We start from the raw sequence: 144,179 nt of genomic DNA, 5'->3' as shown, positions 1-144,179 counted from the left end.
ATCAGTGTGATCGTAGTATAAAATGTGGCGGTATTATTATATAATGATGTATTGTAACTTACCGTGTATCCATACGGATAATAATATGGGTAATTAGAAACACATCGATAATTGCTAGTTTGAGAAACTCTATCACTTGTACCTGAAAGAAAAATATAAAATACGTTTTGGATATCTCAAAGATTTTTTAACATATTTTAGGATTACTATAGATATTTTGTATAATCTTTATGAAGTAAGATTTTGTTCTTTGGAAATGTTTACAGATACGTTTACTTATATACACATCTGATTAAATCAAAAGAATGTGCTTAAAAATTAATGTAATTAAATCATTTATAAAATGGACCTCAAGTGTCTTCAAAATATAATTTTAATTTACAATAAAGGATTACTTATTTAATTGCACATGCAATAAAGTAGCAAATTCACTCACCACACACGTATGCATTTAAAGCTTCTCGTGGATTTGCAAGAATTACCCACCATCGTTTCTTTCTCACCAGTATTTCTTCCTGTTCTGTAGAGAAAAGCACAGCAAAAAGAACACTAGAAAACAACAGCAGCCTAACAGTACTCATTTTTAAAAATAAAGAGCTAATTCCGAAGACAAACGAAATTTCAACAACATTTATAAACAATAAGCACAGACATGCGTGGACTTCTTTCTTTATTACTTTCTGTTTAGCTAGGCGATTTAATAAGAAATGTTAGTCAAGAATGTTTGTTTTATTGTTTTTCTCACGTATAAAGCAGCATAGAATTCATTAAAGAGGTAAGTAACTTTGACGTGATATTGTTCGTTAAGATTTCGTAAAGGTGATCTAAAAGTATAATACATTTTATCTGGAAATAATGCATATTCGTTATTTTTCCCAAACAAATTACGTGACCTCACTTTGATTTTTTAGAATGCTGATATTCAGTTTACACGGTTATGTTGGTCAATGAAATGAAATGTTGTCGGAAAAAAAAATGTACACTGCTTTAGTTAGACAATCTGAACAGCTATTTGGGTTACTTAAATTTATAGCCAAGGAAATAAATGCTGTGACAACCGATTTGATTGTCTCTCAGTAGAGTGTGTTCTTTCTGTTCGTTTTGCTGTGTTGTAACATTAATAACTCCTGTTTCAGTGAATAACCAGAGAATCCTGATATTATCAAAGTAGTTTTGCTCCTCAAAATTGATGTGTAGGTCTTCAATATGCACGTTTCTGGTGTAATGTGACACTGAAGTGAAAATTATCTTTCACTTAAAAAAGACATTCACAAATATCCACACCACAATTGGGTATTAGAACGAACCCACGAAAGAGGAATGACAGGGAGTTATGCACTCAGTGATGTTGTGGACAGGATTTTGAATTAAAGAAAAGATTTGTTGTATGCATGTAATTATGGATTGGGCGATTGGCCGAGATGAGATGAATAATATTCGTGGTGTACCATCTGTTTATGTTCACAGTACTAGTAGTGGTAATATTAATTAGAATGCGAGAGTGATGATGTCAAAATGCTTAGCTGTGAAGTGTAGGGGCTCTTCAATATGCAAGGCGGTAAGGTGGGAATGGTAATCTAGTAATCATTACCAGGCAGCATATCAAGCACAGAGGATTATTCAAGATTGCTATACAATGTCTAATGTGTAGACTAGACATCGCAGACAGAAAAAAAAGAAAAAGAAAAAGAAAGCAGAAAAAAAGTTCTATTCGATTTTTGTTCACTTTGGTCGCATTCTCACTGCATAAAATTTTCTTTCAAAATCAACTAAATTGAAGCCAAGTTAGAAAATATCCACGATTCCCTGCTCAACGAATAATCACTGGTCACCAATAACAGTAAGGTCCGGAGTCGCATCATGTTGAAGGTGAGAACTCTATCAAGACCAAAAAATAAAATAAGCACCATTACCCTAAATTTCGACATAAAAATGACGAAACACTGAAGCATGACATCACCATACTAACCAAAATATACGGTTTAGGTCCCAGAAAAATCAACAGATGTTAGCTCTTCTTACCCACGAACAAAAGAATTTATGATACTAACTTCGCGCAACTGAGAAAAGTAACCTGTGGTACATCGGAAAGTGAATCAGAAGTAATGACGGTTGGGAACAACATTAAAGTACTTCTCTTCAAGAAAATCGTCAATGCATCGAAAATCGATTTCCAAAATTCCAAAACAGGAAACTTCCAAAAGCCGTGATTGCCATTTGGGAACTCACGGCTTTTGGTCTCTTGCCAAAGTAGTTGGCCATAACGTTTGTCCAACACAGCTTCCTACGCTGTTACACCTGTTACACCCAAATGGAACTATTGCGTCGAAACACGATTTTCCTGGCCTCCTACTATAACTGTGAAACATTTATTAGTATAATCAGCTATGCATGCATGCATGCATAGCTGATTATACTAATAAATGTTTCACAACTTTCAATACTCGATGTCTCTCCGACTTTTTATCAGAATGTGATCAGAAATTTCCAGTTAAAAGTACACCCTATAACGTTCCTTAGCCCTCGCAACATTTCTCCAATCGCCTAAATATTTGCGCTCCGCAGTTAACCGATGTTCTATATCACCTCTTTATGCCTTCTTATTAGACAGATATTTACCCTTTACAATGGAAATTCCTAAATCCAAACCACCTATTCCAAAGACAGGTGATAAATCTAAACCATTAAACTTCTGCCAAACTCTCTTACCTCAATCCTTTCAAAGTAATAGAGAAAACCATCAACACCCAACTCCTATGCAACCGTGGAGTTACTAATCTTATAAACGAACGCCAGTATGGATTAATCCTATGCTGATCAAAAGGGGGGGTATGTTCATCTATTTCACCCACCTATGGATAAGTACTTCAGAAAGATTTTGGAGAATTTCAAGTAATTGCACTTGATATTTACAAGGTTACTAACGGGTTGTGGTTCAGGGACCTGTCAAGTGAGCTCAGTAATTTTTCTATGCCCATTGCTTTAGCGACTGGGTTGCCAGTTTTCTCCCTGAACGCACACCGCTAGTGATGGTGAAAGATTCCCTATCTTTTCACAATGTAACTAATGCTGAGGGGCCGCAAGTTTCTGTCCTCTCATCCATTCTATTTTTTCAATATATCAGTGATCTGATCCAGTTGACTACCAATCCAATTAACAGTTTCGCCGACGACAGTACACTACGTTTTTCCTTCCCTCTTGGGAAACCTGGAACCAGCAGATCAACGAAGTTCATGTGGCATCAACCTATGCAACCATACATTCTGATCTTCAAACCATTTTTTAATGTATTCAGATAACTCTGTAAATTCTGGCAACACAGTCCACCCAATCACCACCCTACAACCATTGTGTTTGTCCTAGTCCTAACACCATTGCTGACCAAACACTTATATAATTGCCACGGATGACCCATTATTGTCTCCGTTCCTGCATCTAGTGAAAACATCTTCAATCTCTATCCTATAAAACTCTTTAATAACTTATATGCATCTATTGTCCCCTCTTTTTCGCCTATCAGTTAGTTTTTGAAGCCCATAGACAATCAATCTATTAAAAAGTAGAAGCATTAAAATTACTTGACACTCTCTTTGTTACTCGCCTCAGGATCCCATTCACTACTTCTTAATATGCACAGAGTTCACTTGAGCATATCCTCTGTTCATCGGCATTGAATTAATCCATACAGTAGTTCTATACGGAACAATGAAAATACTTCTTCGAAAGTTATTGTTATTATTATTTTCATTGCACTGGCATCCCTAAAGAGTCCGAACATTTCTCGCGGAAGTGCTGAAATATTTGAACTCTACCTCCAAAAGCCCATAGGACCATAGTAGTGCCATGTAATCCAGATTTGGACGCATAAATGAATAATAATAATAAGTCTTTTATCTTTGCATATTAATGTATTATTCAGTAAGCAATTAATCCCATGCGATACGTTGGCAAAGTGCGATATGTCCGTCGAACTACAACTCTATATTTTAACGCTCTCAAATCAGTAACTTAAATCAAATTGTGGAGTACATTTCCATCAAAGTTTAGGATCTGTTTTCATCCCAAAATGAATATTTTTTCAATCTTTTAAAACAATTCTGCAAGCTCTATACTTCTCCTTGATTATTTATTATGCTACCGAGTTTTGCATTATCACCATCAACAAAAAACCGAATTTTCCTCTTCACGTCACTTCCTATATCATACATGAACAAATTAATCAGTAATCGTCCAAGAAAGAACTCTGCAGCACATCGCTGATTACCTGCTTTCTTTCGGATTCTGCTATTACTGTATAAAATACCCTTTGGCTAATGTCTGTCAGACTCCATCATATACATCACAACTTCTTCAAAGTTTCTCAACCGATTTCCATTTAATATACTGTCAAATGCCTTTCAAAATCAAGCGCTGTCATCTTGTAGCCATTTCCTTTATCCATCTCAGCCATAATTACATCACAAAAAGTTAATAAATTACTAAGACATGATCCTTCGCAAAACCATGCTGACATCCGTAGTGTATTATATTCTTATCGGTGCATTTCTGAATTCTGTCTTACTAAATTTTCCAATACCTTTAACACCATTTCAGAGATATCGACTTTTTCATAATTTGCCTTCTTTCATGCAACGGAATTATTTTACCCTCTTTACAACCTCTTGGGATTTTATCAAAGCTGAAACTTAAACACATAGTCAGAAAGTCAGAAGCAAAATCAATTCTACCCTTCTTTCCAGTAATAATCTATCTGATATTTGATCTAATATCACACTCATATTTGAAATATCATAAGTACTTTCAGTTCATCACGCTTTATTCTTGCGTACGTTCCTGTCACATCCGCTACAGCAATATCCTCACTTGGAGATAGACCATTGCAAAGTGGTGGCTTAATAACTATTTTGTCTGTTTCTGTCACCTTGCTGATATCAGCACTCGTTAAAGTTATTCTTCCCGATCATGATTTTGCTTCCTTGCCAAGGGAATAGTTTTTTGTCTGATCCTTGCCACTGGTGAACTTTCCGATCACTTTTCTCCTTATATACACTACACAAAACTTTCCTTTACTTTAGCTCCTACTTAATCTTTCCATTAATCCATCTAAAGTCCGCTGATTTATCTTGCTGTCATGGGTACACAGTCAGATATTACATCTGTCAGAATAACCCTTGATGATCTCCATTGACAACTTTTTTCCCTTTCATATTCTTATGCCATGGCAGTATTTCAAACTGTCTTCTGGTCTAGCCATAATCACCTGCTCAGTGTTTCGACATAAACCCATAATTAAATGGAAAATACGCATGTTTCACGACTTTCCAAGTCAAGATTTGGTGATCTATCTCCCCATTCGGAGGCAATGTGATAACCATGGTTATGGACAGATTATTTTTATATCTGGTCCACACAAGATATATCTGGGGCCACAAGACCTATAGTACACTAGTGCTGCGTATTTGCAAGAGGAAGAGAAGAAATGAGGAGTCTGCTTACATTTTGCTTGAACAGCTGAAGATTTTAATCTTTGGAAAAGGTAGAGTGAGGGAAAGTGTTCCAAAGAACAAAAGTAGATGGAATAAAAGATGAGGTAGTGAGGCTGGTTAGGTGAGTTTTAAGATGGACTGTAAAAGGATGTTGGTTAGCAGTGGCTATTGTTTTAATAATTACCTAATGGCTCTAATTAATTACTTAATAATTACGTAATAATAGTCACACAGTAGTTACCATAAATAAAATGTACTTTGTTCATTGATGTACTCCATATCAGAATCATAAATATATATTTGGTCCACTATATTGTCCTTGCGGGATGAAAAATCCCAGATAAACTGGGGGAAAAAAACCCTGCTGCTTACGCCCAAGACCGGCTAACTTGTCTATGGCTGAGGAAAATCCTTAAGCTCCTCACGTCGTCGACGGGAATGTAACCTAGGACACTCCTTCCCCAGGCATTTGGTTGCGAAGCGCATGCCACTAAGCTAACCGCGCGAACATCATCTGTGTGATAGCTTAGAAGCATACGCAAAATATTCATAATCTCTCTCTCTCTCTCTGGTATGTTCCTTTTCCCAATATATATTTCACGTATTATCTCTCATACAATAGTTTCGCTTTTCAAGTCATTAGTTTCTTATTCACATGTGATGTCATTTTGATGACGCATGGTTATTCACGTACCTCATTTTGAGAGTGAAGCATTCTATTAAAAGAAGAGGTAGGGCCGCAGATATCCTTTCCGCAAGGAATTGGTAGGAAAATCCAAACGTTCCATTCCCTAGGCGGGATAGGAACCCACAGCCTCTTACTGGAGAGGGGGGGGGGTGGACGCAAGCCACTCGACCAACCAGGCCGAAAAGTCATCAGTGCTAGCCAAAACAGTAATCATGTTCATCTCACAGTGTTTTGTTTCCATAGAATTTCAATACTATATTTTCGCAGCAGAAACAAGATTTAGCCGAGTCTCTTTTCGCATGACTACTTACTCTCCATCTTTCATTTAGTCATATGTTCTTGTTTCTGACCTCTCGACTTTTTTTTTCTTTTTTCAGCTCTGCTAATCACTCTACCACTAAAGTATGCTATGCCTTTCATAAGGTCATCTTCGTTGTCCTAAACTTCTACAACTTCACTTTCAACAAAATCAAAGATCCGGTTACTTTCTGTACTTTCCTCCGCACTCTAGACTTCACTATTACGTGCTTCACTCTTCCACACCAATGGCACTTACTCTTCTAACATCTATTATTAGTGATGAAGATGATTCATTCTGATACATACCAACCAGTTAAAAGCCAAATGAAGTGATTTTTCTTTTTATACTACCTAACAAAGTTTGGTAATCTAGATGCTTTTAGCATCATGCAAGAGAAAATCCAGCTCAAGGCTCAACCATTGCACCTTTGAAGCCACCGGATGCTCCAGGTCATGCCACAAATGTTCAATATACTTTTGATCAGGGCTCTGTGGTACCCATTCAATGCGATCACGTTCATGTCCACAAATCACACAGTTACAGCAGCAGCCTTATAATACTGCATTGTTTTGTTGTAAGAGACAATAATCATTTCTCTAGAAATTCCACAAAGTAGGAAGCATTTCATTCTCCAGAATGTTCAGACACCACTCAGAGTTCTATATTCGCAGCACCACAAAATGTGGTTCGAGGAAAAACCAGGAAATACAGCAACATACTAGCTGATCACCACGACCACCTCCAAATTTCATGGCTAGAGTTACGCATTCTGGTAAGAGAAGTTCATCGGGTATCCGCCATATTCACACAGGTTCATCTGCTCGGTGGAGGGTGTAACATGATTCGTCATTCCATAGCACAACTTATCGAGCTTCTTCATCCCACTGTATATACTGTTTGCACCAATAAAGCTGCATGTTGGTACGGGTAATATGGGGTTTGCATATTGCGGTTCTACCATGGAAATCTATGTTGCGAACTTTTGTTCTGAATGTTTTTGTGCAGTTTCATGTTCCAGTCGATGCTAAGAAATTGGTCGACAAATGGCAGATTTTACATATTATCCTTCGTAGCACCCCACGGTCATTTTCGGTGAGTCTGGTGGATCATCAAGCATGAATGGTGCTTGGCTCGATTCCCTGTCCCTCTATCTCGGTATCGTATCACTCATTTGTGACTTGTGTAATACTCGATTTTTTTAAACAGTTAGTCGATCAGATAGGTCTGCAACATGACAGCCTATAACAACGCCTTTTTCGAACTCCGTTAATTCCCTTCTAGCAGCCATTTCACCTGGACACGGTTATATTGACTTCAAAGCATAATATTCCTTCAATTTATACGCTATAAACATGTTAGTCGTTTCATGGCAACATTCACCATGCCCATGGGGTGTCCGTTTGATTTCTTTCAAAGACGCGTATGTATGTATATTATTTCTGGGAAAACTCCCATGTTGTATATGTATGTATATAACGCGTATGTATATTTGTAGCGGTATTAATTTGAGGAGTATGACGCTCCTAATCAGCACAACTGTGTCCGGTTGATATGGCTGCGAAAAGGAACTGACGTAGTTTCAAAGAGGCGTTGTATTAGGATGCCATGTTGCCAGGTCGGATCTGTTCTTCAAACTGTTGATTTTTGGTGCATCACAGATCACTAATCAGCAACCCCATACTGTGTTTGAATTGCATGGAGCCAACTGCAAGTGGTACCCGCAACGGACGACCCGCCAACCATACCGATCTTAACCGTAGGTTACTACGAAGGATAATATGCCCCCCCCCTCACCATATGTCTGCTGAAACATTGGATGCGCATTTAGGGAATCGATTGGAAGACGAATCCGCCCCAAATCCTGGAAACCATCACGGGTTTCAATGGTAGGTTTCTAGGTCACCACACTTAACTGGCCTTCATAGAACCGTTAACTCAACCGTATCGAAATCAGTAGGATAAATTGGAGCGTCGAGTAAGCCCAAGGAAATTCCGCCATCAGCACCTCATTATATGCCTACAAGAAGAATAGTTCAAAATTTCCATTAATCGCAATTGTAAAGTATGGTATGCCTTAATAGGATTGCTGCCATCATCGCAGCGAACGGAGGTCTTTCAACCAATTAAGTTGGGAGGCTTGGCTGTTTGTTCCTCACATTATGGTATCCGTTGACTTCTTTCCAAGCAGTGTATCTTCTTGAATATTGTAATGCACCAATTATGACTATGCTGCCATTATTAGGATTTCCCATCTATCTCGATAATAGGCTTTATCTGGAGTAAAGTGTTCATCCGGCTATCGTAGATCTGTCATTTGAAATCCATCCTAAGAGGTCATACTGCTAATTAATTCTTATCAATTTCGTCTGTAAGCAGGTATTTGCTCCATTGGCCATTTGTCTTACAAACATGTTCAAACCACTCTCTTGCTCTCTCTTATAAACAATAAAATGTTTGGTTCTTGAAAACGTTTCTAATTATATTGACACAGTCCAGTATTTTGTTCGTAAAAATCTTTTTATTTTTCTTCCATCTGATGAGTGATGAGTACATTTACTCTCTCATCAGAAGCTAGTGGTTTGAATTCTCCGTGGACATGGATGTTATTGGTTGTCTTTCGGTTGTAGAGAAATTTCATTTTCCATTTTCAGACCACTACCTCCACAACTGTGATTTAGTGGCGTAAAGTAGATTTAAAGCTTTAAGGTTGGTATATGTAGAGGGATTTTGTGATTATGTAAAAAAATTAAAAAAAATATTAAAAAATATAAAATTAAAAGTAAGTATCTATTAAAATACTTAGTCCTCCTTTGGTAGTGATGTACGCCTGATGTTAACCGAAGTTTGAAAAAGGGGCAAAAACAAGTAGCAACGTTTTATGTAGCTCAAACTCACTAATGACTGTAAATATAACGTACATTACTACATTATGTTTAGAGTCATTAGTAAGTGCAAACATAACGTATTACTACCGTGGAAGGAATAAGACGTTTTTTAGAATTATTATTTTTTTACATTATTTTTTTTATTTAACTTAAGTAGATCTTTCATTTAGATTTTTTGATTATGGACATTATATCTTTGAACAAGTTTATACTTATAAATGCATATTTAGCTATCGATGTTAATATCTAGAATTTAAAAGTATAAACTTGTTCAAAGGTATAATTATCAACAACTAATCGTTTCTGATGGGTTCTTGAAATGCGCATGCATTTTATCTTCGCCTCGTTTATGACTATACCCAATAGGCTTACTTGCCCTAATTAAATTAGATGTATTTTGTATACCATTCCAACGAAAGAATGAAGGCATTGGCATAATTCTGTCTGCTTATGCTAATGATTTTGCTATTCATTTCAGTTCTTCTTTAATTATTTAGTTTACGTAAATCATTAGTCTCTAATGACTTTTTCCAATTCTTGGTTAAATCAGAGTAGGTGAGAGAGCGTCTTCTTGGAGAAGTCCAGATTTATTTCAAAAACATAAAAATATTGTTGCAGGAAACAGTGGGTGTGGCAGTTACATAGTTGAATATATTATATGTTTCTGTAGTATTTCAAAAGTTATCTTATATCACATTGTGTTTCGATGTATATTGACATATGCTTGTTTATTGTATACAAATATTACATGTCGTTTATTAGCAAATTCATAAGGTTTTTCTATGAATTGTGAAAACGTGATAATATGAACAGTTGTGAATATTACCTTACAGAAATCAGAATCACAGTGTCTAAAGCTATTTGAAATAGATACATTAATTCTTTGTAATGAAAATAGAGTTTTACAGAAAACAGCAGATGGAAAATAGTGATATACTTCTGTAATTTTTGATAATAATGAGATTTCGTGTTTTCAAAAGTATATATAAATTGGCGGGGTTCACATCCACTGGGTTTTCTTATTTTCGATAAATTACCTTGATTAATTTATACATATCAATTGTTTTTCTATTAATTATATTGTCTTCTTTTAATTTTCTTCTTGTGTGTCTTCTTTTAATTATATTTATATCATCTTGTAGCTACAGAACCATCAGGCCCCTGATTCTTGCAACACACACACACACACACACACACACACACACACACACACACACACACACACACACACACACACACACACACACACACACACACACACACACACACACACACACACACACACACACACACACACACACACACACACACACACACATTGTATACGGCATAGGAAAACCGATACCACCTCTATATGAAATTACCTAACACACCTTCAACTAAATACACCTAATGATGATTACTTGTGTCTTAGATGAAACCTTTTGTGTTTCATAACCTTTGTTCAGCGTTCGGTTAACTATAACATTTACTCAAGTCAGGTGCACTACTTATTTAGAAAATTTCGATGTGTAGGTGTGTGCAATGTATCTTGTCTAATACTATAATGAGAAAGCAAATATTCTAGAGATGCTTACTTAGATAAAAAAAATACCAACAATGTCACACAAGGGTTTCCATAATCACGTACTACCTGAGCTACTTGGAAAGTTTTAGTCTTCATAAATGCTATCATACTTTATAGTTGATGGTATTTGCTTTGTTGACGTTTTGAACAATCGCTATAGGCTACGAAGGTATAATACAATCTAAAGAAAGTTTACAATTTATTATGTTTAATTGGATTCGTATTTATGAATCGTATTTTATGAAATGGTATGTTCAAAGAGTATTGATGAAGATAATTCTCACAAATCTTTCAAGTTATGTATGTAATTAAATAGCGGAAAATATATAATATTTTGTTATATTTGTCGGTTAAAATATTTTGGTATGATAAGGAAATCAATCACTTTTTTTTTTTATATTTTTTTTGAATACAATAAAAGGAGTGATTTAATTGTATTCAAGTGTAATAATTATATTATAATTACAATAATAATAACGTATATCGATGTTGTGAGCTTCATATCGATATCTTACTGAATAAAATTCAAACTGCTTACCGATAGAAGTAATTATAATTTTTATAATTCTGTCGTATATGACTATATTAATTTCGAAATAAACTCAGAGCTATTCTTCAAGGGTTTGGATAACATTGTGAATTTCAACTGCTAAAACACAATCCTGATTTATTTCATACAAAAAGGATTACTTTGTTCCAAATTTTTCTTTTGACAACACTGAGTTCGCTGTTCAATATGTGATTGATTTTCTTAGAATATATGAAATATTTCTTGTCAAAACGTATTATAATTATGGCAGTCTTAGTTTCTAATAAATAAGGATTTCTCATTTGGAAAAGAAAATATTTTACCTGCTAAATTATATCTGTATAAACCACAAATCTGTTCAAAAAGAGAAAATGCTTTATATCGCATCTGGAGTTGTGCCCCTAAGAGGTCCTTTCTAAAAGTACTTGAGTCAGTAACAGAAAAGAGAAACTCGATTCAGTAAGTTTCCCACAAGCCCATTAACTTTTCTCACACTTTAACACAAGCATGCAGGCTGAAGCTCTTTAGATTTACGGTGGAAGAAATAAGTCTATCAATACAACCCAGGCAAATTGCGTGTGTTCTTCTGATCAGTTTGCCTGTTTTTGTATATGAAAAATCCGAGTTTTCGGGAAGAAAAACCTTTGTACCTCTGTATGAGAGTGGCTAACTCACCTTCGTTCGAAATTCCCTGATAATCATTCTTCGCGTCCTAAATGGTATAAGAACCCAGGTCTTTCTATCCAAAGGGCATTATCGAAACCTAGCAGCATTCAGTCTCCGCTGACTGCACCTTCTACAATACTCCCACGGCCACTGTTCATCTGATTGTGGATTTACTAAATCCACAAGCGATCTCTCTAATTTTCTTAATGAAACGAGTGAAGCAGCTATACACTCAGTTCAACTTCAGATTCACTGAAAGAATTACTTCCCCTCCTCCTCCTCCTAATTCTCCTCCTCTTTCATTCTTTGTTGCTGTCCCATTCAAGAATCTGCCATGTTATGCATTTTCATAGGAATATGGTATATAACTATAAACCAAATACAAATGTTCTATCTTACTGTATCATCCATTGTATTACAGTAGTGAAAACTCATCAAATCAAATACTAATGTAAGAGATCTTGATTTAAGAAAAAAAAAAACGATTTTCCAAATATTTCAGAATATATTATGTTTTAAGCATAAAAAGCACACGGACCATATTATTTCTGTCCACGTTTAAAGAAAGTTCTATTGTCTATTATCTTAAGAAATTTTATCAAAACGCTTACAATAAAGTGAGTTTATTTACCGAAAGGTGCAAAATAAAACTAACTACAGCTGGACAGAAAACGTAGTGTTCAATTCATTATGTTTACAAATCACTTTTAATATACTTGTGTTAATATTTTAATTACAAAAGACTTTAATATACTCGTATTAGTCATCATTATCTTCTAATACTCATCCGTTCTTCACAGCAAGATGCCATAGACGGATCCAATTGCTGTAAGTCAAAGAAAGTTATTATGCATTCATTGTTTAATTAGAAATGGAGATGACTACATATAATACATGTGTATAACCATGTCAATACAAAGAAAATAACTTGCACAGTTAGCTAGTAGATGACATCAAAATGATTGGTTTTCCTTGCAAAACAATATGTAAAAGATACTTTTTTTGTACTTCTCATTTCTGAGAAGACTATCGCACCTCATTTTAGTTACCGCAGAGTCATGATCAAGAATTAAAACAACAAACCCATCGTTTGATTGAAAGAGGAGAAAATGTATTTTCGGCATTGACTGCCGATCAGCATACTTTGTTGTTAGTTAAGTAAAATTTACATAATAATTACTCGAATAATTATCCTACATAATTACTTGTAATAAAACAGTAGTTTTAATTGAACGGATAACCACTGTTTTAATATGAAAAGTAAACAAAATTTAAACATTCCGCAGTGTTTACATCACTGAAAATATATATCTGCGTGGCAAATTTTTTAAAGGTTTAAACTACTTTGAATGTTTGTAATCTACTTTGACCTTTTATTTCTTCCTTTTTTAAATCTTAAATACTTTCGTTCGCATTATTAAAAAAATAGTTAAATTTTCTTACCTAAGTAAGCATCATTGCGTACATTTTATCCAGTATTTAGTCTAGAAGAGCACCACTGGAAAAAAAAATCATCATATTCCTGAAAAGTATCCTCAAGGGGATGCTAAGATAAAGTGAAGAATTTATATATTATTACTTATTGCTAACAATATTCCTCCTGATTAGTCTCCTAATTTCCATGATATAATATTGCCAGATATCATTTATTGAAAAAAAAAGAAGTGCCATATTGAAAAAAAAAAGCTTCCTTTCAGAGAAGGCAATTAATAAAAATGAGGGATATTATAAATCCATCCTTATTTCACAGATAAATGTATTCAGATATAGCACGTTTTTTAAAAAAAATATGGACCAGAGATCTTATGAGAATATATACATTGGCTTCGAAGTTGCATTGGACTGTATTATATAAAGAAGTGTGCTCTGTCCAGGAATTCTGTATTTGCCTTTATTAGTACTTTTGATTCCAGTAGCCTCACAGCTTTATTAATATAGGCTCTCAATAAAGAGTGGACAGAAACCCTAACAGAGCAAATTCTCGTGGTTTAATAGCATAGGAATTGTATGTCAGAAACTTGCATTTTTTCATAAGTTAACTCTTGGACAGTGAGTAAATGTAAGTACCGAAAAACAGAGATCCAAATTGCATCATGTAAGACAGACATAAGGATTTATTTATAACATTCCCTATATCTGTCATTATACAGGTAAGTAAGCATTAATTAGTGTATAAGGAGAAAAAAATATTCGCTCTCAGGACACACGCACGGTTCACTCTTCGTATTCCATAAAAAATCAATGTGGAACTCTTTTTACACTTATCATAAGCACTCCAGTGAGAATTAATGCATACAGTTTCAAATATCATCTGATCTTTGGGATGATTATTACTAAATTTGACCTATTTAAACCACCTTAAATTTTTCTTAATCGAAGTGAAATATGTGATAGAGTTACGGGAAATTCCGTTTTCCACACATATCCATCCAAAGAAATTAATTCCTTTTTATTTCAATATTTGGTACTTTGCGAAAACTTTGCAAGGCTTGGAAAAATTATGATAAACTGGGCATATGAGATGTTTATTGAAACATTTTGAGTTCTTCCATGATTCATAACGTTTTCATGTAAGCTGTATATTACCCCCCCCCCCCCGACATACACAAGAACAAGCACTCTCGCGCAAATGGAACTTACATAGAAATTAGACATTAAGTTCAGCGTATGCAAGTTTTGAAGTTGAACAGATATTATTTAAGGTTCATCTTTCAATTTTTTTAATTGCTTAAATAATAAAGCCTCCATAAGACAGTTGGTGGCGACGATTTACCTTATTTGTAAATAACTGGGTTGGAATGCTGTCTACGATAAGAAAAATCTTTATAATGACTTTACATTTTAACGAAGTAGTGGGTGTCATTTAGAAGTGGTTGGAGATTTCCTTCTTAGGACGTGGATTTTTCATTCTACATCAGTCAGATGATCTGACATTTTTTGACACACACATCCAACTATGCAGATACAACATTCCTGATATTTTGTTAATTAGGTTTCGAAAAGTCAATTTTCTTTACCCGTATGACATTGAAACGACTTTGTCAAGTGAAGATGAAGACGAAGATTGTTATTGCCATCAAGCAATAACAATGTGAGTATTATAAATAATCGTCTATCATTCATTCTTGTATTCATTCTAATCATTCGCTTCTAAGAATGTTTCAGTGAACAGTAAGAATCATTTTGACAATAGATTCTGTGTAATGGTACAGTAGTGAACTATAATAGTACCAATAAACATCAGATCATAAGAACTAAATGATACTTCAGAGGAATCAGATAACCTCTTGCATGCTCTGGTGCGGTATTTCACAAAAGAGTATAGAAGATGGAATCAGAAACACAGGGATTAAATAAACTTTTGTGAGGCAAATTCAGTGAAGGTTTTAATAGGCATCTATTCCTTTCTTTAAGAAGTTTTTATATATAGAATACATGTGGAATATGTTTTATATATAGAATACATTTTAACAAAAGTTAATAGGGTAAAAATTTAACAAGGACTAGAATGAAGGATAGTTTAAAAAATTAAAATGTATAGAAATCTTTTTCTGATACAAGGTCCCTATTGCTTGAAACCAATAGATTAGGAAACAATAAACGTGGCGAGATATAGATATCTCTTAAATACTTTAGACTTTCTGCACATACAACTTACAACATACACATACAACTTTAGATAATACATAAAAATGAGGAAAATGAGACATTTAAAGACATAATGAAAACTTACGTAGATAGCGTAGTAATAGGCATAACTTCTGTAATACGATCCATAAACTCCGAAAAACGGTTGGCTATCCTAAGCAGCAAGAAAAATCATACATTTTCTCAATGAAAAATATTTGTTTTGTTACATTACTTGCATCTTTGATAGCAATTACACTTGAGAAATTCTGAGATTCCTAGAACATAAAAAAGTTTTTAAAAAATATATCTCAAAAAACAATTTTAAAATCTCTATATATGAGACAAACTTCCTCCCAAACTTAAAAAGATAAACTCAGTTCGATATTAATATTACAATGCATTGATAGTTTAGTACCGCAATTCGTTTGACTGGTACAAATAACCACTACCAGATTTGTATCTTTTCAGTTTGAGAAAAATTTCACTGTAGGTGATGTTGTGGAATCGTTGTATCCAATGATGAATATATGTCAATAAGCCGGCAGATGTCTCGAAGTTTTACAATAATACAAGTGATACATAACTAAGATGGCAAGAAGTTGTGTAAGGAAGTATTCACGAAATTTTATGTTAGAAACCAATGAGATAAATAATTAATTTGCCAAAGCATCATATACCTAAGCGAATCAGAAATATATTTATTTAAATAGCTACACCCTCTATAAATGAAACCTACTTTCAAGTTACTTAAGTTCTCCAATAAAGCACCCCTTGCGATGAAATTGGCTTCTCACATAAAGAAATTCTCAAATATTCATAACCACGACGAATTCGAACTGTATCCTGTTGATTTTGAAACGGATACGTTAAGAATTCGTCTATCGAAATAAAGGTAAGTAGGCTGCTTCGGATCATTTCAAAAGAGCATTGCTATGACATGTTTATTCTGCTATAAAAAAGTAACAGTTCGAATCTGAAGTATATGTTTTCTTATTTTCTCCTACGGATGAGTGAAATATCAGTGCAATGCAAAGGCTCGATGCTTATTGATTTCACTTCTAAAAGCCAAACTGTGGTTTGGCTTTTAGAAGGTATCCAAGTTTTAGAAGTTTCTGTTATCCAGTTACTTCTTTCAAAAGCAATCAATCAATCATTTAAATTGAAACATAAGGTGCTATAACATGTACAATTAATTTTTAATTGTAAATTAGTAGAAATCATATAAGATTAAATATAGGTTAATTTACAAGTGACGAGACAAATTATCAGCATGTTTTCATCGATAACTTCAAATTTTCATCCCAGTACATATTCTGAAACTGATATTATGGCCAAAGTGGTAAGGTTAATAGAATATTTTCTATCCACAAAATCAAAACCGGTTGCCAGGTAGCGCTGCTAATTTTGTGTACATTGGTTTCTTCTAACCTGAGTGTGTCGCCAATAAATAACGAAATTGGCAGCTGATAACTGCGCAGGTCAAATGGTTACTTTGTACCTCTTAGTATCTTTCAATTCAGAAACGGAAAGCTGCAAACGACGAGAAACCTCTTAATGACCATGAAATAGAATTGAGTTTTGTGCACTGATTTTCAGCAATCAGAATTATTAAGCAAATGAGCAATCAGACTTGTCCAAATCATGTTTTGTATAGTAACCTACCTACACAGACTCACCCTTTTACTTTTTTGACAATGAGAGATGCTTCGAAAAACAGTGCTTCAGAAATTTTTGTTATAATTTTTCTTGAATTCTAACAAAGAATTGTACAGATGAATAATTTATGTAACGAGGACTGAAATTTACTTTTTTAAATTTCGAAATGATATTTTGCAGAGGAGGTTTTAGAAATAATGTTAGGATCAACAGCATTTATAGGTACACGAATATTTTGGAATGCGATCACAAAAAATGCTCTATATTCCTTAGAAATAAATAGAAATATTAGGATATCAGACATTTGTCAGAGTCATAACTAACTGTCACTTTGAGTTAATTTCAATGAGAGTAAATCACTTAAATCTTCTTGCGAAATAATGAAATTAATAAAATAAAAATAGAAATACTTACGTATTGGCGAGCGACGCACTGATCAAACTGTAAAAAAAGAGAAATACGCGCATTAATAGAATGTTTGTAAACAATAAGAAGAGCATATTAATTTAATATTAATACAAAAAGTTAAATGAAGTGATTCTTATCCCAACTAAAGATTATGGAATGATTAGGATTAAAATCGCAGTTTCATCGGAATGTTCATTAGTGAAGCGCTGAATAAGGAACTTTATTTTAGCATTGGGATCTTCAGAGTTTTATTTTTTCGTCGAGGCATATATATTGTTTATTTAATGAAATTTAATGTGAGAAAGAGAGAGAGAGAGAGAGAGAGAGAGAGAGAGAGCGAGAAAATCTTACCGTAGTTGATGCAGTACCACATAACGCAGCAATAAATTCTGTTTCCGTTTGAGCAGGATCTCTACAAGCAGCAAATGCAGTCCTTAACTGTAAAATAAATCACAAATATGGAACGTTTACAAAGTAAATGACTACTAATCGTATAATAGTCATAGTAGTAATAATGAATATTAATCATACAAATATTGCTGCCGAGCAATTCAGATTGTAATATACTAAATAAATTTAAATAAATGTAATGTAATAAAAGGTTTTTCATTAAATTAGAGTTTGGAAATATTTAAATCAATGTTAATGAGGCATTCAAATAAACGACTACACTTCTTTAAAAACGACTTTAAATTTTAAGATGATATTGAATTAATTTTAGTTAAGATCCATTACGAGAATCTATAATGTGTTTCAAGGGAAATATTCAGCTATTCCCTGAAAACACTCTTGATTTATCTCACAAATATTGAGATCGATTCGTTCACCGTGTCTTTCAAACCAAGTTCATCATCAATGAAATATCTGTAGGTCTAGAATAACAACCATATCCAATAAGAATAATTATTGTTTCATGGATAATAAAGGACTGAATGATGAGATTAGTTGCAGATGGAAAAGATTTTTTTCTTCCTATAGAGTTTTTAACTTCTTTCGAACTACTATAACCATCGCTGACTACTACAACTACTATAACATACAGACAACATTAGCAGAAATGCTGTCACGAATAAACTTCGTTTGCCCGTGAAATCTTTTCCTGCTTATCCGAAAGGCATATGTCAATTATGATGTCAATTATACATAATTGGCGCATGTTCGTTTTCTTCTTCTGCGTGAATTTTTCAGCAGATAGAGGAGAGAAATTCTTTGACTGCATGCGCGACAACACTTAGTCATATTTAGATAAGAAAACTTGGGCACCGTAGGAGGCCCCCTGTTGCCTACGGCGTCCAACCCCTCCTAGTTCCGGACTGGTAGGCCGGTTCTCCATGAATTCTGATCACTCGAATTTTGAAGACTCGAAACTCAGGGCAGCCCCTGAGTTACAAAACGTTTAAAAAACGTGACATAAAAAGGCTTATTATTTTATATACATATAGAGTAGACATAATAACACATTGTTCTCGATTTATAATGGTATTTTATTTTGTCTTTACCCGCAAGTGAATTGTCGGCACAAAAGTTCCACGTCCGCCAAAATCTTTCAACATTAGTTAGTTATTCACATTTGACGTCACTGGTGTCTTATAGTCTTTGTGGAGTGAATCTTTATGTTAGACGTCGTGGGGCTGCAAAGCGCAGGTGCTGTTTGCACACAGAGTTAGTAGTAAAATTACAAACATCTATGTCCGTAGTGGGATTCGAACCCACACCTGCTTGGCTAGAGAACTCGATATGCTAATCACTCAGCAGGAAAGCATTAGCTGGCATCAAAAAACATAAGGAGAGTTGATTTCTTCATAACGCTAGCAGGATATCTGTAAAATCTTCGGTAAGAAATCATTTTAAATGCAAGAAATATTTCTGAAATTCAATTTTCATAAACGTTATTGACTTTATTACTTATTTAGTGTGATATACTGATTAACAAATAAAGTCAATTCTGTTTATTAAAAAAAATAAGATTTCAGAAAATATTTCGGGCATTTAAAATGATCGCTTGTCGAAGATTTATACTACGATCTCACGAACAGTTTCGTGTGATCGTTTTATAAAATGTGGTGATATTATTATATAATGATGTATTGTAACTTACCGTGTATCCATACGGATAATAATATGGATAATTAGAAACACATCGATAATTGCTAGTTTGAGTAACTGGATCACTTGTACCTGAAAGAAAAATATAAAATACGTTTTGGATGTCTCAAAGATTTTTTAACTTATTTCAGATTCACTATAGATATTTTGTATAATCTTTATGAAGTAAGATTTTGTTCTTCGGAAATGTTTACAGATACTTTTAGTTATATACATAGCCGATTAAATCAAAACAATGTGCTTAAATAAATTAATATAATTAAATCAAATATAAAATGGATTTCAAATCTTCAAAATATAATTTTAATTTACAATAAAGAATTACTTATTTAATTGCACATGCAAGAATGTACCAAATTCACTCACCACACACGTATGCATTTAAAGCTTCTCGTGGATTTGCAAGAATTACCCACCATCGTTTCTTTCTCACCAGTATTTCTTCCTGTTCTGTAGAGAAAAGCACAGCAAAAAGAACACTAGAAAACAACAGAAGCCTAACAGTATTCATTTTTAACAAAGAAAGAGATAATTTCGAAGACAAACGAATTCAACAGCGTTTATAAACAATAAGCGCAGACATGCGTGGACTTCTTTCTTTATTACTTTCTGTTTAGCTAGGCGATTTAATCAAAAATGTTGGTCAAGAATGTTTGTTTTATTGTTTTTCTCACGTATAATGCAGCATAGAATTCATTAAAGAGAAAAAGTAACTTTGGCGTGATATTGTTTCTTTAGATTTCGTAAAGGTGATCTAAAAGTATAATACATCTTATTTGGAAATAAGGCATATTCGTTATTTTTTCCAAACAAATTACGTGACCTCACTTTGATTTTTAGAATGCTGATATTCAGTTTACACAGTTATGTTGGTCAATGAAATGTTGTCGGCGAAAAAAACATGCACACTGTTAGTGCTTTAGTTAGACAATCTGAACAGCTATTTGGGTTACTTAAATTTATAGCCAAGGCAATAAATGCTGTGACGACTCATTTGATTGTCTGTCAGTAGAGTGTGTTCTTTCTTTTCGTTTTGCTGTGTTGTAACATTAAAAACCTGTGTTTCCGTGAATAATCAGAGAATCCTGATATTACCAAACTAGTAGTTTTGCTCCTCGAAATGGATGTGTAGGTCTTCAATATGCAGATTAATCTGACACTGCAGTGAAAAGTATCTTTCACTTTAAAAAGACATTCACAAATATCCACACCACAATCCGGTATTAGAACGAACCCACAAAAGAGGGATGGCAGGGAGTTATGCACTCAATGATGTTGTGGACAGCATTTTGAATTTAAAAAAAAGATTTGTTGTATGCATGTAGTTATGGATTGGGCGATTGGCCGAGATGAGGTGAATAATATTCGTGGTGTACCATCTGTTTATGTTCACAGTACTAGTAGTGGTAATATTAATTAGAATTAGAGAGTGATGATGTCAAAATACTTAGCTGTGAAGTGTAGGGGCCTGTTCAATATGCAAGGCGGTAAGGTGGCAATCTAGTAATCATTACCAGGCAGCGTATCGAGGACAGAGGATTATTCCAGATTGCTATACAATGTCTCATGGGTAAACTAGACATCGCAGACAGAAAAAAAACAAAAAGAAAAAGAAAGCAGAAAAAGATTCTATCCGATTTTTGTTGACCTTGGTCGCATTCTCACTTCATAAAAGTTTCTTTCAAAATCAACTAAATTGAAGCCAAGTTAGAAAATATCCACGATTTCCAACTCAACGAGAAATCACTCGTCACCGATAACAGCAAGGTCCGGAGTCGCATCATGTTGAAGGTGAGAACTCTATCAAGACCAAAAAATAAAATAGGCACGATTACCCTGAATTTCGACATAAAATGACGAAACGCTGAAGCATGAAATCACCATACTAACCAAAATATACACTTTAGGTCCCAGAAAAATCAACAGATGTTGGCTCTTCTTACCCACGAACAAAAGAATTTATGATACTAACTTCTCGCAACTGATAAAAGTAACCTGTGGTACACCAGAAAGTGAATCCGAAGTAATGACGGTTGGGAACAACGTTAAAATTACTTCTCTTCAAGAAAATCGTCAATGCATTGAAAATCGATTTCCAAAATCCCAAAACAGGAAACTTCCAAAAGCCGTGAGTTCCCAAATGGCACTCACGACTTTTGGTTTCTTCCAAAAGTAGTTGGCCATAACTTTTGTCCAACACAGCTTCCTACGTTGTTACACCCAAATGGATCTATTACGTCGAAACACGCTTTTCCTGGCATTATACTTTAATTGAAATGCATGCATGCATGCATAGCTGATTATACTAATAAATGTTTCACAACTTCCAAATACTCAGCAGTCGATGTCTCTCCAACTTTTTATCAGAATGTGATCAGAAAATTCTAGTTAAAAGTACACCCCATAACGTTCAGGATTGGAATTTTTCCCGATTGGAGAAATGCTGCCCTCGCAACATTTCTCCAATCGCCAAATATTTGCGTCCGCAATTAACTCATGTTCTATATCACCTCTTCATTCCCTCTTATTAGACTCATAAGAGAGAATTTACCCTTTACAATGGAAATTCCTAAATCCTACCCACCCATTCCCGAGACAGTTGATAAATCTAAACCATTAAACTTCCTTGCCAAACTCTCTTTCCTCAATCCTTTCAAAGTAATAGAGAAAACCATCAACAGCCAACTCCTATGCAACCGTGAAGTTACTAATCTTATAAACGAACGCCAGTATGGATTAATCCAATGCTGATCAAAAGAGAGGGGAATATGTTCATCTATTTCACTCACCCATGGATAAGTACTTCAGAAAGATTTTGGAAAATTTCAAGTAATTGCACTTGATATTTACAAGGTTACTAACGGGTCACGCTTCAGGGACCTGTCAATTGAGCTACGTCATTTTTCTATGCTCATTACTTTAGCGACACAGGATTGCCAGTTTTCTCCCTGAATGCACACCGCTAGTGATAGTGAAAGATTTCCTTTCTTTTCAGAATGAAATAATGCTGAGGTGCCGCAAGTTTCTGTCCTCTCATCTATTCTATTTTTTCAATATATCAGTGATCTGATCCAGTTGACTACCAATCCAATTAACAGTTTCGCCGACGACAATACACTACGTTTTTCCTTTCCTCTTGGGAAACTTGGAACCAGCAGATCAACGAAGTTCATGTAGCATCAACCTATGCAACCATACATTCTGATCTTCAAACCATTTTTTAATGTATTCAGATAACTCTGTAAATTATGGGAACACAGTCCAGCCAATCACCACCCTACAAGCAAACACGATAGTCCTAACACCATTGCTGACCAGACACTTATATAATTGCCACGAATGACCCATTATTCTCTCCCTTCCTGTATATAGTGAAAACATCTTCAATCTCTATCCTATAAAACTCTTTAATAACTTACATGTGTCTATTGTCTCCTCTTTTTCGCTATCAGTTAGTTTTTGAAGCCGATAGACAATCAATCTATTCAAGTACTTTCAGTTCATCACGCTTTATTCTTGCGTAAGTTCCTGTCACATCCGCTACAGCAATATCCTCACTTGGAGATAGACCATTGCAAAGTGGTGGCTTAATAAATATTTTGTCTGTTTCTGTCACCTTGCTGATATCAGCACTCGTTAAAGGTATTCTTCCATAAGCTAATTCCTTCTCGATCATGATTTTGATTCCTTGCCAAGGGAACAGTTTTCTTGTCTGATCCTTGCCAGTGGTGAAATTTCCGATCACTTTTCTCCTTATATACACTACAGAAAACTTTACTTTACTTTAGTTCCTACTTAATCTTTCTATTAATCCATCTAAAGTCAGCTGATTTATCTTCTTGTCATGGGTACACATTCAGATATTACATCTGTCAGAATAACCCTTGACGATCTCCATTGATAACTTCTTTCCCTTTCAGATTCTTATGCCATGGCAGTATATCAAACTGTCTTCTGGTCTAGCCATAATCACCTGCCCTGCATTTCCACATAAACCCATAATTAAATGGAAAGTACGCATGTTTCACGACTTTCCAAGTCAAGATTTAGTAATCTATCTCCCCATTCGGAGGCAATGTGATAACCATGTTATGGACAGATTATTTTTATATCTGGTCCATTTGCAAGAGGAAGAGAAGAAATGAGGAGTCTGCTTACATTTTGCTTGAACAGCTGAGGATTTTAATCTTTAGAAAAGGTAGAGTGAGGGAAAGTGTTCCAAAGAACAGAAGTAGATGGAAAAAGATGAGATAGTGAGGCTCGTTAGGTGAGTTTTAAGATGGACTGTAAAAGGATGTTGGTTAGCAGTGGCTCTTGTTTAAATGATTACCTAATGGCTGTAATTAATTACCTAATAATTACGTAATAATAGTCACACAGTAGTTACCATAAATAAAATGTACTTTGCTCATTGATGTATTCCATATCAGAATCACAAATATATATTTGGTCCACTGCTGGGATTTTTCATCCACTGCGGGATGAAAAATCCCAGACAAACTGGGGGAAAAAACCCTGCTGCCCACGCCCAAAACCGGCTAACTTGGCTATGGCTGAGGAAAATGCTTAAGCTCCTCACGTCGTCGACGGGAATGGAACCTAGGACACTCCTTCTCCAGGCATATGGTTGCGAAGCGCATCGCCACTAGGCTAACCGCGCGTACATCATCTGTGTGATAGCTTAGAAGCATACGCAAAATATTCATAATCTCTCTCTCTCTCTCTCTCTCTCGTATGTCCCTTTTCCCAATACATATTTCACGTATTATCTCTCATACAATAGTTTTCACTTTTCAAGTCATTAGGTGTTTATTCACATGTGATGTCATTTTGATTACGCATGGTTATTCATACCTCATTTTGAGAGTGAAGCATTCTATTAGAAGAAGAGGTAGGGCCGCAAGTATCCTTTCCGCAAGGAATTGGTAGGACAATCCAAACTTTCTGTTCCCTAGGCGGGATAGGAACCCACAGCCTCTTACTGAAGGGGGGAGGGGACGCAAACCACTCGACCAACCAGGCCGAAAAGTCATCAGTGCTAGCCAAAACAGTAATCATGTTCATCTTACAGTGTTGTGTTTCCACAGAAATTCAATAATATATTTTCGCAGCACGGAAGCAAGATTTAGTCAAGCTGTAATTAAGTATTTCTCTTGTCGCAGTACTACTTACTCTCCATCTTTCACTTAGTCATATGTTCTTGTTTCTGACCTCTCGCCTGTTTTTTTTTTCTTTTTTCAGCTCTGCTAATCACTCTACTACTAAAGTATGCTAGGCCTTTCATTAGGTCATCTTCGTTGTCCTAAACTTCTGCAACTGCACTTTCAACAACATCACAGATCCGGATACTTTCTGCACTTTTCTCCGCACTCTAGACTTCACTTTTACGTTCTTCACTCTTTCCACACCAATGGCACTTACTCTTCTAACATCTATTATCAGAGATGAAGATGATTCATTCTGATACATACCAACTAGTTAAAAGCCAAATGAAGTGATGTTTAGTTTTATATTACCTAACAAAGTTTGGTAATATAGATGCTTCTAGCATCATGCATGAGAAAATCCAGCTCAAGGCTTAACCATTGCACCCTTGAAGCCAATTCAGAAATCATATAACATCCAGGTTTCGCAGTAATCATTTTGGTAAGGAGTACATTTCCTAATAGAACTATTAGTTCTGTGAAACTGATATGGATCTTGTTGAAAAGATAGAGGAAGAAGAAGTAATTGTGTTAAACATTTAGAACTTGGTACAACTATTGCAATGGATTTGGGTGATACATCAGTCAGTACGTGAGTACAAGGAAAATGCTAAACAATCAGATATGCACCTAATCTGGTTATTTAACTTAATTTTCAACATAAACACGAATCCTGATGTGTGGAAGGAAAGCAAGGTTTTTTTTTTAATTTATACAATGAAGAAGCTAGAACTGATTCAGCTAATTAAAACCCATTCTGTTCCTCTGGAGTGGTAATTAAAGTATTAGAGTAGTTGGTGATGAGCCATATTTACAGGTGGGTAAATACTTTGAAAGGGAAGAGCATTGGTTTGTGAAAAGAAGATCATGTTTTACTAATCTACGTTCATTCTAAAATAGTTACAGTGGAGCTGGTTAATGGTTCGTTTAGATTTTGCCAAGATATTTGAAAGAATTCCACACAGTACTATATCGAACAAGCTCAGATGGATGGATATGCAAAATTGTCTTCTGGCATTGACTGTAGGGTGATCATCTGACAAGTATCAAGAGTGATGTATATGGTGCACAGTCTAAAAAATGACTATGACTAATAATCGATCACAGGGTTCTGTATTTGGGATTTCCTGTTTAACGTGTATATTAATGACATAAAATGGCCTAGAGGAAATATTCAATTACGAGGATATGGAGACGACGGTAAGTTGTGTCAGGTGATATGGATCACCTGATAAGGAATTAATAGCAAACAGTGAGTTAAAGTTCAGAGATCATATTACGAAGGTGGATATATAGGAAGTTCTCCTATTTTACAAGTCGACGAAAAGACCACATTGTGCAACTGTGCTAAGATACGATCAGTTATGCTCATCTTGGTTTCATGGAAGTGAGAAAAAGTAGAACAGGTCCTATACTTGCTGATAATCATGTAATCATATCTGGCTTGTGAAACGTTAAGCATGAAGACAGGCTGAAAGAGTAGTCGTCATAGTTTGAGAAATAGAAACATGCCATGCCCCAGTCGATTCTCCGCATAACTTAAAAGGCTATGCGGAGGTCTTGTTCCTCATTTATACAACTTTGACACTTAAGCACCCGGCAAGCATATTTGTCTACTAATGAAACGTCAATAATCACAATTATATACTGATGTGTTCCAAAAATGGATGCCTTTCCATAATGACGTGTGTGTCATTTTCTGTTTGTCTATTATTTTGCATCATGTGCTGTTCCAATACTTATGGAAACAGTTTATTTATAATTAATCAAGTGCACTTTTTGGACTTTATATGAAACCAATATTATACTATACTATTTTTTTTTCTGGTGGTTACATAAAACGGATTCAACTGTTTATAGTTTGTCAAAAACAAAAGTTTCACAAATCAATATGTGACTGATCTTAGTACATATAATAAAGTAAGAAAACCGAAACAAAATTAGCATTAAACTTACATTTCATTAAGATTTAAATAAAACAGAAAACCCTCAAAATAAACAACAAAAACGGAAATCAGGAAATGTTTGATTTAATGCTACGGGTGTTCTTGTCATAAAACATAAAATGATTTATTTATTTCATTTGATTGATTTATAAAATAATTTTGATTATTTTCCCCCATCCCATAGGAATAAACAGAGTTCTGCTTACTACGTCTATTATTTCGAAGATGAACGAAAATATCTCTATAAATGTCCTCTCCCCAACAGACATCATACTACACATGAAAATAAAGCAGCTTTATTTGCTTTATATGCTAAGGCAACACTAATTTTATAAATACATTTTAATGGAAAACATTCAAACTAGCATGATGCATATATTTAAATGAGTAAAAATGTGCCCGCTCAACGATGAAGTGTCATAACATAGTTTTAAGTTAGTTCCATCTTAAAGGAAATTGAGACACCGGCAGGCGTGAACTTGTTAAATATACGAAATCCATGAAATATAATCTCATATTTTCTGTTATTTTTAATTAAAAACAAACAGTGATGCGACTCGTTATAACTGATTTCATTGCCCAGTAACGAGTCACACTCTTCAGTTTGATAAACGTCGGTCCAAATCAAAATTTCAAACTAAACGCGTTAGAGATTTCTATGTCCAGCTTCTTATTAAGCATGATTAATTTTTAGATAAAACTGCATGTGGTGAATAAATGGGCGTCAGTACAGCATACCGTAGTTTTACGTTAGTCTTAGCAACGTACCCAAATTTCACCATAGCTGGAAGATATTAAACCTCGTGTTAATAATATCTGTATCCATATCTGCTAGGTGAGTACTGCGGATGCAGTAGCTTAACGAAGCAGTTCTCATTTGAATTTATTATCTCAACAAGGTGAAGTAAGTAGAAGCGAGATGGTGAAACAAAATAGTTTGAATTATTTAATGATTCATTAAATGCAGAATATGGATACCGAAATCTGATCCTACATTAATTTCACGTTTAGAAAGTAGTTTACATCTGAATAATTTAAACGATTTCTTAACGTGAAGGAATGCGAATCAGTGTACATATGTATGTCATTCTGACCCAAATGTTGAAGGCTAGAAATAGAATGCTCCATATTCTGCTTTCTGATGATGAAGCACTGCTTTATAAAAGCGTAAACGAACTGTTATAAATATGCAACATTCCCTACATGTTTTGTATGCACAGCAATGATATACTATATATTTTGCAACTACTTTTGCTTAAGATAGCCTACAATGAAAGCTACTGATGACGTGTAATTTTTCTTGTTATGGTTATTTATATGCCTTGTTATTGATCATAAAAATGAAGTGAGTCAGAACCGTAACAGAAGAAATGATACGAGGACTTCCAGTGAAGTTTTTGTACAGTCCGGTAAGTTTCAGTTTCATTTTAACACTTTGATTCATGGTCTCACCACCTTTCAGCACCATTAGTGCACCAGTTTAAAACTCTTCGGCAGTGTAAGGATATGATTAATATCGTAGCTAGTACCACTCTTCCTCCTCTCTCAATAACTACATTACGACCATCCAGTTAATACTGGTATGGTGATGTCGGAAAATCAGCATGAAGGGATCAAGTGGTTAAACGATAGAAAATCAAATTAAATGAGGTAATTTGAACGTTGATGTGATGATTATTAATAATAATATATTCCACAAGTCCTTCTGGTAATTTTACTGCTTTTCGTGTTTGTCTAACGTGAATGCCAAAATTTATTCAGATGAGAGGACTCCCCAAAATACCACGACTTATTTCTTTCTTTGTGTTTTTTTTTTTATTTTATTTGAAGAAAGTCTCATCGTTTTCATAAAAAAGTATATTTTTGTTTCTATACGCTACGAATTGTGCCATTGAATTGAATGTCATCGAAGACAGAAATGGAGCATTACTAACAGATGAATTAGAAATCGAAAACAGATGGAAAGAGTACTGTGAAGAATTGTACAACAGAGTGGATAAAGAAAATTTAAAGGAGCTCTCTCACGAAGAAAATTCCGATGTAGAACCTTCTCCTTCACTCAGGCATGAAGATGAAAGAGCAGCTAAGAAGATTAACAGCAATAAGATCCCGGATGCAGATGGAATCCCAGCAGAGTTAATTAAAAAACCACAGAGGACGGAGGATTAAAAGTGTTTCATAGATTGATTACATGGATATGGGAGACAGGATCATGGCCTAAAGACTGAAAGAAGTCAGTTTTCATACCAAAGGGAGTTATGAAGGCTTTCAAGACCTACAGAACTATCAGTTTCATTTTTCATGCAAGCAAACGTTTATTGAAGAGCATGGTAAATAGGATTGAGGCCAAAAGTTGAGACAGCGATGCCCGAGGAACAAGCAGGTCTTAGGATACGTAAGGCCATCAGAGATCAGATCCTTTTCCTTAGACAGATCGCAGCTCCTCACGTGTTAATATATATATATATATGAAAAGAACATCATGTGTGAAGCATTGGATAAGTTCAAGACAGGAATAGGATAGGTGGTAGATTAATCAGTAATCTGAGGCATGCTGATGATACCGAACTCCTCTCTAATGATAAGGAAGGACTAGAACAAATTCTTGATAAAGTTAACAAGATTAGAAATAACAGAGGACTTCAACTCAATCCATGCAAGATAAAGATTATGGTTCTGAAAGGAAATACCAACAGGAAAGCGCTTGAGAAACAAGTGAACCTTAATGGAGAAAGAATTGAGGAAGTCAGCAAGTTTGAGTACCTGGGATCCATTATTAATGTGACGAATTGCTGTTCAGAAGACGCCAGAAGAAGATTAGGAATGGCTAAAACAACAGTCAGAGATTTTGCCTAATATCTGGATGGATGAATCTATTTCCAGGAACAAAGTTGATGATTTCGGATGAAGTTGTTTTTCCAACAGCGACTTATGGATGTGAGACTTGGAACCTAAAGAAGTCAGATAAAGGATAGCTGCTTTTCAGATGTGTGTTACAGAAGGCTGTTGAGGATATCATATATCCTCAAGGATATTGGGAGAAGAAAGTTAAAATATTTTGGACACGTTGAAAGGATGGAAGGATGGAAGGAGGGAGGACTTCTCAGAACAGTAATAGAAGTTAAATGTCCTTGAAATAGAGGATGAGGTAGAGCGACAATGAGAGGGAGGGATGGTGTGTGTGTGGGGTGACTGATATTCAAAGAGATGAAGCTTCCAGAATAGCATATAACACGACTACATGGTTAATCCTGGTGTTGGACATCACCGATTAACGGAAAGACCATACGGCATCTGTGGATGTACAGTGAACATATGTGAATTGCACCATTGGACCAACAATAAGAACTCTTTCATTTCTCTTTCTCACTTTTCTATTTGAATAGGTTTTGAAGAAAATTTGATCTCGTTGTTATGCTGTTTTTGGTACGTATAGAGAAATGTTTTCATTGCAGTATGGACTATATTTATTTGTTTCTTCCTTTATTTCTTTATTTTTATTTTTTATGTTTACTTTTAATCGTATTATTCCTATCGTTGATTTATTTTAATGAACAAAGAACAACAAGCTGAAATGCTTAAATGTTTTTTATAAACTAACTTTTTTGTACATTGAAAATTATTAATAATGCGTCTATAGATTTATTTATTATTGAAGAAAACGATTTTCATTTGGTTTAACTTGTTTCAGCTGCATCCAAAAGAAATACATTTTCTGGTTTCTTTGGCACTGATTGGTTCAGCGAATCTGCTATTCAGCTGTGAGTGAGTTGGATCCCATTCTGAAACATGTTTCTGAATGTCCATTGGTGACAAGTGATTTTCACCGCTTTGAGAGCAGTTTACCTTTCAGGTCCATTACCCAAATGTAATATGCAGATAATACAACTTCAAGCGAAGTAAATCATTTCACTTATCCGGAAGAGTTAAAATGTTTTTTCCCCTACAAATTTAATTCAAACTGACATTTAATTCAAAGTGATCAATTACAATGTCCTTGAACTATAAAATATATTGTATACGATTTTGGTTGAAGCATTATTTCCATTAATCTTTAAATTTGATAAATAATGGTATTTATTCAACTAGTTGACCTTAAATACAAAATAAATCCACAAATGCAGTAATATGGATGGAGTATACAAGCACACTGGTGTACAAATGCTAAGGACGAACTACACATTTTCCTATATATGAACAAATTTCATGACCACAGCAAAATGCGGACATAAATTTATTGCCGACATACTAATAAATCCTATTACACAAAAATCTATTCTAAATTTCGTACAAATTAAATTGCAATACAATTTCGGCAAAAGTCACAAATTTTCTAAGGACGAAGTTAAAGAATAAATCTACAGCGTTTACAGAAAACTATGCAGCGAGACATTTCAGTATGGTACTGCACCGAACTGCGATGCAGCTCTCACAACGTCGTACCATGCTTACTGTAGCACCAAGAGATTCAGGAGTTCTTGAGACAAACTGGTTCACTCTTTCAGAGAAAGGATGAGGCATTGTTTGTTTTCTACAGAGGGGGGGATATCAAGCAGCAATGCGTTTCCCTGTTGCTTCCCAAGCGTCTTCTATGGAGTTGAAATCTAGATAGACCGCTCGCTACTCGATTAATATCCTCAGTCTCCGGAAGTATCTCGACTTCTCGTGTAAGATGTACGTGTACAGCACCACGGAACAAGCGAACATGATATTGAAGAACTTCCTTACAATATGGTAATGTAGTTTACCAGCCATAGTCCCATTTTCCAGCACTTGTACCTCGGTGCGCCATTATGCATGATGCCTTCCCACACCATGAACCACACATTGCCATATCTATCCGTTTCAAGAACATTCTCGTAATGGTAAGCAGTACCACTTTTACACCAGATCAAGTGACTCTATTATTATTATTATTATGTTCTACATTAGTAAAAGCACTCTCTCAATGCCTATTGGTTCTACAGTCATTTGGTTTTTGTTATAAAAGTGAAAGACAACATGAATAATAATAATATAATACAACATAAGACATAAATACAACATAATAGTAATTAAATATTTTAGGAAAAAGAGTGAAAATAACTAATTATCATCTATAAATAAATGCTTTTCTGAATACAAACCTTTTCATAACCTCGCTATTAAGAGCACGCTATTAGTGGATTGTTCGTAAAACATTATGCACTGATGTCCGAAACCCAAGGACGACTATGTCTGAAGATTTCAACCGCAAATTCAGATGAATCAGCTTGTGCCAATTCAAATTTTCGAATCTTGTGCAAAGGAGCCACGTGGTAGCACTCAATAGGATAAATATTTTTGGATAAAACACCACTGTAAACGTGCTATACCACAAGCTGTATAAAAAAAGGAACGCAAACTACAATCCTTCCAGTGTATAGGCTGACTTGTCGCAGATATCTTACCACAGTTTGTAGAGATATCCTGTACTTGAATGGAGCCAACTTGCAAGATGACCTGCGGTAGAGTGTATGTTACATTTTGCTGTCATAACCAAATATCTGTCTTCATGATCCGTGGTAGAGGAAGGTGACCTCTTATCGAACGTCTGGAGCACGTTCCCTTGGTTAACGCTGCATGGAGCCTGGATACAGCGCTGTGTGAGATTTCAATCTCAACGCTGTTTGAGATTGATATTGCCAGAACTCCCTGGCAATATCAATAATTCTGCGGCCTTCTTCAAGTTTTCCAATAATTCTACCCGGCGTGAAATCATCTAGATAATCTTTTTGAGACATTACGTCGAGAATTAACATGTATAAAATTTGTGTGCTCTCTATATATGATGTGATGAATTTTTCATATCATAGAGCTGCATAAATTCAACTCCTTCACATTCCCTATCTTTCATGGTGCAGAGCAAAGACGTACAAACTCGAGTACATCCTTTATGGGTTAGAGATGTAGCCATAAGCAAAATAACTACTATAACTAAATAACTAAAAATAAATAAAAAAAATATTTCTTACAATGATGTTTGAATGTTAAAGTCTAGCTGATGGTAACACAAATCTAGGCAATGGTCAATTTGTTCAATTATACAATCATTCTATTTATATAATGCATATATTTTTCGAAGGATTGAAGGAAATAATATTTAGAATTAAATCCATTTTGGAAAGAAAACTGCGATTTTCTGGCTCGTGTTTTTTAATATTTTATGTATTTATTTATTTCTCAAAAATAAAAATTAAAAAAAGAGAAAGAAAAAAATTACTAAAAAGGAGGAATAAAATCTTATATTCCCTTACAGGAGTAGGCGAGGCCGTGTTAGCCCCATTTAACTTTTGGAAACTGAGTAGGCAATTAAATCTCCACTGGTAGCCAATCAGAGACAACTATCTCAATGCTATCAGTTCTTTAAGCAGCTCGTAGTTAAGAGACGGCTCAACAAATGCCACCATCTCGTGGTCCCTAACCCTAACACAATATTTTCTTTAATGTCTGAAATAGTGGGGGAGAAAAAAACCTCTTGCCAATGTCAGAGATCGACTATCTTGGGAACCGGTCAAAAAAAAAACGGCTTAGGAAAGGTTTCTCTAGTTGGAGACTAGAATCAAAGTGATGACGCTCTTTCTTCGGGCGGTTTAGCAATGAGAAGTGCAGACAACACTTCCTCTTAGCTATACATTTATATCTATTTATATTTATTAATTAATTTGTTAATATTAGTAGTATTTAATATAGTATTTCATTAATAAGATCTAACTCATTAATTTATATGAATTCTGCATTATTTTAACCTTGGTATTTCTTCCGTGTCTGGCTCCCACTGATGCACTTTTATGCTATGGAGAGAAATTCATTGAAGTGGATGCCACGGAAGTGGTGCTGCTGAAGTGGATCACTTGTTCCTCAGATAAGAGCAGCTCTGCTCGGCGGTGGGGTCACCCTGTCATTCGGCGGAGCCACCGCTGAATGTTCTTCTCAGTGGCGGGGTGAGCCTGTCATAAGGCCTGTCACTTGGATAAAGGATTAATACCAATAATATAATCTCCTGGTACTTTCAATTTATAGTGTAACCAGGTTAAAAAAAATATTCTCAACACACACACACACACACACACACACACACACACACACACACACACACACACACACACACACACACACACACACACACACACACACACACACACACACACACACACACACACACACACACACACACGCACGCACGCACACACACACACACACAGCATTCTAGATATTTGTAAAAGGTTTTACAGTTCTGCTGATAAGTACTGTAATATAATTGAATAATTATCTAAATAGACCAATTTAATATCACAAACACAAAAGTCGTTTCTATTTTACAGTTCGACTTTACACTTTCTCTTAGAAAATTCCATTAATAATATTATGAGATTGTGGAATTCTTGCAATGAATATGAAAATTATCTCCTTAGTATGGTTTTGAGACTCTGGTATCTTACAGGATCCTTTTATATGTAGTCTGCCGCTTTACGGATTAATTGAGTAGAGCGGATAGTCCATCTTTCAGCCGTCTCGCATTGGAAAGTTTTGTCCTCGGGGTTGCAGACTTCTCAATGAAAATGTTCGTTTTTCTTAGGAAAGATATTCATTCCTAAGAAACGAACAGTGTTCAAAAAGTATTGAAAACTATTTGTAATTATTAGTTCTGAAATATTTGTAGTTTAATAGCGTTTGAATCCACCGTGTGTGTCCAGGAAAGTGAGCCATAAGACAGGTCTGGCTTAATCAGTAATGATTAATGTTTTCATCTTAGCCGAGTATACGTCGGTTCAGAAACGGGTATAATTGTGACATTACCACTGTCGTTTTTGAACACATATGATCGATATGCATATTGAAGCGAAGCCTTCAATATCCAGATCGATGACTTAGCCTACTGGGCTTACCTCATTCCTTTGTGAAGCTCAATGAAGTGTTTTTTTCATTTTTTGATTCATTGTTTCAGTTTCGAAATTGTTTGCTATTTTTCAATATCGTCTTATTATAGGCTGTAGAAGCAACTGCAAGTAAGATGAAAGCTACGAGTGTCAAAGAGTAGTTGTTGGTAAGGAGTTGTGATATTGCGCTCGGATGATGTTATTCCTTGCATTTCACTCAGAGTATACGAACCTGAGGAAGAATTTTGTGATGTTGACTAATTCTAGCGGGAATGTGGTCTCGAGGAGTTAAAAGAAGTCTGCAGCGAATGTTTTGGCGAATACTTTGGCAAACGCATTCGCAAAATATGACAGAAGTTCACGCCAGTGTTCTGCCTCTAGTAATGCGCTATGCTGATGTGCTCTACGAGTGAAAATCAGTGGTTCGATTTAGTGGTTCTCATGGAATCCAAATCGATAATCGAGGATGTTGTTTAAGTTAACCTTGACTTTCTGAATTCCTACATAGCAGAGGCTGACTGCACTGAAGTTTTGGACATATTGTGTTTCTTTTCGTGGTTTAGTGATTAAGATTATGTTAACTACTTTCCACTTTGGAGTGAAGTAAGGAAATTCTAATATTCCATTAATAATATTACGTTCTGCTTTCCTACTCTAAACTTAATGTCGATTGGACTACTCTGCTTCTCTAGAATGTTGTTAAAATTTGATCTTTGAGCACTTATGGTATATCAGATCACGTTATCCACACCTGGGAGGATAACATGATCGGTTGGGTTTGTATTCTATGCACAGAGCTTCATGATTTCCCTGAGTATCAAGTATTTTGTTTGAAGTGATTGAAATTTAGTCTGCAGCTGTTTATTCTGCTTGTTTTAAGAGTATATCGAACTTTTTATTTTTTTTAAGTCTTTCAACTGAGTCATCCTTTTTTTTTTCATTGCATTGATCGTTGGAAGGGCCAATGATTTCATGTAGGCAATCAATTTATTCAATCCAATTAATGATTTGGAAGAATATGGAAGCTGTGGTCAGAACTGATGTCCTTCCATCGCACGTATGTGATTTTAATGTGTGATATTTGGAAGTACATTTATCTAGGCAATCAGTTTCGCCAAATTTCAATACATCACATGACGATGTTTCTGTTAGCTGCAAAGTAGTCGAATATTCTAATATTTCAATTTTTCATTCTGCTGTACAAAACAGAGTGATTGGTCAGTTGAGTCTGTTTCTAGAAACTGTTTTTTGGTTATTATACAGAAAACATACATATCGGAGACCTGTACTGTTTTTTATTTTGGACTTTCCCCATTTTGTATATGTCGGAAGTAGTAGTATTTCAAATTTCACTGTTTGATAAATATGGTCTTGACATCCTCTGGCATCGGACATATTATAATGTAAAAACGTTCCTGAAGTTTTGACTATCAGTTAACTTAAGGTGAATTTCATTTACGAGGCTACTTCATCACTGTAGTGTGATATGAATTCATGTGGTTTGCACGTTTTGTTTCGTAGCCTGTTGACATTCAATAACACAATGTGTAGATAGTCCTTCTGCATGTCATATGTCTCTTAATCACGGCCGTGGTGTCGTGGCTGGGGTCTGTTTTGCTTTCTTTATTAGTATCTTGCCCAAATTGGCTGTTATGAATGCAGCTTTGTTGGTTTGGTTGAGTGTTACGATTTGATGCCACGCATGATATGCAAAGATAGTAGTAACAAAATAATGTGCGTGGATAGTTTGATGTGCTTTTGGGGGAATTTTAGCTTTTTTTGAAAGTGCCTGTGCAGCCAATGTTGGATTTTTAATGTACATTTGGGTGTTTTTTGGTCTTGAACAATTATGTCTTGCACATTATGCAGTTGGTAGAGCATTTTTATGGCTCCGTTTTGATTTTCACAACACTTGGTTGTCGTGTGTTTCTTTATTTGCGGTTCACCTAGTGTAAACTGGTCTCGCAGCAAATTTCTGAGTTGTTGAATTTTTTACAATGATCTTTTTCTGGTTGATGTTTTTCGGTGCAATGGTTCTGGTGTTATAGCCATGTTTGCAGAGTGTTTTATGTCATAGATCTCTTGGAATTATTTGATAATTTCTACCAGGCTAATGGACATTTGGGATTTATCTGTTTGGATCATATGGTTATATATATATTTTGGTTTAGTCCAAGATTCTGAAGGTCTTTAATGACTTCCAACATGACTACAGTTTTGTTATGCTGTGGTATTATTTTTAATTTTTAGAGAGAAGATATGGTTAAAGGACGTTTTTATTTTTCAAGGATGTAATGAATGTATGATCGTTGGTTAACATCTGCAGTCATATTCATATTTTTGACTTTTGTAAAATTGTTTACAGCTTTTGACTGCTGCGGCCATTGTTTTCCATTGCTAATTAGCTAACAGTTTGACTTCAGGAAATATTTCCCTATATTAGTTGGTTTCAGCGTCAGTGGGGATTACAGTTTCGGGACATATTGGTTTCTTAGATCAATTTTTCTTACTGACGTTTTGGAACTTCTCAAAACATGCGTGGGAGTTTGAAAGATTTAATCGTTTCTGGTACATCTCAGGTGGTGTGAGACTGTAAATCAATGATGGTTCTTAAGAATTTGAGGAGGGGATTGTTGGCAGGAGAAGGTTTGTATTGCTGCTTGAGGGTGTTTGCTTACTTTTGAGTTGGGAGAAGGAATCGCTTTTGTTTCTCTTTGTTAGGGAAGGGGTATCCCCCATCTCCTGTCCAGCAGTTTATTTGTGTTAGCAGTCGTGTATTTGTCTGAAGAAATATCATTTTCTGTAACCTGCCTAGAGAAATTATTACCTCTTTTCCCAGTACTCTCTGGTCTCACAGTAAACAGGGTGAATAAAAGTTAAGTACTGGTTTTGTGTTTGTCTTATTGTGTATATCTGGACAGTTTTGTTCTTTTGGGTGATTTGCATTTCTCGTTGGGCGCAGGCGATATTTTTGTTTTGTTTGTTTCGTTTATTTCAGGAAAGAGATTATTTAAAATTTAATACTTTTCCATATGCAACATCAGATATTGGTGAGGCTGTAAGTTGATGATATAGTACTTTCTAATTTTGCTAAGAAAGCATCTCTTCTTGTGTATGCGCACAAACGCACCACATGCACATCAATAAAAGTCAATAAATAGCAAGACTCTTTTGCACCATCTTTGAAATTTTCTTTACTTTCCTCTTACCTATACTACTGCATGTCAAAATATTAAGATTTACCATAATTCACCCAGCAGCAATTTTTTAAATATTTGGTATCATCTTATAAACCTTTTGTTAATAATATGATTTTATTGCAAAATGATATAACTGAGAAAACTCTATAAAACGTTATTTCCGTGAAATGCTGTGTGACTGAATTTCGGTATACAAAACTCTCTTTCTCCTCCGTGAAGGACCAGGTTGCGTGAAAGCACAGATGATATTCTGAAGGTGTATATTAGTCATTCTCTTCTGTGACACGGAGGAGAACTAATTTGTGATACGTTGTTAATGCAAAATGATGAAACTAACCGAAGAGTGCTCCAACATGAGCATTACCAATATTAAAATAAACACCAGATTTACAGGCCAAAATATACAGGAAGATCTTTGTAGGATGGATAAAATGGTAACTTTGTTTTTTACACACCCTAAGTGAGAAAAACTCACAAATGACAGAGTACATGAAACTAACAAATCAAATTTTCATTTGACTGTTCTTCCCACTTCAATTCACTTCGACGTTGAATCGATGGCATGAAATCAAATTAAGCCTATCATATCAAACTATACCTTCATGGTTAGATTCCTTTCCAGTAAAAAGTGTATTTCAGGTAAAAATAAAGCTTTTTACTGCTTCTGTGCATGCAGTTTAACGTCTCCAGCAGGGAAGATGTTTTTTCCTTATGAAGGTCATTTTTACCCGAGTTGTCTCTTAGTTCATTCATTGTCGCTAAACATAGACCTTAAACGTCTCAACACAGTATTTATATTGGTATTTGAATTTTAGTTGTTTTTATTTTTATTTTTACTCATTTGAATTTATTGAAAAACTAAAACGGAAAGACTACATGTAGCGAGTAAACATCCGTCTATTCCTGAATAAAAGTGAATGATTCTATATATTATAAGAAGACGACATCTGGCATGAAAAATAAGAGCATTTTCAGGATATACAGTACAGCACTGATAATATAAAACATATAAAACAGCAGCTGAAAAAAAGAAAAGAAAAAAAGCCTCATGTCATTGAGGGTAGAATTATCGAACAAGTGGAGATAATGCTAATGTTTATTGGAACTCACTATGGCATTCTGTAAAACATCCACTCATTTTATTCTTTATAATAAAACATACTACTTGAGCTATAATAAAAGGAATTCAGATTCAACCCCCATTTGTTTCAACAATAAACTAATGTGCAGTCTTATATTCTATATGAACATAAGGAGCTTATTAATGACAAGAATAACATAGATTGGTTCATTTTATTGTCTTTGTTCGTTTTTTAAGTAGTGCATTTATTACAATTAGAAAATACACAACGATCGATGACTTACTTTTTAACACAAAATACATTGATCGTTTTCACCTACTCTAAGGCGAAATTAAACATTCCCAAATTTGTTGTCAGGTGAGGTAACCCCTAATCAAATTTAAGATAGGCGCTTAAGCAATAACTAAAATAACTGGGCTATTAGAGTGAGTTCCTAAATTTTAAGAAATGCTACAATATGACTGCAGTCCCTCTGAATGTTTGTATCTTTTAAGCTCTTGATCAATTTTTACTCTTTTAAAACTCAAAGGCAAACATGGTTTGCCTTCGAGTTTTAAAAGAGTAAACGAAATTTATAACGAAATAATAATTGATATTAATAAGAGTTTCTTTTAATAATTTTCAATGCAAAGTTGTTGAAGAATATTTTGCTTTTTTTGTTCCTTAACACATAATAATGAATGCAGCTATTCAATTACAATTTCTTCTCACAATAATGTAATTCCATTCATAGTGTTCTGCTTTTGCAATACTCATGTAGTTATTCAATTAATTACTTTCTTGGCAATGATGGTGGAATCTTATCTAAAAGGAAAAAAAAAACACCGTCTTAGAACTTTAAGATCTTCTTTGTGGAAGAAGCTGAAATAGAGGATGTGTGAACTAGAAGATGTTTTACGATCCGCTGTGGTTGGAAGTGGCAGTGTGATTAATTGCGAGCTAGTTGGAAGAGGAAGGGACTTTGTTGGAACTGTTGAAAGTAACAACACTCTTGTCTAAAAATAAATAAACATTATGAAACTGCTATCATATTACACTATTATTTAAAGAAATTCACCTTTTAAGAATAATCCAAGCATCATTTTAGCTATCTAAAGTAGAATTATGTGTAATTATATAAATAAACACAATTTTATAGACTCCAACTACACAATTTATGAATTTATGATTACTGTATGTTTTCGAATATTAGTACTAAGCAGTAATCAAATTCAAATAATAATGCTCTCAACATAAAATCTTTATAATACATTTAAAAATATATGACATGGGAATTCATTGCTTTGAATCTGATAGAATTACGTGAAGGAATTGAAACTGTTAGGGTAAGGAATTAAAAGAAATTATTATTTTTTTTTATTTATTTATAGGAGCGTTGAAAAGGATTGTTGTTATATGATTGTTGTTTCAGGTTATTTCACTTATTAGTATTTATTTCTTATTCAAAACCAATTCTAGGAAACTAAAATTCATTTTAATAAAAACTGTCTTATTGTAATTGATGTTACGGTGGTCGTATTATATAACTGAGAAACGAATTCGCGATCTGTTACAGGCGTCGGATTAAATGCATTTCTACAAGCAACAAATATAACTCTAAAATAAAACAGAAATGGCGCCTATAGAAAGTAAGTTACTAATAATAATTTAATAGTAATAGTAATAACAGTAAAATATTAGTAAAATACTACTCATAAATCACTAATAATCATAAAGGGTTGGTGAGCAATTCTGATTGTATTGCTGCATGCAAGACTCATTCAGTAAAATTATACACAAAGTACGCAATGTACACAATGCATTTTTAAAATGTGCTACCATTTTTATATTGCATTATATAAAATATATTTATATTTGCATTATATACATGCAAAGCGATTTTTTCTTTAGTTAATAGATTTGCTCTCATTTATTAAATAAAGGCTTGAAGCTTTTTAAAGAGACATTCAAATAAATGACAACACAGCTTTAAACATTTGTTTTCTTGAATACACTTCTGATTTATTTCTAAAATATTGAGATAGGTTGAGATCCGGAATAAAACGTATTTCCGTAAACCGGTTCATAGCTGTGTTATTTTAATTCAAACCAAGTATCAAATGAATTTACGTCAAAAGAAATTTCTAGTTCCCCGACAAGAATGAGGCCTGTTGCCATAATAGGATTAATTGGGAGATGGGCTGCATTATGTAGGATTTCATAGTATTGCGTTCCGTTTGTTGTAGTCGTAGATAAAATTCCATATGCAGTATCATGAAGTATGATTTCTTGGATTAAAAAAAAAACTGATTGACAAGATTTATGGATTCTGGGAAAGCTTTTCTATTCTTAAAAAGTTTAACTGTTGAACTACTATAACCATCACAGACTACTACAACAATAACTCAGGGACAGCGTCAACAGAAATACAGTCATATTATGAACAAACTACATTTGTTGATTGCAATTTGTCCACGAAATCTTCGGGTATGCATGATCTTTTCCCTCTTCATCCTCTCATGTGTTAATTTTTCAGCAGATGGAGGTCTGAAGTTTACATCAGTGACAATTCTTAATTGTAGTCGTATTTGATTTGTCTTTATCCACAGGTGGTCTGCATATCATTTCAAACATCGCCAAACCCGCTCAATAACAGTTGAAAGACATCAAACAACTCAGTTGAGTTCACCAAAACTCTAGCACAATTTCTGTAAAGATTCTTCCGCAAAGGCATGAAAATAATGAAAATTGTGGGAGGAAGAAAGAAAACATCTAAAAACGGTCAACAACAAAAGTATCAGAAGCAGACTCCAGCGGAAAATGCACGCAATCTCTTCGGGTTTAACCATGATACTAACGGGACATGAAAAATTAAGACATTCCATATTCTGGAATCGCGAATTTTCTGAAATTTTTTAAATAAATACAATTAGCTTTCTTTAAGTTATGAATTTCATTGATTTATATATGTAACTGAAGAACAGTATACAGTTTGGTTCTTTGTTAAAATAGTGCATTGTAACTTATCTGTAATAATAAGAAGAGAAGCAATAACACATGGATAATTGCTAACTTGAGTGGCTTCATCATTTGCACTAACATCTGAAACAAAAATATAAAATAAGTTTCGAACGTCAGAATAAAATTCTTATTTTATTAGTTTCAAATACCTTCATGTAGTTTTTTGAAGGTAGCGTTGATTTATTACTTCGAACAGGACTGGATCGGAGCTAAGATTGTATGTAAGTAGGAAGTGTCGAAGATCAAGAAGTGATTATTGAGCACAGAGTTATTTATCGGAATCAACGAAAAATAAATTAAGAATTTAAATGAGCTGAATATGAAGAACACAATACAACCTATGTTTTACACGGCATGCCAACAACATAGCAGTTTGCTGCTGTTTCGTTTTCAAACCATCGCATGTGAAAAGAGATAATTAGGTGCTTGCCGTGTGGTTTTAACATTATTAAATAAACAACAAAACGGTAATGGATAAAAGAAATAAGATTTCCTAACCTAATCAATCAGATTGTAATAATGAAAAATCAGATTGTAATAATCAAATCGGTAATCGATTCTGGCTTTCACAAATTCTAGAATTATTTGAATTTTAATTACACAAATAAATTAGAAAAAAATTAATACTATGTTTTTCCCCAAACAGGTGATAAATAGATATTTGAAAGAAAAAAAAAACTTCTGCTTGAGTTGAATTTGGAAAACGCTACATAAAGTACACACGAAATTCACAAGGTTCATGTTTTCAATTACTGCTTTAAATAATGATTTTTAATCATCTGTCTGGGGGCAATGAACTATCCAACTATATTGCAGTGACTAAAGAACATTTTGAAATAAGAGTTTTTAATTTATGTCATACCAAAGTCACGAGAAAGTTTTGAATATTTTTGTGAATATTTATTATTAAATTTTCTAATAAACATTATGTGAATTCGAAGTGTATACGTTTCTTTCTTCCTTCGCTTTTTTTTTAAATTTCCTTATTCATTGAGTGATAAATGATAAAACAATGCTGAGGGCTAATAGAGATTCCCTCAGTTTGGAAAATAAAAGACTTTAGAGTAGAGAATTTATTATTTTATAATTTTCAAATTTGTATTCCTATATATCTTATTTATTACCTGTTCTAATATTTCAAGTTCATTTCCATTTGTGCTCTTATCCTTCTTTTGGAATTACCAATGGATTTTCTCTAAGAATGTAAGAGAGAAAATAATACATATTTTCTGCGATAAATCTTAAAGATATTCTACACTGGTGTCAAGAACACCGTCATTGGACAGTGGAAGACTGGGAAAAAGGTCATATGGTCCGACGAATCACGGTACACCATGTTCTCTAACGATTTGGCTTGTAAACATAACTCAAGGGTCTGGAGGTGATGTCATGGTGTAGAGCATATTCTGGTGATACGGAACTGGTCCCTGATATTGCTAGAAGGACGTGTATCCTCCAAGGAATATCGAAACACTGTGACGGTTGTTTGATGGACAACAATGCTAATGTCCATCGCTCAAAAATTGTTCAGCAGTGGTTCATCGAGCATAAGAGTGACTTCCACTATCTTCACTGGCCACCACAAAGTCCGGTTCTGAACCTAATTGAAAATGTTTGGGACATGTCAGAACATGTCCGTTATCAAATTCCTTTTTCTTCAAATCTGAGCCAGATAAATGATTGTCTGGTATATTGAATATGTAGATGCAATCCAACCCTTCAAAAATCTATGCCAAACCGGCCATGTGCTGTAATTCGGGCTAAAGTTCGGGCAGTTATCCTAAAAAAATGCCGAATTTTTTTAGGATAACTGCTATTTGGTTAGCTTTTTCTCTGTAGAGCATTTTTGTTTTAAATAAATTCGGATGTAAAATACTGAGAGAGAGATATATAGAAAACTCTCGTCCTTAACTGAAAAAAAGGACCCTGAACGAGTTTGAATGTAGTCACAAAGAATAGCCGCAATATTTGAAATTTGTATTACACGAATTCCACCCATGTGCATTAATATACCTAATGTGCATTAGTACCACACATTAATATTATCCATAGTATGAAAAGAGACCAATCAGTTTAATTTTTCTTAATTATTAAGTACTCATAATTTAATTTAATCTTCTTCTTATCTTATCTTCCTTACCATCTTTTACCTTGCGGTGTCAAGGGTTTATTAATCTTCGGACCTCAAACCGGTCACAGGATAAGGTGGTCAGCCCTACGCCCCGGTGAATCCTATGTCTGAAGTGATGTAAGGCCGGTTTGCCTGCTTTGCGGAATGAAAAACCCCAGGATAAACTGTAGAAAAAAAAAACTCCGCTGTCCATACCCAAGACCGGCTCACTTGGCTAAGGAAGATCCTTAAGTTCCTCACGTCGTCGACGGGAATCGAACCTAGGACACTCCTTCCACAGGCATATGGTTGCGAAGATATGGTTGCGAATATTAAACATTTTTAAATTTATTAATTTAATAATAAAAATTTAATAATTTAAGAATTTATTAAAATATTATTAATAAATTCAAAATGTATTAATAATATTTTAATAATTTAATTTCAAATCATCCAGATTTTCCTAAATTGTTTGTTAAAGTTATTCAAAAGGTTTTTCTTAATCCAGCTTGAAACAAAGCAACTGTGCAAGCCTCGTGGTTTACTTTTTTTCAAGAAACATGTCATTTATATACAACAAATGTATGAACAACGCTTCTCACTCGTTCAAGAGTTCATGAGATTCAAGGTACATATAATATAATATAATCAATTTTTCCAATTGATTTACAACTATAACCATGTAATGAAAGACAACTATTCATGTTCCAATGTTCCAATACGAATGACACATTACATATTACTGTCGACACGGCATATATCTTCCATGCTTAGCGAAACTATTTCCAAATGGTTACAATTAAAAATAGTTCTCCTTACATTGGTTTCTAATTGTTGTTTTATCTCATAACAGGCACACATGTACTATGAAATGCCCATTGTTAGCTCACTGTACAGCGTTATAATCAAGTACGCCTTAAGAAATCAATTCCTGACATCATTTTATGTATATTGTTTTAAATAATTTGCAACAGGGTTTAGCTCCATTAATTCGTTGAAGAAATTTTGGAAACTTCGAATTTCTTTAGTTTAACGGGTGCAACAAGTTTTGATTTTCGTTGTTGAAAGATAAGTTGCTTCTTAAAGTATTAATAATAATTGACTCATTCTGTCTTTATTATTTTTTTAAAGAGAGGTTCTTTATTTAATTGTAATTAGGTCGTTTTCTTAATTGTGAAGATTTTTTAAAGTTTCTATTTTATGTTATTCCTGTATATGCTGTATTTATCTCGTGCCACTGATCAATTAAACAATGGCGGGCGATTTCAATGTGCGTGAGTTTCTTCGCTACAGCGTACTATTTGATAGTATGTGCAAATTCCTTACATTCCAAGCAAAGGAGCTTGCTGTGCAGTCATCAGTGATATGATGCATAGTCTGCACATCGCCATGTGGATCCATGAGTAGATCTGTTTAGCTGGCAATAGAGACGTTCATGTAAGTTCACAGTAGGATTGGTGATCAGTTATATGCTTGCTGTTCATTCCACAATCTTCCCCCCAGACCTGGGGACCATTGAGTTTTCCACGAGCCAGATCGGAAATCTGAAGTAAAGACCTCGAGATGAAGGTAGGAAGTTATTATGATGTATGGGAAAGTTTATGGTATTTCTGAGTAATCTTCTTTAGTTGATGATAGCTTCTCTTTTGAAGCATGGTGCAATAAAATGTGCAAGAAGAGCTGTGTGTATGTGTGTGTGTGTGTGTAAGTTTTACATTGATTTGTTCTCTAAACTGGCGAGTAATACTACCAATGGAAAGACCAGAGCCAGGACTGCTGTTTTCTAAGTGTCAAAGCATTACAACCTTAAGCTGTGCCTCTGAGTTGTTTATGATGTTCTTCCTGTTAAATATCTTTAACTTCGTTTTCCTCAGATGTTGATAGCATGCGAGGCTGCGATCAAGTGTGACTCTAATTCATTTTAATAAACTATTGGTTATTAAACAGAAAATTTAAACAATAGTTTTGCTGAGGTTAGTCCCCTGGTTTCAAAGTAACTCTGTAGTGAGCTCAGAACTTTGTTCAGTTTTCCTCAAGATCTTAGAATGCACTATTTTTGATAGCAATTTCTATGTCGTCAGTAGAGATAAACCTTCGACTGGCTATTGGAAGTGACGCAGCTTGTGCACCGGATAAATAGAGCTGGGAGAGAACAAATACTTGTGGCAGTGCATCTTGTGTTTTCTTATGAATTGAGATTAATATTTTCCTTAATGGATAGAGGATTTTAGAGTCATTGTAGATTTTGACTATTTTATACAGTAAACCGTTCATGTATGAGGTGTAATAATTTGATTTTAGGTCTACGAAGGCAATTACTTTTTCATATCCTTTAGGTGTGTAGCTTCAATGTAGGTTCCAAGGCGAGGTGCTGGGTTGCAGGCTGCTAATAATATGTATAAACCCTGCCTGTTCACTGGGTAAGATGGATTCCATTTATGGAAAAATTCCAAGAAAGAATATTTCTTTCAGAAAGGGGTGCTTAAGGGTCAAAGCTGTATAACTGAGAGGAGATCTCCACATAGCCTTTAAAGGAATGCGAAGAACCGACCAGGGCTTCTGACCTAATCTGACCTAATCCTCACCTTCTCGTGGTGCACCCTGTTAGGTATCTACTTGGATACTGAACGAACGAGGATGGCCTAGCAATTTGGGATTTAGCCGACCAAATTGTATTCTTAGTGGTTAAACCAAAATAAAAAATGATGGTACAACATGACAAAATTTCATGCCGGCTGGGGCGTCGCCCGGTTAAACAAGGCCCCCCGTTGTTTTCGCCAGGGAACCAGGGCGAACAGCGAAAAGACAGCTACTGGAACAAATCTGAAAACAAACCGCAACTCAACATCACCAGAGTTAAAGATCGGTACTATCAACGTAAGAAGCCTGAATGGCAAAGAAATGGAGCTAGCTGAGGAATTAGATAAGTACCAGATCGACATAATAGGGGTGACTGAAACAAAAAAGACAAAAACTGGTGAGATCTTTCTGAGCAATAAATACAAAATGTTATATTCAGGCAATGATAATCAAGGAAAAGAAGGAGTAGCCATAGTATTCAACACAAAATATGAGGCTAATCTTCTTGAATGGCAGTCAGTCTCAAGTAGAGTAATGTGGGGAAATATGAGAATGGGGGAAGTGGACAATAAGACTTATTTATGCCTATGGTTCCACAGAAGGTTCTACTAAGGTAGAATTGGAGGAAGTTTTTGATGCTCTGGAGAAGGCTACTCACACAATGAAAAAGGAAAAATTGGTCCTTGTTGGGGATCTAAATAGCAGAGTAGGAAGTGATTGTCAGACATACAAAAATGTTTTGGGAAAATTTGGAGAAAAGAGCAAAGCTAATAATAATGGCAAATATCTGCTGGATTTCTGCTCAGGACATGGACTGGTTATTACTAACACCATGTTCCAACATAGAAATGTGCACAAATTCACATGGAGAGAAGAGGCTAGGAATAAGAAAAGTCTCATTGACTATGTTATTGTTGATAGTGATGTTTTCTCCCTGGTGCAGGACACCAGAGTGCACAGAGGATTTGAAATTGAAAGTGATGACTACGTAGTCTTGAGCAGGATAAAATTGATTTTCATATTGAAAAGAAGAACATGCAAGAAAGTTTTAAAGCGAATAAAAGTTGAGCAGCTCTCAGATGTGAACTGTATACTAAAATACACAAAGATTATTGAAGAAAAAATGAAAGAGTTTGAGAACAGGAATCAGACCTTGGAGATTCAGTGGCAAACTCTGAAGGAAACATTGATTGATTCTGCCAGAGAGGCATGTGGTGAGGTTGTCTGCAAGGATAAAAAAAATTAGAACTCCCTGGTGGACACAGGAAGTTAAAGAGGCAGTGAAGGAAAAGAAGAAAGCATATCAAAAGTTCCTGGCAAATAAGTCAGCTTGTGCTCTTAGAGAATACAGAGAAAAATGTAAAAAAGCTAAACACTGTGTAAAACTAGCTAAACAAAAGTCATGGGAGGACTTTGGCAAGAATATAGAAAATAAATATCAAGAAGGTGGCAAAATATTCTGGAGGTTGTTGAAGAAGCTTAAGAATGGAGGAAAGAGTGCTGCAAAAGGAGTTAGAGATGATAAAGGTGACATGAAAATGGGAGAAAAAGCTATCCTTGAAGTATGGAGTAATTTGTTTGAAAAACTGCTAAATGAAACAAGCAGTGATGAGAGCATAGTGGTAAAAAGAACTGCCCAGGGACGAAGTCAGGAATACATATCCATACGTGAAGTAGAAAAAACCATCAAAGGCTTGAAATGTGGAAAGGCAGCTGGAGTAGATGATATTCCACCAGAAATGGTGAAGTATGGTGGTATAAGAGTCCTACAGTGGCTGAATTGCATAGTTCAGAAAGCCTGGACACAGAGACGAATTCCCAATGATTGGAGTAGAGCTCTCATAGTACCCATATATAAAAAGGGAAAAAAACTGAATGTGAGAATTAAGGCATTTCCCTACTGAGTGTTCCTGGCAAGATCTATGCAAATATACTTGAGAAACGGTTGAGAAGAATTGTGGAAGAAAAGCTTGCTGAAGAACAAGCTGGATTCCGGCCAAATAGAGGCTGTCAGGATCAGATCTTCACTTTACGACAAATAGTCGAGAAAGCATGGGAATATAACAAAGATCTGTATTTAAGTTTTGTCGATTTGGAAAAGGCATATGACAAGGTGCCAAGAGAGAAGCTATTCAATACGCTGCAGTTATATGGTGTGAATGGGGCATTGTATCAAGCAATACTTAGTCTTTATTTGAGTTGTAAGTCAGCAGTTAGAATTGAAGGAAGTACAGGAAGATGGTTTAAAGTTAAGTCTGGTGTCAGACAAGGATGTACATTATCCCCTCTGTTATTCATTATCTATATGGATCACATTATGAAGGAAAGTGGTATTAAACATGATATCAAAATTGGAGATATTAATGTCAGCTCTTTGCTTTATGCGGATGATGTTATACTTCTAAATAAATCCGCTACAAGTCTGCAAGATTCTCTGACTAAATTGACTAGCTGTTGTAATAGATATGGTATGAAGGTCAGCAATAAAAAGACAAAGACAATGAAAATAGGCAGAATCATTGAAACTGTCAACTGTGTTGTGAATGGAGAACCTGTGGAACAAGTGAAACATTTCAGCTACTTAGGCACGATTATTACTGAAGATGGTAAATTAAATATAGAAATAGACACCAGAATCAGCAAAGTTGGTATGGTGGGAAGTCAATTGAATAAATTCATATGGAGTTCAAACGTTCAAACGTTTGAACGGTGTTCAAACGAGTTTTAACTTATGGATCTAAGAGCTGGGTCAGAAGTAAAACACTTGACCAAAGACTAGAGACCACAGATATGAGAGTCCTGAGAAAGATTATAAAAGTGAACAGATGGCATGAATGGCAATATCGTATTAAAAATGAGGATATGAGGAAAGAACTTGACATTGTCAACATCCAGGAATGCGTTAGCAGAGCTAATCGCAGGTGGTATGGTCACCTAAACAGAATGGGCGAAGAAAGATTAGAAAAACAAGTGTTCTCAGCCAGGTTGGCAGCAAAACGACCCAGAGGTAGACCAAGATATAGGTGGATTGATACGGTACAAAGCGCCTTAGACGATAGAAATATAAGATCTGATAATGTTTGAGTCTTGAGAAGTAACAGACTGATTTGGAAGAAAATTGCAGATCGGAAGTTAGTAATAATGTAATTTTTTTCATATAGTACTATCATATCCTGTACACCCCTTGAGGGTACATGTAAGGAATTTGATGATGATGATTTGATGATGAACCTTTTTCAGGAGTGGATAGTAATGCTTTAGGGATGTATTTATCAGTGTCATCAATTGACTTGAGGGAGTCTTTCATCATTTATTATTGATGAGAAGAAATCAGATATCCAAGATTTATTTATTTATTTATTATTATTTTTTGTTTTGTTTTTAGGAGGAGGTGAGTAAAAAAATATAGAAGGATGCTATCAATGCCAGGAGATTTACTTACTTTATTTAGTTTGAGAGCAGTATCCATTTCTTTTAGAGCTACTGGATTGGAGTTTGCAGTGGATGGATGTAGGACATGGGGAAACATTTTTTGTAAATATAATGGATCTCTTCTTTGATATCTGTAGGAAGTTTTGGCTTCTTTTTTGTTTTAAGATTTTTTCAAATACTACTTGTATTTACATTTCTTTTGTTTCCGTTTGGAGTGCATTTATCTGCTGTAGACGGAGAAGTGTCCAGGCCTTACGTCTTGCACTTATAAAGTTCAATCTGTTCATTTCTTTATGTCAGCTAACACGTTTACCGCCAATTCAAGGACCTTAAGAACGCTGTGTTTTGATGGTTATCTTTTTATCGTCTGACAAAAACAATGCTATTTTCACTTGATTGACCTTCATGGCGTGCCGGTGCTTTTGATTTCACTGAAAATGTTTCTTTTGAAACATGAGATTTGGACTAAAGTAAATTTTCATAGTTATCAACACTAGGGGGAAAGTACGTTGGTGTTGTTTGCATTGAATTCGGTAAAGTGTCGCATCTTTGGTTTCCGGAGATTCTATTGGGATATTAGAAAGTTGTTTATTATGGGAACAGTAAGTAAATTAGTGTCCAAAACCTTCTGAACACTATATTTGATGAGTACAACCGCAGATTCAAACCAATCAACTGTGACAATTTGTACAACTGATGATTTCGAGTGGCAATTTGGTACACACTGATTTTTTCGAATCGGGCACAAAGGTATCACATGATAGCAACTAACCAGGATAAAATGCTAAAGGATGCACTAAAAAGCGCACTTCGTGAAGAAGAAAGTTGCTAACTTCGTCTTTTAATGTCTCAAAGACACAAAAAGTTGTTTTCATGCAGGAAAGCATTATTAAAAAATTTGAAGAAGGTCACAGAAGTACTGATATTGCCAGAGAGTTTGCAATCCTCCGTTGCGTTATCCAGACACTGGAAAGCGTTTCACACCAATGGAAAATGTTCCAGACGTTTGCTAACAGTCTCCCTCACTCTACCATGCAGCATAAAGACGGAGGTTTGGTTATAACAGCTAAACATAATCGACGCACCAGAACAGATCAGGCTTTAAATCAGCTCAATTCAAGCAAATATACGGGAAATCTCGAGAAAATATGACAAGACATCAGCGACAAGTAGGCTATATGCCCGAAAGCCTGTAGTCTGCGTTCCTTTATCCACAGCTCATCGTAGATGACGTTTTCAGTGGTGTCATATCCATTAATATTGTCCTCATCCGCAATGGGCTAATGCACTCTTTGCGGATGAGGGCCGGGTTGTCTTTCCTCCGATTCTAGTAGACACTTCATGTGACGTGAACATCGTATTGCATATCATAGCGAGAATATTCTTGAAAGGGATAGAGATAGCGGTGCTAGGGTCATGGTGTGGAGAGGCCTTATGCTTAATTGAAGAACCGAGTTACAAGTGCTGGAAAAAGGGACTGTGACTGGTGAACTATATTGCGACAAAGTTCGTCAACGTCATATTCGATTGTTCCGCGGCGATATATAGGCGAAGAATTAATTTTTATGGATGCCTTCTGGAGAATTCAGGAGACCTAGGATATTAATCGAGTCGAGTGGCCAGCACGTTCTCCAGATCTCAAACCAATAAAATACGTTTGGAACACTAGGGAGACGCATTGCTGCTCGACATTCCCCTCCAGAAAACAAACAACGTTCTTCTCTGAAGGAGAAGTGGGCCAGTTTGCCAAATAGTTGAGTTACTGAGTGATCATTTTGCATGGGTCTACTATTCAGGTGGCACGTCTACCAATGGATGAATCCGAATCCAACTGAAATTCCAGAAGCCTTTACCCAGCCTCCACCAAACTTGACAGTTGGAATGATGAAGTCTTGCCATAACCGGTATCCGAATATTCTCCAGATCCAAACACGATATCAGAGTGAAACATTTGGAAGTGTGATTCCTCACCCCACACAACTCTTTTCCAATTATCTAAAGTCCAGGAACAGTGTAAAAAGCACAGTCTAAACGTGTTTCGCGTTAAGGTTTGGGTGTTGTATGGCTTGTTCGCAGCAGCTCTTTCGTGGTAACATAAAGCATGCAGCTCTCTGCGAACAACATTTCCAGTTTGATTGCAAGGTCTAGTGACGTGTGGGATGCTTGACCATTTCGAGACACAGCTTGTGTATCACGGTTAGTAAGCGATCACTGGCCTCTCAGAGCGTTTTCCTTCTGTTGTAGCACCATCAACGATTGATATAATCGTATATTTCATCTACGATCGATATAAGCGACAGTGGATTTCGGTATGTTAAGCCAGGTAGCAATGTCACGGACAGAAAGATCATTAATGTGATAACCAACTACCAACCCATGTTAGATGTCTGTCAGTTCAGCTGAATGCATCTTGATATCTAGTGCAGTGCAAAACATGCAGTACATCACATCTTTTGTTAACGGACTTATGCAGACACGTTCTGAATATTTGTATGTGGAAAGATTCGAAATTTGCATAGCCTCCAAATTTGGTGTCCAAATACTGTTTTCAATAGTGTATATACAGGGCTCGGCAAATGATAAAATATCCTATTCGTAACGAAAAGAAATGTACTCTCTCAAGTCCCCCCCACCACCACCACCACGCACCCTCATGACACATTTTTAATAAGTTCCAGTAAGTGAAAAGGTGTTCAACGAACTGAATATTTCTTTGTGTAAGAATCATTCCAAGGAAGATAAGTTCTTAAATAATACGAATAGGAAGAACAGAAATGCAATATTATTGTACTTTACACCCTGGAATTTCCAGGGTGCAGAGTACACACTGTTAGAAGAAAAGAGCATATAGAAGCGTCATCGAACGTAAGTTAACTTTGTTACCGTAAGTTGTTTTTTTTATTTAAAAATATTCTTTTTGGTCCAGTCATCAGCTTATTTCCTGTTGGAAGAATCTACTCTTCACAGGCAAGGCGACGTCGTATTTGTCAAGCCAGTACTCTTGCTCGTGGAGAGTAGATTCATTACAAGTATTGTTGTAATGAGTTTATGCCAAGAGAAGCTTAATATCAGGTTAATCCAAAGGAGGGAAATCCCACAACCTTGTGGGATTTTGGTGTTTTCAAGATAATGGAGGGAAATTGTGGCACTTTTCTGCGGAAAAAAGGCAGTTCTTATATTTCAAGGTTTGAAATTGAAGGATATCAGAGTACATCGAGGATTGGTTTGTATATTACAATTTAGTGTTATGTAGGTTGTTACTATGTGAATAGTGGTGGTATCGGTGGTTCAAGGTTTCCCAAGCAGTCAGGAAAAAAGTAGTGTACTATCGTCGAAAAAACTCGAGCTGGTAACCGATATATTGAAAAATGAAGAAAAGGTAGAATACTGACAACCCAATTGCAGAAGGTATGGGACAGATACAAATGATGGAGCTCACTTAATAGATCATTGAGCAATCATGGTCAGTGCCCTTGTAGATATTAAGTATATCCATTTGGAATTCGCCAAGCGTTTCCGTGGTATCTCTCTAGAGGTTGGGTGACATAGGCAGTAGTTTAATGGTATGAATTCATCACCCGTTTTGGGAATGGTTTTGACATAGGAATTTCCAGGATATAGAATACATACTGTTAGAAGAAAAGAGTATAAAGAAGCGTCATCGAACATAAGTTAACTGTGTAATGAAGATGTTTAGGACAATTAAAAAAATGTTGTCAGGACCATTGGGAATTTTATTGTGTAATTTGAACAGGAATTTTCTGATCACTTTTTGATGAAAATGTCTGATGAGAGGCCAATGAAGGCATCGATAGTTGGTTGTTTAAAATGATTGGGAGACATTTACCATACTCATATATGTATGCTTGCATTTGATTTAAAACATTATTCCAGAAAAATGTCCTTTTCTATTGGTAAGTATGCAATAGACCCATAGATCCTCCGCTGCCCCAATACTGTTTCCTTCGCTACCCCACCCATTTGGGTGGTCAGCAGTGTTGGGAAAAATTATTGCCAACTGCTTTCGCAACAGAGAGAGAGAGAGCAAAACACCACGAGTGCCATTTGGGCAAGATGGAAGTTTCATGTTTTGAACTCTTTGGAAATCGGTTTTCATTGCACTGACAATTTTCCTGAAGCTGTTTCGGGATTTATCGTAAGCATAAAGAATATGGAATTTGTGATGATAACCAATAGCAATATTCTTGTTTCGTCCTTTATACAGCCTTGGCACATCTTTTTCATAACCAAGGTTTACTTAGAGGATGAGAGTTTAGCGCTGAACATCAAAAATATATTCTTCTATACTAGAAAGGATTGCTCCTGTGATGTATTTCGAACTTATGCTTGGATCGGTAAGCCAGCGATATAATCCGACCAAGGAATTGGCCATTGGAGTCTCGGTTGTCATTTCTCTCTTGGCGTCCTTATAAAGCAGGATGATTCTTGTTTATGAAAGGGAATTTCGGTGTTGTTCGGTGGGAGAAAAGGTAAGCAGATATTTGTGGTCTGAATTACCCAAGGGAGATACAACTTTCACAGTATATTTGGAGGAATCTATAGTGATAAGGATGTTCGAAGCGTTTAGAGATTGGTTGTAGTTACCTGCTACTCTTGTGGAAATGGGAACAGTTTGTGTAAGATTATAGTAAATGAATCGACATCTCTACCTTCTTTTTCTTCTTCTTCATCGCTGCAGTCTGAGAAGCAAAACCTGTGGTGTCATGTAAGTTAAGATCTCTGAAGAAAATAAACTTACTCTTAGGAAAGATGAACCAAAGGACATAGATTTAAGGAGATTAAGTGGAAAAGTTCAGAGTAGTTAGTGGCATTAGGAGAACGAAAAAATAGCATATGAATTTGAAAGAGTGAGCCAGAGAGATTATCAGTAAAAGAAGGGAAGATTCGGGAGATTGTAGCATGCTCTCTGAATGCTCTTCGCATGGTATGTCAGAGCGAATATATGCATAAACACTGCCGTGTACAGAAGAGGGTCGAATGGTGTGCATTTGTGAAAGTTGAGATGGGTAAAGTTTGAATATACTGAAATTTCTTTTTCTCTCAAGAAAGCAGATGGCGGTTTTGCAAATCGAGAATAACACTGTTGAGTTTGGTGCTGATCCCACATATACTTATGAAGTGGATTTAAAAGTCTCTATGGGGTTTGTTATTGAATGAGTGGGTCACACGCATACCCAAATTTTTTATGTGGTTACTACCTACGAAAGATTATTACTAAAACTATAGTATAGTATATTTGTACCATGGGTGGGCTAGGATTTATTTTTTCCATTTTTGTCAATTATATATATATATATATATATTTGTAATTTTTATTTATTTTTACATGATCCGAAAATCCTGCCCTGAAGACCAAACAACGAACTATTTCACTCAATTAAGGCCTTCAGTAAGCGAGAAACTGGTATCCTACAGGGCAAACAAATTCATATTCCACCTAAAGACAATCACAAACACATATGCCCACGGCAGGATTCGAATCCACGCCCCGTTAGTTGGAGAGTGGTCGACTTACCACTCGGCCAATCCGGCCTATGCAGCACATATAATTTTCTTTCCAAGTGGCTATTAGTGGCACTAAATTTTCTCATCAGAATTCCTCCTTTTTTGTCGACGTTCCAGATTCCTTCACTTTAAGATTTTGTCGCTTTTCGTCTAGCTGTTGGCTAAGTCGAGGGCCTTGTTCATGATGGCTGAAACATCAGGAGGTCTGGTAAACTCTACTTTGAGGAAGTAACTTTGAGGTTATTCAAATCACCATTACTTCGTATGCGCTTGCCAGTGTATCATCACAGGTTACTTTTACCAGCCGCGGGAAGCTCGCCCCATCCTTGCTTTAGTTCGTAGTTCCGAAGCAGTGGCATGTGGTGAATTTCTCGGACCTCAACCGTATATTTCGGTTAATTTGGTGATGTCCTTATTCAACGTTTCTTCATTGTCGAAAATCGAAGTTTAGGGTATTGACGGTGTATTTTTAATTATTCTTCTCGAGCGAGTTACGAGGAGTCTCTGACTTTGTTAGTATCGGGGACCGGTGATTTTTCTTTGAGACGGTGATCGTGGATCTCTAACATGGATTCAGATTATTTAATTTTGTGAGAGAAAGTTTCATGAAGCGCAAATGTGACCAAAGGCAAGATAAATCACATAAAACAGCTATTTAGTTTTCTGCGACGTCTAGTCTATAGATTCCACATTTTGTAGCATCTTTGAATTAAACGTTGTTGATCACGCTACGCTGCAATATCTCTAGACTAGACGTCTAGAGATATTGCAGCGTAATATCTAAAGTATATCTCCTAGATATACTTTCTGGAAACCACCGCCACATTAACACTACTATTGCTACTATTACCGTGCATATTGTAGGGCCTACACTTCATAGCCAAACAGTTTCGCTCCATGGGTTTTCTCTTACTGCTATTACTATGGAGAATAAACAAATATTACACGAAAAGATTGATTGCGATGTGATGGAATTATGTCCATCCCATCGCTGTCAATCCATCAGTATATTCATATAATACTCCTTATGTTTTTGTTTTTTAAATTAAAAACGCTGTCCACTAGTGAGTGCATAATCCCATGCCATTCCTCTTATTGGGAGGGCGTTCTAATCACTTTTCCAGAGGCGCTGGAATGTTCCGGATCCCTCTCATTCTTTAAGGATCGTAAATTGGTGATCTAATGTTTCGGTGGCCCCAGCTAGATCCTCGTACGCCTCTGCATAAATACGGCCTTAGCTGTATGGGTATTTGTGAATTTCTTTAAACTGAAAAATGATTTGCATTGCGTTGTCAGATTACCACTATCTCCTTACATAATGAAAATCTGCATAGTAATTTGGGAACAACTACAAGTTTGCTTTCTACGTTCAGGATTCTCAGATCATTCATGGAAACTCGAGTTTTTAATATTGCAACACAGCAAACTGGACAAGAAGAACATACCTAAATAAGAGACAATCAACGGCTTCTTCACAGCATTTCTTTCCTTGGCTATATATTTAAGTCACCCGCATAGTAATTCAGATTGGACAAACCTTGGTCTATCAAAGCACTAACATAACCAAGTGGCTCATGCTTGCAATCTATTGATCCCGACTTCCACTATGTGTAAATTTTTCTTTTTTTTCTCAAACGCCATTACATTTCATTCACCGGCATAACTATGTGGAGATTAAACATCAGCATTAAATATCAGCATTTAAAAATAATGTGCGTTAACGTAATTTGTTTCTGAAATACAACAAGCATGCATTATTTCGAATTAAAATGCACTTTTAGATCACTTTCAGGAATTCGATACGAAACAGAACTCTAAAGGTTACTGCTTTAATAATTTGTTCTGCTTTATACCTGACTCCACACTAAAAGAAATATTCTTGACCAATTCTGCTGATTAAATTTCCGGGTTTAACAAAAATTAATACAGTAAGAACTGCGCAAGTCTGCGCTTATTTATAAATGTTACTAATCCTTCGATTGTTTTCAGAATTAATTTTCTCTGTGTTACAAATGAGTACAGTTAGGCTTCTGTTACTTTGTAGTGTTCTTTTTTCTGTGATTTACTCTACAGAACAAGAGGAAATACTGGTGAGAAAGAAACGATGGTTTGGAATTCTTGCAAATACACAAGTAGCTTTAAAGTCATACGTGTGTGGTAAGTAAATTTATTATTTTATTGCATGCATATTTAAATAAATAATCTTGTATTGTAAAATAAAATTGTACTTGAGAATTTTGGTCCATTTTGTTTTGATTTATTCGTATTAATTTATTTTATCATTGTTTGATTTAATCTTCTCTTTATGGATGCACAAATATATGTAAATATTTGCAGAGACAAAATCTTACTTCATAAAGATGGTCGAAAATATCTATAGTAATGCAGAAATAAGTTAGAAATAATTATTAATGTTTGCATAAAATCATTTTCTTAAGTATGTTTCGTTCAAATGACATTTTTATAACTATACAGTAGGAATATCGTCCAGACATTCAAAACGTATTTTATATTTTTTTTCAGGTACGAATGATGAAATTACTCAAGCTAGCAGTTATCGATGTGTTATTAATTATCCATATTATTATCCGTATGGATACAGGGTAAGTGACAATAAATCATTATATAATAATACCACCATATTTTATACTACGATCCACGAAAGTTCTTATTTCGTATCATATATTGGTGAACTAATAAAGTCAATCATATTTATTTAAAAAAACGATTTAAAAAAATATTTTCTGCATTTAAAATGATCGTTCTGCTATTTTGCTGAGATCCTGCTAGCGCTAAAGTAAAATCAACTGCATCGTTTGAGGCCAGCTAATGTTGTCCTGTCGAGTGGTTAGTGTTTGGAGTTCTCCAGCCAAGAGACCGCAGGTCCGAATAGCACTATACACATGGATCTTTGTGATTGTCCAACTAACTCTGTGTGTTGAACGGTCACTTGCTATCATATCACTTCTAACAGGAATCCTCACTCCCCAAACCCAGTGAAGTACAGTCCAACGACATCATATGTAAATAACTAATGTTGAACGATTTGGGTGATCTTGGAAATGTTATGCCGACCATTTATCTACAGGTAATAATGAAATAAAATACCATTTGATTTTAAAACCATGGATTTAATAAACATTTATACATATCGTCTACTAGTTTCGCTAGCTATAACTGTATAGCTTTGTGAAGACATAAAAAAGTTTATGCTAGTAATAAATGCAAAAAAACAATGAAGTAACGGTTTAAAAACAGTTAGACAAATTGGAGTGCACGCGCGACATCATATGAATAATTCGTGAAGACTTAGTTATTGTTATTAAGTCGCGTTTTATAATTTTTCGCGTAATTTAGTTCCGTTAAACTTAATGAATTTAACAGATTTTTCGACATGTCTTTTAATATTATTTCCTGGTTTCTATTGAGATTATTTCCAGTTCGTAGGACTACTGCAGCTTCTTTAAAGGTTCTGCATCTAAAATCCTCTTCGATATATGGCATGGAACTGTCTCTACTATCTATCCTCTATGAAGTTAAGAAATGATGTGCTAATCCTCTACTATCTCAGGATTAGCACATCATTTCTCAACTTCAAACCATGCAATAGATTGGGATAACAGTTCCATGCCATATATCGAAGAGGATTTTAGATGCAGAACCTTTAAAGAAACTGCAGTAGTCCTACGAACAGGAAATAACCTCAATAAAAACCAGAGAATAATATTAAAAGACATGTCGAAAAATCTGTTAAATTCATTAAGTTTAACGGAACTAAATTACGCGAAAAATTATAAAACGCGACTTAATAACAATAACTAAGTCTTCACGCCTTATGCGTGTGATGTCACGCGTGCACTCCAATTTGTCTAACTATTTTTTAAACCGTTACTTTCATTCGTTTGTTTTTTTGCATTTAATACTAGCATAAACTTTTACGTCTTGACAAAGCTAGACAGTTACAGCTAGAAAAACTAGTAGACGATTTGTATAAATGTTTATTAAATCCATTGTCTTAATATCAAATAGTTTGTTTCACTTTTAATGAAAAGGACCAAATAACAACTTTCATAATAAAATACCCTTCAAAGTGAAGAATCAGACTACCATGTATTGTAATATTAATATCAGTGAGTGTAATTCTGCATCCCATTAAAGATATTCTCTCCTCCATATGCTAAAAATTACACAGAAGAAGACAAAGAACGGGTGGAAATAATGTATAATATTCGTCTGGATTTCTGAGAAGCAGGAAAGATTTCATGGATAAACTGCATTCGGCAAAAGCAGTTTGTTCGTGACAAAATTACTGCTGATGCTGTTGCTATGTTATCATAGTAGTCTGCGATGGTGATAGTATAATTAAACTAAACAATAATTATTATACATGACAATTCTAAGGAGTCTAGGAACTCATCGCGGGAGGGCACCTAACTCTATTCCGCTAAACACATCTCTCCGGCTCCCCTACTACTTAATTCTCCACTTACACACTTTGCTACTACCATAAACGCAATTTGCTCTCATTTCTCTTGGCAGTACTTTATTATTTATGAAAGAATAATTATTTTTATTTGGTATGGTTGTTGTTCGTGTATGACCGAATTTCATTGATGATGAACTTGGTTTGAATGAACCGATGATCGAATCAACTTGTATTCCGGATTAGCAAGATAAATCAGATGCTCTCAAGGAACACCTGGATATTTGAAACACATTATAGATTGTTGTAAAGGATCTTAACCGAAAATGATTCAATACCTTCTTAAAATTTAAGTCGTTTTTAAGTAAGTGTAATCTTTATTGGAATGACTCGTTAATGTTGATTTAAATACCTCCAAATTCAATGAAAAAACATTTTATTACAATCACGGCACATTATAGTCTCAATGGCCCAGCAATATTTTTATGATTAATAATGATTTTTGATCAATATTGACTGTTATTACTATTACTATTAAATGATTAATATTTAATTTGTGATTTATTTTACAGTTAGCGATCCCATTTGCTGCTTGTAGAAATCCTCCAGAACAAACCGACACCGATTTTGTTAAAGAGTTATGTGGTACCGACACCGCACCATCAACTACGGTAAGGCTCTCTCTCTTTCTCTCTCTCTCTCTCTCTCTCTCTCTCTCTCTCTCACACACACACACACACACACACACACACACACACACACACACACACACACACACACACACACACACACACACACACACACACACACACACACACACACACACACACACACACACACACACACACACAGTCTCTCTCTCTCTCTCTGTTTCTGATTTATGGAAATGAATTCAGTTTCCTTAAATTTCATTGAATAGACAAAAAATAATTAGAAGAGGGTAAAACTCTGAAGATCCCAATCCTAAAATAAAGTTCCTTATTCAGCACTTCTCTAATGGACATTCAGATGAAAGAGTGACTTTAATTCTAACCATTCCATAATCTTTAATTGGGATGAATCACTTCATTTAACTTTTGGTATTAATGTTAAATTAATACGCCGTTCTTATTGCTTTCAACCATTCTATTAATGAATGTACTTATCTTTTTTTTTTTTTATTTTACAGTTTGATAACTGCGTCGCTCGCCAATACGTAAGTATATTTATTTTTATTTTATTCCTTTATTTATTTGCCAAGCAGGTTTAAGCGATTTACTCTAATTGAAATTAACGCAGAATGACAGTTATGAAGCTGAGAAATGTCGGATATCCTAATGTCCTATTTATATTTAAGGAATGTAGAACAATAGTTTTTTATTTATTTTAATTTTTTTTTTGTGATCATCTACCGGCATATTCATGTACCTAGGAAACCAGGTGATCCTAACATAATTTCAATAACCTCCTTTGCATGATATTATTATTTGTCACACCTCCATGGAGTCCAATGACTCATTGAGGGCGGGTACCTACTCTGCAGCTCTCTGTCTCCACCAACTACAATTGCTATTATCGTGAATACCAACCCCCACTATCGCCACCACCACTAATATTTTCACAGACAATTACAAACATGCATGCCCACGGCGTGATTCGAACCGTCAAGGTGGAGAGTCGATAAGCTAACTACTCGGCTAACCCGGCCAGTATCATTCGGAACTTCAAAAATAAAATAAAATAAAATAAATAAATAAATGCCAGTTCTTGTTTCACAAATTATTAATATGTACAATTCTTTGTTACAATTCAAGACAAATTATAACAAAAATTTCTGGAGCATTTTTTTCAGAGCATCTCAACGTTTTATTAGAAAAGTAAGAAAGTGTGTGTGTGTGTGCGTGTGCAGGAGTAGTTTGCTATAAGATGGCTCATTTCCCCAATTCTGATTGCTGAAAGTCAGTGGAGATACCTCAGTTCTATTTTCATGTACATGAAGAAGTTTCTCGTCGTTTGTAACTTACCCTTCCTGAATTGAAAGGTACTAAGAGGCAGAAAGTAACCATTTGACCTGCGCAGTTATAATCTGCCAGTTTCGTTATTTATTGGTGACACACTCAGGCTAGAAGAAACCAATGTACACAGAATTAGAAGTGCCATCTATAGCAACCGGTTTTGTCTTTGTGGTCAAAACTGGTTTGTGGAAAATATTTTATTAACATTTCCACTTTGGCCATAACATGAGTTTTAAAATGTGTACTGGGATGAAAATTTGAAGTTATCTATGAAAATATACCGGTAATTTGTCTAATCACTTGAAAATTAACGCTTACATTTAATCCTGTATGATTTCTACTAATTTACAATTAAAAATTAATGGTACGTTTTTTTAGCACCATGTACCATGATAAAGAATTATGATGTTTCCATTTAGTTTATTTATTTATTTTTAAAAAGTAACTGGATAACAAAAACCTCTAAACCTTGGATAATTTCTAAAAGCTGGATCGGCTTTTAGAAGTTAATACGCATCCAGACTTTGCATTACTATCTCACTCATCCGTAGGCGAAAATCAGAAAACATATACTTAAAATTCGAATAGTTCTTCTTCTTCTTCTTCTTCTTCTTCTTCTTATTATTATTTTTTTTTTTCATAACAGTAAAAGGATGTCATCATAGCAATGCTCTTTTGAAAAGAGCCGCAGCGATCCACTTACTTTAACCTGTCTAGCCAATTTCGTAATGTATCAGCTTTCAAACCAACAGGAGTCAGTTCGAATTCGTCGTGGTTATGAATATTTGAGGATTTCTTTAAGTGGGAAGTAAATTTCATCGCAAGGAGTGCTCTTATTGGAGAACTGAAGTAACTTGAAAGTATGTTTCATTTCTAAAGTGTGTAACTATTTAAATAAATAAATATAATTCTGCTTCACTTTAGATATATAAGGCTTTGTAATTAATCTCTCATCTCATCTCATCTTCTTTATATCCTCTTTTACCTTGCGTTGTCGAGTGTTTATTAATCATCGGACCTGAAACCGTTTGTAATTAATTATTTATCTAATTGGTTTCTAACATAAAATATCATGAATACTTCCTTACACAACTTCTTGCCATGTAAGTTATGTATCACTTGTATTATTGTAAAACTTCGAGACATCTATCGTGTTTAGGATATAAAGATTCCTCAACATCTCCTTACTGTGATTTTTTTTTGCAAACTGAAAAGATACAAAACTGTTAGTGGTTATTTGTACCGTTCAAATGAAACGTAGAACTGAAAATATAAATGCATCGTAATATTAATGCCAAATTGACTTTATCCGTTAAAAGTTTGCTTGAAAATTATTTCACATGTAGAGTTTTTTAAAATGTTTTTTTTTTGAGAAAACATATCTCGAGCCTAGCTCAATCATATTTATGTTCTAGGAATTTCAGAATTTCTTAAGTGTAATTGCTATTAAAGATAAAAATACTGTAAATAAACAAATACATTGCAATGATAAAATGAATGATTTTTCTCTTGCTGCTTAGGAAAACCAGCCGTGTTTTGGAGTTTATGCATCGTCCTACAGATATTATGCCCATTACTACGCTATCAGAGTAAGTTTTCTTAATGTCTCTATGAATGTCTCATTTTCTTCATTCTTATATAAGTTTTGGAACTTGTATGTGCAGAAATTTTAAAGTATTTCATTAATATCTATATTTGATCAAGTTTATTATTTCCTCATCTATTGATCCCAAGCAATAGGGAGACTATATCAGAAAATGATTTCTATATTTCTATAAATTTATTTTTTTAAATTATCCTTCAGTCCTCGTTATATGTTTTACACTACTAACTTTCGTTAAAATCTATTCTATATACAAAACTTCTTAAAAGAAAGTACCAGATGCCTATTAAAACTTTCATTGACCTCGTAATTTATTTACCTCTCTAAAATAAAAAGCCATTATAAAGATCTTTGTTATCGTAGATAGCTTTCCATCCCAAGTATTTATAAATAAGGTGAATCGTCGTCACCAACTGTCCTATGAAGCTTCTGTATTCTGTTAGTATTTAAGCAATTAAGAAATTAAAATTATAACCTTATACAATATCTGTGCAACTTCAAAACTTGCATGCACTGAACTTAATGTCTAATTTTTATGTAAGTTCCATTTGCTCACGAGGGTGTATGCGTGTGTGGAGGGTAATATACAGTTCAGTGGCGCACTCAGGATTTAATCTTGGAAGGGGCCGGACGCTCAGGATTTAACCTGGGGGGGGAGGGAGCGAGTTGAGTAGACGATTTGCAAATACACACTACGCATCGCATACGCCCTATGAATGAGCATCTGCAGTGATTGCTAATTCATAAGTAGTATAGAAATAGAAGACACAACACGACATAAATTAAAAAAATGAATTTTAATTAGGAAAAGATTTTTGGAAATATTCTAGTGTTTCTTCCTTTTCTTTGGGGCGTGCCCGGGCCCCTTTCCCCCCCCCCCCCCCTCTGGGTGCGCCACTGATACAGTTTAATTGACAACGTTATGAATCGTGGAAGAACTGAGCATGTTTCAATAAACATCTCATATGCCCAGTTTATTACAATTTTTCGAGACCTAGCAAAGTTCTCGCAATGTAGCAAATATGGAAACAAAAAGGAACCATGGAACTTTCTTTGTATGCATTAATTCTCACCAGGTTGATTAAGATTCAAAGCTAGATAAGTGTAAAAAGACTTCCGCATTGTTTTTTCTTTATGGAATGCGATAAATGAACCGAGAATCTCTCCTAAGAGCCAACATCACCTTCTGCTGATACACCAGTTAATTCGTAGCTACCTGTATAATGACAGACATTAGGAATATTATAAATAAATCCTTATGTCTAGTAATTAATTCTATTTCTATTAATTTATGTGGCTAAAATGATACATTTGGCTCTCTGTTTTTCAGTACTTACAGTTACGCACTAACCACGAGTTCACTTACGAAAAATGCCAGTTTTTGACATGGTATTGCCATGTTATTGAACCACGAGTTTTGTTCTCTTAAGTTTTTTTTTCCAGTCCGTTGAGAGCCAACATTTAAGTAAAGCTGTGAAGCCACTAGGAACCCAAAAGCACTAAAAAGTACTTTTTTCAGTAATAAATACAGGATTCCTGGGAAGGGCACATTTCTTTATATAATACAATCCAAAGCAACTTCGAAGCCAAATTTTATATTATCATAAGATTTCTGGTCCATATTTTTTTTAAAAACGTGCTATATTTGAATACATTTTGCTGTGAAATAAGGATGGATTTATAATATCTCTTACTTCTATCAATTGCATTCACTGGACTGAATCTTTTTTGGGCTATCGTTTTCAATACATAACATCTGACAATATTATGTCATGGCAAATTAGAGACTAATTAGGAGGCATATGTTAGCAATAAGTAATAATATATAAACTCTTCATGTAATACTAACACTTATCCTAGCATCCCCTTGAGAATACATTTCAGGAATATTTGATGATTTTGTTTTGCAGTGGTGCGCTACTAGAACATTTACTGGATAAAATGTACACAATGAAGCATCCTTAGGTAAGAAAATTTATTTTTTTCTTTTTTTTGAAAGTATCTAAGATTAAAAGTAAGGAATAAATACAAGGTCAAAATAGATTACAAAAAAATAATTAACATAAAAAGTTGCTTACAAACATATAATTTCATATAATAAGAAAAACTAAAATCTGATTAAACGTTTAAAAATTGTCACCCAGATATCTATTTTCAGTCATGTAAATACTGCCGAATGTTGAAAGTTTATTTCCTTTTTATATTAGAACAGCGATATCTATTGAATTAAAATTGCTGTTTTATTAAAAGTAATTGTATAGGATAATTATTCGAGTAATTATTATGTAAATTGTGCTCAGCTAACAGTAAGGGAGGCTATTACAGTACTCAATACCGATAATGACGTTCTCACTTCATTCAATGAACAGCAGGTTTATTATTTTACTTCTTGATCATGGCTCTATGTGTCTGTGGTGAAGCTGACTAAAATGAGCAGCGATAGTCTTCTCTGAATTGAGAAGTAAAAAAAACCGGATCTTTCACATATTGCTTTAAAATAAAATCATTTTGATATCATATACTGGCTAACTCTGAATGTTCTTTTCGTTGCATTAGTTATACGTATGTATATATGCATTCATTTCCATGTCTAATTAAAATAAATACATAATAATAACTTTCTTTTACTTACAGGAATTGGACTGCGTTTATGGCATGTTATTGCCAACAAAATAGAAGTATTAGGAGATAATAGGAACTTATTAGTTTAATTTAAAAGGAACTTAATGTAATCTGTAAAAGTATTTATGTTGACAATATTTTGATCTGACCAGCCTTAGATGGTTATTATTTCCACCTTTCGGAAAATAAATTCACTTTATTGTAAGTGTTTTAATGAAAAATACTTAAATATAATAGACAATGGAACTTTGTAGAACACTAGAACTTTAAAGGTGTACCAAAATAATATGGTCTGTGTGGTTTTATGCTTAACACATAATATATTCCGAAAAGTTTGGAAAATCTTTTTTTTTTCTTTAATGAAGATCTCATACACTGGTGTTTGATCAGATTGCAGTACAGTAGTACCGTGGGTGATACAGTAAGATGGAATACTTGTATTTGTTTTATAAAATTATATATCATATTTCTTTGACAACACATAAGATGGCAGACTCTTCCAGAAGAGAGCAACAAGGAATGAAAGAAGAGGAGGCGGAGAAGTAATTCTTTCAGGGAGTCTGGAATCGATATTTAAAGGAGTGTATAACTGTTGTGGAGATTTGAGTGAGACGGCTTGTTGATTTAGTAAAGTCAGAATCAGATGAACAGAAATACGTTTTCATCGTAGATTGAATGCTGCTTAGTTTCAATGATGCTCTTTGGGTAGAAAAACCTGGGTTGTTATCCCATCTAGGATGCGAAGAATATTTATGAGAGAATTTTGAACGAAGGTGAGTTACCAGTCTCTCTACTGGGGTATAAAAGTTTTTCTTCCCAGAAGCTTGAGGTTTTCATTCCAAAAACAGGCAAACTAACCAGCCGATACACGCAATTTGCCTCAGTTTTCTAAAAGACTTATTTCGTCGGCTGTAAATGTAAAGAACTTCAGTATGAATGCTTGTATGAAAGTGTGAGATAGTTAATAAGCTTGTGGGAAAAAGATTACTGAATCGAACATCTGTTTTCTGTTACTGAATCATCCACTTTTAAGGGGCTCTTACGGGCACAACTGCAAATGGGATAATAGATATTTTCTCTTGTTGGACAGAAGTGTGGTTGGTATACAGATAAACGTTACTAGGTAAAATCCCTTCTTTTGCGAATGAGAAATCCTTATTTATTAGAAACTAAAAATGCCGAAATCATAATACATTTATGACAAGAGAGATTTCATATACTCCAAGAAAAGAATCATATATTGAAGAGAGAATGCTGTGTTGTCAAAAGTAACGTTTATCAGAAAGGGATCCTTTTTGTATGAAATAAAATTATATATCATATTTCTTTGATAGAATACACATCTTATACATATATTATACACATAAGATGTGGATAAGCACCATTGAAATTAACAATGTTATCCAAACTATTGAAGAATAGTTCTGAGCTTATTTCGAAATTAGTATAGTCATATATACGACAGAATTATAAAAATTATAATTACTTCGGTCAGTAAGCAGTTTGAATTTTATTAAGGTAGGATATTCGATAACACACACACACACAAACACACACACAGACACACACAAAGTTGTAAATAAATATATATATATCTTTACAATTTACAACGTAATTGACTCAGTTAAATGACAGGCTTATAACTATTAACTGACTTAAACACCGAGAAAAAATACAAAATATTTAATAAGGTTTCACTACTAGATTCATTGGATATACAGTACCATGGAGAAAACAACATCTTAAAAATATATTGTACTTTAGACAAAAACAGAGTTTACAACAAGTAGTAGTTGTGTTTGAAATTGAGTCCGAGCTTTAGTTCTGGCGTGAAGCACTGTGCGTGTGAATGATATCATGAGTGCGCCAAAATTGGATTACAGCGCTATCTGAATCGGGCAGGCTGTAACTGAGATAACTGTTTATATGGGTAGGATCGAGAGCAATTTCTTTGGATTCCAAGATACGTCTTTCTAATTCAACGGAGCCTTTATGGATGTTAGAAAATTCTCCCTTTTATTCCTAAAGAACTTTTCTTACGAAAATAGGAAAAGCTGCCTTCAATCTACCAACAGAGGATGCAAACCTACCTAGGATAGAAGCTATATTTGCAAACAACAACAGTAGACCTTCCACTGACAACGTCTCCTGTTCGGAGCGAAAAACTATTCATCATCTGCGGAATAATAAAGGTATCATCATTTTGCCAGCTGACAAAGGGAACGCCACCGTCACCTGAGTAGATCCGATTATCGCCTCAAGATCTGTGAATTATTAGATTGTAGTACTTACTTGTAATACTTAAATGATTATAATACTTACCCTATACTTCAAAGAAACCCCACGAGAGAACTACATAAACGGACTAGTAATCTCCTCAAATCCACCTCAGAATTACCTAGGAATATCCGCCTATCGCTCCGATCTCTTCATTGACTTATTCCCCGTTTATATGGCCTTCCGAAGATCCACAAAGAAAACACTCCTCTTAGACCAATAGTTGGAGGCTTGAAGGAATTGACTCCCCTACTTACAATCTCTCGAAATATCTCGCTTCTTCCTTAAAACATCTCACAGGAAAAGCCTTTTCATATATCAAAACCTCGGCTGATTTTTTCTCGTCCAACTTAACAGAATAATAAGATTCGATATAGTCTCACTATTCACCAAGGTTCTAACCCAGGAAGTCGTTAGTCTTTTCAAAAACAAGTTATCTAAAACGATTTTTGCCTTACTTGCGCATTGTGTGGATTCAGGCTACTTATATGAAGACAAGATATACAAACAGAACAGCGGTTTGGCAATGGGTAGCCCGTTGTCTTCGGTGCTAGCCAACGTTTTTCTGGAAGATGTTGAGGAAAAGGCCATTTCCTCAGCGACACTGAAGGCCAAAATCTGGCTACGTTACATTGATCATTTAAACAATTTTCTGTATCATTTAAACAATTTTCATCAATATATAAACTTGACATTCGAACCAGAAGTTAATGGTGATTTAGCTTTTCTAGATATAATATTTACTAGAACAACGGATGGTATCAACATTTCTATCTTTAGAAAGCCAACACACACACCGATAGATACCTGAATGCTTCTTCTCACCACTACTCCCCTCAGAAATTAGGGACTATTTCCACAATTGCTCATCAGGCGAGATCCTTGTGGTCAGAAGAAGAAGAAGAAGAAGAAGAAGAAGATGATGATAAACTTCAACAAGAACTTAGCTACCTCAGAAGGACTTTCTGAAATCACGGTTGCTCTCCTAAAAATATCTATAATCGTCTTAGTGTACGTAATCAACATAGTAATGAAGATAACTCAAACCCAACGGCCAACTTCTCTTTACCGTATATAAGTTCTCTTTCTCCTAAACTAGCTAGCGAAAATCCTGAAGAAATTTAATGTTAAAACATATTTCTCCACTTTTCCAAAACTCTGATCTTACCTCAGTCAACCTAAAGTAAAACACAACCTTCTCCAGTTCACAGGAGTATACAAAATTATTTGCAGTTACGGCAAACCATATTATGGCCAGACAGAAAAGTCCACCGCTCTCCGCCTAGAAGAACACCAACGTTGCATTTCTTATAACAGAGTCCGTGTTAGTGCCCTATCCAGATATGTTTTATTTTCGACCAACACGAATGTTGAAGAACGACAACATCAAATAGACTGATACTCAACTTCAAATATCCATGAATGCTCCGATGAACTTGAAAGACGTATCTTGGAATACAACGTAATAGCTCTCGATCCTACCCATTTTAACAGCAATCTCAATTTTTTGCTGTCCAATTCACATAGCGCTGTAATCCAGTTTTGGTGCAATCATGATATCATTCACACGCACAGTGCTTCACGCCAGAACTAACGCTCGGACTCAATTTCAAGCACAACTACTACTTGTTCTAAATTATGTTTTTGTCTCAAGTACAATATATTTTTAAGATGTTGTTTTCTCCATGGTACTCTATTTACCTGACGAAGTCGGCATTTGCAATGAAACTAGTAGTGAAACCTTATTAAATCTCTTGTACTTTTTCTCAGTGTTTAAGTCAGTTAATAATTATAAACATACGTATATATATATATATATATATATATATATATAGAGAGAGAGAGAGAGAGAGAGAGAGAGAGAGAGAGAGAGAGTGAAAGTCCATCACTAGAAATTATAGGGCTGCAGAAATTTAGCTAATGTATTATTGCTTCTAGAAAAAAAAAGCTAGGAGATAAAAAATTAATCGAATAAATAATTAAATATAATATAAATAACGGAATAGATTCTTCAGATGGAGTGAGATATTTAGAAGAGGAGAAAAGCCACAAATTCAAATATTGATTAACAACTAAGGAGAAAAAATTAGCCAAGATAAAAAAAAAGTCGAGGAATTCAGAAAGTATTTTGAGACTACAAGAGAAATCGTCGCCACTAGATGGAAATGCTACACTCGAGGTAGAATATTCAGAAGGAAATGGTAAAACCGCAATTACCGAACATGTCCTATTGAAAATAAGAACGTTATTCGAGAATTAAATATAAAATTGCAGAACTTTTATAATTTGCAGGAATAGCCTCAACAACACATATATACATGTTTAAAGGTAATTTGGAAAAAATAAGAAATCCCAGTGGATTTAAATACAGCCATTTCATCTAGAAGTTTAAAAAGTAATGTATATATTTCAACCATCTCTAGAGAATATTTTCTGATTTCTTTAAAGGAAACTTGACAACTGTTCCTATTCTCAGTCTTTCACAGTTCACATAAAAGCATTAGGAATTTGCTAATAAATTCCATCTAGTATTTCTGGAATATAAACAAGCATACGATAATGTACATAATGTACATATAACGTGTTGCGGCATATAAGAGAAATACATTTTAAAATACATTTTTCATAGTTGTATATATTACATTCCAGAGAAATATATAATATCTACAACTATGCGATTGCCACACCCACTGCTTTCTGCTGCAATATTCGTCAGTTTTTAAAATAATATCTGGACTTCTCCAAGAATTAACTTGGTTAATTCTTGGAGAAGTCCAGATATCTCTGTTTTAACCAAGAATTGGAGATAGTCATTACAGACAGAAAAAATGTTCCAAACAAATATAGAAGAATGGAAATGAACAGTAAAATCATTATGTTCATCATTAGCATAAGATGATAGGCTTATGCTCATGCCTTCATTGTTTCGTTATAATGTTGTACAATGTAAAACACACTAACGTCCATCAGGAACGATCCAAATTGGTTGTTGATAATTATGTCTTTGATCAACTTTATAATTTTAAAATCTATTGATTAACATTGAGAGCTAAATATGCATTTAATCTAAATGCATATTTAGCTCTCGATATTTATCTTACAGTTTCAAAAATAAATAATCAAGAAAATCTAAATAAAAGATTCTACTTAAATTAAATAAAAATATAATTTTTTAAAAATAATAATTGTTAAAATTCTTTATTCCTCCCACGGTAGTAATGCACTTTAGGTTTACAGTCTTTAGTGAGAGGGAGCTACATATAAAATTCGCCATTTGTTCATTCCTCTTTTTCACAACCATCGGTTTACATGGGATGTACATTATTACTATAAAAGGATTTTTAATCACTTTTTATTTTTTATTTATTTTTTACATAATCAGAAAACACCTCTACATAGACCAAACATGAATGTTTTACATCCACTTTATATCTCTAAATAAAAGTGGTGGTAGTGGTCTGAAACTGGAAAATTTTATCGCTAACCGAAACATCCATGTCCACGGGCAAATTCAAACTCCCAGCCTGCTGAGGACAGAATAAGGACAAAATGAAATGAATTTTAGACCATTTCGATCAAAATACTGCATACTCTATGAACAAACACATCATGAGGAACTGTTTCAATGACCGAACATTTCATTATTTTTAAGAGAGAGAGAGAGAGAGAGAGAGAGAGAGAGAGAGAGAGAGAGAGAGAGAGAGAGAGAGAGAGAGAATTTTGAGTACTTTGAACATGTTTGTAGGGCAAATGGCCAATGATTCACACAAGTGCTTACAAATAAAATTGATTAGAAATGACTAGCAGTAAGACCTTCGAGGATGGATTTCGAATGATAGATCAACGACAGCTGGATGAACACTTTACTCCAGATGAAGCCTACTATAGAGATAGATGAAAAATCCTTTTAATGGCAGCATAGTCATAATTGGTTATTTAAGCTATTTAAAAAGATGCACTGCTTGGAAAGAAATCAACGGTCTCCATAGTGTTGGAACAAACAGCCATAGCGCTATCTCCATTCCTTCCAGCAATATAAAAATCGTATTCTCTTCACTTTTTCTGTTTTCTTTTTAGGGTACAAGTTGTTTTCCTCCACTATTATCTTTTAAAGATTGACTGATATTATTTAAATTAAGGGGATATTAAATCCCACATTGTTTTAAAACCGAATAAGAAACTCAAAGATTGGAATCAGAGAGTTTCATGCCGAATATAGTAAACTATAAAGTATCGGCGATCACTAGCGTGAGCTAATGCAAGTGACCCTAGTACGTAGTACAATACTAAGGGTTACACTCCGTTTATATTAAAAACAAACACACTGTCGCGTGGCTTTCACCCCATTGCTGAACAAACCGTCATCGTGACGTAATACAGTAATGTATTACGTAATTTTGTAATCATAACAAAATATTAGAGATATTTTTTCGTCTTCTTAATAACTGTCTTTCGCATAGATCGTTAATATTTTAACTAACCATCAAGTAGAGTACAGAGTTTCCTTATTTTGATGAGGAATGAATTTAATTACTTTTTTTGATAATGGAGAAATCAAAAGCTTCAATTAAAAGCAAGACTATGACATCCCCACTCATTAACGAGTGTCTTGCACACCAAAATCATAACGTAACCTACAGACAACAATGTAATACCCCGAACACAGCCCTAGTCTCCCTTATCAAATTAGTTTTTCATAAGGGAAATAAATATTGACACCCTCTCACCAGAAGGACCGTGAAAAAGAAGTCCTGGTTTTGATGTAACTACGGGATCTTCAAAAGGAAACCAGTACGGCCGGACCCAATCAGTCAAGGTGGGGGGATGAATTTAATTAATTTTTGATAAGGAGAGGAATTAAAAACTTCCAATAAACGTTTGCCACAGGTAGGACATACTACTTTAGTCTTCTATATGATTTAATAATAATTATTAGAATAATTTTTTTTATCAGAATTAATGCAAGCACGTAACAAACGATTATTAAAAGGTAAACCTTCGTTAATGATTTGCAGAAATCCAAGTTAAAACTGGGCTTTCGACACAGATTATTGATGCTTTAATATGTCTTGGATAACTGACGTTCTTTAAACGTTCCCTGACTGGCTGAAAAACAATGTAAGCGTAAACGTCTTCCAGAATTCTGTTGTATCACCCTGTGAAATTACAACGAAGTCTAGTAACTGTTGCTATGAATTAAGAGAAATGTTTCTCTCTTGTCAAAAGCCTTTCGAGAACATGTTGAACACTGCGTATGATTCACTTCTGATCTGAAATATTCTGCTTACAGATATCCATTGTAATGTAAATTTACTCGGATACTAATTAAAGTGGATTATTGTTATTTTTCGCGAAGATTATAGGTGACGATTGCATACGTCAGAGATATCCTTTCTAATTACGTGTTTTGCTATAGCGAAATTTTATATTTTATATGTAATTTAAATCAATATTAATAAATTATTAATAAAATTAGTGATTTAGTAAATTTATAATTGATAAACATTTTACTGGCAAATAAATAATATTAAAAGACTTCAAATCACTTAAACACATATAAATTAAAATGTTTTTTAAATAGATACTGTAATTAAATTATTATTTCTATAAAAAATATGATTCCTTTCCATAAATATTTCAAAAGATTTAATTAGCGCATTTCTGAGCGCGCATACTTGGTGATCTTAGAATTTCTGTTGAGTAAAGTAATTTTGTCTTCTTTTCACAAGTTATGAGTGCTTACAAGCAAATGCCTAAGACTAATTCACAGGTGAGTGTTAATTAAACAAATCGTTGCTAGAGTTAATGAGTTATTGAGAGTTACGATTCTGTATAATGTTTAAGTGAATATGTCTTAGTACTGTTTGTGACCTAAATCTGTGTAAATCCGTTTATACATGGTGCAGCTGACCGGAATACTTCCGGTGTTCAGGATCCTGTATGAGAAGTGTAATAATCACAACTGGTATATATAGGTCTTATGTGATATTGCGATACAACAAAAACAACACACACACACACACACATAATATATATATATATATATATATATATTATATTCTCTTTATTAGGCTAATTATTTGGCTGTTAGGTTTATATGTATAATGATGAACTCATGCAACCGCCAAATACTTACAAAGATGTTATCTCTGTATTGCTTTCCATACTATAATATATTATATTATATCGTTAATCATTATGATTTGCATACCCTTCTTGAAACGACTCTCTCTCTCTCTCTCTTTCTCTCTCTTTATATATATGTGTGTGTGTATATATATATTTATATATATATGAACAAACTTTAATGACTGTTACCGAGAGATAAAAAGATGACATGGTAGTATATTTGAAAAGATACTACTAGTTTACTAGTTTCGTTGAATTGATCAACATCTTCAGGTATCACAATCAAAGAAATATATAAATAATTACAGAGACTTAAAATTGTAATAACAGAACAAGTACAAAAAGACAGTAGCGTGTTTGAAAACAATAAATCTCTATAATTCTTTATATATTTCTTTGATTGTGATACCTGAAGATGTTGATCAATTCAAATTTAAACTAGTGTACTAGTAGTATCTTTTCAAATATATCATGTCATCTTTTTATCTCTCGGTATCAGTCATTAAAACTTCATCATCATCATCATCATATGTATCATGGATTTAGGCCTAGTATGGCCTGTTCCGGCCTTAGAAGTCATCGTTGAATCGTTTAAGAGGACGTCCTGGTTTTCTTTTTCCTAATGGCTTGTACTTTAAGGCTTGTTTTGCTAATCTTTCTGTTTTCATTCTTTGAACGTGTTCCATCCATCTATGTTTATATTTTTTAATTTTTTCAATTACTGGTTCTTGGTTTAATTCTTTCATAATATCTTCGTTTCTTTTGTGATCAAATAGGGTATACTTTGCAGTTTTTCTCATAAACTTCATTTCTGCTGTTGTTAATCTTTGTTTGTCTTTTTGTTTGATTGTCCAGATTTCGCTTCCATACATTAAGACCGGTAGGGCTAATGTATTGTATACTTTTAGCCTGGTTTGTTTTTGAACTAGGTTTGGTTTAAATATAGAGTTAATTACTCCTGTTATTTTTAAATATTTTGCAATTTTTACGTTTATATCTTTTTCATTTTCATAAGTGATCATACATCCAAGGTAATTAAATGAATTCACCTGTTCTAAGATCTTGTTATCTAATACTATTTTAGTTCTTGCTGGATCTTGTCCTTTAAAGGCCATAGTTTTTGATTTTTCCGTTGATATTATCATACCATAATCTTTGGATATCTCATTTAGATTTAAAATAGCTTTCTGTAAGTTATCTTCAGAATTTGTAATTATTATTTGGTCGTCTGCAAAGAGGAGAGTGTTTAAGTTAACTGTAAGTGAAAGTTTAATTCCTTGATGTAAATTTTTACTCCATTTTATTATTATTTCATTTAAGTAGATATTAAAAAGAGTTGCTGAGAGGTTACATCCCTGTCGGACCCCTTGGCTTATCTCTCTTGTATATGATAGCTCATGATTTAATCTTATTTGTATTTGATTATTTTCATATATACTTGTGACAGCTTTTAGGATATTATTTGGTATTTGTCTTTCTTTTAATATGTTAAATAATATGTTTCTTTTAACTTTGTCAAATGCTTTTTCAAAGTCAATAAATGCAATATGTGTTTCTAAATTATATTCTCTTCTTTTCTCTATTATTAATTTTAGGCAGAAGGCTGGGTCTATACATGATCGTCCTTTTCTAAATCCATTTTGTACCTCTAGAATAAAGTTTTCGGAATATTTCATTAGTTTGTTATCTAAGATTCTGCTGTATATTTTGTAACATGAATTTAGTACTGATACCTCTATAGATTTTAGGGTCATCTCTATTACCTTTCTTAAAGATAGGAATCGCAATTGCTTTTTTCCATTCTATTGGGGGGATACCAGTTGAGTAAATTTTATTTAAAAATAATAAGAGTCTTCCTTTGAATCTTTTTCCTGCGTATTTATATAGTTCTGAACCTAGCTTATCTTCTCCAGGTGATTTTCCGTTTCTTGTTTCTTTCAGGCTGATTTCTAATTCTTGTTCAGTTATTTCCTTTTCATTTTCGTTAATTGTTTGCCAGTTGTCTTTTTTAAAATATTTGTCTGTCCACAGTTCTGTGTAGTAATTTAGAAATTCTTCTAATTTCAATTCAGTGTTTAATTTTAAGTTTTCTTTGGTATCTGCATTTAGGTGTTTCAAAATCTTATATACATTGGGTCTTATTTTATATAAATCATGTTCTAAATTAGAAACAAATTTATTCCATGATTCTCTATGTCTTTTTCTGACTTCTCTTTTAGCTATGGCTCTTATTCTTTTATATTCTATTTCATCTTCTAATCCTTTACTGCTTAACCATTTGTGATAGGTTTCTTTTTTCTTTTTGATTATTTCTTTGATTGTATCATCCCAGATCTTCAGTTTTTTCTTTTATTGAATTTTTTGGTCTTTTCTAAGCTTTCATTTGCTGTTGCATTTAGTATCGTTTTTATATTAAGCCATTCTATTTCTAGTTCTTCATTTTGTTTTATTTTATCTAGATACTGGTTAATTCTTTGTTCATATAGCCATTGTACATTTGTGTCATTCAATAGTCTAGTTTTATAAACAAATGTTTCAATTTTTCTTTCTGTTCTTGTTACTTGTAGCCATTTAGGTGGTAATCTTAATTTTATTTTAACAAGGAAGTGGTCACTGCTTATTTCATATCCTCTGTGAACTCAAACATCTAGTGAAAATTTTGATGTCTTTTCAATTAATATGAAGTAATCTAATATTGATTTCCATCCTCTTGCTGACGAAGTATATTTATGTATGTCTTTATGTTTATAGAAGGAATTCATTATTTTTAGGTTATTATAAACTACAAAGTCAATCAATTTTTTTACCATTTCTGTTTAGAGTGTGTTCTCCATGTATTCCTATATTATTATTAATTTTCGTGTTTCCAATTCTTGCATTTAAGTCTCCTGCTAAAATTATGTAATCATTTTTATTTATTTTATTATATATGTTTTGTAGCTGATTATAAAAATCAATATTATCCTGTTCTCTTCCTTCTTCTGGGGCATATAAACCAATTATTGTTAAATAGCCTCTATCTATTTTTATTCTAGCTTCTATTATTCTTTCATTCCATAATTTATAATGTTTTAACTGTTTTGAAAGGGAGTTATGAATCCAAATCATGACCCCTGCTTGTGCTCTTTGGTCTCTGTCGACTCCACTGTATATCACATTAAACTTTTCAGTCTCATAGTTCCTTTTAATTTCTTTTTTGTTTCAGTGATTACTGCTATTTAAAATTTCTTTCATTTAATAACTAGTCTAATTCTATTTCTTTATATGCTATTCCTCTTACATTCCAGTTTGCTATGTGTATTATATTTTGTCGTTTCCATTTTTGTTTTCCCTTTTCCATTCCAGGGTCGTTTCCCATAGATTCAATCCGATTATATTTTTCTGTCAGCTTACAAGTATGGTTATGTTCTCCATTAAAACTTGTAAACCGTCATTAAAACGTGTTCATTACATTCCTACGGAGTAAAATGAATTCTGAATATATATATATTGTGAAGCGTTGTGCTATTAACCCTCGGAAGCTCGTACTGGTAAAAATTGCAGCGTAGGTCGCGGTATATCTGAGAGATACATTCATTACTAGTATGTGTTCAAATGCAATAAAACACTGCAAATATAATACATGAGGGTAATAATTAAGTGGATATTGAATTCAATATTATTTCATAGCGTAATATAGAAACTACAAGAGTTTCGTGTCGAATATATAGAAACTGTAAAAGTTTCGGCGGAGGCAAGCATAAGCAACCTTATGGGCAACTCGCAGTAAAGGTGGTGTAAGCTCCATATCACTTTCGTTAGTATTTTCCATAATGTAAAGCACATCTCCTAGAGGACATGTATGATAAATAAGCCTTTGGCTATATTTCAGTAATATATAATGGTTTACTTATTTTCAGTTACAATCTTAAAATATTGTTGAACAATGAATAAAAAAACAACAACTAAACCATACTATACTGACATCGGAGGTCGCGGTATATCTTCCAGATACAATTTACTGTCAAATATCACAAACCTTTACATAACATATGTTAAACCAAACTGACAGCAAAAAACAGTGTGTAATATCATTCGTAACATGTGAATGCACAGCTACTCATGACCTGCAAGCTATACACCGAATTGTGTAAGAATATTTATATTAAACATTCTGCATTTATCTGCGAGCTTCCGAGGGTTAAGACCGGTTTGCCTGCTTTGCGGGAGGAAACATCAGATAAACTGGGAGAAATTCCCTGCAGTCCAAGCCGAAGACCGGCTAACTTGCGCAGGACTCTCCTTTCCCAGGCATATGGCTGAGAAGCACCTAACACTCGGCTAACCGCGAGCCAATTTAACCTCCTCTAAACGCTTCTTCTGTTAATCTGGATACTCTTTTCTTTTACTATGGATAGGCACTGCAAAAAATTCACCTGAAGAAAGCTGTTAGCTTAATATGTGCAATTATGAATTCATTCAACTGTGAATTACAGCAAACGATGTCTTCTCTGCATTGTTTTTCCACGATATAATGTGTCATATAGTTAGTCGTCATCATTTTCAATTTTCATACACTTCTTTACATACACTCCATAAACATCGGCATTGCCATAATCTAGGACGAAACATAAGGTTCAGAATATATAAAAAATTTTATTAAGGATATAGGGAAATGTTTTAAAAGATAGGTTTGACATTTAATTTAGAATAAATAACCAATTCATCACTAATTCATATTCTTTACTTTTAGTTAAGATTCAATCGTTTTCGAAGTTATCCTTGAGAATTTAATTTAATTAATATTAAGATGAAAATTAAATGCTCATTTTTGGCGTTTAGTTTCATTAGATAATACTGTGTGCCGGAGAGGGAAAAAAACAGTACTGAACTTCGAAACCTTGTTCAGTACATCGTAATAGAAGTGCATGTGTTGTCTCCGCCATTACATTTAGCTGTAGCAATGGTGTAAAAGTTTGAACAAAAGAAGTTTATTTTTGAGCATTATTTTCGTGCACACGGAGTTGGAAGGGTAAGTGGTTCTAGCAAGTAATATGTTTGTGACCAGTTTGTTCATTGTTTCCTTAAGTGTGCCCCAAGCAATAGTGTCTAAAATGAGAGGTTCCGCCGTAAGTGTTACAATCTTCGAAATGCAATGAACGCCTGACAGTGTAAAACTTGGGCCCTCCTTTATTGAAGAGGGTGGTGTAACCGTGACCTTGAATAGCGAAAGCTGCATAGAGAATGTTTTGGCTCATTTCACGGAGAATTTCCAGGATGTCTCGTGAAAAAACATTCCATTTCGTACACGGTTATTCCAACAGATTCATATTAGGTGGTTCTAGAGCCTATTTATCAAAACCTTACCGGGAGGCTGATTTCGAAGTTTACAGAATTCTGGAACCCTTCACGTTCTACTGATCCCATATCGATTGAGAAAATTGTTTGGGGTATGTTGAAGGAATTGGGTATTTCACCATGGACTGCTTTCAAACCTTTATTACCTAAGGCAGTGTTTCTCAACCTGTGATCCGCGGACCACAAGTGGTCCGCGACGATGGGACAGATGGTCCGCAGGCAGACTTAAAAATTAATTAAATAAATATTTTTTTTAAATTATCCAAACAAAACAAATTGAAATTGAATAAGTAAGTAAAATTATTGAAAAAAAACAACAAATAGCGTCAGAATGTTCGAAGGCGGAAGCAATAAAACTATATTGGTTTTCACTTCATCCTTCTTTTATTATTCGTCATTGTGCCGCTAAATTTGTAGCTGCAGAATGACGAATAATAAAAAAGAGGTAAAGTGAAAGACAATATAGTTTTATTGCTTCCGCCTTCCCGTGCTGTTTTGTTAGATTTGAAGTGAACATATGTTATCCACATTTCAACCAATGTTGTGTATTCATTTTTATTATTGAAGGATTCCTTACCAAGGCTCAGTATATCTTCAGAAGTGCTAAGTGATACTTGAACAAGTGTGTCATGAGTTAACCCCAGTATTTATATATTTTTCGGAAACCTTTTTTTTTAATAATGGAAAAATGGCTTAGACCTTGGACTTTGAAAAGAAGAGCAAATGAAACAGGTAATGCTAACCCTAATTGTGATACACGTGTTGTAACGGCCAGTAAATCTGATTCTATTAAAGTAGAAGAAACAAGCAGTTCAAAGAAAAAATACAGTAGGAAATATAACAGTTCATATTTGGATGAACGTTCACATAGAGATGAAAGTGAACAGAAACCTCAATGGGTTTTGTGTTATGAAGTGTTGTCGAACGAGTGCATGAAACTTGGGAAACTCCGACGACATTTAGAAACTAAACATTGTGATGTGAAAAATAAGCCAATTGAATTTTTTCAGCGACGCTTATGGAAATTAAATCACGGGAAAGATATAATTTTAGTCATGGGTTCCATTAATAGTAAAGCACTGGAAGCATCCTATCTCTTAAGTTTGCACATAGCAAAAACAGGGAAATCTCATCCTATCGGTGAAAATTTACTACTTCCAGCTATAAAAGATGTGGTAAAAACTATGTTTGGCAAGAAGTTACTAAAATATGTTGATTTGATTCCTCTTTCAAACGACACGGTCGGTCGCAGAATTAATGATATGGCAGGTGACATAGAATCTCAATTAATCCCTTATTATGCGTTACAAATAGACGAGACTACTGATGTTACAAATGATGCACAGTTAATATGCTACGTAAGATATGAGCATGATAACAACATTCATGATGGTATTCTGTTTTGTAGAACTTTGTCATCCCGAACAACTGGAGAAGAAATATTTCACACTCTCAATAATTACATAATACACAAAGGGATCCAGTGCGAAAAATGTATAGGCTTCTGTTCGGATGGAGCTTGCGCTCTTACAGGCAGGCATAGTGGAGTTGTTTCTAAGGTCAAAGAAGTAGCTCCGGATATGAATTGGGTGCATTGTTTTATACATACAGAATTTAAAACTGTGCTATACAACGCTGTCAAGCTAGTTAATTTTATCAAAGCTCGTCCGTTAAATAACAGGTTATTTTCAGTATTCTGCGATGAAATGGGCAGTAAATATACACAACGTTTGCGTCATACTGAAATTCGCTGGCTTTAAAGGGGCAAAGTACTAACAAGGTTACTTCAATTAAGGCACAAAGTTTTATTGTTTGTAAATGAACGTAATTCTGATTTTGCATCACTCCTTGTTGACGAAGCATGGTTATCAATACTATCCTATCTTTCAGACATTTTTTTCGAAATTAAATGAACTAAATCTCTTCCATCAGGGAAATTTTTTAACTCTTTTTGATGCCTACGACAAAATAAAGGCATTCGAGAGAAAACTGGTTTTATGGATTAATTATGTAAAAGACAGACAATTTGCACCTTTTCCAACATTGGGATCCTTTTTAGTGGAAATAATATTTTTTTTCATTGTGGAAATGAACAAAAATATGAGTTTGTGGAAATGGTTTGTGACCACCTCAAAAATCTGAAACGGAATTTTGAAATATATTTTCCGAATAACTTTTATAAGAAATTTCTGTGGGTTCGCGATCCATTTCAGGCTTGCTTTCACGAGAACGACCTTTCCTTATCGAAAAAGGAACAGTTAATTCAGCTTTCAAGTGAGAGTGGGCTTAAAATGCAATTCCGTGATCTTGGCGTTGCTCGATTTTGGATCTCGTCTTCAGTGAGAAGTGAATTTCCGGAATTATCTGAAGAAGCATTGAAAATCGTCCTGCAGTTTCTCTACAACCTATCTTTGTGAGAAAGGATTTTCATTGCTCCTTCAAATAAAAACAAAATACAGAATCTAAGTGTGTGTGCCGATCTTCGACTGAAGTTGATAAATATTGAGCCAATGTCCAGCAACACTGCAACGGCCGAGAAGCTCAACCATCTCATTAAAAGTAAGTAGTAACATAATTATATGATCGTATTTATTTGTTTAATAAAAATTAAAACTTTGTTCAATGATGATACACTTTTAATCGTTTACTTCCAATTTAATTAATTATGTCGCCATATCTTTCGAAACATGCTTTTAGATTTATTATGTTATAAATGGGACAGTTTTTCCGAAATGTTGGTAATTCCAGTGGCGAAGATAAAGTTGTTGCCGCCCGGGGCGATCCTTCAGTTTGCCACCCCTCTCAATACCATCGGAATTACTACAAAAAGTCAAAACGACGAAGAGGGAAATAAATTTAAACACTGTGTTTATTTTTGAAGTAAACTTTAATTTCAACATTCTAAAATGTTATTTTTCTTGCTTTTCTGTTAGCAAAGTCGTCGATGGCATTTGCGAAGGCTATTTCATAGTAATGTAGGTAATTCTTAATCAATTTCAATTTAGAAAAACTTTTCTCACAACTAGAAACACTTACAGGAATCGTGAGGATATTTCGCAGCAGTATTACAATATTTAAAACTGAGTTCTCGAGACTGTATTTTAGAATTAACTGCAAAAGTTCAAAAATGTTCAAAGTGCCCGAGGCGGACCGTCCCCCGTAGCTACGCCACTGGATAATTTCTACATGGATTTTTTAAAAAAAATTATAAAAAGTCAAAACGACGTATAGGGAAATAAATTAAAAAACTATGTTTATTTTTGAAGTAAAACTTTAATTCCAAGAATCTAAAATGTCATTTTTCTTGCTTTTCTGTTCGCAAAATCGTCGATCACAGTGTCGAAGTCCATTTCATCACTCAGTTGCTTTTTTATAGGCAGTAAGGCAAGATTTCATAAACTCCAAAAAAAGGTGCCGCCAGGGGCGGATCTCCACCTCTCCCCCCCACCCAGCCACGCCTCTGTAACTTAGGGATCTGCAGAATTGTTTTAGGTATTTTACTGGTCCTTGGGCTTAGAATGGTTGAGAAACACTGACCTAAAGGATAAAACTAAACGATATGTCCGAACCCTTGTTCTACAAGATAACAGAGAACCTTCATATTCAAACCTTCCGAGAGAAACTGTCTTGAAAGACAGAGTGCCCATGTTGAGAACGTAAACTGTGTTGTGTCTGTTTCATTCGACCAAGATTCCACCAATACTTCTGGATGTACATCTCATCATGTATAAAGGTATTTCTTCTTTAATAAACCCGTTCACTCCAATGTATGCAAAACGATTTTAAAGAAAATGGGTTTTCAATAGCTTTTATCAATATAAGAAATGTTTGCTTCACATATATGCAACATAGAAATTGCAATAATACGTATGAATTACGAATAATAAATTACTATTAAAACTGTTTACTTAAATTAAGAGGATATTGAATCCCACATAGTTTTAAAACCGAATAAGAAACTCAAAGATTGGAATCAGAGAGTTTCTTGCCGAATATAGTAAACTATAAAGTATCGGCGGACACTAGCGTTAGCCAATGCAAGTGATCCTAGTACATAGTACATTACTGGGCAACTCGTTGCAAAGGTGGAGGAATTAGCTCTTTATACTTTAGTATTAAAACTGTTATTAATACTAATATTAATAATTGCATGTTTTAATTCTGTAATTTATTATTACTGTACGAAAAACGAAGTACTTAGTAAACAAATTTTTGTATCATGCTGTTAAAAAGTGTATTTGTTCTGGAAGATCAATAAGAGTATTATTTTTATTAAAAATTATTATTAAAATTATTAACAATTTTAGCATTCGCAAATGAAAAAAAAAGTAGTTTCAAATGTAAATTTCGAATAAAAATAAAGTGAAACTGAAATTAAAAATTATTCTTGTTTTTATTATAAAACTTGACAAATCTATGGACCAAATGAGGGTACAAAATAAAAAAAAATATACATCAGCTATATGAATATTATGAAGATAATAACCTTTTACTCTATTCCAATTCTAAATATTTTCTATAGGTATACTGAAGATGCTTATTGGGAAATGTTTAGGACAAGCTGCCTATTGTTTTAATTATTGTACTTTAATTCGTAATTTTCTACTCCATATTTAGGTATTCATTAATTCTATTTTTGTAGAGAAAAGATACTGATGTAATTTTCATAGTATAATTTCTACTTCATTTTCTATTTTCATTCATCTCTTTATAACTTTTCACAATTTCTTTAATATTGTGTGGTCTGTCAATTATTCACGGTTCAAAACTATATTTTCACAAAGATTACTTTTCTAGATTTCGATTTCGTGGTTATTTCATTTAAAACGTTTAAGTTATAAGATATATACCTTTAAACAATACCTCTATTTTTTTTTCCTTTTTGATCAAAAAGAACGCTACATATAAATTCCACATATTCAAATTTTCATAGTTCCAGAGTTATATATATATCTATATATATAAGTTTTCTTAGGGACTCATATTGGTGAGTACGGACATGGGAAACCTGAGATACCCTAGCTAGACCTAATCTTACTTCATACAATATACACTTGGTATATCATATCTGGAGACTGGTCGTCTACTCTTCTTTCCCTCTATAGTTCGCCCACCGGTTGTAGGTCTCTGCTTCGCGTCTTTCCAAGAATAGTCGATTCATGCTGAAGGGGAGAAAGAAATGAAGGACGTCCGAATTGGTCGCCAACATGCGAAATCACGTGCTTTATAGGTAAAATTTTCCATATGTTATACAAGCAACATAGTTAAATATAGTTAACTACAATAATCATAAAAGAAAGGTTAATTTTCCGACCGGTAATAATAAACAACTCATCCCACATTACGAACTGATTACCCTATTATCGGAATCGATTCTCCTTTTTCTCAGATGCGCAGAAGTGTCGAAGGATCTCTAATCGGTGGGCGAACTATACTCTGTCTTACCCCCCCCCCCAGTGCTATTAGCGCAACTCGAGGGCGAGGGGGTTACTCCTTCTTCTCAAACTGTACTTCCACTATCTACTAAAAAAAACAAGCCTAGTTGACTTAAGGTGGCAGCCTCACCACTAGGATACCTATCGTCATGCTAGTAACTTGACATAGGGAAACATGTTATTTTCAAGTCTCAACGAAATCCAAACCGGAAAGAAAACATGGGAAACGACCGCAAACTGGAAAAGGTTAAGAAACTTTGGATAAAGAAATACATGGAACATTAGAAGGATAGCACATAAAGAAGAAGAATTAGATAAAATTTAAAATGATGAAAATATAGAAAATTGCAGTTCTTACAGAAACAAAGAAGAAACTGAAAGGAACAAAAGAAACAGCTAACTACAATATCATATATAGTGGAGTGGACAAACAAATACATGCAAAAGCTGGTGTAATGATTTGGATCCATAAATCAATTAAAGCAAAAATAACTCATTATACATACTGGAATGAAAAAATATTAAAAGTTTGATTAAAATTAAATAAAAAAAATTAACAGTTGTTGGAGTGTATGATTACTTTTACAAAGATTTAAAAGGAATATGTGAAAAATTAAATAAAACAGACCATATAATTATAGCCGGAGATCTTAATGACAGAATAGGAATGAAAAAAATTAACAATAATATACACAAATTTGGAGAACCAACAGTAAACAGAAATGGAAAGCGACTCGTTGATTATACAATATATAATAATTTAAAAATAATGAATACATTTTACAAACATAACAATATACATAAATAAACGTGATGTGCAAGATGATAAAAATTAATAATAGACTACTTTATAGCAAATGAAAAAGCAGCAAACCTCTTCCTAGACGTTCAAGTTAGAAGAGGGCTAGAAATTGACACAGATCACTATTTAGTACAGGCAAAACTAAGATTTCCACCAAACTGGCTACAAAAAATACAAAAAAATAAACAAACTAGAGAAACAAAATCTAATTACAAAGTAAGACTACTAAATGATTCAAGTATAAGAAATTTATACCAACAGAGGATTAATAACTGCTTAGAAAAGATACAAGAAAATGAAAACATTGAGAAAGAATGCAATAATATAGAAGAAATTATCGCATCAGAAGCATATGAAAGCGTAGGAATATACAAAAAATATCATAAAAATAAAAAATTACATATATAGAACAATGAAATAAAAAGAATAATTGAAAATAAAAAGCTGGCTTTTTAAAGATGGTTAAGTAGCAAAAAAACAAGAAGATAATTGAATATAATTAAATTGAATATAAAAAAAGACGAGCAATGGCCAAAAGAGAAACCAGAAAGAGACACAGAGAAAGCTGGAAAAAATTTGTATCATATCTAGAAAATGACATATACAAAATAAGACCCAGTGCGTACAAAATACTAAACACATGAATTCAGATATGAAAGAAACTGTAAATATAAATTGTGGAATAGATGTAAAAGAATTCTTGGATTAATTTCTGGTTCTTTGGACGGATAATACTGGCATCAAAAATAATTACACCAGAAACTTACAAAATACCTTAAATAATATGGTAACAATGAAAGAATTAAAGGACAACCTAAATAAAATAAAAAATGGCAAATTAGCAGGAGAAGATGGGATAAACTCCGAACTGTATAAATTTGCTGGAAAAAAATTTCATAAAAAATTACTAAAATTTTTAAATAAAATATATACAAATGGACAAATACCAATAGAAAGGAATACAAGCATAGCAAAATCTATATTTAAAAAAGGGATAAAATAAACTTGCTAACTACAGAGGTATTCGTTTATTGAATACGTGATACAAAATATATAGCAGAATACTTAATGAAACACTAAAAATATAGTGAAAAAATATTATTAGAATGTCAAATGGATTTAGAAAAGGACACTCTATAATGGATGCAGCTTTCTGTTTAAAACTACTTATAGAAAAAAGGAAAAAAGAAGAGAATTTAATTTGGAAACTCATCTTTTGTTTATAGATTACGAAAATGCATTTGACAAAGTTAAAAGATATATACTATTTGATATATTACAATATATTAATATATATTGATATATATATATATATATCAATATATATTGATAAAGAAATAAATATACCTAATAGTTTACTACATGCAATATTGAATATATATAAAGATAATGAAATAAACATAAAAATAAACGAAAAGTTGTCTGAAAAACAATCTATAAACCAAGGAGTAAGACAGGGATGCCCTCTGTCACCAACACTTTTCAATATTTACATTAATGAAATATTAATACAGTGGAACACCTTAAACGATCAAGGTATAGCAATTTCCGGAATAACAAAATAAATACACTATTATTTGCAGATGATCAGGTAATAATATCAGATAAGGAAGACAATTTACAAAGAGCAATATATAATTTAGACATTATAGTAGAACAGTTTGGAATGAACATTTCCATAGATAAAACTAAAACAATGGCATTTTGTGGACAAACTCCAGTTAGAAGCAAATTAGTTATTAATAATAAAATAATAGAACAGATAAACACGTTCAGTTATCTTGGATGTGAAATATCATATGAAGGAGAAAAGGACATTAAATTAAAAACTTCAAAATTTTAAAGATTATAGGCCTGATAAATTGAACACTCAACCCAAATATAGTACCAAAAGAAACATGCTTGTAAATATACAATACTTTAGCAGTGTCCACATTATTATATCGCATTTGAGCAATGAACAAACAAGATAAACAAAGAATAAAAACAAGTGAAATGAGATATATGAGAAGAATTGAAAAATACACATTATTAGATCACAAAAGGAACAAAGACATTTTACAAGAACTAAAAACAAAACCAATAGAAGAAAAACTAAACAATTATAAACAAAAATGGATTGAACGTGTAAGCCGAATGACCAACACCCGACATCCTAAACAAATATTAAAATATAAGCCAATTGGAAACAGATAGCAGGGTAGACCTCAAAAAAGAATATAGGATGGATAATGAGAACCGGAATAGACCAATATGGTTTATACCCGTATTTAGAGTTATGATGATAATGATAAGTCTTCTCAGTCTAGCTGTCCTTGAACTGTTATTTTGCAAATTTTCAGACTACAAATAATCAGACTTGCTAATTGTGATACTTTATATAACAGATAGAAAAATGAAGCCTTCCAGCCATCATCTCAATAAATATTAAAGTAATAGAAGTACATCATAATTCTTTCACAATCACTGATATATTTTGTTGATGTGGTTTTGTTGGGTGCATAATTAACATACTAGCTCAATATCTAGAAGGTGGCTGATTGAATCCCACTAAGTAAATGGGTGTTTGTGATTGTCTTCAGGTTGGATAAACCCTTAACCGTCTTCATTGAAAATTAAAATAAAAATAGGAAAACTCCTGTCTCCTTCGCATGAAAGATACAGGAGAACAAAAAACAGTACTGAATTTCGACCCCCCCCCTTCAGTACACGCGATATGAGGTATGCTGTTCAACTGGATGCCCATTAATAGAAAAGCAAGTTCAGAGTCTACACTGTAGACTCTGCACTCGCTACATATTTGTGAGCAGTTTGTTCGTCGCTTCCGTGAGCGTGCCCTAAGCAATAATGTCATCATGGTTCTAGAGCTTATTTATCAGAACACTTCCCCGCGATGCTCACAATTCCTGATTCGCATAATTCCCGCACCCTTCACCTTCTCCTGATCTTACATCTCTTTATGCCTTCGCCTGGGGTATATTGAAGGAATGAGTATTCGGTCATGACCCACCTTCAAACCTTGATTAACTATGGATAAAATTAGAAGATACGTACAGCAGATGTCCCAACCCTTGTTCTCCAACATAACAGAGAACATACGATTCACCGAAATGGACAAATGGTGTCCACTTCGGTGAATCGTGGTCGAACAAAGTATTAATCTACCAACGATAATACTTTATTTGACCAAGATTCACCTGATAGTTGTGGATATAGGTATCATCATTTGTAAACATATATCTTTCTTTGTTAATAGACCCATTTACTCCATAATATGTACATCCTTGTAGTTATTAAGTAATTTTTTTTGCGCCATACTGTGGTTCATTATTACGAAAATTTATTTTCTTGGTAGGATTGGTAAGATTTATGTTGAATACGATTTGCTGTGTAAGATCTATTACAGATAATATTTAATGATATCCTCCTAATAATACGGATTTATGTCGGCAAGGCAAATTAATTTCTCTTTTAAATTTAATTGTGCGTTTAGAATTCGATTGATAGACCAGCTATTGAACTAATGTAAACATACTGGAAGCAGCAACTTTGGAAATAATATCGTTCTAGGAAAGCTTTTCAATAAGTAAATTTGCCTCATATCGAATAACATACGTTTTCTTTAAAACATCAAAGCATCACCCTTCTTCTGGAAGGGTGTTTAAACAACAACAAGGGAACAAAATAAGGGAACAAAACTGCATGTTTCTCTTCAATAGGCGTGACATATTCCTCGACCTCAATCCAGTTTCAAAATTGTGATTATATTATATTGAACGTATTCTAGACCAATGGATAACGCCAATGATTATATCATCTGTATACTCTAATATATTCAAGGCATCCTTGTAGGAAAGATGTCTTCCAGCAAATTTCAAAACATCCAAGGACTGTCGTACAAGTGAAACGTGATACATTCTCTGGCCACCGAAGATGCCGTTCGCTTGTTTCCTGAGCACTGTCATATATAATGGATTATTGTTCAGAAGGATTCCGACTAGAGTAATATATCGTGTCTGCAGTCTGCAATAAACATGGATCTCTCATTGTAAGTCCTCTGACTCCACCGATATACCTAAAGTTTCCATAAGAAAACCTTACAATTATTTAAAATATAATAACCTTTCCGGTCAGTACTGAGGATATTGAAATTAAAACTGGGGTAGTTGAAAGATTTAATGGTACTTTAAGCACTCAAATATAGAAATATTTTCTGTTAGTAATTCTATATAATGAATAGGGCTTAGTTATAATTATAATTAAACTATATATATATATAAATGATATAGAATTAAATATAAATAATTATAAATTAATTTATTATAATCATTCCTGTCATATATCTATTAAAATGACTCCAAGAAAGGAGAAGAAAACAAATTAAGTGTACAGTTATAAGAATTTATTTGTGCTAAAATAAAACTCTAAGTTCAAATTTAAAAATACAGCGAAAGATAAAGTAAAAATTTCTAAATGCAATGTCAAATTGATAAAACGATATTTACTAAACTTTACGTAAGAAAGTTTTATCTCTAAGGTTTTATAAACATAAGAATTGTATTGCTTAATGCAGACTGCAGACACGATATATTACTCTAGTCTTGAGAAAAAATGCCAACATTTTGTTTCTGCCATGCCATCAGGAAACGAGACGTTATCGATGGTCGACAAGTACAAGAGATTAAACCAACGAATTATTCATAATACTGAACCTCCGACAATTCAAGAAAAAACAAAAGGGGAAAAATTACACGAAAAAAATTCATCAATCTTATTCAGATCTCGTATCAACAATTAAAATATTAACGAACTAAGCGAAAAAAAAGTTATTAAGAAGACGAAAAAATAAGTTTAATATTTTGTTATGAATACCAAATGCTGTACCTCTTCTTTATCTCAGAAAACACACTCTTTACAGAATTACACAAACGAATCCAGTATACAACGAATTGTGTAATTGATCTTGACAAAGGTATTTACGCGCGAACTGCCAAATACAAGAACGTTTCTCTCTTTAATCAAACATTGTATTTCTAAGCGGAAACCTGTATTTCTTTCTTGCATGAACAGTTGATTCCTCCTACATCAATTTACGGGCTGATCTTCTGAACAAACTCTTCTAACAAACATACCACTACTGCCGCACGATCACGGAGGAAATAGTGATGATTAGAGAGTAGTTGCATCAAAATAACAAATAAACACTAAATATGTCAGCTATTTCACAACACGAAGATATCACATAAGCTTCATCTCTTCCACACTATCTCTGCACCTAAAATGTTTCCATTCCATGGTGTTTATTTCTGGCTATATTTTTGCCTAAACAATGAATATAAAGGAATTATTTAAAGTTTCAATACATTTAATGAAAATATTTAAAAAAAAATTACGTTTCGACCTAGAATGCAGCAAAATATTAATAAATCTCTTCCCTACACATATTAGTTTGTAAATATATATATATATATATATATATATATATATAACATATATATATATATATAACATTGGAGGACTTCGAGTTATCTAGTTTTGGCTTTTAAGCAGTCGAGTGAGAATTAATGAATGCAGATAAGTGAATTCGGATTGCTATTACAACTTAATTTTTTATAACCGCATGTAAGTTTTCTTTAATGTAAATAAAATATATGCTGTGCGTGCGAGTTACGAACTATTGTATTGCATTATTAACATTATATATAATGGAGAAAAATCCTCCACCCCCGTATGAGACTGGTTAACCCACCTTTAGTCGAAAGAGACCAGATAAAAGTTCCTCACGTAATAGACAGGCATCCAACCCAGGTCTTTCCGACCAAAGGGCTTCGTCTATACCGATTGACCGTAGTCCCGTAAAAATGTTTATTGGAGGACTTCGAGATCTAGTTTTGGCTTTTAAGCAGTCGAGTGAGAATTAATGAATGCAGATAAGTGAATTCGGATTGCTATTACAACTTAATTTTTTATAACCGCATGTAAGTTTTCCTTAATGTAAATAAAATATATGCTGTGCGTGCGAGTTACGAACTATTGTATTGTATTATTAACACATCCAAAGAAATTATTCCGTTTTTTGTTCTCTTTAACTTTAGTTACTCTTCGAAAACTCTGTTCGATTTGGATTTTGCACATGCAATGTTTGTTATAATGTGTCTAGTCCTTCAGAGTTTGATAACCGTTTCCAATTAAACTGCTAACTTAACTAAACTTATCTCAGGAACTAGAATAAAATGAATCTATGCCTTTTGGAGACGCAGTAAATGTTGTTTAAGGTTCTAATTTCAATTAGAGCGAAGAGCTTTATACTGTTTAAGGTTCTGATTTCAGCTTCGTTAATACTAATTAAACAAACGATCCTGCATAAACCAATCGGTAGTAGAGACCTAGGTTGGATTGCCGCCTATATTTTGAAGAATTTTTGTAGCGAATTTTCATTTGAGCGAATTAATCGGAATCATATAGAAATGGTCTAGTTTCTGGCCCTGAACCGTTCGTTTTCATTTTCATCCTACACAACAGGCAAATCAATCAGAGAAAATCTACAATTGAAAGACATATAGGACTGTACAACAATTAATGTTCTTAAAAATAGTCTTAATTAGGTTTCGCAAAAGGCGAGTAACTTGGGTGTCAGGTCTTTTAAAACTAACCTGATAAGGAAATATTAAGGAAAATCAAATAATAACAAAATAATATAATGAATCTTCTAGCAGCCATATTCTACATGTTGGTACTCTACCAGTACCAACAAACACTTGATATTACAAAATAAGTGATACTTTAGAAGTATCAGCTAACTTCTTGCATGCTATGTTGTGTGATAATTATGTGGAACTTGGATTAGATCGGCAACAAGGTGATTAAATCAAACTTTTGAGGCAGATTAAGTCATGATTTTTATAGGCATCGGTCATTTCTTTTAAGAAGTTTTGTCTACAGAATAAAGAGACGCTGTATGTAAATTTAAATCACTTGGCCTTGATAAAACATTTTCTTTTATCTACGATTAATATTTTCATAAAATTAGTAATGAGGAATAAATTTAAAAAGGACTATAAAAAGTAACATTTGCAGAAATAATGGCTCCCTATTGGTTGGGACAAATAGATTATCAAATAAAGAACTTTATTGAAATGCTTTAATATTTATGCACGCTACAATACAGGAATCCTATAAAATTGTTTTAAAAAAATAGATATATTCATATAGACATTTCATATAATCTGTTATAAACGTACATTGCTGATGAAGTAATAGACGTAACGTCTGCGTACTACTGATCCATGTTCAGTATAATTATTATCCTAAGCATCAAAAAAGAAAGTTATTATAAGTAGAGTAACAACTAACAGAGATCTTTGAAAAGTTCAGAATCAGTTAAGCAAATTTTTCATACGGTCACACATCTTTGAAATTACAATAATATTTTTTATTTATTTATATTTTTAACAGCAACTCCAATTCCAAAATACTGAGGACCACTATTACATTAGTCTAAGTTAGAGTTTGTATAGTTAATTCTCCTACAGAGAAGTAATTATCGAGATCTCTATGAAATAGCTTAATTGAAATTTGGAATAAGGAACTAAAGCCTATTAATAGATATCATAATTTGAACTTCCGATTTATTCCTGATGGCATATTGCCGAGTTTTTACGCTGCAATATAATAACCAAGTAAAACAACCAGACGGACTTAAAAAAATCAGCAAACCGTATTTATTCGGGATAACCAAATTCTTCGTGTAGCTCTTTGCAGATGGTGTAGGACTGCTGAAGAAGGACCGTTGTAGTTTCTATTCTGTCAGCTAAAGGCTTTCTTCATCTGATTGCCCAGCTAGTCGGTCTTTTTCAAAGGCAAGTAGAGTTTCCCTTCCGTAAATTCAGATGATGTTAACTCTATAGCTCAATTTGTTTTAAAATTTTGAACTCTATTTCAGAAAATATTATATACCTGTTATAATATTTTCTGAAATAGAGTTAAGAGAATTTTATACACATGTTATGGTTTAAGACCATGAATGGACGAGAGTCGTTTGTCATTTCTACTGAAATCATCAATAGCCATAGCTTTTGAAACATCCAGCGCTACCCTAAGCAGCTCTGGATGTTGACCACTTACCTGCTGATTTCCAAAAAAAGTATAAGGACTAAAGGAATCCCATTATTTAATCTGATAATAAAAGGCATTAGCATAGTTATCTCTTTCCCTTTCATTTATGATAAACAACTTTAATATATAGCTATTATTCTGAGCTATTATGGTGAATTATCATGTTTGAGCCCTTGAGGTCCAAAATCATCACTTTGGTGAGTAGTGAGTGGCAAACCATATATCTATATTAACCGTAGACTGGATTCTACTCTTCTTTTTTTAGCTATCCTTCATCACTTCTTGCGCCTTCCTCCCAATACTATTAAAGTATTTGACGGCTACAGGTGAATCTTTCTGGTTGTGGTAATTTTTTGTCTCATACAGTGGAGACTACTTTCTCTCCCTTACCTAATAGGTGAGGGAAAATAGTAAGAGGCAGCCATCTTGTTATTAGCTTAAAAATGGTGCAAACTGATGTGCAGAAATCAAGAGAAATTCTTGCACCAATTTTATTACTATGGAGAGAAAACTTCAAATCATGTCCACGAGTTCCAGGCGTCTCTTTAACGGGAAAGGGGGAAAAAGAATTTGCGGGCAATATTTAGCGTATATACATAATGAAGAAACTAAAAAGAAATACAGTAAATTACCAAGAGAGAGAGGGAAAAGATAGAGGATTGAGTTATATTAGGAATGTAACGCAGTGCAAATGTGGATTGTAATTTGAAACGTGAGAAAACTGAAATATTTTCAATCTAGGGATCGTCGAAAGCAACTGGAAGGGTAGCGGGAACTACTGAAGCACTATATTGGAGAAATAAAAGGAAAAAATGATGTGCTTTGTTCCTAAGGAAAGACTAGTGAAAGAATGTAAAAAAATACTTGTCACTTGAATTGCAGAATAATGATGGCACACTTAAGAGCAACTCTAATGGATCATAGCATGTTCCAAGTATAAATGCTAACAACCAATTAGGAAGTTCATGTAATAAAATCGGTGTATGAACAATTAGAAGAACTAATAACATTATATAAGAACAAAGGTAATTTAATTATAATTATCGACTTTAATGCAGTGGTTAGAGAGGACACTGAATGTGAAAATACTGGACGATTTGTATTAGGAAGGAAGAACGGAAGAGACAGCGCTATGGCTGTTTCTTCTTTACACTATGGAGACCGCTGACTTTTTTCCAAGCAGTGCATCTTTTTGAATAGCTTGAATGACGAATTATGACTATGCTGCCATTACAAAGGTTTCCCATCTATCCCTACAGTAGGCTTCATCTGCAGTAAAGTGTTCTTCCAGCTATCATTGATCTATCATTCGACATCCATCCTCGAAGGTCTTACCGCTAGTCATTTATAATCAATTTTATTTGTAAGCATTTGTGGGAATCATTGGTCGTTTGCCCTAGAAACATGTTCAAAGTACTTAATTCTCTCTCTCTCTCTCTCTCTCTCTCTCTCTTACAAATACTAAAATGTTTAGTCATTGAAACAGTTCCTCATTATGTGTTTGTTCATACAGTATACTGTATTTTGATTGAAATGGTCTAAAATTGTCCTGATTCTCTCCTCAGCTGGCTTGAATTTGAATTTGGCCGTGGACATGGATGTTTCAGTTAGCGATAAAATTTTCCAGTTTCAGACCACTACCACCACTCTTATTTAGAGATATAAAGTGGATTTAAAATATTCATTTTTGGTCTATGTAGAGAGGTTTTCTGATTATGTAAAAATATATATATAAAATTAAAAATTACAAAATAAAAAGATTAAAAATCCTTTTATAGTAATAATGTACATCCGATGTCAACTGATGGTTGTGAAAAAGAGGAATTAACAAATGGCGACTTTTATATGTAGCTCCGTCTCACTAAAGACTGTAAACCTAAAGTGCATTACTACCGTGGGAGGAATAAAGAATTTTAACAATTATTATTTTTAAAAAATTATATTTTTATTTAATTTAAGTAGATCTTTTATTTAGATTTTCTTGATTATTGATTTTTGAAACTGTAAGATAAATATCCACAACAGGCCTTTTCGATTAAATGCATTAAATGCATATTTAGCTCTCAATGTTAATCAATAGATTTTAAAATTATAATGTTGATCAAAGACATAATTATCAATAACCAATTTGGATCGTTCCTGATGGACGTTAGGATGAAGGCATGAGAATAAGCCTATCGTCTTATGCTAATGTTTTACTGTTCATTTCCATTCTTCTATATTTGTTTGGTACATTTTTTTCAAAGTCTGTAATGACTATCTCCAATTCTTGGTTAAAACATCTTATTGGAGAAGTCCAGATTTTACTTCAAAAACTAACGAATATTGCAACAGAAAGCAGTGGGTATGGCAATCACATAGTTGTAGATATTATATATTTCTCTGGGATGTAATATATACAACTATGAAAAATGTACAGAAATACCAGATGAAATTTATTAGCAAATTCCTAATGATTTCATATGAACTGTGAAAGACTGAGAATAGGAACAGTTGTCAAGTTTCCCTTAAAGAAATCAGAAAATATTCTCTAGAGATGTTTGAAATATATACATTAATTTTTAAAATTCTAGATGAAATGGCTGTATTTAAATCCACTGCAATTTCTTATTTTTTCCAAATTACCTTGAAAAATGTATACATATGTATTGTTAAGGATGTTCCTCCAAATTATAAAAGTTCTGCAATTTTATATTTAATACTCGAATAACGTTCTCAGTTTCAATAAGAGATGTTCGGTAATTGCGGTTTTATCATTTCCATCTGAATATTCTACCTAGTGTAGTATTTCCATCTAGTGGCGACGATTTCTCTTGTAGTCTCAAAATACTTTCTGAATTCCTCTACATTTTTTTTTTATCTTGGGTAATGTTTTCTCCTTAGTTGTTAGTCAATATTTGAATTTGCGACTTTTCTCCTCTGCTAAATATCTCACTCCATCTGAAGAACCTATTTCGTTAATTATATTATATTTGATTATATTTTCGATTATATTTTTATCTCCTAGCTTTTTTTTTCTAGAAGCAATAATACATTAGCTAAATTTCTGCAGCCCTATAATTTCTAGTGATGGACTTTCTATCTCTATATATATATGTATATGTTTATAATTATTAACTGACTTAAACACCGAGAAAAAAATTCAAGAGATTTAATAAGGTTTCACTACTAGTTTCATTGCAAATGCCGACTTCGTCTGGAGAATACAGTAAAATGGAGAAAACAACATCTTCAAAATATATTGTACTTGAGACAAAAACAGAATTTTGAACAAGTAGTAGTTGTGTTTGAAATTGAGTCCGAGCGTTAGGTCTGGCGTGAAGAACTGTGCTTGTGAATGATATCATGAGTGCGCCAAAACTGGATTATAGCGGTATCTGAATCGGGCAGCTATAACTGAGATTGCTGTTTAGATGGGTAGGGTCGAGAGCTATTACGTTGGATTCCAAGATACGTCTTTCTAGTTCATCGGAGCATTTATGGATATTTGAAGTTGAGTTCCAGTCTATTTGATGTTCTCGTCCTTCAACACTGCTGTTGGCCGAAAATAAAACATGGCTGGATAGGGCACTGGCACGGACTCTGTTATAAGAAATGTCACTTGGGTATTCTTCTAGTCAGAGAGAGATGACTTTTCTGTCTAGCCATAATATGGTTTGTGGCAACTGCAAATGATTTTGTATACTCCTGTGAACTGGAGAAGGTTGTGGTTTACTTTAGGTTGACTGAGGTAAGATCAGAGTTTTAGAAAAGTGAAGAAATATGTTTTAACATTAAACGTCTTCAGGATTTTCGCTAGCTAGTTTAGGAGAAAGAGAGCTTATATACGGTAAGGAGATGTTGGCCGTTGGGTTTGAGTTATCTTCATTACTATGTTGATTACGTACACTAAGACGATTATAGATATTTTTAGGAGAGCAACCGTTATTTCAGAAAGTCCTTTTGAGGTAACTAAGTTCTTGTTGACGTTCATCTTCTTCTTCTGACAACAAGGATCTCGCCAGATAACCTAGTGTGGAAATAATCTCTAATTTCGAAGTGGCGCAGTGGTGAGACGAAGCATGTAGGCATCTATCGGTGTGTGTGTTGGCTTTCTAAAGATAGAAGTCTTGAAACCATCCGTTGTTCTAGTAAATTTTATATCTAGAAAAGCTAAAACACGATTAATTTCTGGTTCGGATGTAAAGATTATATATTGATGAAAATTGTTTAAATGATCCAGAAAGGTTTCTACGTTTTCTGGGCAGTACTCCCAAATTAGGAAAACGTCGTCAATGTAACGTAGCTAGATTTTAGGTTTCAGTGTTGCTGAGGAAATGGCCGTTTCCTCAAAATCTTCCAAAAAACGTTGGTTAGCACTGAAGACAACCGGCTATCCATTGCCAAACCGCTGTTCTGTTTGTAGATCTTGTCTTCAAATAAGAAGTAGCCTGAATTCACAGAATGCACAAGTAAGGCAAAATTCTTTCTAGATAACTTGTTTTTTAAAAGACTAACGACTTCCTGGGTTGGAACCTTGGTGAATAGTGAGACTATATATCGAATCTTACCATTCTGACTGCTTCGTTAAGTTGGATGTTCTTTATCTTCGAGAAAAAATCAGCCGAGTTTTTGATATATGAAAAGGATTTTACTGTGAGATGTTTTAAGGAAGAAACGAGATTGTAAGTAGGGGAGTCAATGCCTTCAACTATTGGTCTAAGAGGAGTGCTTTCTTTGTGGATCATCGGAAGGCCATATAAACGGGGAATAAGTGAATGAAGAGAGCGGAGTGACAGATATTCCTAGGTAATTCTGAGGTGGATTTGAGGAGATTACTAGTCCGGTTATGTAGTTCTCTCGTGGGGTTTCTTTGACGTTCAGGGTAAGTATTATAATCATTTAAGTATTACAAGTAAGTACTACAATCTAATAATTCACAGATCTTGAGGCGATAATCGGATCTATTCAGGATGATAGTGGCGTTACCTTTGTCAGCTGGCAAAATGATGATATCTTTATTATTCCGCAGATGATGAATAGCTTTTCGCTCCGAACAGGAGACGTTGTCAGTGGAAGGTCTACTGTTGTTGTTTGCAAATATAGCTTCTATCCTAAGTAGGTTCGCATCCTCTGTTGGTAGATTGAAGGCAGCTTTTCCTATTTTTGGAAGAAAAGTTCTTTAGGAATAAAAGGGAGAATTTTCAAACATCCCTAAAGGCTCCGATGAATTAGAAAGACGTATCTTGGAATCCAAAGAAATAGCTCTCGACCCTGCCCATCTAAACAGCAATCTCAGTTACAGCCTGCTCGATTCAGATAGCACTGTAATCCAGTTTTGGCGAACTCATTATATCATTCACATGCACAGTACGTCAAGCCAAAACTAACGCTCGGACTCAATTTCAAACACAACTACTACTTGTTCTAAACTCTGTTTTTGTTTAAAGTATAATATATTTTTAAGATGTTGTTTTCTCCATTGTACTGTATTTGCCTGACGAAGTCGGCATTTTCGATGAAACTAGTAGTGAAACCTTATTAAATCTTTTGTATTTTTTCTAGGTATTTAATTTAATTTAATGTAATTTAATTTTACTAGGTATTTATTTTTTCTAGGTATATATATATATATATATATATATATATATCTGTCCAACAAGAGAAAATATTTATTATCCCATTTGCAGTTGTGCCTGTAAGAGCTCCTTATAAAAGTGGATGATTCAGTAACAGAAAACAGATGTTCGATTCAGTAATGTTTTTCCCACAAGCCTATTAACTATCTCACACTTTCATGCAAGCATTCATACTGAAGGTGTTTACATTTACAGCAGAAGAAATAAGTCTATTAGACAATTGAGGTAAATTGCGTGTGTCGGTTAGTTGGTTTGCCTATTTTTGGAATGATAAAATTAAGTTTCTGGGAAGAAAAACCTTTCTACTCCAGTAGAGAGACTGGCTAACTCAGCTTCGTTCGAAATTCCCTGATAAACATTCTTTGCGTCCTAGATGGGATAAGAACCCAGGTTTTTCTATCCAAAGAGCATTATCGAAACTCAGCAGCATTCAGTCTCTGTTGACTGCATCTACTACAATACTTCCACGGCCACTGTTCATCTGTTTCTGACCTTACTAATTCTACAAGCTGTCTCACTCTAATCTCCAGTCACACTTGTGCAACAGCTATACACTCCTTCACATATCGACTCCAGACTTCCTGAACGAATTATTCCTCCTCATTCTCCTCTTTTTTCATTCTTTGTTGCTCTCTTCTAGAACAGTCTGCCATCTTATGTGTTTTCAAAGGAATATGATATATAATTTTATAAAACAAATACAAGTGTTCCATCTAACTGCACTACCCACACTACTACTGTACTGCAAACTGATCAAACACCAGTGTATGAGATCTTCATTTAAGAAAAAAAAAAGATTTTCCAAACTTTTTGGAATATATTATGTGTTAAGCATAAAACCACACAGACCATATTATTTTGGTACACCTTTAAAGTTTTAGTGTTCTACAAAGTTCTATTGTCTATTATAGTTAAGAATTTTTCATTAAAAGACTTACAATAAAGTGAATTTATTTTCCGAAAGGTGCAAATAATAACCAACTAAGGCTGGTCAGATGAAAATATTGTCCACATAACTACTTTTACAGATTACATTAAGTTCCTTTTAAATTAAACTAATAATTTCCTATTATATCCTAATACTTCTCTTTTGTTGACAGTAACATGCCATAAACTCAGTCCATTTCCTATAAGTAAAAGAAAGTTATTATTATGCATTTATTTTAATTGGACATGGAAATGAATGCATATGTACATACGTATAACCATTGCAAAGAAAAGAACATTCAGCGTTAGCTAGTATATGATATCAAAATGATTTCTATTAAAGCAATATGTGAGAGATCCATTTTTGTTTTACTTCTCAATTCAGAGAAGACTATCGCTGCTCATTTTAGTCAGCCCCACCACAGACACATAGAGTCATGATCAAGAAGTAAAACAATAAACCTGCTGTTCATTGAATGAAGTGAGAACGTCATTATCGGTATTGAGTACTGTAATAGCTTCCCCTACTGTTAGCTGAGCACAATCTACATAATAATTACTCGAATAATTATCCTATACAATTACGGTTAATAAAACAGCAATTTTAATTCAGTAGATACCGCTGTTCTAATATAAAAAGGAAACAAACTTTCAAAATTCCGCAGTATATACATGACCTAGATATCTGGGTGGCAATTTTTAAACGTTTAATCAGATTTTTGTTTTTTTCTGATTATATGAAATTATACATTTGTAAGCAACTCTTGATTTTAATTATTTTTTGTAATCTACGTTGACCTTGTGTTTATTCCTTTCTTTTAATCTTAGATACTTTCAAAAAAAAAAAGAAAAGAGAACTTTTCTTACCTAAGGATGCTTCATTGTAAACATTTTATCCAGTAAATGTTCTAGTAGCGCACCACTGCAAAACAAAATCATCATATATTCCTGAAATGTATCCTCAAGGGGATGCTAGGATAAAGTGTTAGTATTACATAATGAGTTTATGTATTATTACTTATTGCTAACATATTCCTCCTAATTAGTCTCCGATTTGCCATGACATAATATTGTCAGATGTTATTTATTGAAAATGAGAGCCCAAAAACGACTGAGTTCAGAGAATATAATTGATAGAAGTAAGAGATATTATAAATCCATCCTTATTTCACAACTAAATGTATTCAAATATAGCACGTTTAAAAAAAAATATGGACCAGAGATCTTACGAGAATATAAAATTTGGCTTCGAATTGGGTTTGGATTGTATTATATAAAGAAATGTGCTCTTCCCAGTAATCCTGTATTTATTACTAAAAAGTACTTTTTTAGTACTTTTGGTTCGATTGGCCTCACAGCTTTACTGAAATGTTGGCTGTCAACGGGCTGGACAGGAACTTAAGAGAGTAAAACTCGTGGTTTAATAACATGGCAATGGCATGTCTGGCATTTTTCGTAAGTGAATTCGTGGTCAGTGCGTAGCTGTAAGTACTGAAAAAAAGAGAGCCAAATGTATCATTTCAGCGAAATAAATTAATAGAAATAGAATTAATTGCTAGCCATAAGGATTTATTTATAATATTCCCTATGTCTGTCCTTATATAAGTAGGTACGAATTAACTGGTGTACCAGGAGAAGGCGATGTTGGCTCTTAGGAGAGATTCTCGGTTCGCTTTTCTCATTCCACAAAGAAGAAGCAATGCGGAAGTCTTTTTACACTTATCTAGCTTTGAATCTTAAGCAAATATGAAAGAAAAAAGTTCCTTTTTTCTTTCATATTTGCTACATTGCGAGAACTTTGCTAGGTCTAGAAAAATTGTAATAAACTAGGCATAGGAGATGTTTATTGAAACATGTTCAGTTCTTCCACGATTCATAATGTTATCAATTAAGCTGTATATTACCCCCTCACACAGACACACACACGCATACACCCTCGTCAGAAAATATAACTTGCATAGAAATTAGACATTAAGTTCAGTGCATGCAGGTTTTGAAGTTGCACAGATATTGTATAAGGTTCTAATTTCGATTTCTTAATTGCTTAAATACTAATAGAATAATAAAGCCTCCATAGGACAGTTGGTGGCGACGATTCACTTTATTTATAAACACCTGATTGGAAAGATTTTTATGGAAATATCTTTATGTATGGAAAGATCTTAAAAAGCCATCATAAGAAAAATCTTTATAATGGCTTTTTATTTTAGAAAGGTAAATAACTTACAAGTTCAGTGAAAATTTTAATAGGCATCTGTTCCCTTTTTTAAGAAGATGTAGATAGAATAGATTTTAACAAAAGTTACTAGTGTAAAAAGTTAACGAGGACTAAACTCAAGGATAATTAAAAAAATTAAATATATAGAAATCATTTTCTGATAAAGGCTCCTTATTGCTTGGGACCAATAGATTGGGAAATAATAAACATGATCAAATATAGATATTTATTAAATACTTTAAACTTTCTGCACATACACGTTCCAAAAAATATATAAGAATGAATGAAGAAAATGAGACATATTCATAAAGACATTATGAAAACTTACATTGATAGGGTAGTAATAGGCATAACTTCTGTAATACGATCCATAAAATCCAAAAAACGGCTGGTTATCCTAATCAGGAAGAGAAAAGTCATTCATTTTCTCATTGCAATGTATTTGTTTATTTACAGTATTTTCATCTTTAATAGCAATTACCCTTGAGAAATTCTGAGATTCATAGAATAAAAGTTCGATTGAGCTAGGCTCGCGATATGTTTTCTCAAAAAAACATTTTTAAAAACTCTTCATGTGAGATAATTTTAAGCAAACTTTTAACGGATAAAGTCAGTTCCGCATTAATATTACAATGCATTTATATTTTCAGTTCTACGTTTCATTTGAACGGTACGAATAATCACTGACAGTTTTATATCTTTCAATTTGCAAAACAAATTCACAGTAGGGTGATGTTGAGGAATCTTTATATCTTATAATTAATATCTATTTTTAATCACGAAAGACATCAAGTTACCTATCAGTAAGTCGACAGATGTCTCGAAGTTTTACAATAATACAAGTGATACATTGATGTTGTGTAAGGAAGTATTCACGAAATTTTATGTTAGAAACCAATTAGATAAATAATTAATTACAAAGCCCTATATACCTAAAGCGAAGCAGAAATATATTTATTTAAATAGCTACACCCTCTAGAAATGAAACATACTTTCAAGTTACTTCAGGTCTCCAATAAGAGCACCCATTGCGATGAAATTCACTTCCAACCTAAAGAAATCCTCAAATATTCATAACCACGACGAATTCGAACTGCATCCTGTTGAAGAAATTGGCTAGACAGGTTCAAGTAAGTGGACTGCTGCGGGTCTGTTCAAAAGAGAATTGCTATGACATCCTTTTACTGTTATGAAAAAAAATAATAATAACGATTCGAACCTGAAGTATATGTTTTCTTATTTTCGCCTACCGATGAGTGAGATAGTAATGCAAAGGCTGGATGCATATTAACATCTAGAAATTATCCAAATTTTAGAGGCTTCTGTTATCCTGTTTCTTCTTCAAAAATAAACAAATAAGCCAAATGGAAACATCATAATTCTTTATCATGGTATGCTAGAAAACGTGCTATTAATTTTTAATTGTGAATTAGTAGAAATCATAAAGGATTAAATATAGGCGTTAAGTTTCAAGTGATTAGACACATTACCGGTACATTTTCATAGATAACTTCAAATTTTCATTCCAGTACAATTTTAAAACTCATGTTATGGCCAAAGTGGAAATGTTAATAGGATAATTTCCATCCACAAAGTCAAAACCGGTTGCAATAGGGGGCACTGATAATTCTGTGTACATTGGTTTCTTCTAACCTGAATGTGTCGCCAATAAATAACGAAATTGGCAGCTGATAACTGCGCAGCTCAAATGGTTACTTTGTGCCTCTTGGTATCTTTCAATTCAGAAAGGCTAAGCTGCAAACGACGAAAAACTTCTTCTTGACCATGAAAATAGAATTGAGGTATGTCCAATGATTTTGAGCAATCAGAATTGAGCAAATGGGCCATTAGACTTGTCACAACCATGGTATTTATAGCAAACTACGCACGCACGCACGCGCACGCACGCACACACACACACACACACACACACACACACACACACACACACACACACACACACACACACACACACACACACACACACACACACACACACACACACACACACACACACACACACACACACACACACACACACAAATTTCCATTACAACGCTATGAGTGCTCTAAAAAACAATGCTTCAGAAATTTTTGTACTAATTTTTCTTGAATTCTAACAAAGAATTGTATAAATTAATAACTTGTGAAACAAGAACTGACATTTTTTTTTTTGAAGCCGGAATGATACTGGCCAGGTTGGCCGAGTAGTTAACGTATCCGCTCTCCAGCCTGCTGGTTCGAATCCCGCCGTGGGCATGGATATTTGTAATTGTCTGTGAAAATATTATTGGTGGGCGGTAGTGGGGTTGATGTTCATGGAAATAGCAGTTGTAGTTGGTGGAGACAGAGAGCTGTGGAGTAGGTGTCCGCTATCAATGAGTTTTTGAACTCCATGGAGGTGTGACAAATAATAATAATAATAATAATAATAATAATAATAATAATAATAATAATAATAATAATAATATCCTGCAAAGGAGGTTATTGAAATTATGTTAGGGTCATCTGGTTCTCTAGGTACACGAATATTTCGGTAGGTGATCACAAAAAAATAAATAAATAAATAAAAAACATTGCACGACATTCCTCAAATATAAATAGGACATTAGGATATCTGACATTTGCCAGCTTCATAACTGTCATTCTGCGTTAATTTCAATGAGAATAAATCACTTAAACCTGCTTGGCAAATAAATAAAGGAATAAAATAAAAATAGATATACTTACGTATTGGCGAGCGACGCAGTTATCAAACTGTAAAATAAAAAAAAAAAAGATAAGTACATTCATTAATAGAATGGTTGAAAGCAATAAGAACGGCGTATTAATTTAACATTAATACCAAAAGTTAAATGAAGTGATTCATCCCAATTAAAGATTATGGAATGGTTAGAATTAAAGTCACTCTTTCATCTGAATGTCCATTAGAGAAGTGCTGAATAAGGAACTTTATTTTAGGATTGGGGATCTTCAGAGTTTTACTCCCTTCTAAGTATTTTTTGCATATTCAATGAAATTTAAGGATACTGAAATTCATTTCCATAAAACACACAAAGTGTGTGTGTGTGTGTGTGTGTGTGTGTGTGTGTGTGTGTGTGTGTGTGTGTGTGTGTGTGTGTGTGTGTGTGTGTGATATATATATATATATATATATATATATATATAGAGAGAGAGAGAGAGAGAGAGAGAGAGAGAGAGAGCCTTACCTCAGTTGCTATTGTAGTGTTGGTGGTATTACATAACTGATTAACAAACTCGGTGTCGGTTTGTGCTGGAGGATTTCTACAAACAGCAAATGGGATCGCTAACTGTAAAATAAATCACAAATATGGACCTTTTTCAAATTAAATTACTATTAATCGTTTAATAATAATAGTACTAACAGTCAATATTAATCAAAAAGCATTATTAATTATAAAACTATTGTTGCTAGCCCATTGAGACTATAATGTGCCGTAATTGTAATAAAACGTTTTTCATGGAATTATTATTTGGTGATATTTAAATCAACATTAAGGAGTCATTCCAATAAAAGACAACACTTACTTAAAAACGACTTAAATTTTAAGAAGGTATTGAATCATTTTCAGTTAAGATCCTTTATAACAATCTGTAATGTGTTTCAAATAACGAGCTGTTCCATTAGAGCATCTGATTTATCTCACAAATATTGAGATGCGAAATACATGTTGATTCGATCGTCGGTTCATTCAAACCAAGTCCATCATCAATGAAATTCGGTCATACACGAACATCATCCATATCAAATAAAAATAATCATTCTTTGATGAATAATAACGTACTGCTAGGAGAAATGAGAGTAGATGGAATTTATGCTAGTAGTAGTAGTAGAGTAAGTAAGTGGAGAATTAAGTAGTAGGGGAGACGGAGAGATGTGTTTAGCGGAATAGAGTTAGGTGCCCTTCCGCGATGAGTTCCTAGAATTGTCACCTAAAAATAATTATTGTTATTTTAATTATACTATCACCATCGCAGACTACTATGATAACATAGCAACAGCATCAGCAGTAATTTTGTCACGAACAAACTGCGTTTGCCGAATGCAGTTTAGCCATGAAATCTTTCCTGCTTATCAGAAATCCAGACGAATATTATACATTATATCCACCCGTTCTCTGTCTTATTCTGTGTGAATGTTTAGTATGTGGAGGAGAGAATTTCTTTAATGGGATGCGGGACGACACTCAGTGATCTTAATATAACAATACATGGTAGTCTGGTTCTTCTCTTTTAAGGGTATTTAATTTTGTCATTACCTGTAAATAAATGGTCGGCATAATATTTCCAAGATCACCCAAATCGTTGAACATTAGTTATTTACATATGATATCGCCGGACTGTACTTCACTGGGTTTGGGGAGTGAAGCTTCCTGTTAAAAGTGATATGATGGCATGTGACCGTTCAACACATAGAGTTATTTGGACAATCACAAAGATCCATGTGTATAGTGGTATTCGAACTTGCAGTCGCTTGGCTGGAGAACTCCAAACGCTAACCACTCGACAGGACAACATTAGCTGGCCTCAAACGACGCAGTTGATTTCACGTTAGGATAGCAGGATCTCAATAAAATAGCAGAACGATCATTTTAAATACAGAAAATATTTTTTAAATCGTTTTTTTAAATAAATATGATTGACTTTATTAGTTCACCAACATATGATACAAAATAAGAACTTTCGTGAATGATATAATCACGTAATCACAAGAAAGATATTTATTTAACCAAATATTTCGGTCTGGAAATAGCAGACCATCGTCGGTGGTATTACAAGAACAGTTTAAAAAATATACAAGCTAGAATACTAACAATAGATCGTTGAAATTAGAACATGCCGCGTGATGTTATATCACTAAGTATGAAACGAAATATTTTGAAGTAGAAACATGATTGAATTTGCTATTAAAAAAAAAAAAAAAAAAAAAAAAAAAATTAATGGGTAATCTTGATTAGGCTTTCCCAGATTTTTGATATAGATATGCAGTCATTACGATTCAGGTTGGGATGATGGAGCAAGGCCTCCACGCTTTCCTTGAACAAACGTTCGAACCTATAACGGGATCTATGTAAGAGGCGCGTTTTGGACCAAAGGATGCTGTGGTCAGTTTCAATCCCGTGTTGAGCCAAACCAGACTTTTCAGGTTTATTGTGAAGAATGGATGATTGATGTTCTTGGATTCTTTTTTCAAGAGAACGTCCAGTCTGTCCAAAGTAAGAGAGATCACAGTTGCAAGGAATTTGATAAACTCCAGGAAGAGATAAAGTTGAGCGTTTGTCTTTAGGAGAAGGAAATTGAGAAGACAATTTGTTAATAGGAGAATACGTAGCTGTTAAATCATATTTCTTCAAAATTCTTGCGATAGGTTCTGAAATACCGGAGATATAAGGAATAGGTACTCGACGTATTGAATCTTTGTTGTTTTGTGGCGGATTATAAGATGTAAGAAGACGTTGAATACTTTTTTCAGAATGATCTCTCTTACTTTGGACAGACTGGACGTTCTCTTGAAAAAAGAATCCAAGAACATCAATCATCCATTCTTCACAATAAACCTGAAAAGTCTGGTTTGGCTCAACACGGGATTGAAACTGACCACAGCATCCTTTGGTCCAAAACGCGCCTCTTACATAGATCCCGTTATAGGTTCGAACGTTTGTTCAAGGAAAGCGTGGAGGCCTTGCTCCATCATCCCAACCTGAATCGTAATGACTGCATATCTATATCAAAAATCTGGGAAAGCCTAATCAAGATTACCCATTAATTTTTTTTTTTTTTTTTTTTTTTTTTTTTTTTTTTTAATAGCAAATTCAATCATGTTTCTACTTCAAAATATTTCGTTTCATACTTAGTGATATAACATCACGCGGCATGTTCTAATTTCAACGATCTATTGTTAGTATTCTAGCTTGTATATTTTTTAAACTGTTCTTGTAATACCACCGACGATGGTCTGCTATTTCCAGACCGAAATATTTGGTTAAATAAATATCTTTCTTGTGATTACGTGATTATATCATTCAGTCTTATGTCGCAAGTATCCTTAAAACAACTAAGAACTTTCGTGTTTTCGTGTGATCGTAGTATAAAATATGGTGGTATTATTATAAAATGATGTATTGTAACTTACCCTGTATCCATACGGATAATAATATGGATAATTAACAAGACATCGATAACAGCTAGTTCTAGTAACGTTATCATTTGTACCTGAAAAAAATATAAAATACTTTTTGAATGTATGGACGATATTCCTACTGTATAGTTATAAAAATGTCATTTGAACGAAATATAATTAAGTAAATGATATTATGCAGATATTAGTAATTATTTCTAACTTATTTCTGCATTACTATAGATATTTTCGACCATCTTTATGAAGTAAGATTTTGTCTCTGCAAATATTTACATATATTTGTGCATCCATAAAGAGAAGATTAAATCAAACAATGTGATAAAATAAATTAATATAATTAAATCAAAGAAAAATGGCAAATTTACTCACCACATATATATGAATTTAAAGCTCCTTGTGTATTTGCAAGAATTCCCCAATATCGTTTCTTTCTCACCAGTATTTCCTCTTGTTCTGTAGAGTAAATCACCGCAAAAAGAACACTACAAAGCAACAGAACCCTAACTGTACACATTTGTAACACAGAGAGAATTAATTCTGAAAACAATCGAAGAATTAGTAACATCTATAAATCAGCGCAGACTTGCGTGCAGTTCTTACAGTATTAATTTCTGTTAAACCAGGGAATTTAATCAGCAGTATTGGTCAAGAATATTTCTTTTATTGTGGAGTCAGGTATAAAGCAGAACCGAATTTATTAAAGCATAATCTTGAAAGTTCTGGTTCATATCGAATTCGTGAAAGTGATCTAAAAGTACAAGTACATTTTATTTCGAAATAATGCATGCTTGTTCTTTTTCAGAAACAAATTACGTGACACATTTTGATATTTTTAAATGCTGATATTTAATACTGATGTTTATCCTCCACATAGTTATGCCGGGGAATGAAATGTAATGGCATTTGAGGAAAAAAAGAAAAATTTATACTTAGTGCAAGTCACGATCAATAGTTGCAAGCATGAGCCACTTGGTTATGTTAGTGCTTTGATAGGCGAAGGTCTGGCAATCTGAATTACTATTCGGGTGACTTAAATATATAGCCAAGGCAAGAATTTATAATCAAGAATAAATAATCAAAGAATCCTGAACGTAGAAAGCAAACTAGTAAATGTTCCCAAATTACTATGCAGATTTTTATTATGTACGGGGTTAGTGGTAATCTGACATCGCAATGCAAATAATTTTTCAGTTTAAAGAAATTCACAAATACCCATACAGCCAGGGCCGTGCTTATGCACAGGCTTACACTGTAGGCACCGAAAAATTAGAGCCAATTTACGGGCTTTAAATAATGAGAGGGATCCAGAACATTCTAGTGCCTCGGGAAAAGTGTAAGTACAGCACTGCTTACAGCAGTGATTAAAACGCCCTCCCAATAAGAGGAATAGCATGGGGTTATGCACTTACTAGTGGACAGCGTTTTGAATTAAAAATTCAAAACCGGTGGTTTCCAGAGTGTATATCTAGGACAGCGCATTTGTGGCCGAGCTATTGCAGCGCAGCGTGATCAACAATGATGAATTCAAAGATGCCATTAAATGTAGAATCTATAGACTAGACGTCGTAGAAAACAAAATAGTTGTTTTATGTCATTTATGTTGCCTTTGGTTACATTCGCGCTGCATAAAACTTTCTCTCACAAAATTAAATAAAATTGAATTCACGTTAGAAATCCACGATCACCATCTCAACGAACAATCACCCCGGTCGCTGGAAATAACCAAGTGAGACGCCTCGTAACTCACTCAAGAAGTAAATAAAAAGTACAACGCTTACCCTAAACTTCGACTTTCGACAATGACGGAACGCTGAATAAGGATATCACCAAATTAACCGAAATATACGGTTGAGGTTCATGAAATTCACCACATGCAACTGCTTCAGAACTATGAACTAAAGTAGGGGTGGGATGAGCTTCCCGCGGCTGGTGAAAGTAAACTGACCTCCTGATGTTTCAGCCATCATGAACAAGGGCATCGACTTCGCCAACAACTGGAAGAAAAGCGACAAAACCTTAACGTGAAGGAATTTGCAACGTCGACTAAAAAAAAGAAGAATTCTAATGAGAAAAATCTAGTGCCACTAATAGCCACTTGGAAACAAAATTATATGTGCTGCATAGGCCTGGTTGGCCGAGTGGTTAGCCTACCCGCTCTCCAACCAACAGAGCGCGATTCAAATCCTGCCATGGGAATATGTGTTTGTGATTGTCTTTAGGTGGAATATAAATTTCTTTGCCATGTAGGATACCACTTTCCCGCTTATTGGAAGCCTTAACTGAGTGAAATAGTTCCGTGTTTGGTCTTTAGGGCAGAGTGTTCGAACCATGTAAAAATAAATAAAAATTACAAAAATATATATATAAATTGACAAAAGTATAAAAAATAAATCTTAGCCCATCCATGGTACAAATGTACTGTACTTTTAGTAAGTAATCTTTCGTGGGTAGTAACCACATAAAAAAATTGGGGTATGTGTGTGACCTACTTATTCAAAAACAAACCCCATAGAGCCTTTTAAATCCACTTCATAAGTATAGGTGGGCTCAGCACCAACCTCAACAGTGTTATTCTCGATTTACAAAACCCCATCTTGTTTCCTGAGAGAAAAAGAAATTTCCGTTTATTCAAACTTTACCCATCTCAACATCTCAACTACAATCTCCCAATTCTTCCCTTCTTTTACCGATAATCTCTCTGGCTCACTCTTTCAAATTCATATGCTGTCTTTTCATTCTCCTAATGCCACTAACTGCTCTGAACGTTTCGTCTTAATCTACTTAAATCTATGTCCTTTGGTTCATCTTTCCTAAGAGTAAGTTTATTTTCTTCGGAGATATTAACGTACACGACACCACTGGTTTTGCTTCTCCGACTGCAGAGATGAAGAACGTAGTGATGTGGATTCATTTACCATAATCTTACACAAACTGTTCCCATTTCAACAAGAGTAGCAGATAACTACAACCAATCTCTAAACGCTGTGAACATTCTTATCACGCTAGATTCCTCCAAATATACTGTGACAGCTGTATCTCCCTTAGGTAATTCAGACCACAAATATCTGCTTATCTTTTCTCCCACCAAACAACACCCAAATAGCCATTCATAAACAAGAATCATCCTGCTTTATAAGGACGCCAAGAGAGAAATGACAACCGAGACTCCAATGGCCAATTCCCTTGGTCAGATTATATCGCTGGCTTACCGATCCAAGCATAAGTTCGAAATACATCACAGGAGCAATCCTTTCTAGTATAGAAGGATATATTTTTGACGTTCAGCGCTAAAGTCTCATCCTCTAAGTAAACCTTGGTTATGAAAAAGATGAGCCAAGGCTGTATAAAGGACGAAACAAGAATATTGCTAAGAATGTATCTCCCTTAGGTAATTCAGACCACAAATATCTGCTTATCTTTTCTCCCACCAAACAACACCCAAATAGCCATTCATAAACAAGAATCATCCTGCTTTATAAGGACGCCAAGAGAGAAATGACAACCGAGACTCCAATGGCCAATTCCCTTGGTCAGATTATATCGCTGGCTTACCGATCCAAGCATAAGTTCGAAATACATCACAGGAGCAATCCTTTCTAGTATAGAAGGATATATTTTTGACGTTCAGCGCTAAAGTCTCATCCTCTAAGTAAACCTTGGTTATGAAAAAGATGAGCCAAGGCTGTATAAAGGACGAAACAAGAATATTGCTATTGGTTATCATCACAAATTCCGTATTCTTTATGCTTACGATAAACCCTAAAACAGCTTCAAGAAAATCGTCAGTGCATTGAAAACCGATTTCCAAAGAGTTCAAAACATGAAACTTCCATCGTGCCCAAATGGCACGCATGGCGTTTTGCTCTCTCTCTCTCTCTCTCTCTCTGTCTCTCTCTTTCTCTGTTGCAAAAGCAGTTGGCAATAATTTTGAGCTGCATCATTTGTTGTACCTGTCCCATACCTTCTGCAATTGGGTTGTCAGTATTCTACCTTTTCTTCATTTTTCAATATATCAATGACCAGCTCGAGTTTTTCCGACGAGAGTACACTACGCTTTTCCTGACGGCTTGGGAAACCTTGAACTACCGATACCATCACTATTCACATAGCAACAATCTACATAACACTAAATTCTAATCTCCAAACCATTTTTCGATGTATTCTGATATCCTTCAATTTCAAAGCCTGAAATACAAGTACTGCCTCTTTTTCAAAGCAGAAAAGAGCCACAATTTCCCTGCATTAGCTTTAAAAACACCAAAATCTCAAGGTAGTGTGATATTTCCATCCTTTGGATTAACCTGATATTAAGCTTCTCTTGGCATAAACTCATTACAACAATACTTGTAATGAATCTACTCTCCACGAGCAAGGGTACTGGCTCGACAAATATGACGTCCACTTACCTGTGAAGAGTAGATTCTTCCAACAGGAAATAAGCCGATGACTGGACCAAAAAGAATATTTTTTAAATAAAAAAAAAAAAAACGTAAGGTAAAAACTGCATTTCAAAAAAAAAAAAAATAATAATATTGCATTTCTGTTCTTCCTATTAGTATTACTTAAGAACTTTTCTTCCTTGGAATGATTATTACACAAAGAAATATTCAGTTCATTAAACACCTTTTCATTTACTGGAACTTATTAAAAATGTGTCATGAGGATGCGTGGGGGATGGGGTTGAGCGAGTAGATTTCTTTTCGAGACGAATAGGATATTTTATCATTTGCGGAGCCCTGGATATACACTACTGAAAACAATATTTGGAAACCAAATTTGGAGGCTATGCAAATTTAGAATCTTTCCACATACAAATAATCAGGACGTGTCTGCATAAGTCCGTTAATTAAAGGTGTGATGTACTGCATGTTTTGCATTGCACTTGATGTCAAGATGCGTTCAGCTGAACTGACAGCCATCTAACATGGGATGGTACTTGGTTATTACATCAATGATCTTTCTGTACGTGACATTGCTACCCGGCTTAATATACCGAAATCCACTGTCGCTTCTATCAATCGTAATTGAAAAGTTGATGGTGCCACCACAGAAGGAAAACGCTCTGAGAGGCCAGTGATCGCTTACTAACCGATATCCACGATCTGTGTCTCGGAATGGTAAAGCATCCGGCACGTTATCAGAGGTAGACCTTGAAATCAAACTGGAAATGTTGTTCGCAGAGAGCTGCATGCTTTATGATACCACGAAAGAGCTGCTGCAAACAAGCCATACAACATCCCAATCCTAGTGAAACACGTTTAGATTGGTGTCTTTGAAACGTTCCTGGACTGTACATAATTGGAAAAGAGTTGTGTGGTGAGACGAATCACAGTTCGAAATGTTTCACTCTGATATCGTGTTTGGATCTGGAGATTATTCTGATACCGGGTATGGCAAAACTTCATCATTCCAACTGTCAAGTTTGGTGGAGGCTGGGTAATGGCTTCGGGAATTTCAGTTGGATGGGGATTCGTCCACTGGTAGACGTGCCACCTGTATAATAGACCCATGCAAAATGATCACTCAACTATTTGGCAAACTGGCCCAGTTCTCCTTCAGAGAAGAACGTTGTTTGTTTCTGGAGGGGAATGTCGAGGAGCAATGCGTCTCCCTAGTGCGACCGAAACGCATTTTATGGGCTTGAGATCTGGGGAACCTGCTGGCCACTCGACTTGATTAATATTCTAGGTCTCCTGAATTCTCCAGAAGGCATGCATAAAAATTAATTCTTCGCCTATATAGCGCCCGGAATTTCAAATCAATTTCAAATCCAATTTGAAATTGACGAACTTCGTCGCAATATAGTTCACCAGTCACAATCCCTTTTTCTAGTACTTGTAACTCGGTGCGTCAATTAAGCATAAGGCCTCTCCACACCATGACCCTAGCACCGCCATCTCTATCCCTTTCAAGAATATTCTTGCTATTATATGCAATACGACGTTCACGCCAGATGAAGTGTCTACTAGAATCGGATGAAAAACAAACCGGCCCTCATCCGCAAAGAGTGCATTAGTCCATTGGTGTCTTGTCCAATATTTATGGATATGACACCACTGAAAACGTGATCTACGATAAGCTGTGGATAAAGGGACGCAGACTACAGGCTTTTGGGCATATAGCCTACTTGTCGCAGATGTCTGGTCGAGTTTCTCGAGATTGCCACGCACATGTGCTTAAATGGAGCTGATTTGATGACTGACCTGTTTTGGTGCGTCGATTACGTTTACCTGTTATAACCAAACCTGAGTCTTCATGCTACACGGTAGAGTGAGGGAGACTCACAGCAAACGTCTGGATTATTTTCCATTGGTGTGAAACGCTTCCCAGTGTCAGGATAAACGTAATGTGGGATTGCAAACTCTCTGGCAATACCAGTACTTCTGTGACCTTCAAATTTTCTAATAATGCTTTCCCGCGTGAAAACAACTTATGATGTCTTGAAGACATTATAAGACGAAGTTAACGACTATTGTCTTCACGAAGAGCGCTTTTTAGTGTATCGTTTAGCATTTTATCCTGGTAAGTTGCTACCACGTGACAGCTTTATCACGCGATTCGAAAATATGGGTGTGTACCAACTTTCAACTCGAAATCGTCAGTTCTACAAATTGCCACAGTTGATTGGTTTTAATCTGCGGTTGTACTCTTCAAAAATAGAACATTCAGACTTAGGTTTTGGACACTAATTTACTTATAGTCCCCATAATAAACAGCTTTCTAATATTCCAGTGGAATCGCCAGAAACCAAAGAGGCGACAATCTACCGAATTCAATGCAAACAACACCAACGTACTTTCTCCCTACAGTTGATAACTATGAAAATTCACTATACTCCACATGTCATGTTTCAAAGATACATTTTCCGACAAATCAGCAACACCGGCAAGCCATGAAGGTCAATCAAGTGAAAATAGCATTGTTTTTGTCAGACTATAACAAGATAACCATCAAAACGCAGCGTTCTTAAGGTCCTTGAATGGCGGTAAAAGAGTTAGCTGACATGAAGAAATGAACAGATTGAACTTTATAAGAGCAAAACTTAAGGCCTGAACAATTCTCCGTCAACAGCAGATAAATGCACTCCAATCGGAAACAAAAGAAATGTAAATACAAGTAGTATTGCAAAAATCTCAAAACAACAACAAAAAAAAAACAAGCCAAACCTACCAACAGATGCCAAAGAAGAGATCCATTATCTTTTATAAAAAATGTTTCACTATGTCCAACTTCCATCTACTGCCAACTCCAATCCAGTAGCTCTAAAAGAAATGGATACTGCTCCCAAACTAAATAAAGTAGGTAAATCTCCTGGCATTGATGGCATCCTAGTATAGTTTCTTAATCACCTCGTCCTAAAAAAAAAATATATATATATATATATATATATATATATATATATATATAATAAATAAATAAATAAATCCTGGTCATCTAATTTCTTCTCATCAATACTAAATGATGAAAGACTCCCTCAAGTCAATTGATGACGCTGATAAATACATCCCTAAAGCATTACTCTCCACTACTGAAAACGTTTGAAAGGAATATTCTTTCTTGGAATTTTTCCATAAATGGAATTCATCTTATCCAGTGAACAGGCAGAGTTTAGCAATATCATTAGCAGCTGAAACCCAGCACTTCGCCCTTGGAACCCACATTGAATTTACATAACAAAAGGGAATAAAAAAGGTATTGCCATCATAGACCCAACATCAAATTATTACACCGCATACAAAAAAAGATTTACTCTATAAAATAGCCAAAATATGCAAAAATGACTCTAAAAAACCTCTATCCATTAAGGAAAATATTCATCACAATTAATAAGAAAGCACAGGGGCCCATTGCCACAGGGATCTGTTCGCTCCCAGCTCTATTTACCGAGTGCACAAGCTATGTCATCTTCCAACAGCCAGTGGAAGGTTTAACTATGCTGACTGATGTCATAGAAATTTCTATCAAAGATAGTGCATTCAAAAATCGTGAGGAAAACTGAACAAAGTTCTGAGATGATTACAAAAGTTAGCTAAGAAACCAGCGGACTAACCCCAGCAAAACAATTGTTTCAATTTTCTGTTAAATAACCAAGAGGTTATTAAAAGGAATTTGAGTCACACTTGATCGCAGCCTAGCATACTATCAACATCTGAGAAAAGCGAAGTTAAAGATATCTAACAGGAAGAACATTATAAACCACTCAGAGGCACAACTTAATGTTGTACTGCTTTGACACTTAGAACAGCAGTCCTGGCTCTGGTCTTTCCATTGGTAGTATTACTCGCCAGTTTAGAGAACAACTCAATGTACAACTTACACACACACACACACACACACACACACACACACACACACACACACACACACACACACACACACACACACACACACACACACACACACACACACACACACACACACACACACACACACACACACACACACACACACACACACAGCTCTTATTGCACATTTTACGGTACCATGCTTCAAAGGAGAATTTATCATCAAGTAAAGAAAAATACTCAGAAAGAGCATCAACTTTCCCACATCATGATATCTTCCCACCTTCAGCTAGAGGTCTTTTCTTAAGATTTCCGATCTGGCTTGTAGAGAACTCAGTGGTCCCCAGGGCTTGTGGAGAAGATTCTGGAATGAACTGCAAACATGTAACTGATCACCAATCCTACTGTGAACTTACATGAACGTCTCTATTGCCAGCTAAACAGAACTCCTCATGGATCCACATGGCGCTGTGCAGACTATACATCATATCACTGATGACTGCACAGCAAGCTCCTTTGCTTGGAAGGTAAGGAATTTCCACATACTATCAAATAGTACGCTGTAGCGAAGAGAATCACGCACATTGAAATCGCCCGCCATTGTTTAATTGATCAGTGGCATGAGATAAATACAGCATATACAGTAATAACATAAAATAGAAACTTTAAAAAATCTTTACAATTAAGAAAACGACCTAATTACAATTAAATAAACTCTCTTCAATTAATATTAATACTTTAAAAAACAACTTATCTTTCAACAACGAAAATCAAAACTTGACGCACCCGTTGAACTAAAGAAATTCGAAGTGTTCAAAATTTCTTCAACCAATTAATGGAGCTAAAACCTGTTGCAAAATATTTAAAACAATATACATAAAATGATGTCAGGAACTGTATTTTTAAGGAGTACTTGATTATAAAGCTGTACAGTGAGCTAACAATGGGCATTTCATAGTACATGTGTGCCTGTTATGAGATAATACAACAATTAGAAAACAATGTAGGGAGAACGTTTTTTAATTGTAACCATTTGGAATTAGTTCCTCTAAGCATGGAAGATATATGCCGTGTCAACAGTAATGTGCAAAGTGTCATTCGTATTGGAACATGAATAGTTGTCCTTCATTACATGGTTATAGTTGTAAATCAATTTGAAAAAAATTGGTTATATTATATTATATGTACCTTGAACCTCAGCACGAGTGAGAAGCGTTGTTCATACATTTGTTGTATATAAATGACATGTTTCTTGAAAAAAGTAAACCACGAGGCTTGCACAGCTGCTTTGATTCGAGCTAGATTAAGAAAAATCTTTGAATAAATTTTACAAACAATTTAGGAAAATCTGGATAATTTAAAATTAAATTATTAAAATATTATTAATAAATTATTAAATTAAATTATGATTACTTAATAATTAGAAAAATTAAACTGATTGGTCTTTTTTCACACTATAGATAATATTAATGTGTGGTACTAATGCACATTAGATATATAAAGTTTGTGGGTGGAATTCATATAATAAAAAAATTCAAATATTGTGGCTATTCTTTGTGACTACATTCAGAGTCGTTCAGTGTCCTTTTTTGTTCAGTTAAGGACGAGAGTTATCTATATATCTCTCAGCATTTTACATCCGAATTTATTTAAAACAAGTTAGAAAAACTAACCAAATAGCAGTTATCCTAAAACAATGCCGCCTCAAAATCTTTCACATTTTGGAGTGGAGTCTTTTTAAAGTTAGTTTGTGTCCATCTTGCTCATCGTAGGATGTTGAGTTCATGGTCTGTTGGTCTTTATGGGAGTAATCCCATTAATTCAGACACATACCAGAAAAATTCTCAGCCCCCCCCCCCCCCCCGAATTAGAAACATGTTTGTTAGTACCATGTTGAAGCTAATTAAACCCGAATTACAGCACATGTGCTGTTTGGCATAGATTCGTTAAGGGTTGGATTGCATCTACATATTCAATATAACATAAAATCATTTATCTGGCTCAGATTTGAAGAAAAAGGAATTTGATAATGGATATATTGTTCTCACATGTCCTATAGATTTTCGATTAGGTTCAGAACCGGGCTTTGTCCGGTTCTGAACCTAATTGGGTGGCCAGTGAAGATAGTGGAAGTCGCTCTCATGCTCGATGAACCACTGCTGAACAATATTTGAGCGATGGACATTAGCATTGTCATCCATGAAACAACCATCACAGTGTTCCGATATTCTTTGGAGGATACTCGTCCTTCTAGCAATATCATGGGACCCGTTCCGTATCACAAGAATATGCTCTACACCATGACACCACCTCCAGAACCTTGAGTTATGTTTACAAGCCAAATCGGTAAAGAACAAGGTGTACCGTGACTCGTCGTACCACATGACTTTTTTCCCAGTCTTCCACTGTCCAATGACGGTGTTCGTGAAACTAGTGTAGAATAACTTTCCGGTTTATCGCAGAAATTAGTGGCTTCCCTATCGGCATGCGACTGAGAATACCGATCATCTTCAGTTCTCTGCGTATAGCTCAGTGAAATATGTGTCAGGAGCAGCTTCCGTTAAATGCTTCTGTCAATTACTTAACAGGAATTCTATTTGTCCGTACAAGCCTTCGGACACAACAGCGATCAGGTTCTTGACAGACTGTCCTAGGGCCACAGTTATGCCTGTAGATAGACAATGTGGATTATTTTTCCACTCATTAAACACTACGGATAACTCAGCTTTTGAGATCCATTTCAGCTATGCTGTTCATAAAATCGTGGCTCCAGCCAGACGGGCACATATATAAGCCGTTTATCTAACTCTGAAAGATCAATTGTTTTTCCTAATGTGATCAACATTATTGACGATTACTAACCTGCAGATTATTAAATAGTTGCCTAGAATACGGCCTGTGACCAAATATTTTGCATGTACGCTGCGTAATTCAATTGCCAGTGTGTGTGTGTGTGTGTGTGTGTGTGTAGGTTTGACTAAGAGTGAGCAATTAGATCACTCCAAAATAATTCCTTATAATAATGGAATTTATTACGAAATATTCGTTAGACACTGCTTAAAAATGCTTACAAAACAATATTCATTATAAACTACTTTTTCTTATCCACTTTTCAAACGATCTTGAATCATTCCATTATACAAATGGATGGTCCATGCTATCTATTTGTATGGGTAAAACATCCTCTAGATTCCCAGTTCAACGGAGGGGAAAACACCAAAATTATATAAATTTAAATCACTATGAACGAAATTGCTGTCAGATTGTGTGTTCCACTTCATACATGAAATAAGATTGGAAACACCTGCTTCTTTAAGCAGTCTCCTCTGTTTACCCGTCTATCTTTACTTGTACCTAGATATCCTATTAATAATAGCTATTTTTATGTTAAACTTACCCAGTAAAGGATGCAACACTTGTATTACGGGTTGGCTAAGTGTTAAGAAGTCTGGAAACTATGCTAGAGACCTCCAACAAACATTTACTCTCATGTTTGGTGATTAGATTCATCCTCTAACTAAACACATTACTAGACACACCCGTAGTGGGATTCGAATCCATATTGGAGAGTTTACTCTATTAGTTTACTCTAGAGTTTGCTTTGTCCACTTGATTTCCTATTCTTATTCAGTATCATACTTAAAATGCATCAGTTGTCATAAAGAAAATATTGGAGTAGATATATTTTTTTTGTTGGTTGCGTTGTGATATTCATTAATCGGAATGAATGTTTTAAATGCTTCTCGAGTGGTATGTTTTTTGTTGTTGTGTTTGTTGTTAGGTTGGTTGGAATTGTGCATCTAACTAATTTTATACTGTCAATCGAACGCGAACTTACAGACACTGGAAAGGGATTATTCTATAATAATCCCTTTCCAATCCCCACCCGAAAATTGCCCATTTTCAATAAGCAATATTATCGGCCGGTGAAATTTGTAGCAATCACAGAAGAAGCTCATTGGAAGACTTAGGAAGCTATCACCAAAAGAGGAAAGGTGATACCGAAATGTTATCAGTCCGATGTCAGATAGGCGTTCAGTTTTAGATACAGGTGTAGCTGTATCTAAAACTTCATACATGAAATAAGATTGGAAACACCTGCTTCTTTAAGCAGTCTCCTCTGTTTTCCAATTTTCTCGTAGGCTTTCCGGAAATTTGACTATCATAATAAAAAATGGATATATATATAGATGCAAAAGAATATGATTATCAACATTTTAATTGAAACGAAATGTAGAAAAGGAACCACATATGCAGTACTTAGAGCTAAATTTTATAAAAATTACAAGCTGGAATGTCAGTAAAGACGATTATTGTAATCGTGTAAATATTTCAGAAATCAATATAAAAAAATAAAATTAAAAAAAAAACGGGCAACTCCAAGGTGTTCTTAGACTCGTCATATTAAGAACAATTATTCGGCATTCGCACAACATCTATCATATTTTTCTTTGAACTCATTTACAGTCACGGCACCCAAAACAAACTCTAGCCGCTTATTTCACTCATTCACCACTCTCTAAGTAAAAAACCTAGTTTTAACACCCTTGCTAACTACACTCTTGCTCAGTTTCCATGGATGGCCCTAGTTCTCCCATCACTAGACCTGTTCTGAAACATTTCCTCTGAATTAATCTTGTAAAACTTTTCAGTAATTGGAGTGTTTCAATCATATCACCTCTTTTCCGCCTATCAACCAATTTTCTGTAACTCACAGAGCTTCAACCTGTTCTCGTAAGTTCATTCCATAGACCAGCTATCATCTTGGTCACTTGCCTCTGGATCCTCGCTACCTCCTCCCCATCAAGAAGAAAGCCAGAGACACAGCTCTGGGCACATTAGTAAAGATGGGGTCTTATCAAGACTCGAGAAAGAGGAACAATAACTTGTTTTTCTCTGCTCGTCAAAGTTTTCTTCAGTAACCAAGCGATCTGATGAGCTGATTTCGCCATTTTTGCTATGTGCCCCCTAAACTTCAACTCCCAACCCACCAAAACACCCAAATATCTGGTTCCTGAAGTATAATTTCACCAATGTGATATACTGCTGCTATGTTTTTCACTCCAAAATGCATAACTTTACACTTTGCTACATCCATTCTCATTAGCCCAGATTGCCAATCTATTCAAATCATCCTACAAAATTTTGATATCTTGTGCATTCGCTCTTGCTCTACCCAAAGTTGCATTATCAGCAATAAACAGTTCCTTTCAAATCCTTTCCTATATCATTAATGAATTAAATAGCAGTGGTCCAAGAACAGAACCCTAGGCAGATCACTAGTAACAGGCCTTGTTTTGGACTCCACTCCTGAATAAACTACTCTCTGATATCTCTTCATCAGCCACCCTCCTATCCATCTCAACAATCCTATATCCATCCCCATGTGCTGAAGTTTACTGATTAGAATTACATGTGATATCCTGTCAACGGCCTTAGTCCAACACTATCACTGTAAATCTACTAGCCATATCCAGTTCAGCCGTCACTGTATTATAAAACGTGAGCAAGTTACTGAAGCATGATCTAGCCTTCACAAAACCATGCTGTCCTACATAATAATGCTAAAATTTGCGAAAACCAGAGTCGATTACCGATCAAAATTTCATTATTACAATCTGATTGATTAGGTTAGGAAATGTTATTTCTTTTATCCATTACCGTTTTATTGTTTATTTAATAATGCAAAACCCACACCGCAAGCTCCTAGTTATCTCTGTTTCACATGCGATGGTTTGAAAACGAAACATCAGCAAACTGCTATGTTGTTGGCTTGCCGTGTAAAACATAGGTTGTATTGTGTTCTTCATATTCAGCTCATTCAAATTCTTAATTTATTTTTTGTTGATTCCGATAAATAACTCTGTGCTCAATAATCACTTCTTGATCATTGACACCTCCTAATTACATACAATCTTAACTCCGATCCAGTGCTGTTCGAAGTAATAAATCAACGCTACCTTCAACAAAATATATGAAGGTATTTCAAACTAATAAGATAAGAATTTTATTCAGACGTTTAAAACTTATTTTATATCTAACGGAACGCAATACTATGATATCCTACATAATGCAGCCCATCTCCCAATTAATTCTATTAAGGCAATAGACCTCATTCTTGTCGGGGAACTAGAAATTTCTTCTGACATAAATTCATTTGCTACTTGGTTTGAATTAAAATAACACAACTGTGAACAGGTTAACGGGTAACGATCTCAATATTTGAGAAATAAATCAGAGGTGTATTCAAGAAATCAAATGTTTAAAGCTGTGTTGTCATTTATTTGAATATCTCTTTAAAAAGCTTCAAACCTTTATTTAATGAATGAGAGCAAATTTATTAACTAAAGAAAAAATCGCTTTGCAAGCATATAATGCAAATATAAATATATTTTATATAATGCAATATAAAAATGATAGCACATTTTAAAAACGCATTGTGTTCATTGCGTACTTTGTGTATAATTTTACTGAATGAGTCTTGCATACAGGAATACAACCGGAATTGCTCACCAACCGTTTATGATTATTAGTAATTTATGATTCATATTTTACTGTTATTACTATTACTATTAAGTGATTATTAGTAACTTACTTTCTATAGGCGCTATTGCTGTTTTATTTTAGAGTTATATTTGTTGCTTGTAGAAATGCATTTAATCCGACGCCTGTAACAGATCGGGAATTCGTTTCTCAGTTATATAATACGACCACCGTAACATCAATTACAATAAGACGGTTTTTATTAAAATGAATTTTAGTTTCCTAGAATTGATTTTGAATAAGAAATAAATACTAAAAAGTGAAATAATCTGAATGAACCACCAATCATAAAACAAAATCCTTTTCAACGCTCCTATATTAAAAAAAAAAAATTTCCTATAGCACCGTGATTTTAAAATACCCCATTCCGTAATCTGTAATCGAGATTATTTTATTTTAATTTATTATTTTTTTTGCTATTATTGTGCTTTTCAAATCCTCTATTAATTCTGAATTTCTATTTTTTTATATTTTGATGGCTGTGTCTACTCTTTTAATTTTTCTTATTTATTTCTTATTTTATATTATATTTTTTTTTCGTAAGTAGATCTGAGCGACTTATTCTCATTGAAATTAAGGCATAGTAGCTATGGTTAGTTATGAACCTTGAGAAAGGTTGCCTTTTTTTAAAATTTTTTTTCTTAGTTCTAGCCAATATTTTTTTATTTTTTTATTTTTTTTGTGGTTCAAAGCAAAATATCCTTGACCTTACATAACCTTATGGAACTAAAAACATAATTTCAAACATTCCTTATCAAAAATAAAATACTTATTTTAAGAAAATGAACTTTAATTTAAATTATTTTGCATCGCTAAAATAATATAAGCTTTTACCGTAAGTACAAAACAATTATTCTGTCCAATTATTTGTTAGAAGTTGAGAAACATTACTGAAGCACTTTAACATAACATATAATAACGTGTATCAGAAAAGAAAGGCTTTTATTAACTCCCAATAATAATTCTACCAGGAGGTAATTTATTTCCTTCGTGCTCTATTGAATACAATAGATGTATTACATGTAGCTTCTAAATAACTCATTCATATTTATATTTATACTTTTGTATCGATATTCATGTTATATTTTACGTCTGCACATACGTATTTGTACATTGATATTCATACTTACATATATATATACATTTATATTTTCATATTTTACTCATTATAATCCAAACGTTATAACATTATTTATAACCTATTATTTAGCTGCATTTTTAGCTGCTTCGTTAGCCAGTTGATTGGCACTTTCCTGCTACACCCCGTATGCGCCCTCGTCCTGCAGAACTTAATTTCCTATCCCACTAGACTGAGATTCGTTACCAGATTTCGTGTCTGCTATATTAATGCTAGGGACTTGTTCTAACTTTTTATGCTGTAAATAGTGCTTCTACTGTCACTTTGAATGGTTGCGGTATTTTGATGAGAGATGTTGAGTTCTAACTCCTAGAAATGTGAGTGAGTAAAGCATAGCGAGTTATTCTGCTTGGTTGTCTGAACAGAGGGGGGATGTAGAAACAACTCTCACTAAGATTCGTACTGGATGTTCCAGAACCCTGGTCCACAGCAAAAAAAAAAAAAAAGCAGGTAGCCTCGTTCATCATAGATGCTCTTCGTTCTGTTTTGTAATTATTTTTTGTAAGGCAGAGTACGTTTTTTGAACATTTGAAATCTTTTAATTGAATAATTATAGCTGGACTCCATGCAGCATCGAAGGAGCCATGTAAATAACATTAATAGCACGTTGTTTGTTTTTCCTATAGACTGTGTTGAATGATCCTTGTAACCTTCATAATTGCGTCTTCTCTGCTTGAACGCGGTCTAAATGAATACTGATTGCTGCTTAATAAGTCTCTTGAAGAGACAAGTACATTATTTGGTTTATCAGGAGTTTCTCTAGTAACTTGACATTTATAGACTAAATGGCCGATATTTACTAAATCGTCGGAAGTGTATTTTCCTGGGTTGATTATGGGTGTACTTTTAGAACGTTTCCATAATAAGGGAATTCGTCCTTTCATTAGGCATTCGCTGTAAACTGTTTTTATAAATTCTAAAGAAATTCTAGAGGGGAAATACGAGAAACGCTCTTAGGAGTCTATTGCTGGTTATCCCGTCCTTTCCAGGGTTTTTCTTAGATCTATTAATCTTGATATTGATTCGATTTCACTAGACATAAATAAATCTTAGTATTGAGTATATGTATCTGTTTCCAATCTTTGTGTGTATGTTTTGAGAATATCCTCATCTGCTGATTGGGCCTCATCAGGAATAAACTTGTTTATTATTATAATTGCGATTTCTCCTAGTTTCTAGTATAAGATTCATCTCTTTTTTGAATAGTTGATAAAAGTGTTATTTTATTTTTCTTGGTGCTAATTTATGTATATATATAAATTAGGTAGACACGGTATAATTTGGTTTTTCCATGATTCTGTTTTCGAGTTTGAATTTTGGATTGATAGCTGTATTTGTTGTATAATAATTCTGTCGTGCATTAACGGGTTTCTTAAAACTGTTATTTCGCCATTCCACGAACATACAATTTATCGATCTTTAGCTTCTTGGGTATTTTGAGTGTTTGGTCGAAGAATTTTTTTCAGACGTAATGAAAGTTAGGAAACAAGGAAGTCTATATCTGATAGTGCTTATTTCCAGGTGGTCAAGTTCTTGTCGTTAAGCTGTTGTTTGCAGGCGACAGTGAACTGATTGTGTGTGTGTGTGTGTGTGTGTGTGTGTGTGTGTGTGTGTGTGTGTGTGTGTGTGTGTGTGTGTGTGTGTGTGTGTGTGTGTGTGTGGCAATTGTAGTCTTCGAAACACTCCTTCATCAATTCACTTCACGTTGTGAAACGAATTCCGTGTTTCAAGTTCAGCACAAGCGACACACTGCAGAATATTATCGGAAATGTTTTGTATTCATTACAAACTAAATATACGAATCTGGTCCTCATTCAACATTCTTTTCACTTTCAGTCTTTCGCAAAGACTGAATTTATCAGTTCAATAATAATTTTATTCATGAGTGCATTATTGGGCAGACTGTTGTTCACTTCTAAAATGTGTATAAATCATTCATCTATGAACGTGATTATGAATTAGCACACTTCCTGTTTTTCCTTTTCTTCTATATGTTAAAGGTTAGACGTGACCTGCTGATTTTCAATACCTGCTTATGAAATATTTTTTAATCATGTAACCAAAGAATGTCCTTAATATACAGCTTTTATGTGTGTATACGATGATTACTTTTGCAAACTGTATCGGTACTTTTGCAGTTCTTCTCATATCAATGGCTTTTAAAAATGGAACAACTCCAATCATAGCAAAGATACTTTTTGGTAATTCGATAGAATTCCGATTTGGGTGTCGTAAGTTCCAACTTTATTTTAAAGCATTCATTCTGAAATAAGAAATAATCCATGATTTCGACGCTTATGTTTTTTTTAATTCCTCAATTCCTTATTTATACTATTTCTACTTGATTTCTATATAAATATGTCCGTTACCCAAATGTGTATCATTCAATCCTATGACTAAGAAAAATTTATTCAGCTTCATCAACTATGATTGAATTAAATTCAATCCCTTATATTGTATGCGATTTTTTGATAAATTTCGAAAATCCATAGCGATATGTGCTTTTCCTTTAAATTTTTAAATATAAATTGATGAATGCCTTTGTAAGTACACAGAAAGCCTTAGCCGGAACTGAATTTTGAAAGTCAGTTAGCAGCCAGTTTCCATATTAGCCATCATTAATATTTAATACGAAGACTGGCTATAAGTGAATTAAGCAGCAGCATCAAGGTTAGAGTGTAGTGTATACAAATGTTTCCATTCGGTGATCCTAAAACTTAAGATTTATATATTATTGTCTTATATGTGACTGCTTGCGATTTTCTAGAGTTATGTGATTAAATCTCGAGTTTCTTAGAGAATAAGCCTAATTTGTTTATGCCAAGGAACGACTCATTCAGAAACTGGCTGAATAAAGGCCAGTATATTGGTTTTCGTATATTACTGGAAATATAACCTGTAACGGTCTTCCTACTACCTGTTTAGCGCAGTCAGAACAAGCGATGCTTCATGCATGTTTCATATTTTTGTGTTTGCTATGCCTTACTTCTTACCCTTCTCGATTTTATTTTAATAGATAAAGGACAGAAAGCTGAAAAAAACTGAAAATATTATTTTAAGTCATGGGATTTAACTTTATTTCGTTTTTAGTGTTTTATTAATGGTAAACTGAGAGGCCGCCGACAAAATGCTTTGATTTTGACAATTTATGGAATAATTTATTAGAGTAAATTAATATTATTAAAGTTGTTTTAATTGCACCAAAACAGCTGCAGTTATCAACATGTTATTTGGGAGATTACTTTTTTTCGCGCCTTGTGTAACCAACCCCACGGGCGTGAGTAGCTTGAAAAATCATTTTTTAATATCTGTCGAAGAACTTCTAGATAAATAAGTGTAAACAAGTATCGTGGCCAGAATTCACATAAAATATTAAAGTTGTATTCTTTTATCTTACTAACTTGTAACAATATTTAAATTTTATGAAGTTACAGTTTGTTAGAATCATTTATCTCTTGAACAACGCTATCGCTTAACTTCAACTTATTACAATTTGCCAGAAGAGAATTTCGAATGAAAGAAAATATTTTCCTAACCCTAACAGTTTCAATTCCTTCACGTAATTCTATCAGATTCAAAGCAATGAATTCCCATGTCATATATTTTTAAATGTATTTATAAAGAATTTATGTTTATTATAGAGAGCATTATTATTTGAATTTGAATGTTACTGCTTAGTACTAATATTCGAAAACATACAATCATCATAAATTCATAAATTGTGTAGTTGGATTCTATAAAATTGTGTTTATTTATGTAATTACATATACTTTTACTTTAAATAGTTAAAATGATGCTTCGATTATTCTTAAAATGTGAATTTCTTTAATTAATAGTCTGATATGAAATATGATAGCAATTTCATAATGTTTATTTATATTTAGGCAAGAGTGTTGTTACTTTCACCAGTTCCACCAAAGTCCCTTCCTCTTCCAACTAGCTCACAATCAATCATACTGCCACTTCCAACCACATCTGATATTGAAACATCTTCTAGTTCACACATCATCTATTTCAACTCCTTCCACAAAGATCTTAAATTTCTAAGATGTTTTTTTTTTCTTTTAGATAAGCTTCCACCATCATTGCCAAGAAAGTGATTCATTTCATAACTACATGAGTATTGCAAAAACAGAACACTATGAATGGAATTACAATATTGTGAGAAATTGTAATTTAATAGCTGGATTCATTATTATGTGTTATGGAACAAAAAAACAAAAAAATTCTTCAACAACTTTGCATTGAAAATTATTAAAAGAAACATTAATATCAATTATTATTTCGTTATAAGCAGGAAACTATGTCTACATTTGTGTTTTAAAATAGTAAAAATTGATCAAGAACTTAAAACAGATACAAACATTCAGAGGGACTGCAGTCATATTGCAGCATTTTTTAAAATTCAGGAACTCACTCTAATAGCCCAGTTATTTTAGTTATTTCTTAAGAGGATAGCTTAAATTTGATTAGGGGTTACCTCACCTGACAACAAATTTGGGAATGTTTAATTTCGCCTTAAAGTAAGTGAAAACGATCGACGTATTTTGTGTCAAAAGGTAAGCCATCGATAAATGCACTATTTAATAAAATGAACCCAAACTATGCTATTCTTGTTATCAATAAGCTCCTTATTTTCATATAGCATATAAGACTGGACATTAATTTATTGTTGAAACAAATGGAGTTCAATCTGAATTCCTTTTGTTATTTCTCAAGTAGTGCGTTTTATTATAAAGAATAAAACGAATAGAAGTTTTACAGAATGCTACAGTGAAGAACCAGAACACTACTTCGATTGATGTATACTTTCAGCATGCAGTAATAGTTTAGTTATTCATCATTACAAAGCACACCGCTATAAGCAGAGCGACGAATTGTGTACTCAGGATAAATTTGTAAAAACTACTTGTGAAACTTACAAAATATTCGGCCACAAACTGCAGTGATGGTTCAGTGCTGTTCCATGATCTATCTTCCCCCCCTCTTCTTTTCCTGCTATCTGTTAGAAAACGCGTTAACTTCAGCACTTTTAAGTTATAAACTGGGATTGATTAGTATCTACACTAATAAAGAATTCAGTGTTGCAGCGCCTCGGCATTGATAATGTACGTCTCGCCAAATCTCTTAGAAGTACAGCTATAAATTATTCGAGTTCCCATATCAGAATCATGGATAGGTTTCATTAATATGTTATTACTCTGACAATTGACTGACAATATGAGTTCGCATTTAATATTAGATGAAACATATTTTCGTTTCATATATATATATATATAGAGAGAGAGAGAGAGAGAGAGAGAAAATAATGTTAACACATATTTTAATTTTTAACTAGCATATATTTCCTACATCCCGTTATTTGATGAGCGAAAACTTCTATAAATGAAGTCACTTCGAGATATATGTTAGAGTAGTTACTCGTAGATTAAGGAAAGAATAGTGCATCTCCTTACCATTAGTGAAGTGATAACGACTTTGTGACTGGTCAAGATGAATTCCACTAGGTAGAGAAGCAATTTATATAATCGAATTGCAACATCTGTAATATTTATTTCTATTATTCCAGAGCCGATGTTGAATTATTACAGAGCTCATGCTCTGACACACCTTGCCAGAGAGCACCCAAATTAGAATCACCCAACTTCGACCTCCTTTGGTTGAAAATATCCCTTCCCCACTCAGTCCAATTCATCAATTCATCAGCTGTCTCTATCGCTCCCCAGTTTATCTGGGGTTTTTCATCCCGCAAACAGGGAAACCGGTCCAGTGAACATTTACGGATTACAGTCAGGAATACTGACCCAGCAATAGGTCTGATTCGTCAGCTATGCCGGTTCCGGAGCCCGGATAAAATTTGGCGGGACCGAGATGGTGCCGTACCTCCCCGTAAAGAGGACTCACGGCAGTGTATCATCATACGATTATTATTATTATTATTATTATTATCGCTCCCCCAACGCAACCAACTACCCTGAGTTCTTTAATTGTCTCTCCCTAAAAATCGACTTTTTCCATTCCACTTTCCCAACAGCCAATGAAATCATCCTCCAAGGAGATTTTAATGTCCACAACACTAGATAGCTTTCCTCCTCCAGTTGTACAGATCTTGCAGGCAGAGATGCTAAAACATTTGCCATCACCACCGACCTTACACAACTTGTCCATTTGCCAACCAGAATACCAGATAACCCAAACCACTCCCCAAAAACCCTAGATCTTTTCCTCACCAATGACCCATCCAAATACACAGTGAAACTAGCGAGCCCCCTGGGGAATTCTGACCACAACCGAGTGCTCATCTCTTCCCCCATGCAACAACGCTTACACAGACACTCCCATACAAGAGTAGTTTGGCACTATAACAGTGCCAAGTGGGAAAGCTTCCGCAACTTCTATGCCGCATTCCCATGGTTGGACTATTTCTTCAGGGCTTTCCAACCCAAACATATGCACTGAGCTTATTACCAACGTAATCCTCACCAGCATGAATACATACATTCCACACAGCACTCTGAACGGCCATTCCCTAACGAAACCCTGGTTCTCCAAAAGATGTGCCAAGGCTGTAGAGATGAAACACAAGACATATCACAAATGGCTGAAATCAAGAAATCCATCTTCCTTCAAAGTTTACACCGTTCTGTCCAACACTATTCCCACCCCTATCACACCCTGATGGCTCTACTGCATCATCACCCACAGAAAAAGCCAATTCTGACCACTTCTGGGCTCATACTTTGCTTCAAATGCATGCATAACTGACGATGGTAAATGTCCCCCCAACCATTCCAGACATCCACTATACAATGCCCCTATATCCTTTTGCCAGGATGAGATCAGAAAAATACTATCCAAATTTGACACAAAAATGTCTCCTGGCCCTGATGGCATTCTCCAATTGTTCTGAAAGTTTGTGCTGCAGAACTGACCCCTAACCTATAGTACCTATGTATACTCTCCTACTCCACTAGAATCTATCCCACAAACTGGAAATTGGCCTATATTCAGCCCATTCCCAAGAAGGGTGACAAGTCACTGCCATCCAATTACTTACCGCCTTATCTCCCTTACCTCAGTCCTGTCAAAGGTAATGGAAAAAAAACATCAATTTCCAACTCCTTCACTATCTTGAAGACACTCACCAAATAAATGACCGCCAGAATGGCTTCCGCCACTGCCGATCAACAAGAGATCTACTCACGTACGTCACCCATCTCTGGATAAATGCAATGGAGAGGTTTGGCGAATCTCAAGTGGTTGCACTAGATATCTCCAAAGCCTTCGACCGGGTCTGGCACACAGGTCTACTAGGCAAACTACCATCATTCGGCCTGACCCAGGACTTCTGTAGTTGGATGTAGCCAATTGTCTGTGTGGACTCACCCTGTGTGTGATGGTGGACGGCTCCCTATCTTCTCACCACCCAATTGATGCTTAGGTCCAACAAGGTTCTGTCCTCTCACCAACCCTCTACCTACTATATATCAAAGACCTACTGCAATTGACCTCCAACCCAATACACAGTTTTGCAGATGACATCAAACTACACTCCTCGCTTGCATTTGATAAGCCTTACCCTACACAACTCATCTCAACCTACAGAACATCAACCACCACCACCACCCTCAACTGCGATCTCGAACCCATCCTACAATGGGGTTCGGATAACCTCTAAATTTCAACTCCAATAAAACACAGTTCTGTAGTATTTCCCATAAAAAAGAACCATTTTTTCCCAGTATTCTTTTTGACGGTACCAAAATTTCCAGACAGTTTGAGATCTCGCTCCTTGGAATCACCCTCATATCAAATCTCTCCTGGCACAAACATATCTCAAACATTGCATCTTCATTCTCAAAAAAACTAGGATTTCTCTTTCGCTCAAGACGTTACTTCACACACGAACAGCAACTAATATTATACAAATCACAAATCCTCCCAACTATTGAATACTGCTCCCACATATGGGGTGGGGGCCCCCAAAAGCTCTCTCAAAATGCTCGACTCAATACAGAGGAGAGCAATTAGACTTATCAACGATCCATCCATTAGTAACTCTATAGTACATTAGTACTGTGTACGGGTAGTGGGTTGGGAAAGGAGGAATTTGTTTACATTTGATTTGAATGACTTTAAATTGTATTCGTTGAACAATTTCCCAACGAAAACTGTGGAACAATTTCCCAGCAGGTGGGAAATTGTTCCACAGTGCAGCAGTTGCAGGGATGAAGGAAGAGGAAAAGAAATTCGTTCTGTTTGTTTCTAGGTGTACTGTGAAGCGATGTTGTGCAGCAGCTGCGCGTGTTCCAATGAGCTTAGTACTGACCGGAGGAATTATTGATGTTATTTAAGATGAGCATTTCCCATGGAAATATTTGTAGAATATACATATTGCAGAGACCATACGTCTGTGTGAAAGTGGGGGGAGAGAGTTGCTAATGGATGGATCTTTGATAAGTCTAATTGCTCCCATCTGTATTGAGTCGAGCATTTTGAGAGAGCTTTTGGGGGCCCCACCCCATATGTGGGAGCAGTATTCATAGTTGGGAGGATTTGTGATTTGTATAATATTAATTGCTGTTCGTGGGTGAACAGCAATTAATATTATACCAACCAACCTCTTGCGTATGGGCCCAACATAAAAAAAGAAAAAGAATTACTGTGCATCGATAACAGCAAAAGCATACATGGGATGATTGGTCATCACCATGTAAAATACAGGAAAGTGTCTACTATCAATTAATGGTTCGATACATTCTAAGGATAAATTTTGATATACAATATTAATTACATTCATCACAATAAGATCCCTTTATTCGTTTATATAGAGTGGTTTGAATAAAGAATTACTCTGAGTGTGTGTGTGTGTGTGCGTGCGCGTGTGTGTGTGTGTGCGCGTGTGTGCGTGTGTGTGTGTGTGTGTGGTGTACGCTGGTATATATGAGAAAGAGAAATATAGACAGAGAAAGAAACATCAGAATGTCTTCTGAATATAATATGTCGTGACTGGTAAGTTCAGTTTAAGATGCAAAATACTTAACTTATTAGCATGGTTTAAAATGCGAGTCGATTAATAAGTAGAATTAACCATACTTTTAATATTTCTTCGATAGTTGGATTTTTTTAAAGCCAGAATATTGATTTTGTTTAGTATGAGAAAAACATAGATATTCAAAATTAATAAATAGGAATTTAAAAGAAGCACAATCAATTTAATACCTTGCTTATCATTAGACATGGCTTTATTTTTGTTATATTTTTGTACTGAGAAAGCTGTATGATTATAGATTATTGTAGACATTTTTGCATAGTATTTTATACATATATAAGTTCCAATAAATATTAGCATTATCTCCACGTATTCGATAATTCTATCCTCAATGACATGAGTCATTTTGTTTTGTTTTTCAGCTGCTGTTTATATTATCAATGCTGTACTGTATATCCTGAATATGCTCTTAATTTTTATGCCAGATGTCGTTTTCTTCTTATAATATATAGAATCATTCCTTTTGACTCAGGAATAAACGGATGTTTACTCGCTACGTGTAGTCTTTCCGGAAAATGATATGATAATATCCCTGTATTCGTGAAAAATCTTCCTTTCCCCTCTCCAACAGATGCCAACCGAGATGCAAGAAAAACAAATAGTTTTATTATATCAGTAAATTCAAATGAATAAATAAACATAAAGACAACTAAAATTCAAATAAAAATATAAATCCTGTGTTGAGACATTTACGGTCGATGTTTAGCGACAATGAATGAACTAAGAGACAACTCGGGTAAAAATGATCTTCATAAGGAAAAAACATCTTCCCTGCCACAGACCTTAAACTGCCTACACGGAAGCAGAACAAAGCTTTATTTAATTTTTACCTGAAATACACTTTTTACTGGAAAGGAATCTAACTATGGAGGCATAGTTTGATATGATAGGCTTAATTTGATTTCATGCCATCGATTCAACGTCGAAGTGAATTGAAGTGGGAAGGACAGTCACATGAATTTGAATTGTTAGTTTCATATAATCTGTCATTTGTGAGTTTTTCTCCCTCAGTATGTATAAAAAACAAAGTTACCATTAGATCCATCCTACAAAGATCTTACAGTATATTTTGGCCTGTAAATCGGGTGTTTATTTTAAAATTGGTAATGCTCATATTGGAGCACTCTTTTGTTAGTTTCATCATTTTGCATTAACGGTGTATCACAAATTATTTCTCCTCTGTGGCACAGATGAGAATGACTAATATACACCTTCAGAATATCACCTGTGCTTTCATGTAGCCTGGCCCTTCACGGAGGAGAAAGAGTTGTGGATACCAAAATTCAGTCACACAGCATTTCACTGAAATAACGTTTTGTAGGGTTTTTTCAGGTATATCATTTTGCAATAAAAGTTCAAGGATCAGAGAACTTATTTTCCAAGTATATAGATGATTTCTTAAAATTAAAACCAGAAACTTCAGTATGACTTCAGGTATCAAGATCACCAGAGTATTCTGAAAGGAGGTTTAGATTTAGATCGAAGCTAAATTCATTACAACCCTTTTCTGATCAATGTTTAAATACCTTGTGATTGTTATGTCATGAAAACCACAAAATACCAGTATATCATATTATGAACAAAACATTTATAAGATGATACCAAAAATTTTAAAAATTGCTGCTGGGTGAATTCACCGAGGTAATTATGGTAAATCTTAATATTTTGACATGCAGTAATATAGGTAAAATGAAAGTAAAAAAAAAATTCAAAGATGGTGCAAAAGAGTCTTGCAATTTATTGACTTTTATTGACGTGTGTGTGTGTGTGCGTCTGTGCGCATAAACAAGAAGACATGCTTTCTCAGCAAAATTAGAAAGTACTATATCATCAACTTACAATCTCACCAATATCCGATGTTGCATATGGAAAAGTATTAAATTTTAAATAATCTCTTTCCTAAAATAAACGAAACACACAGAACAAAAATATCGCCTGCGCCCAGCCAGATATGCAAATCACCCAGAAGAACAAAACTGTCCAGAAATACACAACAAGACAAACACAAAACCAGTACTTAACTTTTACTCACCCTGTTTACTGTGAGACCAGAGAGTACTGGGAAAAGTGGTAATGATTTCTCTAGGTACGTTACAGAAAACGAGATTTCTTCAGAAAAATACAGGACTGCTAACACAAGTAAACGGCTCGACCAGAGAAGGGGATACCCCCCTAAAAAAGGGAAACAAAAGCGATTCCTTCTCCCAACTGAAAAGTAAGCAAACACCCTCAAGCAACAACACAACCTTCCCCTGCCAACAATCCCCTCCTCAAATTCTTAAGAACAATCATTGATTAACAGTCTTACACCTCAAATGTAAGAAACCATTAATTCTTTCAAATTCCCATGCATTTGCGAAGGAGTTTCAAAACGTCAGTAAGAAAAATTGATCTAAGAAACCAATATGTACCGAAACTGTAATCTCCCACTCACGCTGAAACCAACTAATATACGGAAATATTTCCTGAAGTCAAATTGTTAGCTAATTAGCAATGGAAAACAATGGCTGCAGCAGTCAAAAGCTGTAAGTTCAATTTTACAAAAGTCAAAAATATGGATATGGCTGCAGATGTTAACCGACGACCATACATTCATTACATCCTTGAAAAATAAAAACGTCCTTTAACCATATCTTCTCTCTAAAAATTAAAAATAATACCACAGCATAACAAAACTGTAGTCAAGTTGGAAGTCATTAGAGACCTTCAGAATCTTGGACTAAACCAAAATATATATATAACCATATGATCCAAACAGATAAATCCCAAATGTCCATTAGCCTGGTAGATCATCAAATAATTCCAAGAGATCTATGACATAAAACACTCTTCAAACATGGCTATAACACCAGAACCATTGCACCGAAAAACATCAACCAGAAAAAGACCATTGTAAAAAATTCAACAACTCAGAACTTTGCTGCGAGACCAGTTTACACTAGGTGAACCGCAAATAAAGAAAAACACGACAACCAAGTGTTCTGAAAATAAAAAAGTGAACCATAAAAATGCCCTACCTACTGCGTCTCACATCTTTGCCAACTGCATAATGTGCAAGAAATAATTGGCCATCCAAAGAACACCCAAATATACGTTACAAATCCACCATGGGCTGCACAGGCACTTTCAAAAAAAGCTAAAATCCCCACAAATGGCACATCAAACTATCCAAGCACGTTATTTTGTTACTACTATCTTTGCATATCATGCGTGGCATCAAATCGTAGCACTCAACCAAACCACCAAAACTGCATTTATAACAGCCACTTTGGGCAAGATACTAATAAAGAAAGAAAAACAGACTCCAGCAACGATACCACTTTCGTGTTTGAGAGACATAAGATATACAGAAGGGCTATCTACACATTGTGTTATGGAATGTCAACAAGCTAAGAAACAAAACGCGCAAACCATGAATTCATATCACACTACAGTGCTGAAGTAGCCTTGTAAATGAAGTGCAACTTAAGTTAACTGACAGTCAAAAGTTCAGGAGCGTTTTTACAGCATTATAATACGTCCGATGCCAGGGATGTCAAGACCATCTTTATCAAACAGTGAAATTTGAAATACTACTACTAGTTCCGACATATAAAAAATGCGGAAAGTCCAAAATAAAAAAAGTACAGGTTTCCGATATGTATCTTCTCTGAAAAACCGCCAAAAAACAGTTGCTAGAAACGGATTTAACTGATCAATCACGTTGTTTGGTACAGCAGAATCCAAAATTGGAATGTTAGAATCTTCAACTACTTTGCTGCTACCAGAAAAATGTAGTCATGTGGTGTATTGAAATATGGCGAGGATTGCTGATTACTTATATAAAAATACTTCCAAAATATCACGTATCAAAATCACATAAGTACGATGGAAGGACTTCAGCTCTGACCACAGCTTCCATATTCTTCTAAATCATTAATTGAACTGAATAAACTGATTTCCTACATGAAATAATTGGCCCACTTCCAACAATGTATTGGAAAAAAAAAACACGGATGACTCAGTTGAAAGCCTTCAAAAATAAAAAAATCATATTATGCTAAACTCGACCATGAAAAGAAAAGAGCCAAGCCACATAATACTGGTCATGGAACAACGAGAAGCACTCAACAGGGACACGAACGTAGTTCGATATACTCTTAAAACAATCGGAATAAGCAGCTGGAGACTGAATTTCAATCACTTAAAACAGAACACTTGATACTCAGGGAAATCACGAAGCTCTGTGCATAGAATACAAACCCAACCCATCCACCCAGGTGTGGATAACATGATCTGATATACCATTAAGTGCTCAAAGGTGAAATTTTAACAATATTCGAGAGAAGCAAAGTATAATGTAGTCCAATCGACATTATTTGTAGAGTAGGAAAGCAGAACGTAATATCATTAATGCAATATTAAACTTTCATTACTTCACTCCAAAGTGGAAAATAGTTAACATAATCTTAATCACTAAACCACGAAAAGAAACACAATTTATCCAAAACTTCAGTTCATTCAGTCTCTACTATATGGGATGTATAGTATAGGATTTAATACTAACAAGAATTCAGAAAATCAAGGATGACTTAAACAACATCCTTGATTATCAATTTTGGATTCCATGAGAACCACTAAATTGAACCACTGATTTTCACTCGTAGAGCACATCAGCAAAGCGCATAACTGGATACAGAACACTGGCGTGATTTTCTGTCATATTCTTTTGAATGCGTTTGCCAAAGCATTCGCCAAAATATTCACAGTAAACTTCCTTTAACTCCTAGAGACCACATTCCCACTATAATTAGTCAATATCACCAAATTCTTCCTCAGGTTCGTACACTCTGAGTGAAATGCAAGGAATAATATCATCTGAGCGCAGTATCAGAACTCCTTACCAATAACTACTTTTTGACACTCGTGTAGCTTTTATCCTACTGGTGGTTGCTTAAACAGCCTATAATAAGACGATGCTGAAAAAAAATAGCAAACAATTTCGAAACTAAAGCATGAACCAAGAAATGAAAAATCACTGCATTAAGCTTCACAAAGGAATGCGGTATGCCCTGTAGGAGAAGTGATCACGTGTCCCCTATCGCCCATATTGAAGCCAACCAGGAGTTCAAATACTTAGAGATACACTTATATAAAGGCTTCGCTTCAATATCCATATCGATCACATCTGTTCAAAAACAACAACGGTAACTTGACAACTATACCCATTTTTGAACCGACCTATACTCCGCTAAGAAGAAAACATTAATCATTCCTGATTAGGCCAGACATGTCTTATGGCTCACTTTCCTGCAGTCACACGGTGGATTCAAACGCTATTAAACTACAGATATTTCAAAACCAAAAATCTAATTTAAAGATTAATGTAAATAATGCTGCAACCAAAATCGTATAAAATATATTTTATAGTTCCACGGCATTCTAATTGATTGCTTTGAATTAAATTTGTGGGGAAAAAAACATTTTAACTCTTACGGATAAGAAAAATGATTTACTTCACTCGAAGGTATATTCTCTGCATATTACAGTTGGGTAATGGACCTGAAAGGGAAACTGCTCTCAAAGAGGTGAAAATCGCCTGTCACCTAAGGACATTCAGAAATATGTTTCTGAATGGGATCCAACTCACAGATGAATAGCAGATTCGTTGAACCAATCAGTGCGAAACAGACCAGAAAACGTATTTCTTTTGAATGCAGCTGAAACAAATTAAACCAAATAGAATTCTTTGCAGCAAAACCAAATAAAAAATCGTTTTCTTCAATACAAAATGATACCAGATTTATGATACCATAAATCTGCTATCCTATAATAAATAAACCCATAGACGCATTTCTTAATAATTTTCAATATACAAAAAAGTTAGTTTAGAAAAAAAGTTTAAGCATTTCAGCTTGTTATTCTTTGTTCATTAAAATAAATTAACGATAGGAATAATAAGATAAATAAATAAATAAATAAAATAAAGGAAGAAACAAATAAATATAGTCCATACTGCAATGAAAACATTTCTCTATACGTGCCAAAAACATCATAACAACGAGAACAAATTTTCTTCAAATCCTTTTCAAATAGGAAAGTGAGAGAGAGAAATGAAAGAGTTCTCATGGTTGGTCCTATGGCGCAATTCTCCTATGTTCACTGGACATCCATAGATGCCGTATGGTCCCTCCGATGCTCGGAGATGTGCCACACTAGGCATAGCCATGTAGTCCTGTTGTATGCTTTTCTGAAAACTTCAACTCTTTGAATATCAGCCACTCCACATACACCATCCCTACATCTCATTGACGGTCTACCTCTTCCTCCATTAACTAACTTTACTTGTATTACTGTTCTAAGAAGTCCTCCTTCTGTCCTTTCAATGTGTTCAAAATATTTTAACTTAATTCTCTAAATATCCTTGATGATATATGATATCCTCAACAGCCTTCTGTAACACACATCTCAAAAGTGGCTGTTCTTTATCTGACTTCTTTAGGTTCCAAGTCTCACATTCATAAGTCGCTGTTGGAAAAACAACTGCATCCAAAATCCTCAACTTTGTTCCCATGGAAATATATCCATACTTCCAGATTTTAGGCAAAATCTCTGAGTGTTGTTTTAGCCATTCCTAATCATCTTCTGGCGTCTTCTGAACAGCAATTCTTCACTTTAATAATGGATTCCATGTACCCAAACTTGCTGACTTCCTCAATTCTTTCTCCAGTAAGTTACAATTGTTTCTAAAGAGCTTCCCTGTTGGTATTTCCTTTGAGAACCATCATATTTGTCTTGCATGGATTGAGTTGAAGTCCTGTGTTATTTCTGATCTTGTTAACTTTATCAAAAATTTATCCTAGTCCTTCCTTATCATTAGAGAGGAGTACGGTATCATCAGTATACCTCGGATTGCTAATTAATCTACCACCTATCCAAATTTCTGTCTTGAGCTAATCCAGTGCTTCATGCATGATGTTTTCCGCATATATACTAAACAAGTGAGGAACATGATCTGTCTAAGGCAAAGGATCTGATCTCTGATGGCCTTACCTTTCCTAAAACCTGTTTGTTTATGGGCATCCCTGTCTCAACTTTGGCCAATACTATTTACCATGATCTTCAATAAACGTTTGCTTGCATGAGAAATGAAACTAGTAGTTCTATAGTTCAGGAAACCCTTCATATCTCCCTTTGGTATAAAAACTTACTTCTTTCAGTCTCTAGGCCATGATCCTCTCTCCCATATCCATGTAATTAATCTATGAAACACTTTTATCCCTCCGTTCTCTGTGGTCTTAATTAACTCTGCTGAGATTCCGTCTGCATTCGGGATCATATTGTTGTTAAGCTGCTTAACTGCTCTTTCAATTTCATGCCTAAGTGGAGAAGGTTCCACATCGGAATTTTCCTCGTGAGAGAACTCCTCCAAATTTCTTTATCAATTCTGTTGTACAGTTCTTCACAATACCCTTTCATCTGTTTTTGATTTCTAATTCTTCTGTTAGTAACTCCATATCTGTCTTCGATGACATTCAATTCAATGGTGCAATTCGTAACGTATATTCATATGTTATATAGAAAAAAAAACTATATATTTTTTGAAAACGATGAGACTTTCTTCAAATAAAAAAAAACAAAACGAAAGAAATGAGCGATGGTAATTTGAGGAGTCCTGTCACCTGAATAAGTTTTGGCATTCACGTTAGACAAACACGAAAAGCAGTAAAACTACCAGAAGGACTTGAGGAATATATTATTATTAATGATGATCACATCAATTTTCAAATTATCTCATTTAATTCGATTTCCTACCATTTAACCACTTTACCATTTAATTAACTACCATTTAACCGATATCACTATACCAGTATTAACTGAATGGTCGTAATGTGGTCATTGAGAGAGGAGGAAGAGAGGTACTAGCTATGATATTAATCATATCCTTACATTGTCGAAGAGTTTTAAACATAGTGCTGAAAGGTGGTGAGACTATGAATCATAATGTTAAAATGAAACTGAAACTTACCGGACTGTACAGAATCTTCACTGGAAGTCCTCGCATCATTTCTTCTGTTATGGTTCTGACTCACTTCATTTTTATGATCAATAACAAGGCACATATATGACCATAAACAAAAATTACACGTAATCAGTAGGCTGTTTTAAGCAAAAGTAGTTGCAAATATATAGTACATCATTGCTGTGCATTCACAACATGCAGAGATTGTTGCATATTTATAACACTTCGTTTACGCTTTTATAAAGCAGTGCTTCATCATCAGAAAGCAGAATATGGAGCATTCTATTTCTAGCCTTCAACATTTGGGTCAGAATGCCATACACATGTACGCTGATTCGAATTCTCTCACGTTAAGAAATCGTTAAAATTATTCAGATGTAAACTACTTTCTAAAGGTGAAATTAATGTAGGATCAGATTTCGATATCCATATTCTGCGTTTATTGAATCATTAAATAATTCAAACTATTTTGATTCACCATCCCCCTTGTACTTACTTCACCTTGTTGAGCTTAACGAAGTTTAAAAGGTCGTTGAGTCTTAATCAAGTAAAAATAGCACTCACCTAGTAGATATGGATACAGATATTATTAACACGAAGTTTATTATCTTCCAGTTATGGGTAAATTAGGGTACGTTGTTAAGGCTAACGTAAAACAGTATGCTATAATGACGCCCATTTATTTACCCCACGCAGTTTTATCTATAAATTAATCATGCTTAATAAGAATCTGGACATTGAATTCTCTAACGCGTTTAGTTTGAAATTTTGATTTAGACCGGCGTTTATCAAACTGAAGAGTGTGATTCGTTACTTGGCCATGAAATCAGTAATAACGAGTCGCATCACACACACACACACACACACACACACACACACACACACACACACACACACACACACACACACACACACACACACACACACACACACACACACACACACACACACACACACACACACACACACACACACACACACACACACACACACACACACACACACACACACACACACACATATATCGTCTAGATGAGTAGATGATACTTTTTAACTTAATAATTTATGTAATTGTTTCTTAACATAGAATATCTTGAATACTTGGAATGTAACACCTTACACAACTTCTTGCCATCATTGTTAGATATCACTTGTATTATTATATAACTTAAAGATATCTACCAGCTTAATGATAGGTAACCAAGTATCTTTCGGGATTAAAAACAGATATTCATTATAAGATATAGAGATTCCACAATATCACCCTTCACAGTGAAAATTTTCACAAATCTTGTAGTGATTATTTGTATCTATTATTTAATATTCAATTTAATATTCACATATTATTTAATATGTGATTATTTAATACTGAACTGCCTTTATCCTTTAAAAGTTTGCTGAAAGTTATTCACATGTAGTGTTTTAAAAATATTTTTTTTGGAAAAAGTGTCTCGAGTGTAGCTCAATCTGCTATTAAACATCATTTGCTATTAAAGATGTAAATGCTGTAAATTAACAAATACATCGTAATACTAAAATGTATGATTTTTTTCTGACTTAGGATAACCAGCCGTTTTTTGGAGTTTATGGATCGTACTA

This window comes from Typopeltis vanoorti, chromosome 2, assembly GCF_054136105.1.
Source record: "Typopeltis vanoorti isolate ZY-2024b chromosome 2, IOZ_Tvanoo_1.0, whole genome shotgun sequence".
Taxonomy (NCBI): Eukaryota; Metazoa; Arthropoda; class Arachnida; order Uropygi; family Thelyphonidae; genus Typopeltis; species Typopeltis vanoorti.
The sequence above is the reverse complement of the archived record's forward strand: the minus strand, read 5'-3'. Positions refer to the sequence as shown.